Below are 144,179 nucleotides of genomic sequence, written 5' to 3'. Positions count from 1 at the left end.
GTTGACCTTAGACTTTCTCCCTCTGTACCTATTAAAATGTTTTTTCCTAGCATGTCATTTACCAGAAAAATAACTCAGCTGCATCCACTGATACCATATTGATTATTCCTAAATGTTTCTGAGCCCTCGCATCACTGTCTATGAAACCAAATGACCTTTATGATATTTATGGTTGTTAGTTGCCATTCTTTAAGCTCCCAATAGCTGCTTCAGAGGGGAACATGAGTGATAAGCTTCTTAAGGCCTGGTTTGGATCGGCTTAGAAAAGATATTGTTCCCCAAGCGAGCGAGAAGCAAAAGAAACAATGATCTGAATCCTCAGGATGGTATTTATTTTCCACTGGGTTAGGGTTGGCTTAGGAATGGTGGCAATGTCTCCCACTGTGTTTGAGTGCCAGCTAGCCAAGACACTGTGAATGAATGACTCCACCATGCCAAAGAGCTGGGGAGGGAAAGGATTAGCTTCTATTCCTGCCAGCGTCCAAACATGACAAGGTCTTTTCTTTCCATTCCATGAACCTCAAAACAGACGCTGTGCCAGTATTTCCTGTCTTCTCAGTGGCTGATTGCATGGAGATTTTCCACAGGATAGCATGTTTCTATTTAGCAAGCCTTTTAGAAATGACATTTCTGATATTTACAGAGCCTTTTAGAATTCCCACTATCTTAATAAGAGATTTCAGCGATAGCTACATTGCCCATCTCTCCTATGCTGGAGAGTTAAGAATCCCTTGGGAATTATATTGTGGGTGTAAGAAACAGTGGGAGTCAGGTGGAGGAGGAATTCCCTGGCTGTGAAAAAAGGCAGCACAATTGAGAGGTGAGATCAATGGGAAGGAAACATTTCAAAGAGACTCTGCCTTAACTGGCTTGCTAGAAGTCTGCCTGGGACCTTACTTTCACAGTTTCAAGATTATGTTTTTACCCTGACTAACTTTAAATATGCCTGTCTGAAATCTTGCCAGCTAGCAAGATGTCTTTTCTTTTGTTTTAATACATTTTTATTAGAATTTTTTCGATACAGTAAAATATACAAAACAAAACAAAAAGAAAGTAAGAAAAAGGAAAAGAAAAAAAAGAAAAAGAATGAAAAGAGAAGAAATATATAGTTATGTCTTCTGCCCATCTTCCTATTGAGTACTTATTATCTTATTTTTTTCCCCATCCTCTTTGGCCCTTTTTAATCCTCAAATCCAGAAATCATCAATTTGGTCTTGTATAGTTCTTGTTTCTTGAGTTTGCTGGCTATGTGGGACTTGATAGTAGAAGAGGGGTAGGAATCTACAGAGGTGATAAATATTAGAGTTCCCAGAGAGGCACCGTTTTTGCAGAGCCTCTCTAGGATGTCAGCTCACAAATTAAGAGAATCAACAAACTCTCAGCTAAATAATTTGCAAGAGCAAGGAGTAACTTTAGCCTCAACAAGACTGAGACCATCTGGAGCTACAACTTCCTCCGAGTTAGTTAAATGGGTCATTTGTGAAAGGTTAGAGAGTTCATGTGTCATTGATATTATTCCCAGTTACCATGCTGGGCAGGCCGGGCCTCTATGTGCCCAGGGGAGAAAAAAGACAACTCAGCTCATATTTCACCTCTTCAAAATGGTTGCTTGATTTGCCTCCTCTTGATTGTTAGACAAAGTATATCCTCTCAGGAATAGAGAAGTTGCCTATTTTGTAATATTCAATCAACAAAGTTTAAAGCCATTCCACACAAGCAGCTGAGAGAGGATGAGTTTTCCCTTTAAGCGGCTTAATTATTCTTTAATCCATTCCATTAGGTTTGAAAGGAGGTAGAGTGTGATTTCTCCCATACCCTTCACCAAGTCAGTGTAATAACTGGAATGATTAATTTCTGATTAGTGATGGTTTAAATAGCTTTAACCTATATCTAATGTGGGAGCAACAGCATCTGTCAGTTAAGACAGTAATATTCTTATGAACAATCTGAGTATTTAATTTGTAAGAAGCATTTCTTTTGGATAAGTCAAGTGAGACGTAGGATATCATGTCACATCAAATTTCAATCTGGCCTTGAGATCTGCATTCCAAAAGCTGATTTCAATCTGTGAAATGTAAAGAGTGTAATGACAAGGGAGGAACTGCAGAGGTGAAAACAATCCCCCCAACTGACAGGCAATTTACACATGGATATATGTTCAGACGACAAGAACGGCAATGAACCCCCAAGTGGGAGCCAGAGTCTGAGGAAAAAAATAGATCGATGAAAAGATAGAAGGAAAAAAAATCCGAGTTAATGATGGCAATGTGTTTCTCTATTCTGAAATAATTGATCTGCACTGAAGAAATAATTACAGTGCATTAAAGATATTAAAGAGAAGACAAAGAGAAAATTGTGGCGTGAAGACAAGCTTGAGCTGACGTACTGTAATTATGACATTTGGAAATTCATAATATTTTGAAAGTAGCCTTTCAAGTTACAGGATGTGGGAACAGCTTCAGTCAACAGCTCCCTGTCATTTTCCTTATACCTGCCTCTTGGAAGCAAGAAAGGAATTAAAATAGCTGCTTAGTCCTGATGGAAAACCTGTTTCTTTCATCAGCTCCACAGGGCAGCCCGCCGTGCTATAAGGTAAATGGCTATCTACTGACTAAATTGCTAAGTGGTAGAGGCCATTTTTTTTTTTTTTTTTGGGCACTAAAACCACAGTCCCACTGCAGAAGCTGGTTCTTCTGAAAGAGTTGTGTATTTACAGGCCCATCTCTCCTATATAAATAAACAGCTCCAGAACATTTTATTTTGCCAAGGATGGGAAACATGTAGCTGTCTTGATATTGTTGAGTGAAGACTACCAGCATCCCTCATTATTGGCCACGCTGGCTGGGACTTCAGGGAGCTGTAGTTCAGCAACTTCAGGAGGGCCAAAAGTTCTTCACCAATGCTTTACTACCCTTTACTGTTGCATTAAAGTGCTTGTACCAGGTTGGCCCATTTTTTCCATCTGAACCCAGTGTGGTCTGGTCTGACTAAAGTGGCTCTGTAGGAGGTTCAGACAAAGACCTCTTGCATCAATGAGGTGACTATATCTTGTGGATTGGAACAGTATGTTATACCAGTGACTTGCCCTCTGTGGGTACCTACAGTAACAACTCTCTCCTCTCCTCCTGGCCCTTGGCTCAATTCCTCTTGCTCTTCTTCCTCATCCTAATCCAGGTTAATACCCCAGTCCTAATCCAGGTTAACTGTTCCTTGATTCTGCCAATCTCCTCCTCTGGCCATCAGACACCAAACATGCTCTCCATGCTCTTAGACTCAATCCTCACTCAAGCTGACATGTTGAGGTGATTCCATTCATGGATGGAGTTTGCCTGTTGTTTCACCTCCCTTGAACTTAAGCAGTGGGACACACAGTAGGGATAAGATCTTGGGTATTCTCCCTTTTCCTCTTATGAATAACTTTTCTTCATTCTCCTAATTGGATTCCCTTTCATCTTTTTAAGCTGCCTAATTCATGAGAATTGTTTCTGTCCCTTCAAAGCTTTGCCTCCTTTCTCTTTTACTTCTGAGTAATCTTTTTGTTTTACACTTTTATTTCCCTAGGTTGCTTCTCTAAGCCAACTGCTATCTCATCTTTTTCCTGGCTTGCTGCTTCAAACAAAGCCTCCAGGTCTCTGTTTCAACCCTCAGCCTGGATCTCGCAATTCAAAGCCATTTATATCCTTTCTCCCACACTAAGTTTTGTTTCTTCCTCTCAACTCTCCAGTGTGACCTTCCCTCCCATCGAAAGGCCTCAATTCAGATTTCCTTGGAGGCTCTCTGTTGTCTGCTGAGAACCTCTTTATCTCACCCCATGACAATAGGTAGACATCTCTCTACCTGTTCTCTCTTGTTACCTACAGCATACATCCTCTTTCCTTTCTTCTAGCTCCAACTAGTTACAAACTCTGGGCAGATTCCTAATACCAGAATCCTAATACCCATGCTATTTCTTTGATTCTTATGGCAAATTTCTATTGGTTTGTACCAGGTTTTCTCACTTTTCTGCAACCCCATGGGTTACATCCCTAAATAAGAAGTGGCCTTTACTGAGAGGAAACATCTCTGTATATTTTTCTAAAATGAGGTAACCTGGCTAGAGCTTTAAAAGCCTCCTGAGAAATGTTGCTTTGGTGGTTTTACTGTCCTCGATGACAGTGTTGACTCATAGTTATAGTATCTTTTTACTGTTTCCTCCTATTGTGAGAGCTTTTAAAAACTGTTTGTGTAATCTATATCTATATCTATCTATACACACGCACACATACATTCATAGAGAATTCTCTGCTATTGAAAAAGCACCAAATATTGGCTGACTACAATTCTCAATATTGTGACATTTTGAGGGTTTATTCCCCCCCCCCCCCGACTAATGGTATACTACAGATCAAATGCAAGAAAGTGTTGTCATTTTAATTTCCACTGTTGGACTTTCTAATATAACTTCCTCTGAAGATGTGTTTGATCTATAAAGGTTTAATTCATACTTTGAATACTACTCAGCAGTTTGGAGAGCCAAATGGACTGTTTTGGATGGGGGCCTGATGTAAAATAAGTAATAGCATATTGATTCTGCTCTAGGAAATCCCAGTGCCTATTTATCTATCCCAATGAAGTGGCCCCAGGGATAACATTCGATCCAGGATCATATTCCTGGAGCTTTCACATTACAAAAACAGTCTTCTGTCACTTCTGTCACAAGAGGTAACAAATCTGATTTCATAGATCTAGATATACACCCCCACACCCACACCCATCTGTCTAAGGGTTAGGCATCCTAAAGTGATATGCATTACATAAAATACCAGATTGGAAAAACTATGTGAGTCAGAATAGGTTGCATCTCTGTGTCCAGGTCCAAGAAAAGGAAAATGCTGATCCACAAAAAGAATCTGCTCTTAGCAGAGATGTTAACAAATGAAATACAGCCTAATAAAGAAATAGGGAACTAAAAGAGGCATTGGGCATTATACTTTTTAGGAGAAAGACCTTGAAAGCATGGGTTCATTTTGGATTTAGTGAATGGCTGACTTGCACAATACAATACCTCAGTTCATGAACGCTTCTGTTCACGAACAATTTTGTTCATGAACAGCAGCGTTCGCAAAATTTTGCTTCCATTTGCGAACTCCGCATCGGGTGATGAACACGACCGGTGGCCATCTTCCCTGCTCTGACACGTGGTCGTGGCTATCTCTAGGCGAGATTGTGGTCACAGACAGACACTTGCTGTGAAGCTTTTTGGCGTCGTCTCAAGCAAGGTTAGTGTTCTCTCTCTTCAAACTGTACTGTACTGTACTTTGTTTCATAATTTTGTGGTTAAAAAAAAATACATATGGTTCAGAATGGATTAACCTTATTCACATTGAACCTTATGGGGAAATTTGATTCGGTTCGCGACCAATTCGGCTCGCGACCAGAATGGTGGAACGAATTAAGTTCGTGAACTGAGGTACCACTGTTGTGATTATTGACATATACCCAGATTTGTCTTGAAGTGCTGTTGGTATAAGCACTCCATTTCTGTAAGTTGTAATAATGTATATATTTATCTATTTCACAGTACTTATAGCTTGCCCCAATCTTAATGTATTCTGGCTGGTGTACAACAGAGTCAAAAACAAAAATATAATCCACCCCCACTGCACATTGAAAAATGCTATCTTTAATGAACAATAAATATATATCACAGATGTTCTTGAATTAACTAATATAAGGGCCAGATGTACACTGGAATAAAACTGTATTGAATTGTTTTTGAAATGCCAGTGGTTTTGGGGACCTTGATACATCTAGGGAGAGAATATTACATTAGACAGGGGCCACTACTAACAAAGCCTGTTGCTTGGCACACAACCCCATTTATGCAATGAGGAGGGACAAGATGGGCATATTCAATTCTGGCAGGGGGTTCATTGATATGTGTGTGTGTGTGTATACATATATACACATAGAAGTAGTCCTTGCTTACCGACCACTTGTTCTGCGACTGTTCGAAGTTGCGATGGCACTGAACAAGTGATACTTACAACTGGTCCTCAAAGTCCCAGCTGTCACCCCCCTCACAGACACATGATTGCAATTCGGGCACTTGGCAACCAGCTTGCACTTATGATGGTTGCAGTGTCCCGCGGTCATGTGATTGCCATTTGTGATCTTCTGTGCTGGCTTCCCACAAGAAGTCAATGGGGAAGCCATCAGGAAAGGTTGCAAGGTTGCTTATCATTCTGGTAAGTCCTCCTGGCCTTCCTTCACTCGCACGGTGCCCTGCTTCCCCTGGCCTCTCTTTACTCATGCATGGCCTGTGCCAGGCCTCTCCCACCCTCCTGCAGCAGCCCCAGACTCCTTATCTGGGACTCCCGCTGCTTTCTATTTAATGACACATGTGTCTTGAAGTTATGATGGCAACTGGGGCTGCCAGGATTGCCATTGCTAAGCGATCCGGTTATGTGATGTTGTGCTTTATGACTGCATTGCTTAGCGATGGCAATATCGGTCCCAGTTGCCATTGTAACCTGAGGACTACCTGTATACTGTAGGTGTGTGTGTGTGTGTGTACACACACACAGTAGACACACACACAGTATACACAGATATACATATACATACATACATTATTAGTACATTAGGATTGGGGCAGGCAGCATATACAGGGTGTACCAAAAGCCAGGTGTCTTAGGCTAGTCACAATATGTTTTATTAATTAATTAATTGTTTTAGAGAAAATATTACTGTACCTTGGAATGTTCAAAGGTCATGCATCAAATGAATAAGGGAATGTTTAGATGAAAATGGCAACCAATTCAAACATTTAATGTAATTTATATAATACATTGTTTATGGGACCTGACTTTTGGTACCCACTCTCTCTGTGTAAATGTGTATATGTTGTATACCTGTAACTACCATGATATAACAACTGTATCTCATAGCCCTTGTGTTTGGAGAATGGTCTTTTGAATGTAGAAGCAACATTCAAAGAGGGTGTAAAATCTATTTTTTTAATGTGAAAAAAATCTAAATGCATTAATCGAAAAAGTATAGCAAGTAATGTTTTACAGTGTACGTTTCTATTTCAGCTGCTAAAGAAATGGACAAAGACTGGAGTTTCTCTATGACTTCTATAGCAGTGCTGGCATTCCATTCTGTCTGAATTAATTTACTGTGGATCAGATATTTACCACCTTGATCTCAAGCTCATGTATATTAGCTTCAAGGAATACTTTTGAGCAGGCCCCCAAAAGGTTCAAAGAAATGTCATAATAGAATAATGATTGCATCTGTATATTTCTTCTTCTCTTATTAAACATTTTAATATTCCTCCCTTTGTTCAACTGTATAGATAATAGTTTATTCCTGATTCATACTAACTTACAACTTTATACATTTCTGTTAGCTGGAGCTCTTAGTTTACTTAGATCCTTTGTCTAAAATTATAGAAAGAATGGTGTGAAACACACTATAGCTAGGCCTACCATAGTTGGGTTGCAAAAATTCTGCTGGCCATTAGATGACCGCAAAAGCACCACTCTTTGCTGCCATCTAGTGGTCATCTGGATTTTCACAGCTCAGATATGGTAGGCTTAGATACAGATAAAACCCAGCTATAAACTCAACTAAAACTAAGATAAGATACAAACTAGCTTGTGAATATATAAAGTGCATTGTGTTACTTGAATTAACAGCCACTTATCACTGAAACATCCAGAGGAATATAAATACAGATCAATCTAATAAAAGACAAACACTTGTATTTTGGGCCCAGATTCACTGAAGTTGGCATATATTGTTATAATAGAAGAGTGAATATGCTTCTTCACACAACTATGGGCATAATATCTCATGGAACATATGTACTCTGGCTGTCCGTACCTTTTTTTGATGGAATGCCTGATTAACATCAGCTTTTATTTCTGAAGTGGGGAGGGGAAACATTACTCAAGCTTGGGCGTTTACTGTTGGTCCCAGTGCATCTGTGAACTAGGAAAAAGATAATGGTAGGAAACCCATGTAGATTTTTGATTGAACTGTCCCTCATCTAATGTGAGGATGCATTCTGTACAACTCAAAAGCCTACACATTCTTTTTTGACTTTGTTGTCCTTCAGCTATTCTCCTAATGAATGATGCTATTATATTTTGTCTGTGAGGATGTGGGAGGGAGGCTGAGAAAGCAATATTTCAAGATCATGAAAATTATCATCTGTATAGTGAAATCAACAAGGAAGATGCATATCTCATTTCACAAGGCCTGGATATTTCTATATAATATCCTTGCACACATGAGCAAATGGTCTCCTTAGCAATTTAATGCTTCATCTCCTGTGTTATAGTTTTTTTCCTCACCTTTGACTGAAGGGTGAGAAAAAGGAGGAAAGGAAAAGAAAAGGCGAAGGAAGGGAAAATGGAGATGTTATTTCCTTATCTTTACAATTCCTGAACAAAGCTACATCTGAAAAACAGTATTTCCTTAAAACCTAAATAATACCTCAGTCTGTCTTTAGTAGCTTCAGGCACAGCATAACTAATTTGATATGGAAAGCATTGGCTTTTCATCACAGATTAGATGTTTATAAATTGGAAAATTAAATGAAGACTGAATGTACAATTTTGTTATTGAAGGAGCACAAGATTCTTCTGAGAAAATCTTTAGTTAGTTTTTTTTGTTACTAAGCTTTTTAAAGATTTTTCAATAAAATACGACTAATATACGTATCTCTGATTCTAAACTCTTTATTCTCTTTGGCTTCCTCCAAATTTCCCCCAAATTTCTATCACACAGATATGATGATATCATATCTCTTACTTATTGTCAACAATAAAATAAGTATTAATAAAAGAATTATGAAAATGAAATAAATGATAACAAAAATAAAAAGAAAAGTTTCCATACCATGGATAACTCTTTGAAGGCCAATGCTGGATTGTAGTGAATAGTTTGTGAACATTTCCATGTATTACTTTTTTGTTCTGTCAGTGTATGTTTTAATTAATTTAGAGGTTCTAGAAAAGAAACTTCTCAAAAAGAAAAATCCATTTGAAACAGGAGATAATAACATTGCATAAAAGGTGAGCAGAACAGTATTATTTGGACTTAATCAATGTTTAAAATAACTTGTTCTGGATGTGAATTGATTAGGCTCATAATTCACATATGTTTTGTGAGGTGAGTAGAATTCATTGGCATTAAAAGGCCATGTGGATGACATTTGATGGGACTGGGATAAGGGTGGTACAGCTATCCTGGTCTTCATGATCTCTCAGTGGCTTTCAGTGCCATTGATCATGTATCCTCTTAGACTGATTCCAGCAGTTGGGAATGAGGGGTTCTGTGTTGCAGTGGTTCTTCTTCTTCCTCTGAGGTTGATTGGTAGGGATGGAGAGATCAAGATCAAAGCTCTTGATCTTGACACATTCCCAACTCCTATTTAATATCTATATGAGGCAAGTGGGTGAGGTTATCCATCAGTGCCATAGCAGGCCTGTCCCTGTTCCTGGAGGTTGTAAGAGTCTAGATGGGAAGAATAAGCTTAGGCTCAACCCTAGCCAGATCAAGTGGCTTTGGATTTAAGGACCTTCCATTTTCAGGGGCTTGTCACTTTAATTTTTGATGGAGGTGCCCTCCCTGCGGGGAACTTGTGTGTAATTTGGGGGTTCTTCTCAAAAATCAGATGATAACTATGACTATGAAGTCACAGAGCCTTCTTACAGCTCCATTAACGTGATGGAATGTGAGGGTGACCTTGGAAGACAGGGGAAGAGATGCCACCTAGGGAACAATCAGATAAAAGAGAAAGGAATCCGCAAGAGAGAAACAGCCAGAGAAAGAAACTTAGGAAGGACCCACCCTAACTACTCAGGTGGTAAATAGGGAGGGTGGGAGATTTGTACTTTCAGACTTGCAAGATTCTGTTAATGTAGCCTTATAATAAAGTGGAATTAGCTCATCTAGTCATGTTTCCTGTCTGGTTTACCTGGGAGGGCCGACATCAATCTTGCAAGTTTGATTAAGATGATTTATTAGTGCATGCCCTGAACCTGATTCTAATGAAACCACAACGGCACTTATTTTCATGTACAACTCTTTCTAATATAATAAACCCTTGATCTGATGAACTAATGTAGAGATGGAAGGGAAGGAGTATCAGTTAAAGTTGAATGTCTGTATGGTCCTTGGAGACACTGCAATCAGAAAGGAATACAAAGAGATTAGAACTTGAGATAGGAGAAGACAAAATGGCAAATTGCAGATGTACTATGTCTAAAGCTATTATTTAATAAATTGTTTAAACTACAGCTTCCTCTGAAACCTACATTATGAACTCTCTAAGAGAACACAACAATTGGTGGTGAAAACAGGATCTTGGAAATCACATAAGCATGGTTTGCTCTGCTTTTGCTGCTCTACAGCCTATGAATATAAATGCAGATGACCTACTGTATATACTAAGTACAAACTGGGGATGAATATCTTTACATTCGATCAAAAATCAGAAAGAGTGGTAGCACCTTTTCAGACTAACACATTTTATTAAAAGGCATAAGATATAGTTCACAATAATCTATGCCTTTTAATAAAAGTTCATAAAAACTTATGCCTTTTAATAAAATGTGTTAAGTGTGAAATGGTGCTACCAGACTCCTCCTGATTTTTGGTTGCTTTAGACTAACAATGGCTCTCTTTCTACCAGCTTTACATTCTGTGAAATTGCCATCAAGCTTCAAGGTGGACAAAGAAGTAGATGCTGTTTGCAAGACTACAGTGCCATATTGTTCGGGAGCTCCAGTACAACAGATTTTTTTTTTTTTTCAAATTTCCCAGGAGAAAAAGATACCTTTTCACAAGGTAAAGCTGCTGTGGGTAGAACTTATAGAAACAATGTGACAGAACAGTTTGAATATCTTCAGCAGGAAGATATGACACTAGATAAAGCCAGGTTATATGAAAGTGCTCAAGAAGAAAGCCACTTAATAGCAGCAGTGGGTAGCATCTCTATAGACACTATTATTAATCAGGTTCATCAGCAAAATATGGTGAAAAGTCCAGCAAAATGAGGTCAAAAGCAGTCTGGGGACATAATGTTCTAGGACTCAAGTTAGTCACATGTAGAAATTCCTTCTTATCACTGTGGATTACTGCATCTTTCTGGAAAGCTTTGTAGTATGCTGAATACTCCCTGTTCCTACTGCAAAAAATCTTGGAAATTTAGCTCAGGTCTTTCACAAGAAAGCCAAGGATGCATCTCAGAACCAGGACATAGAACAACTATATGCAACGATCAAATTTGTAAGGTCTGTTAAGATCACAGAGAGTAATGAGAGGAGAAAGAGTTTGCTTGATTTGTGGGTTCTAAAGAAAAACGTCTTTATGGGAAGCAACTAGAGATGGTTGATACTGGGAGGACATACAACTTTGTTTGCAAGCAAGGAGTTCAATTTGTTACAAGCAACAACAACAAAAAAGGTGGTGGATTCTTTTGCACATCTTTGGGTTACTTTGCAACACGGTTGCTTGGAACAATAATTTGTTTAATCATTCTGCATATATCAAAGAGGATCAGGAGCCAGTTCTTGGCAATAAAAATACTTGTGCTTCCCTATTTCTGAGAAAGAAGACTCTGAACTATTTTATAAGTGCTGTTGCTCATTCCCAGTATGAACTGGTGATACCGTACAACTTCTTCTTCAAAGAACTTTGACAAATTGCCGAATATTCTCACAGAATTATAGTGAATGAGTCTATTGTACTTGCTGTGTAGAACCTGCATTCTACCATATGCCATGTTAGTAGCGATGGCTCCTGAATTAGACAAAATGTTGGAATCTGGCATTATAGAAGAGGTTCATGAAAGTATGACCTGAATGTCCAACATGATGATTGTACCAAAGAAAAATACTAATAAAATATAACTTGGTATCCATTTGAGAATGGTAAACAAGACTTGTGATATGGGAATGCCATCCTGTACCAACAGACAATATTTTGTATGCTGTGCAACATGCACAGTTTTTTTGTTAAATTCAATGCCAGGAAAGTAGAATTGTCACCAGGATCCTACTATTTAACAACTTTTATAATGCACTATTGTTACTGGTTCTGTAAAGTTTTATTTGGACTCTCTGGTGCACCCCAAGGCTTATCAAAAGGTGATGGACTTTATCCTGCAGGGTCTTTCTGTGCTGTCTGGTATATGGATGATGGGGTTGTCAACCTGTTATATGACAGTTTTTAAGAGATTCCATAAAAGAAGATTGAGCAAAAGCAACAAAATGCCACTTTGGATTTGAATGAGTTAGACCTGATTTGAAGAAGATAGAAGCTATTCTGCAAGACTCAACCACTGAGAACTGGATTTGCGGATTTGCTACCTGTGGCTCTCCCATGAAATGTATTTCTAATTATGCGGATATTTCAAAACTTCTGCACCTGTGACTAGAAAAGCCGTGGCTTGACACTGGTCTGCAACAGCTGACTGCATTTTAGCAATTGAAAAGTGCATTAACTAAGACACCTTGTTTGGTTTATTATGATCTGAACACACCAGTTTTTGCAGCGGCTGATGCCAGTCCTCTGGACTAGTGCCATCCAGCTACAAACTCAGGAAGACAGTTCAAAAAAGCCAATTGCATATGACAGCTCTTTACTTTCTTCTCTGCAATTAAGATACTCACGGGATGAGTATGAAACTTCGGGATGTGTGTGCAATTTAAAATATTTTCATGTTTATCTCTGGGGATGTCCATTTGTGTTGATGGATTATAAACCACTCACACATGCTTCAACCATATAAAAGCACCGTGTTCTCCAGGTTGGCAGTTGCAACCTTCTGATTTATGTTGTATAATACATTTTTTGCAAAAATGAATGTAGCTGATACCTTACAATATTTTCCCTTACCAGATTTAGGATAAAACAAATTGGTGAAGGACTGTGTTTAAAAGATGGGCAAGCTCTATATGCTAAATTTTGTGGTGTTATCTCTAACATAATTCTGCCTTGCCTGTCAGCAAAATGCTTTACGCACAAGACTTCAACATATTGTTCGATCCAACAAATGGCCACAAGCCTTGTTCCACCCACAACATGTAAGCCTGTTGTGGAATGGGCTTTCTGTATGGGGCAATCCCTTGTGGGGTGAGCAGATTTTTACACTGAATCTAAAGTGTGCCAGTTATTAAAGTGAGCTCATGAGACACATGCAGTTATGGTGCAAACCAAACAGATGCTAGGTTTTACTGGCCAAATGAAGACTGAGATATTTGACACCTCATCAAGAATTGTGCTACTTGTGTGAAACTCAGTCTTTACATGGTGATCAGCCACCACACCCTCCTTCATTATCACCTCATCCTTAGACCCAGTTGGGTACTGATGTTATTGGACAATACAACAAGGGCATGAGAGTCACATCTATGAGATGGGTGGCTATATAAATTTAACATAAATAAATAAATGTGCTTACATCATTTATTATTATTCCTACTTGAAGGCAGCTTTATTGCCACTTATTTCAGCTGATGCCTTTCTCACTGCACTGCCAGACATTTTTGCTCATCGTGGTAATCCATATGAAGTAGTTACAGATAATCCCCAGTTTGTAGCTTCAATTCTTTCTTTTTTTTCCCCCAGTCTTGTGCCCCTCAAGACATCCATGCTTCTCCTTATTATCCCAAGAGTAATCAGGGTATTGAATGCTTTCATTGCTGGTTGGGAAGGAAAAAAACTGCAGGAAGACACTGTGCCATCAAAACCTTAATTGCATATCATTCTGATGCCATATGGGGCTTCAAAGAAACATTTGCCAAGCTGCTTTTTTCTTGGGGCATTGATACAAAAATTCCAGGTCTCTGTCTTCAAGTGAAGGTGTATGTTTGAGCCGTTACAGACCATCAGTAGCAATACAAATGAAACATTATGCTGATATCATACATATAGTTAAGAGTTGCAGTTTTAAAGTTGGGGTGTGGTGTATGTTCCTAATAATCTAACTGAAGATAAATTTCTGACCATTTATTTATTTATTTATATTTCATATTTAGATATCGCCCCTCTCACAAAAAAGTGACTCTGGGCAGTTGTTATAAGAATCTTATAATAATATAAGATTGTTAACTGACTTATCCTTTGGAGCATTTCTGAGGTTTTATTTGAGCTAGTTAACATCAAAGATGGTAGTGTTTGGACAGAAATATCAAGCGTTTGAAAAGGTTCCATTTTATCTGGAATCAGTCAGATTGTGCTCCCTTCTGCGTGGACTCCTTGGGTCTAGAAACAGCAGTTCAGTGGAAGAAGCCGGAATTTCTGAGGCGAGTTTCACTTATGGGATGACAAGAAGAAGTGACAGACTTATTAAAAGACCACTGAGATTTCATAATATGGTTATGTAGTTTGGGGTGTGGGTCTTCTGCATATGTTTGTCACTGTCATTGACAAACATTCTCTAACCCCAGAAGAATTGGTTTATCATTGTTTGTTTTTACTGAACAAAGGGAATGATGTGCTGTATTGATGGAGGCAACATGAACAGATGAGGACAAGAAAGAGTTAGGAGAGAAGTGGGGATAAGAAAAAATAGAGAATGTGGAAGTGCTAAACCTGTTATAGCACTTCCAAGGTGCTATAACAGGTTTAGCACTTCCACATTCTCCATTTTTTCTTATCCCCAATTCTCTCCTAACTCTTGAAGTGCTAAACCTGTTAAGGGCTATAACAGGTTCAACACTAACAGGTTAAGCTGCAACTTAACACTTAAGTTAAGTTGCAGCTTAACTTACGTGTTAAGTTAAACGGCAACTTCCTCTGAAACCTATGATAAGAATCTTCAAAGACAGAACACAACAAGCTGTTCAAAAGCTAATAGGAAAATAAAGAAATAGGAGCCACAGCCAAAGAGCAAGACAGAGCATTTATTCCTGTTGTGTCCTGCTCCTTGGCTGTGGATGTTTCAGATCCATAACAGTAACTGAAGGCAATCCCAAAAGCTATGACCAGGGCAGATTGACACCCCAAACACAAGCTGAGAATCCACATAGAGCAGTGTTGTCCAAACTTTGGACAACACTGACATAGAGGCTAAGGATCAGATACTGAGATCCCTAGAGGCAATGAACGGCAGAAGTGAGCAGCAAAGTAGTCCCTGGGTGGCATCAGCTCTAGTGGCCCCTTGGATCCCGCAGAGACTGTAAGTTAAATCCAAAGTCTGTTCAAGAAGGTCTGTCGTATTGAAGGATTGCTGTGTACATAACTTTCTCTTTTGTACAAAGCTTTCCTTAATAGAAGAGTGTGTGTGTGTAAGCATGTGTGTGTTCTAATACATGTGTTTCTCCATGTGTATGACATATGTTTTAAACATCTTCAATACATTCTTCTTTTTACAGAGGTTTCCCAAGTAGATATATGTTATTTTCTCCAAATGATTGAGTACAGAATTATCTCTGCAAAATCTGTGGTAAATTTCTCTTTTATATCCTTGTTCTCAATCATCACTAGTATTACAAATTACACTTCCTGGGAGCAATGAGAATGCAAGATTAGAAACAAGGTTGTCTAGTTCAACCCCTGCTTCCTAATGTTTCCAGAAAGCTGTAGTAGATGGAGAAGAATCACAGCTGGAAATAGAGAGAGAGACGTGGGGAGGGAGCAGTAATTCCAATACTCTACCTCAGCCATGTTCTTGAATCTGTCAGCCATATTTGATGGTGAGACAGATGGTCCTGCCCCATTGGGGATGATTTTCAGAGTCTTCTGAAACCTGCTAGTGCAAGATGAATTGTTTGGAGCACTCACACCAAGCCATGGGTTGCCTATTGAATCTGTTGTACACACTTTTCTGATAAGTCATGGCAAGAGGTTATGACAGTAACAAACATGTTATGGCTGAACATTTCTGTGCATGCCTCAGGAGGCTATCTTGATATCTGTCATATCATCTCAGTCATTTGTTTCTTTTGCCTAGGATGGAGTTGAAAAATGAGTTTTTTTAAAAAATATGTTTAACACTCCTTTTAGTATGTTTCTTACCTCTAGCTGCATTCTTTCTGCCTGTTCCTCCCTGCTCCAGTCCTCGCAGAATTAGTTATGCCTCTCCCCACCTCACTACAAAACAAGGTAGCAACACAGAAGAAAGGGAAGATGATCAGCATTTGGCTGGGTTCTCTTGCAAGAGAAAAGGAAAGGACAGTGAGCCGGAGGTCAGTCAATTTTCTATAATAGTCTAGTTCAATGAACTGGAGAAAGTTCAATTAGCACATCATTTACCCTTCAGAAAGCTTGTGAAGCTAGTTTAGATGCTTCTGTTCTGTAGTTTGTTTCACTGGTCGTATGACATTTCCTACTATGCTTGAAAGAACAAAGCACCCTCATCACTACTGGGTTTATGTAACTAGACAGTCATTTAAGATCATGGATGTTCTACATGAGGGCTGCTGTTAGGCTGTCTGCTCTGGATTCGGGCTATGCATTACAGCTGTGCACACTTTGACAATGATGTCGAAGAAATGCTTTGGACTTCATACAAGGCTGAGCACAGCACCTCCCCGTTACTCATTAAAGTCACGAGCTTTTTTTCAAGTCTTCCATGCAACCCCTAAGAAAAGATGCTGTGGCTTAAAATTGGCTCATTAATATTAACGATACTTTTCCATACTGGTGCAGAAGAATTCCACTGTCTTCTAGAGCACTCATGAGAAAGTGCCCCGCTCCCCGTCACTTTAAAAGGGAGCCTTAGACCGCTGAGGAAAAGTTGAATTGTTTCAAATAATTTCTAACTTGCCTTGGAGATCATTAAAAGATGGGCGGGGAAGGCCCAGATAGGCCACATGTGCAGGGCTGCTGCTGTACCATAATTCACTGCCCCAGAAAGGTACAGCTAGTATTCAGCTTCTGGACCTACAACCCTTAATGGTCCAAAGTTAGCACCATGAGAACAATTCTTTCTTCATTGCTGTATGCGCAATTTTTAAGAAAGAGAACAGGGAAGGATAGATAATAATGGCCTTGCCTGATAATAAGTCAGCTTGGTTGCCAGAATCTTGGGGCAATGTAGTGGTGAAGGATATTAGATAGGACCAGGAAGACCTTCAGCCAAGGGACTTCATTGGTGACTTTGGGTCATTCCCTCTCTCTCAGCCCCACCTACCTTACAGGGCTGTTGTGGGAAAAAAGGGAGGAGGGAGTGCCTGGGAACATTGTGAATTGCACACTGGCCTCATTCTGTGGTGTTGTAAGGAACAGGCTGATACCACAAAAGGAAGATTCCTAGTGTTTTTATAGCTTCTAAAAGGCAAATGTGCTCACAGTCTACAAATACCTATTAAATATTTTATAGCATTTTGTCTGCATAACAACAGAAAGAATTGCTTTCTGGCCCAGATACCAAAGAGATTGCATCAATTTCCTGTTCATATAAAAAACTGTTAATTTCACTGTCATGAAGCACTCACTTTGTATTCTGAATCACATAAAATATATAAGACTTCGTGAAAGGTTGCTGCTGCAAAAGAAAAATAGATGAGAAAGAAATAGACTGTGATTTTCAGGTTTGATCTTTCTTCTTACTAATCCATTTCTGCCAGGACTAAACAGAGCCCTCCAGTCACTTATTATGGCCTGCCACAGATTTCAGAACTTGATCGTTTTTCGCAGTCCACAACAAAAAGAAGTTTATTTTAGGCCATTTGGAGACATGGTTCATTGGCTGGATTTGGTGATGGTAGCCATCTACCACCAGCCTGAATCTTCCATAATTTTTCATGTCATTGTGAATTTATGGAGACTAAAATCTAAATTGAGAAACATCCAAGATTGAAATATAACAGTGCAATAGTATACTTGGAAAACAAATCAGAACCCTTTATAAAGCAATAGAGTACCTCAAAATGCCAGTAGTAAAGCTAAATTTTAAAAGCCAAGGAAAAGGGAAAGGCCTTCAGATCATCCAAAGTTACCAGATTCAGTCTAGATTAACCTTTGTGAGGAAAGCCTGTTGGAGTCAGGTTTCTCACTTGTCTCAGGTCTAAAGGTGGGGTAGCTGGAGAAGACTTTCAAATAAAAATCATAATATCTAAGCAATTCCTGTGTGAAATACCCAGGGCGCACAGGATAATTCTACACTTCCCTATTGCAATCAGATCCCAACCCTGCTACACCACACAAAGTTGCCAGGTTCTGCACAGCACCACTCAAAGTTCATCAGATGATGACCTGTGCCATAAACCAGACTTAATAAGCACCCGGTTGGCCATATTAGAGTGCTCTGTTATTTTATACAGTCTTCCACATACCAACCTTTTACGCTCCCCTATACCCATCTAATGTTCCTACCCCTTTTTAAAGATTCTTTTAGACTCTTGAGATAGATAGATAGATAGATAGATAGATAGATAGATAGATAGATAGATAGATAGATATCTTATATCTTCTAGTTTTTCATAATTTCTTTTTGTTATTATGTATGATGTATCTTCTGTGCCTTTTAGCTGACAGTACTCCACCCTCCTTATGCTGGTCCATGACCATAATAAGGATTTTAATTGATGTGTAAAAAGGTCATTCTTAATGTGCCTGGATACCCCAAAGTCTTTGCACTTTAACTGGAAACAGAGTGGGAATCAAAGTAGCTGTCTGAACTACTGGCCAGCCACAGAACTGACAGAAATGTCTGTGAGGGCAGCCTTATTGTGTAATAGACATCCATATGGGATGTTTCCAGTCTGTGGGTAGCAGCGGGCTATCGGTATTCAGTACCATCAAATATGATGCAGCAACCTCAGCTGACAACAGGCACTTTCTGGAGTCTCCAAAGACAAATGCCAAACCAGATTGTGAACAACATCCTTTAGAGCAGGGTCAGGGACTATCTGGCCCTCCAAATGTTTCTGGGCTGCAACATCCTTCACTAGTCTTGAGGAACGGGAATTCAAGTTCCATCTATAGGGCCATTGAATATCAAACCTTCTCAGTCTTCAGGTTTGATTATCTCCCAGATGAACCCTCTGTCTTCAGTAACATTATCTTGTCTAGACTTCGCTTGAGTTCACTGGACCTGAGTTTATGGAAATAACACAGCAATTCATGGAATATTTATTTATCTATGTTTCTTAATCTCTTACCTGCCACTGGTTCTTGTGACAAGTGTTAAACACCAACCTATTTTAAAAAATGACTGAAAACCAACAGTACATTTAACTAAATGTCTTTTGCTACATAATGTTTATGTTGTGCATATCCATTATAAACTGTCAGAGAAATTAGACAGGGAAGCAATTGACTTTTAAAAAAAAAAAACTTGGACAAGCAGTATCTAAAAGACCGCTCTTGGCTTGTACTTCTACAGAAAGAAAACAGGAGTTTTGTTTAGATTCTGCTTACATCAGTGGCTAAACTCCTATTGACTTCAATTGGATTACATTTGTCCCTCTTAATGGCTAGCAGGCTTTCCCAAGCATTGTACGCTGGCAACTCTAATACCCTAGGATTCTCTCTGTGTAATCAAATAAGGATTATCTTTCCTTGTACTTGGAGGAGGATCCCTGTAGAGTGCACTGTGATGCTTCCAAAACAGGGCAAATTTCAGAGTGCATTTCCCCAAGTAACTAGCAAGATGCACTGTGCATCCACAAGCATGCTGTTAATTAATACTCCTTTAAACCCAGTCTTAAGGCTGGTTGCCCATTTTCTATCCACTGTAATAAATGCAATTTTTATAGTCAAAGACAATGTTTACATTCAGTGTATCAGCTAAGGCTGGCTGCAGTAATTAACATAATAATTAAAATACTGCCCATTATGATTCAAAATAATAAAAGAAGCCATTTTCCTTATCATTAGCAGTTGAGGTCGATGAATGCAAGCCTTGGATGTGTGTGTGTTTTTTGAAAAACCCTCTGGAAAACCAAATCATTTTTAAATACATGGCTCCGTAGATGTAAAATGGTTTTTGAATTATGTTTGTATTGGTTTTAACTGTTATTATGATTGTTCGCCACCCAGAGTCACTTGTCTGAGATGGGCGGCTATAGAAATGGAATAATAAAAGAAAGAAAGAAAGAAAGAAAGAAAGAAAGAAAGAAAGAAAGAAAGAAAGAAAGAAAGAAAGAAAGAAAAGTAAAACACATTTATTGCAGCTGTGAGTTCCAGACATCAAAAGAGAAAAACAAACACTACCCTGGATTGAGACCTGATATACCCAGCTGCAGCTCACAGCTAGCTGGCAGGAAAGAGTTCCGTGATATTGTAAATATTTGAGAATGAATGAAAACGGATCGATCCGTTCCTTTAAAAAAGGCAAAGGGGAATACATGGTTCTACACTGTCCTTTGTTTACTCCTTCCAGTGGTGGGGTGAGAGGGTGTTGGGCTGGGGCTTAAAGTTACCTTCTCCCGTGGCAGTGGCAAGAATTGCTCCAACTATGCCAATAGTTCATGACCCAACAATCCAAACACAGCCCAAGCCTAACAGGATCTCCTGTTTCTCCTGGGATTATAATGATAGGACTTTCAGCCACAGATCAGGAAATAAAGCATGGCTAGTAACTACTTTCAGCTTGGGGGAAATCTTAGGCAGCAGGGCCTGCCTGATCATTTTCAAGACTGGGTCACTCATCTCGGGCAATGGTTGCTCAGAGGAGATGGGCGGTGCAACGTTGTGATGGAAAATACTATGCCATTGTGAAGGTGAAGTAAGAGTCATCTGCAGTTCTTGGATGTGGAACACAAATGTGGAATTGGAGGGAGATGACTCACACAGACAAAAACGTCTGGCTTGTGCTGCTTAATAGTGCATAAGTATAAGCTGTCTTGTTTCCAGTTATCTGATTCCTGTATCCTATCTTGTTTACCACCATTAGTGGTGAAGCAGGGTGCCCAAGCGTGCTGGAACAGATTGCTCTCATGTCCTACTTGATGCAGGCAATTTCTGTACTACGTGTTGGTTGAAGCTGAAGGCATGCAAGTTCCTAACTGAGCGCTTAGGTCCCCAAGTTTGAGATATCCCCAAACGTGCCAGAAATTGAGCCATTAGGAAATTATGACCATTTTACTGTGTTTCCTTCTTGGCAGTCTGGTGGCTGAGGGTAGGAGGGGAACAATATGAAGTGTGGCTTCTTAATGTCAGGCAGTGGATGGAGTGTGATAAGGTTTTGAAAAATAATATTTGTAAGGAAGGAAGGAAGGAAGGAAGGAAGGAAGGAAGGAAGGAAGGAAGGAAGGAAGGAAGGAAGGGGAAAAAAAGAAAAAAAAGTGCCCTGTGCACTGCATATTTGCGTGTCAAGGACAGGATATGTACAAGTTTTCCTTCTGGTGTCCGTGGAGCATCAGAAGAGTGAAACCATGCTTGCAACTGCTTGTAGGGAAATAAGGCCTAACGTCTATGGGGGGTTTGCCACCTGCCTGTCTCTCCTCGTTACTGTTAAGATGGTTGCTTGTAGACACAGTCTGGAGGCCTCAGATGGATTTCTGTTAAAATAAGCAAATTAATCATTTTCCTGAAAAGCTAAGCATCTTCCTCCTCCCCTGGAAGCTGCAGAGCATCTGACTTTGCTACAATCTATTACAATGGAAATCTTGGTCAAACTGTTTATCAGACCAACCAACCGTCCGGTAAGATGGTTTGTTCATCTAGCCCAGGGGAATATGCTCTGCTTAATAACTTTTTAGGATCTTGGGGAAAACAGATATTTCATTTCACCTGCTTTCCAATCATGTCAAGGATTAATAACCTTTTGCTTGTCAGGAACTGACTTTAATGGGAGGGGGTGAAACCATACATGTGATTGGGGGCGTGATTTCCTGTTTCTCCCCTTTTGTGGGTGGGGAAGGGGTTGGGTTTCTCTTTGTTGTGTCTTTCTGGTTTTAAACTTGCTCCTCCATGCTCCATGTGTTTCACATATGACAAATGGCTGGAAACTGATCTTCAGGTGTATTGTTGGAGGAGGCTGTGGGAGCTACAAACATGGGCTTGGGGAGTCAAAGTTAGTTTAAGATGGCATGATTAAAAATCAGTAAAATCTTTCTTTGACAATAAATACAAGGTATTATCTGAGGAGAACCTACCATTGTGGGCAGGCAACACAATAAGTTGGTACTCCCTAGTGGTCTTTCAATTGGTACAAGGAAGATTATTAGCCCTTTTAGATTTTTAACTAAATATAGATAGATGAATATAGAATTAAACACATTCTTGTCACTTGTTAGCTTACAATGTGGTTTCATATACACTGTGGAAGCTTACCCCTTGTGAATTGTCTGTCTGTAATCACCCTTTTTTCCTAACAGTATCAACCAACTGCATTGGGAGAAATTGCTTTCTCATAAAAGTTTCAGTCTAGCTGTATGATAGCTCAGTCATCATCATCGTTGTCATAGTCATTGCCATTCATGAAACAGAATATCAAGCCATCAATCTAAAGCGTAAGCCAAGGTCCTTCAGCATGACATTAGACTGGAGATGTAAACATCACAGTGTGACTGATACCTTAGTGCCTCACTACCACGACAACCCTATTAAAATGTAGACAATGGCTTTTCTCTATAATTTCTTTCCAGCAAAGGGATAAATGTTAATCTGCTATAGGGCTTATAACAGGTTGACTATTATAAGAAACTAAAGAGAGTTTAATATTCTCCTACTCATGTCCTTGGGTGGAAAGCAGTTGATGTGTGTGTCATAGTTGGAGGCATTTGTGTTCCCATCATTTGTGATCTTATTTATATATTTATTAGATTTGTATAGCTACCGGGGTGATTTCTCCAATGGAAGACAAACAGTCCCCAAAGGGGCTGAGACTTAAACAAGGAAAACTACCCCAAACATTCTTTGATTTGAAAGACATGTCGGATTTACAAGATATTTGGAGACTTTTAAATGGAGGAATATACCTATTTTTCTGAGAGATTTAAATCCTTCTCTCGAATAGATAAGTGTTTGATTTCTAAAACTCTGATGATGGATGCTACTAAAGTTGAAATATTACCTAAGACCTTTTCAGACCATAATCCTGTTAAGTTGACTATTAAAGAGAAAAAGAGTACATTTCGATGGAGATTAAATGAGACAATTCCACGGAAAAATGAAATAGTTGATACTTGTAAAAAAAAGATAAGAGAGTTTTTTCAATTGAATATGAACAAAGGCACTAATACACAGACTGTTTGGGATGCTAGCAAGGCTTATATGAGAGGATATTTTATTCAATATAAAGTTGAAGATAAAAAAACAAGAGAAGATGCAATTGATTTTAGATGAAATTAAAAACAAAGTGATTGAGATGAGAAACAATCCATTGGATGAGACTTTGAATACACAAATTAAATTTTTACAAAAACAAATGTCAATGTTAATGATACAGGAATTAGAAACTCAATTGAAATTTACAAAACAGAAATATTTTGAATTTGCGAATAAACCAGGTAGATGGCTAGCTTATAAATTGCGTAAACAAAGGTAGAAAAGATTAATTTCTAAAATACAACATGATGAGAAGACTTTAATGGATAACGCAGACATTCAAGAGGTCTTTTTTTGTTATTACTCATCATTATATAAAAAACAAGATGTTCATTCAGATGATATTGATAAATACCTGTCTAAACAAAAATTACCTATCTTACTGATCAACAGAGAAAATTACTTAATGATCCCATAACATTAGAGGAAATGTCAACTGCCTTTAAGAAAATTAATTGTGGAAAAGCACCTGGCCCAGATGGTTTATCAGCGGCTTACTATAAATATTTTGAGGAGGAACTTTGCCTTCCATTACAAATGACTATGAATTCAATTTTGGACACAGGTGTAATGCCAGAAACTTGGAAAGAAGCCCATATTACCTTGATTCCAAAAGATCAACAGGATTTGACCTTGACAAAGAATTATAGACCAATATCTCTATTGAACAATGACTATAAGATATTTACAACAATTCTAGCAGAAAGAATGAAGAATATTCTTGTAAAATTTATCCATCAGGATCAAGCAGGAATTTTACCAAAAAGACAAATTAGAGATAACATCTGAAATATTTTGGATATATTAGAACACCTGGAACAACATTATGAAAAACAAGCAGCTTTGATATTTTTGGATGCTGAAAAAGCCTTTGACAATTTAAATTGGCCCTTTATGTTTAAAGTTCTGGATTCTATGAAATTTGGGGAAAACTTTGTTAAATGGATTAAATCAATATATATACCACAAACCACAAAAATAATTGTTAATGGACACTTTACTAAACCATGTGAAATTCAAAAAGGTACGAGACAAGGATGCCCCTTGTCTCCATTATTATTCATATTGGTTCTAGAAGTATTATTTACAGATATTAGACAAGATGACAACATTTTGGGAATAAGAGTTAAAAAAGAAGAATATAAGTTAAGAGCCTTTGCTGATGACCTAGTCATTACTTTAGAAAACCCATTGGAGGGGATTGAATCGTTAATGCAAAAATTGAGAGACCTTGGGTCGCTAGCAGGGTTCAGAGTAAACATACAAAAAACAATGGTTTTAACTAAAAATATGGATTTTTATCAACAGAAGAAACTGAATGAACTAACTGGATTTACAATAGAGAAAAAAATAAAATATCAGGGAGTATATTTGACATCAAAGAATGTTGGTTTATTTCAGAATAATTATGTTCCACTCTGGACAGATATTAAAAAAGATTTAGACCGATAGGAAAAGTTACAATTGTCATTACTAGGAAGAATATCAGTGATTAAAATGAATATTTTGCCGCGAATTCTATATCTTTTCCAGACAATTCCAATATTGACTTCAGAAGCACCCTTTAAACAATGGTAATGCGACATTTCTAAGTTTATATGGCAAGGGAAAAAACCAAGAATAAAATATAAAGTTTTACAAGATATGAAAGAAAGAGGTGGTTTGGGTCTTCCTGATTTGAAATTGTACTATGTAGCATGCTGTTTAGTATGGCTTTAAAGAATGGATTACCTTGAGAAATGAAAAATTATTAAACTTGGAAGGTTATAATTTGAGATTTGGATGGCATGAATATTTGTGGTATGATAAAGTTAAAGTTAATGTGGACTTTAAAAACCACTATATCAGAAGATCTCTATTAAAAGTTTGAACTAAATGCAGACCACTTTTATGCCCTAAGATGCCGATGTGGACCTCGATACAAGAAGCCTTCTATAGAACTGAAACAAGAGATAAAAATAAATGGATGAGATACAAAGACTTATTAGAAAAAGAACAAGGAGAATATAAAATTAAATCAAAAGAACAATTGGTTTTAGAAGGATATACTTTTCAATGGCTTTCTTATATGCAATATAAAGAAAAATTTAAAATTGATAAAAAAGAATTTGGATTTGAACAGAATAAATCGGAATTTGAAATTCAGTTATGTGAAACAGATGAACACTTAATAGCAAAAATGTATAAATTATTGTTGAGAGAAGAAATGGTTGAAGAACAAGTTAAAGAATGCATGATTAAATGGGCAAAAAATATTGGACATAATATACATTTGCAGCAATGGGAAAATATGTGGTCTAAAGGATTAAAATTTACTTTATGTTATAATTTGAAAGAAATTTTTTATAAAATGTTGTATTGATGGTATATGACACCCCAAAGACTATCAAAGATATATGGGACAATTTCCAACGTTTGTTGGAAATGTAACCAACAAGAGGGGTCATTTTACCATATGTGGGGGACATGTAAAATTGCAAAGAAATTTTGGATTCAAATACAAACCTTGAGGCAGAGCATACTACAAATACAGATCCCATTTAAACCAGAACTATTCCTGTTGGGGATAATGGACTTTCAAATAGGAAAACATCTTATTAGAATTACTCAATACATGATTACCACAGCAAGACTTCTTTATGCACAATTTTGGAAAACCCAGACACTACCAACAATACAAGAATGGTTGTTAAAACTGATGGAAATGGCAGAAAATGATAAACTGACTTGCTTATTAAAAGAAAACTCAAATAACTATTATCTTAAAGAATGGAAACCGTTGATGGACTATTTGCAAAATGCAGGTGGGGTGAAGCTTACATGGGGATTTGAAGATCAGATTGTAAATGTAATGGGATATGTTTTGAAAAAGAATTATTCCTACTTAATGTATTAAAAACTAGCACCTATGATAGTCTTATTATTCCTAAGACCAGAGATAGACTGGAAGTTATCTATTTTTCATATCTTTTTTCTTTTCCCTTTACTTTATCTCACTTTTTCTTTTCCTTTTCTTTATAATTTGTATTTTCAATTTTCTTTTTCATTTCTAACTTTTAACTTTGTAACTTTAAAATCTCAATAAAATATTATTAAAAAAAAAAGATTTGTATAGCTACCCATCTCACCTATGTGACTCTCTGAGTATAGCAAAAACAAAATGGCTGGGTGGGAAGGAGGGCAGGAAGACAGTGAAGGCTATTTCGGAGTTGCCTCTTGACTTACAGTGTTTGCGTCTTTATTCTCACGGTCCTGAAGTGGTGTCAAACCTTTTAAGGCTCACATTTGGATGGTTAGACTACAGCCAAGCCATTAAAAAAAAAAAAAAATGACATGAAACTCTGTGTGTGTGTGTGTGTGTGTGTGTGTGTGTGTGTATGAGAGAAGCTTTCAGAATTATGAGTCCCCTGATTATAACCTGAAGTAATACAACCCAGAAAAAAATGTGCCATGTGAGTGTTTTAGACATGCCCTTTGCTTGGCTGAGAAACCAGTTGCTCTTTGGCCCTCTCCTCCTTGACCTGTCCTTTCTGTTTGCCTCCATTTCACATGGCTGCAGCAGTGGAAGTTATACAATGCCGGCGATTAATCGTGCCATCAGCTGCTTCCTCACGTGTCCAGAATGTTTCTGTTCAATCTGGGAATCGAAGGCATGCTAAAACTCTGGTCTGCTTGCTTCTGTCTTCCTCCTCTTTATTATTTTAGTAACCATGCAACTGGAATGCCTTGTTTCTCATTTTTTCAACATGTGTTTAGTGCTTCATATAGAAAAGTGGGATCTATGGCAAAACCTTGCAGTATGCACTCACTCATAGTTCTAATCAGTTGGCTGTTTGCTCTTTCAGAATATTTCTTTCTGTCCATCCGGTTTCTGTCCCCGACCTCACAATGCACACACATGGTACTCTGTAGGACTTGAATATATACTATCATTACTAAGGGGCTTCTTTTTCCCTTAGTTTTTTTTGGGGTGGGGTGGGGTGGGGTGGGGGGAACTGCTCTGTTTTTGTACTTCTGCAAGATGAATAACAGTGATAATTTAACAGTGACAACTATTACTATTATAACTGTAAAAAAAAAAAAATGATTGTGATAGAAGGTGCCAGAGAGTAGTTAATGATCAACTATACTCAGTGAAATATCTTAACATACTTTTTGCCACATGAATGGGTTTACACCTAGTGCTAAGGCATGGTTTGTGTAATCATGGGCTACCAAATAAGCTACAACTGACTAGCTTTGTTCAACAAACTGTGCCATTAATCAGGTGTTCTCAAACTTTGGGTTTCATTTATTATTTTAGGGAGTTTTGGTAGCACAAAGTTTGAGGATTGCCATAAAATATGCTTACACATTAAAAACCAAACAAACGTCATGACTTAATAAAGCTGATAACTTGTAACAGAATCACACATTAATGTCCCAGAAGAATGTAATTACTACCATTGTAGGTTTACACTAAATCACAGATCTGAGAGCCAAGGATTTCATTCACAGCCATACTTTAATTACATGTCATACATAGTTTATGAAAGGACATCTGTTGAGAACATACTGGTGCTTCTTATTTTTAAAAGTTACATTTTTGAACAGTGAAGATGGTAATAATAGTACAAATATTATTTCAGTATTTTGGCCCTATCTTCTAATGAGAGGTCCTGTATTGAAAAAAATCATTATTGTGGCTGGGACTCCCTTAGGTACTGTTTGAAAAGGAAGCTGCACTATCAGATCCATTCAGTGTAACCATACAAGGGTATAAGCATGTACATATATGTAAAAATCAGTTATATAAATGCATCTCTACCATGCAGAACTAATTAGGAAGGGACTGGAAAAGCAGATAGCAACTGGAAGTCAATTACAGTTGCATATCTATACAGGTAATCCTTGACTTACAACCATTTGTTTAACAACCATTTGAAGTTACCATGGTGTTGAAAAAAGTTACTTATGACTGGTCCTCACATTTACAACCGTCGCAGCATCCCCGTGGTCACATGATCAAAATTTGGGCGCTTGGCAGCTGACATGTATTTACAATGGTTGCAGCGTCCTGGAGTCACGCGATTGCCATTTGCAATCTTCCCAGGGGACTTCTGGCATGGGGGAAGCCGGATTTGGTTAATGACCACAGCAAAAAAGGTAAAATCAGGTGTGACTCACTTAACGAATGCATTGCTTAATGACAGAAATTCCAATTCCAGTCCCAGTTGTGGTCATAAGCCAAGAACTATCTGTAGTGTTTAGAAGACCTTTGGTAAAAGGATGAAATACTTTCATTCTTGTGGATACCACTGTGGCTGTCTTCCAGGTAGTTCAGCTTTCTAGACAAATTTATGATTTGTATTTTCTCATGCATTAAGCACATCTGTCATGCAGTAAAGGTGAAAGATACTTGAGACATTTCATCTTTCTGAAGGCCAGCTGTCCTGATCTGTGCTCCTGGACTCATGTCTGCATTGGCCCTTCACATTTCTTGCAAGCCTTGCTGAGGTTTTCAGTTCAGCTCACTAGCAACCATAGGAAACTCTTCTTCCTTATGCTGCTTTGTACCCTTTGCTATCTAGTGAGAATGCACTGCTGACTGTTTTGTGGATTTTAAATCCAGAAAGCAGTGAAGAATCTTCTTACTGCCATATGAAATACAATTTCATTACATTTAATTGATAATAAAAAATTAATTAATTCTTTATATAATTTGCCCCAATCATCCATTCAATAATAATCCCCTTTCATCCCGTTAAATTATATTTTGATAACAGCTTTCAGAGGATTTTGAAGGCTGTATTCAAGGCTTTGGAGGTGCTTTGAGGCCTCTAGTTATGAATCTTTGATTTAGACCAGAAAACAGCAAATATATCCTGGCTATTCATTGACATCAACAGAGAGAACGGCTTTCATCCAGCAGACCTAGGATCTCCAAGAATGTGACATGAAGATCAGTGTATGCTTGGCTCCAAATGCAATCATGTCCCACCTCTTTCATGGGCCACTCAACTTCTTAATGAAGAACAGTAGTAAACAGAAAAGATGAATCACCTTCCCTCAAGTTAACTTCCCTCAAGTTAAACTTCCCTTAAAGTTAAGATTTACACCCATAATACGTATGTGACTACACTGATAATTATAACTAAATAATTGTCAGTCTCAATCAAATGCCATTCATGCAAATATTCTTTTAATTTTGTAACAGACCATTTATCCAACCACCTTCACTTTGGACTGATGGTTTCATTGATGTTGCTCTACCTGACTGCTGTATGTCATACAACTCATACTGCATCGTTCTAGCAGATTGGCCTTTTCTCCTGTAGACAAAAGCATGGAGAAACATCAGCGAAGACAGGGAAAAAGTCTGATCAACCAGTGTAAACAACATGGAAATAGATAGACCAAGAATGTAGTTCCTGATAAAGCAGTTTTCTCTGTACCTGTTCAAGCATGAAAGGCAGAAAATCAGGTTCTCTCTATAAAGACTTGGTCTTAGTATCTCAAAGGTCATACCCTATGGAGGTTGTATGTCCCAAAAATCAGGAAATGTGGAGCAAATTCTTTCGTTTCTGCTGGTGAAAACCTGTTGACACAATGATATAGCAATTGGAAGCAAAGTAAGTATCTCTGAATTTAAACTCCTTTATCTATGCTGGGTTTTCTCTATGGAGTAAAGAAAGCAAATGGGGCTACAATATTATTATTATTAATAATAATAATAATAATAATAATATAATAATAATAATAATTTATTTCTGGAGCTGAGGCTGGGGATTGAACTGTAGAGAAAAAAACTTTTGGCCTTTGAGCACAGCACAGGATAAGGCAGCAATGCAATCATAAGCAGTGGGGCTAACATTTCCAAAAAGGGGCTTAAACCTGCAGGAAGTTTACACAGACCTGAACTGAAGCCCTTTTTGCCCCCACCCTAACCCACTTGTCCAAATCCATTCTGAATCTGCTGTAACTGACTTGTTGCTGAGCAGAACACACTGTGATCGTCCACTCAATTCTGGAATAAAGTTAATGGGATTTGGCACACTGCTTCGACCACACTGCAAAACAAGAAAATGGGTGTAGAAGCTTGAAAACTGCAATTGTGTAGCTGGATGCCAGCTTCCATTGTGTGGTCAATGGAGTATAATTGCTGCTGTTTATTCATTACTGATTGTCTCTGAATTGGCACTCTGCTAATCAACGGGAGAGAGGGAATATTCTGTAAAGAGGTTGACTTCTTCGGCCTTCTTATTTCCCCACTTCAGAAGAACAGTAAATCAATAGGGTTCCCTTTCAAAAACACATAGGCAGTACAAAGATGAGGAAACCAAAACAATGAAATGGGATTACAACATCAAAATGCAAATCCCAGCCCCTCTTACACTCGTATCCTAACATCAGAGCCAAGTACATAAATCATGTGGTTTGTGTGGGGGTGTTGCAAGGCATGTTTTAAAAATTGCCCATCTTGCTCCCCTCAATGTGGACATCTATGTGAATCAGAAAGGGATGAGTGTTTGGATGTCACCTGGAGGCTAAATGCATATTCAAATCTAGATGGGGCAGACTAGAGATTGATATTCTTGGAAAGGGTTGAAGCCTGGACTTTTCACTCATATGTGTAGCTGCTTTGTAATGAGTCATCAGGTGAATCAGCCTTGGGTGGAGTAGCCACCTCCATCTTGGGAGGTAGGACAGCCTTCCAGATTCCCACCCCCTCTGATATATTTCTAAGGTAGGTAGACCACCATCACCGTGTGACTTACAGCTGCTGTAATACTAATCTTAGCTAGAGCACCTGAGAACCTGGGCTAACAATTACAGCATTATAGAAGGAAAGGCTCCTTGCCCAGAATTCTCTCTTTCTGTCTCTGAGAGCCAGGTTAGTGTCATTCTGTCCCAGGCCAGGCAAAAAGACAAAATTAACTCTAATTCCCAAATCAAGATGTTTATTAAAAATGCAGCAGAGAGAGTCAGAAATGTTGTTTTTATTCTGGCTGGTTATCTTTTTATTTTTGATTCTAATCCTATGTTAGTCTCCCAGAGTCACAATTTGTGAGTTGGGCAACCATATAAATAATCAAGTGAACAAATGGTTGGCTACAGTTGAGAACAAACCGAAACTTGTCAAACTTTACTACTAACTTATCCAGAACATTACTCTTTGATTATACTTCCAGGGAATTTCCCAGGGATTCGGCAGCAGAATCCAGCCTTTACTCTCTACCTACCTCTTGAAGGCAAAGCCTATTTACCTCAGAGTATTTGTGTGTTTGTGGGAGTGGCTTCTGAGGAGGGAAAATTCAACTCACCAAATAAGACCTTGGATGACCTGCAGAAAGTGAAGGCATAGGAAAACTAGCCTGGGATGTGGAGTCATTGTTGTAAATATAGTCCAGGCAGAGGAAACAGCTGTCTTGAGGTCCCTAGGCACAGGGCCAGCCAGAATTCCCTTTGCCATCCACAACTTCCCCCATGCCTTCAGTACAGTGGATTATGTTGGTTAAGAGTACTGGCTCTCTGCTGTGAAAATTCAAACACCTCTTAGAAGGCAGTAGGGGAGTTGTAAGGGAAAGAAGGAATAACCTTGAGGAACAGAAGGAAGAGCTGCTACCAAGACAATGGTCAGATAAAAGAAACCTGGGTGCAGGCCAGAACTGTAACCTGAGAAAATGTCTCAGACAAGACTTTCCCTAATTTTCATGAAGATAAAGGCAGGAAGGAGAAAAGCACATTCAGACTTGCAAGTTTCTGTTGAAGGGCATTATTTTGATACACAATTTTATATTCTATATATACACAATTTTATATTTTATATATATATATATATGCTTCACATAATGTATAACCATACCTGTAACAGTGCACTCTATTTTATTTCTAAAGGGTTAACTTGCTTTTGTTTTGTAAAGAGCACTGATTTCTTCCCCCCCCCCCATCTCTTTGCTGAATGCCCGATTGTCTTCGAATAAGCAATTAGCTGAGTACAAGCTGTTTGTTGTACCAAGCTTTTCGCAACAGTTGTGGGGCCCTGCATTCTAGAGAGAGATAAGAAAAATCTTGTATGCCATTCCCTTGGTAACCAGAAGAAAAAGTTACATTTAAGTTTACCTTCCTAAGAACCACCTTTCACTTGCTCAGACCGTCCCAAAAATCCCTTGTATGGGTATGAGGGGATGTACTATCTGATTACAGATTTAAATGTCTATAAAGCCTCTGATGTTTGTTTTGGGAGGTGTGGTTCCATCAACATCTCTTGTTAATGTGTTGATTGGGGTCACCCAGCTGTGTCTTGATCAAAATACATCTGCTATTCATCAGAAGTCTCATCTCAAGTCTTCTTATTGGCATTTTATTGAAACTTGGGAAATAAAAGTGCCATACACTGTTACCGTAATCTTATAATAAAAATAGTATTGGCCTACATGCCTTTGGTTTCCTAGTCTGGTCAACCTTGAAGGGAGGAAGAAGTGGTGATGTGACCCTTCTCTCCTTCTCTTGTCTGCCTTCAACTGCCAGAGTCTAGGGGGGCTTTGGTGCCTGTAGTTGAATGCAGAGATAACACTGAGAAAGGAATGCAAGAACTGTTACTACTACTAAGAGATAATAAACAGCAGCTCAATTCTGGGAAAGGAAGGAACACGAGAAAGAGACTCAAAATAACCCGGCCTTGATTCTGTATGGAATAAGAAGAGGCAGAGAGAAATCTGATAGGCTTTCAAGATTCTGTTATTCTACCCTACAACATCAGAGTTCTAACAATCTTTGGATGTCTGTTTTATGACTTGCCCTACCTTGAAGGGCTGTCAGTGCTTCTCACCACTGAAGAAGGCCATCTATTCTGGAACCTAGAGAGCTTTACTTATACCCCTGTGTGGATTCAAGTAGGTTTTGGATTAGGCATACCTGAATATGTTCCTTGCCCAGAGGAATGGTCTAGACCAGTATTTCTCAACCTTGGCAACTAAGATGTGTGGACTTCAACTCCCAGAATTCCCCAGCAGCTTGGGTGAATACTGGGAGTTGAAGTCCACACATTTTAAAGTTGCCAAAGTTGAGAAACGCTGGTCTAGTAAGTGGAGAAAGGCATCTGGATCCATCAATTTAGATCCACAGGATGAGCATGTGGGGGTCCCTATAACTGAGGGGGCTGCCCTTGATTGAGATTACTGGGGAGAAGTTTTAAAGTCTTCCCACCATGATGCCAATGCAGTCAGTATTATTATCCCCCCTGCAATGTTGGATTTGAAGGGAGGTTTAATTTTCTGCCTGCAGTGATCCAGCTCTTTGATTGTATTGGAGGAATGTGATGGTCTGAAGAGGGGAAGAAATAGAGATATTCCATATTTTAATGTTTTATTTCTCTTTTACACATTAAATAAAATATAAGTGTAGAGATGTGTATTTGCATGTCTTAGTACATACCGTCCAGAAATAGAAAGCAGTTGTTGCTGAATGGAAAAGAATCAATTTTTGGGATCTCTGGAGGATTCAGTGGAGCTGAGAACACAGAAACCACGGATCCTTCCTCAAATACTAAAACAATCACCACCCCTAATACCATCCAACCTATGCACTAAGGGCAGTCAGGGAAATCCTGCCTAGGTCCCACTAGTGGGCTTTGTTTATGATATGGCCAGGATGTCTCTTCATCAAGGGCCATCCCCAAATGAAGGCATTCTCAGCTGAGGGCAGTTTGGCTGACTTCCACCAGACATCCTTCAGGAGACAACTGGAAGATATCTGTTCTCCAAGGCATCTGTAGAATAACTACTTCAGGACTAGATTGTCTTTCAGAATCCCTGCATATTGCCTGTCTTTCTTAATCTTTGTGTTTGCCTTGCTGGTTTTATTTACAACATTTTATTGTTCTCATATAAATTGCTTTGGACTCTTCGAAAGGAAGAGCAGTAGAGAAATTACGTATTATTTATATTTGATCTTATTTATGTTATTATTATTTCTTCCTACACACTTTGATCAATATTAGCCTTTGACTTTGAGCCACTCCTCCTTTATGAACTGAAGACTAGGAGGCAGGTCAAGAGGACAGGCCATTTTGTTGATGGCGCCTACATCCAAAGGAAGCTCAACTGGCTGCAGTATGTTCAGTTTGGAAAACTTACTGGAAAACGGATTGATGACCAGATTTCTTGCTGGCTAAGTTTTGTTTTTTAACTGCTCCTGTGATAAAGACAGCCTCATTTTCTTCTGTAGATGGCTGGTGTTCAACCCAAAACCAGTACGATTTATTCTGTTAGGAAATGATCCTTTTCCCTTATGATGTATTTATCTTTTTTTTTTTTTAAGAGTTAGCATGCAGTGTGAGGATAAACATCTGGACTTGTCAAATTTTAAAACCCTATTTCAAGATGTTTGCTATCTCGATGCCTTGAAATTTCTTTAGTAATATTCAACAAAGGCCTTTGAAGGTGGTTACCCCTTTCAATGACAAAATGCACAACCCTACAAGGAGACACCTGCAGCATTAAGTGAAGTGCAGGAAATGTTGTAGGCATCGGCTGCAAACTCTTTGACAGAGGCTCCCCTGTGCAATGCGGAGCATTTGAAGACAAAGCTCTTTTCCCAAAGATGCTGCCAATCCTTGATGGAAAAGAGCAAATCTTCTTAAACAAAAGAGAAAACCTCAGCTGTTGAAGCGAGGAACAGTTTACCCCCTTGTAAATTTGGAATTTGATGGTGGTATCTTTTTAATGCTGTCATGTAACAGATTTAATTGTGCACATCTGCTGGGGAATAAGCCACACTAAAATTAATGTGAACAACTTTGAGTAGACACATACAGGTACATATTTTTGTGTATTTATTTAGCATGCTGGATTTGGGGGCTGCACAAAGCTTTGGAAGCCGGCTTTGATTTGACAATGCTTCCATCAAATCACCCTGTCAAAGCAGATTTGTGAATTGGTTTGGAGATTCCCCTTGAAGCAGCCAAATGAACCAGAAAGCTGTGATGTGCTTTGTAGTCGTTCCCAACACTTCATGGATATAAGGCCTTTCTACTCCTTCTGGGGTCATTACAGGACATCATGTAGCATTGCGATGCTACTTCTATAGAGAGAGAAACCCAAGCTGGGGTCAAGTGGCTTGATGGGCTCTGATATTGGCCAGCTACTCATGTCAGTCACTTTATACAGTGCATCATTAGATTCTCTGACTGTCAGAGATGTCTGAGCACAGCAGCCCTAAAACTGCTGCAGGCTTCATTCACGTTCTCCACATTCAGCATCATTAAGGTGGCCAGTGATAGGTTCTTTCTGTGCTCTTTAATGAAGCGTTATGCTTCTATACTAGTTCCCCATAGAAGGACTGGAAATGCAAATGACTAGTGTGAGCACCCTGACTAGTTCAAAAGGCATTCTGGGGTCAAACCTTATTTTTAAATTCTGCATGGGTGCAGCAGGCTGACGTCTCTCAACAATGAATGTATGGGTGCCAGGCTAATATAGGTATTGGCTTAAACAGCTCCTGTTCTTAAGAATAGGAGATGACAAGGCTACAAATGCCGCTGTTCTGTGCCAGCCTCCTTCTTTCTAGTCTGCCTATCTTTGTGGCATTGTATCTTTCTCTGCCAGCCTGTTTCTGCTAATTAACAATGATCAGTAGGCCATAATTCTGATTCCTGCCAGTTACGAGAGGGTCTTTTCCAGGAGAAGCCAAGTTTGCCAATATACCTCCCTCCTGCAATAAAGGGAAGGTAACAGTCATTCCTCAGCATCTTAGCATACCATCTAGAAAAAACAAGTGAAAAAGTAAGAGTTTATCTTTTAAACAGTTTTAATTTTTAGAAAAAATTAAATTGAAATAGGCTGTTTTCTGCATGGGTTCAGTCAGCACAGGTTAGGCTCTTTGTATGATATTTTGAAGGGAGATTTGCTGTTTTTTTTTCTCATTTATTGCTCTTAAATCTTTGCCAGTATCAGCTGAAGTTAGGGAGGTTAATGGTCCTTAAAGAGTACTTTCCCTGGTATTTTTATTTCCATTTTATCAAACACTGAAACAGCTGAAGGTGTTTTGAAGCTCCTCAATTATAGCCTATAGATCAATGTTTCTCAACCTTGGCAGCTTGAAGAGGTGTGGACTTCAACTCCCAGAATTCTGGGCTGGCTGGGGAATTCTGGGAGTTGAAGTCCATACCTCTTCAAGCTGCCAAGGTTGAGAAACACTGCTATAGATGAACCTTTTTTCAGATTGAATCTTGAAGTGGCTCAGATCAAATAAGTTGTGCTTGAATCTTGAATTGTAGACTCAAATCAAACCGGAGTGGCCTTCTTGACATTCTGATCTCCAGTTTGAGTCACATCAGGAATGATTCTTACAGGTCTAATATTTTCATGTTCCTTTCCAGGCTAATATGGACACACCTTCCATATACTGGAAGAACAAGGGAGGTACTGTAGGGCCATATGGATGAGGCCAACCAGCAGTGGGACTGCACAGCCAGATGAACACCCAGTGAATGTGAGTGAGAGTTTTCCATATGTACAGCAAGGTGCAGATCTCCCACCCTTGAGAGATGCTACGCAGGCTTTTTCTTTGAGCTTTCCTTTACATGATGAGAAGATCTTCTCACAAGCAAGCACTAGCAATGAATTGGGAGACAGGAGTTGAGGAGAGAAGTGGAGATGACCTGCACCATTCCAACGGTGCTTCAGTGCATTCACTCAACATATAAAAAAATAATATGAACTGCACCATTTAGAAAATCAGTAATGTAATATTGCATATATTTAAAAAACAGAATACTACCACAACAGAACTGAAAGATAATTATCCCTCTCTCTCTGTTAAGCAAGGTTTTGAGTACTGTATAGAATGAGAGACGCTAACAGGCTCCATCGTAGACATCCATTACAAGCTACAATGATGTCAAAATGATGATACACGTGTCGTGTCAGTGCTTAAATGATGTATTGATGTGATTGGCCATTATGTATGATGGACATACATAAGTCATGTCTCTACATTAAGATGCAAGAAACATCCATTTGTGTGGATTGCACAACTGCCCTTCTATTACATCCATAATGGATTCATTTTACATCTTTTTTTATCTGTATTGGGAGAGAGGGAGAAAGGAACACTCAGCAGTGCAATCTGTATGTACCTTTCCATTTGATAATGCCAGACATTTGGTTGGTCAGTCCCTAATGTGTACCTATTTATTTATTTATTTATTTATTTATTTATTTATTTATTTATTTATTCGATTTATAGAGGCACCCATCTCACAGCAGTGATGCTGGGCAACTATCGTTAAGATGCATGCTTATCCTACAAATTACAGAAACAGGGACAAGAAACTCCTGGAAGTTAATGGCGCAGCTCTTTCCCTTCTCCGTTTTTTTTTTTTTAAACCAATGAAAAGATTAATACTAAGGATTGCTCAAGATTCAGAAGTAAGCAGATGGCTATTGATAAGACAGCAAGCTGAAATCTATTTGAAAAGAAATGACTATTTTTCCTCACTATCCTAAATAAACAGATGTTCCTCCTAATCTCCATTCACTTTACTTACTGTCTTATCGGTGACCTTTCTTTTGAAGGCATTCATGGGAGAGAATAGCTGTATTTATCTACCTGCTGTGCCTCCATCTGTCTGGGCTGCAGACAAATACTCACAAATTATATTTTCTTTGTGCAACTTTGAATGACAGGAGCATTTGCAAAGGCTTTTTATGCATAGGATGATCAGACATTATCTCTTTGGTATTGAGGAAAAATATGAAAGCTTGTCCACATCTGGACAGTTTATCCAGCAGCAGCTGCTACCAGAACTTGGATCTCAGAACACGGATATTCAGGTCATATACTCACATGGGGACATCTTTACTCTGAGCATTAATCTAAACATCAGCCTGCTTCTCTGATCTGCTAAAGCAAATGATATGATTATTATTTAATTGTATAAGTAGTTATAAGCCATATTAAACTCTTTGCACATAATGCTATGCAAAGATTTGTTTTAATCCTGCTAAGTCACTGTCAGTCTTGCAGTCGGTTCGTGATTTATTTTCTCTCATGGATCCATAAACCAACTCATAGTTGCCAAAAAAGAAAGAATGATTTGTTATCTGGAATGGATTCAGATGTTCAGATAACATGTGCGTGCACACACACAGACACACAGGCAAAACAAATGGTACCCTAGTGTTATGTGCAAACCCAGGACATTTTTTTTTTTCACAGCTAACATAAAATTAGCAATTAAAGCACAATAAAACCAGATCACAGTAAAAAACAGCAGCACTGGGATCATTTTAAATGAAAGCCTGTTGGAGGATAACAAATTGTACTAAACAACAACATCAACAAATTGCCAATGATTGGGACTTAGCCACACTTCACAAAAAAGCGACCCAATATAAATGACTTTTAAACTTCCATTGTACCATTGAAAGATTTGAGGCCTTACCCATTTCATTGGGGAGGGAATGTCTCAACTTGGGCTCCATTCCTGAAAGGAGCCCTCCTTGCCTGTCAACCAAAGGGATCTTACAGATGAGCCTCAGGGAATTGCTGGAAATGCCTCTCGGGAATGGGGCCTGCCCACCCACCCACCACACACCCAGAACTGCCACCCAAGGGAGAGGTTCTTTCTCACCTACGGAGTGAGATACCCTAGTGCTCCCTCTGCTAGATACAGAGAAAGACTGGCCTTGAGATGGAAGGAAAGGATCTTGGCCTAAGAAGCATTCTCCCCACAGCCTACCCTTATTCCCCTTGGTACACAGTTCAGGGTGGGGTAGTTTCAGAGCCGAGGTGGCTGGTTCCTTGCCATCCTTTCCCCTCCCATCTGGGTCACCACCAATCATTGCTCTGAAGAGGGACAGGCAAGTAAGTCAGGGCTTAAAATCCCTTTCTTGATGAATGTCCATATAGCACAAAGTCTGTATGGCTGGAAAGTTTGCTAAACTTCTTCATCAAAGATTGATACATTGGCAGGAGAGAAGGGAGACACCCACCAGCATCTCAAAGTGAACAAACAAAATCAGAAAACAACAAGCCAAGAAGGACAAGTTTTTTATTGGAGGCTCTGTTCCAGATCAAGGAGGAGTGGCTATTTTAACCCAGATACTGTCCTAAATTCAAAGAGCTGGTCTCTCCGAGATCTCCAGAGCAGAGACCTGCCCAGCTCCAGGGCCAGCCCTGCTTCTCTTCTGAGCCCAGACAAAGTCACTTTAGTGCTACCGCTTATTTTTTCCCAGTTCAAAATGCTGCCTTAGGTGGCATTCTTCAGAGACTTGAGTATACCTGATTTCTTCACTCATGCTTCTCTTTATGCTTATTGAAAACCCATCATCTTCCCCAGTTCTGCCTCTTTAGTTGTTGACTCTGAAAGTCATCTACTATTCAGATTGTGTAACAGCTCTTTATGATGCTGAGGACTGATACATGCATTTACCCTCAATGCTATCATCTGCTTTCTGGAGATAAAAAAGGGGGTAGAAAGCTGGCTGGGTTTATTGAAAATCTTTCTACATTAGCATCATGGTGCAAATTTTCACCATGACTTTGCTCGTGTGCATTCTTCCAGTCTTGGGAATGCATGCACAATTGGAAACGGATTTCATACAACTGTTAAATGGACAGTCTTTAAGAGTAACTGAAAGGGAAGCTTTGCTTATTGGCTCTTCCTCCTCAATAAATTTTATATATTCTGTCATCCAGTCAGGTCCAACACTGCTTAGCTTTTTCATATCAGCCAAGGTTGCTAGGTAGGGAGTGGGATCATAAACTATAGAAACGTTTGGGTGAAGAGGAGTGTTCTTGCTACCAAAGAACCAAGGCATTAAATAGCTTACATTCCTACAACCTTACCATATTTTGAGATGTACCTGTGAACTTTCCATCATGCATAGTCTGTGCTTGGTGGAGGAATCAGCCTAAGGCAAGGATTAGGGTTAGAGTTAGGGTGTAGGATTCAGACAGTGGACTAGGAGTGACCAAAACCTTAAAAATGGTGATGATAATACCATGCCTTGCATTCAGACTAAAAATCTTCAGGCTCCACTGAAATGACATTGAAAACACAACAGCTTGAAATCTCTGAGCTGTAAATGCAAACAGACACAATGAAGACTATTAAGTAATAACAGCCTTTCTCCAGATGTTGAAACTTCTCAATATAGCTTTAGCTATGCTGGATGGGACTTCTGGGGGTTGTAGTCCCAGTATTTCTGGAAGACACCAGCTCTGGGGAAGACTGATGTACACAATTTACCACTTCTTTGTTTGTTAACGTATCCCAGAGCTAGAGGAAATATCCCTCCCTTAGATATTCAATTCCCTTACCAAGTTTTGTGCTAAGGTACTTAGAAGATTTCACAGAAAGACGTAGCACAATTTTGTGCACAAGGGTATGAGTTTGTTGTTCACCTCATATATCTATTGCACCAAACCATGGCCTGTCTTAATGGCCTGGTTCATATATAACTATCAATCATAAACCATAATGGCTGGGTACATGTAACATAAAATAAAAACCATGTACAACAGACTATAAATTAATGACTGAATCTCCCTTCCTTCCTTCCTTCCTTCCTTCCTTCCTTCCTTCCTTCCTTCCTTCCTTCCTTCCTTCCTTCCTTCCTTCCTTCCTTCCTTCCTCCCTCCCTCCCTCCCTCCCTCCCTCCCTCCCTCCATAAGTTCCACCAGTACATTATGAATTAGTCTTACTTTCAGCTAGGGACCCCTCCCATTTAAGAGCTGATAATATTTCCAAATAACACAGCTGATAAAGACACTATACATACACAAGCAATGAAGGAGGAAGGAAAAGGTACCCTAGGAAAAGTCTACATCAATTATTGTTTCGCTGATGAGAACAAAAGCTGAACTATGACAGAGGTCTATTGTGTTGGTTGTCCCTCTAACATTTTCCCCAAGAAATCTACTGTATTTGCATAAGTGCAAATCAGATGGATGGTCCCATCACTTCTAACAGGATGTTAGAAATGTCCTCAAGAATTACAGATGTTTGAGATCTCAAAACTGTTTCAGTATAAATCCAAATTACAGGATGGCATGTGTGTGTATTTTAAATCAGTGCTATTGAAGATGCATGAATGTTATGTTTGAACGACAGCCATCCAAACCCTTCCAAGCTTTTCCTTCAGAAGCTTCTCAGCAGAATGTCAGTCGGAATTCATGAGTGGGAGCCAGTTGCTCTGGTCCAGCCTCCTGGGTGTATGTAAAATTCCTTCAGAGGATAATCTATTTACCTCTTGGGGAGCTTAGCCTCAGTTCTCATCAGTGGAGATCCAATGGATAAATATTTCTTCCTGAGCACTGGTTTCTTTTCCCTTCAAATATTATTTTCTTTGCCAGCTAAATTATTTGGAAAGGGAGCATCTTCTAAAGCTGGTGCTTTCCAGACCACCAGCAGAGAGACTTCTGGCTAGCTTTTTAGGCATGTGGCTGGTTTAGTACATTCATCTGAGTTAGGAATAAATCAATTATTAACTGCAAAGATTAAAAAAAAATATGTCTGCATAACTTTATGCACTGTTCATCTTTGTTCTGCTGGTTATTCATATTCAGTCAATAAAAGGAAAAAAATGTTTTGAATCTTTAGTTTCAATATTTGAATTTGAAAAGAACAATTTTTGAACTCAAAATTTGAATGGATTTGATAGATGAGAAAGGGTGCTCAGATTGTTTTTCTAAATGAAGATTTTCTTGGGCTGCTCCTGTTTCAGTTTTGTCAGGTCTCAATAAGAACTTTCAGCAATTGTCAAGAGTCAAAAATTGCAACTTGAGTACCAAGATGTTGAATATTACTTCATGTCAACTATCCAAAATGAAGCTCTGTTGGTTGCCAGATTTCCCTTCTAAATAATGTTATAATTCAATTATAACAATATTGACACACATTAATTTTCAAATACCCTAGAAACCCATGTGAGAATGGCAACTCAAGCTCTTTCCACAGTTTCCTTGTTCCTAAACTTTTTAGATGCTTCCTTTTCTCTTTCTATACAATTCTGCCTCCTCCTTCCTCACTCATTAATTTATTTCACAATCTATTTCACTTTATCATCCACTCTACACATTTCCATACTATGAAATCTCTGATGGGTTCCTTCCCCACCCCCATCCTCTCCATTCATTTCCCTTTACATTCTTCATTTCATTTAACAGACTGTGTTTTATCTGCCAAATAATTTGGTGGCTGGTTGTGGATGAAATGAGTTGACTTCAGAATGGAGACCTCTCCCTGAATCTCTCAGGCAACCCAGTTGTTCCAGAGATCACTGGCAAATCTCAAACCATCTAGAAAACAGATACAGGATGTAATACATATGTTACACATCAACCCCCCATAAAGTCTGTCTATCTTCTCCTAGGTTTTGACCCTGTTCCTTTATTTGAATCACAATCTCTCCTTGATGGAAAGTGTTATTGACTGCATATACCTGACAAAGCCATTCCAATTAATGATATCAGTTTAATCATATCACATAATTTCCTGACACTGTACAAAGAAACAAGGACCTTAACATGGCTAGAAGCAAAACAAAGTTAGATCTCAAAAGAGTTCAATGTATACAGGAATTCAGGACAGAGCTGAAATTAACAGGATCCTCTCCACCTAAAAATAACTTTCATTTTTAAAATGGAGTTGTACAGTTGTTGCGCAGTATCAGTAATGAGGAGGGACCCAAATTAAGCATTTATAATAATCAGTTTGTTAATTAAAGTATCAATTATTGCTACAGAAGAAAATTAAGAACAACATTAAATCAAACTTTTAACCATTTTTTAAAAAGTTTAATTCTAGGAATGGTATATCTTCCATAGTCACACTTATGAACAGTTTATACTTATTTTGATGCCACTTGAAAAGGATAACTTTTTAGACATCTTCAACTTTGGACTACAGCTCCCATAAATTGCATACAACATGGCCAAAGGTGATTTTATTGAGCTTGTTGGAGTTGCAGTCCAATCCACATGAAGGCCTTCATATCGGGGGGTTATCCTATTATCCTATTGTAGAGGATTGGATTGAAGGTTAGAATATCCCCAAAGTTAAGGCACAATCTGACATTTCCAACTACGTCCACTAATTTGAACTGTTTTTTTCTGTAATATGTTAATTTATAAGTGTCTGGGCACTGCTAGCTGAAAACAAGAGGCATCTTAAAACAAAAATGAAGGATAGAAAGGGTTGCATGCAAAGGCATAAGGTCATTGGGGATTTTCCACCTGGACAATGGAGATGAATCTGAGAATGTTAAGTAATTATGATGAATTTGTTGCCTTTAATAATCTCCTAATACCATAATAGATTCCAGAGAGTTCATCTGTTAAGCTCATCTGCTCCCAACAAGATACCTGGCATATTTCTTGTTAAGGTCCACTCTGGCATTAAAGCCAGCTTGCATGTCTTTAACTCTCCCAGTGGAAATCAACAGGAGTTAAATGTGCCTATCTTTGGCTGGATCCTGAGCAAAGCAATATATTTCCAGCAAAGAATCTATTGGAAGCTACTTGGAGAGAAAGTCTGGATATTACATTGCACCAAGGTACTGAGAAGGAAAGCCATAGTGAAACTGAGACTGCATATATCAAGATGCAGAATCTAGAACAGAAAACGAGAATAATTCCAGAATAAAAAGATTTACTAATTGTTCATTAAAAAAAAATCAGGTGTTTAATTCATTTTTTAAAGCCATCATTCTTTAAAAAGGCCAAAACTGTCAGCCCCATGCTGTAGACGAGACCAAGAAGCAGACTCCAGGAAAGTCTAAAACTACTTTTATTAAGATGGACTGTTGTAACAGAATCTTTTGACTGTGATTTACTCCCCCCCCCCCTTATACTCTTGTGAAACTAAGGAGGTGTCTGTCTGTGTAAAGGTGGTCCCTGGAATTATTTAAATCTCTATTCTCTCTATCCTATTTGGGACAAAAAGTGTATGTTTGGGAAGGATCTGATAAAAAATTAATGAAACAAAATTTTAACCCCTTTGCTACTGCAAAATTAAATTGAAACAACTATTCACAGCATAGCAGTCACTTTAAAATAAGTAGTTTGGGGCAAGTGGTTGGCACAGAACATTACTAGAAGAGCAAGTATTTTATAATATATTCGATAGTTAAATATGTACAGTAATATTGGATTATTTACTTTACTAATAAAGCTGGATTATTAATTGCAATGAAAGAAACAAAGTTACATACTACTTTCTTCTGATTAATGGCTTTGACAATATCTTAAAAAAACCCAGAAGGATTAATCCTTTAATTGGCCATTTGTATGGCATAAGCCCATAGTCCAATTTTTTGCTGTAAAATTCCAGTCAGATGAATGGAGTTGCCAGAAGGAGAGAAGAAAACATTGGCAGGATCTCCATCTTCTGCTTTTTATTTGTAGAAATCGTATTTGTCTCAACAGGGAGAGAACTACGTTCTACCTGTATGCCAGATATTTATTTATTCTACCTATATACTCAAAAAACTGAGTATCCTGTCACAAAAATGAGGTGACAACCCCAATGAAAATATAGGATATATATTTTATGGATTTATTTATTTATTTATCACATTTACGTAGCCACCCATCTCATGAACATGACTCTGAGGTATACAATAAAAACAATCCATAGAAGAAACAAACATTAAAAATTATTCCAAGTAAAAAAGATAAATATTATTTTAAAAAAGACTAGGAGAGAGCATCTTCAATGTTACATACAATGTAGTCATTCACCAGTTCTCTATTTCCCTGAGATCCCCAAGCCTGCTGACATAGCCACATTTTGAGGCACTTGCAGAAGGTTAGCAGGGATGGGGCCAATCTCACCTCGGGGGGAATGATATTCCACAGGGCAGGTGCCAGGGCAGAAAAGGTTCATTCCTGACTCCCACCAGATGTAACTCCTTAACAGAAGGGACCCGTAACATAGCCCTTCTGCCAGACCTGATGGGATGGGAGGACGTAATTGGGAAGAGGTGGTCCCTCAAATATACATATAGCATAGAAACTTGGCTGAAATCACAGGGATTTAAATCCAAACTCTTAAGCTAAGAACACAGAGGAAGCCTTCTGTATGGACAGAAGAACCTCCCTGCCTTGGTCTATCTACTAGCCCAACAAAATTCTTCCCCTATTCCTAGCTTTACATCATTCACTGGCTCTCGGCACAGCTATTCAAACAAGCAAATAATAAATGCAAGTATCAGACTGTGGCAAGTGTGAAATGAAACCATAACTGCAGATGCTGGTTGTAGTTTTAAATATCAGGGTCTTCTAATTCTTGCCTTAAAGAAGTCATTTTTAAAAAAAACTTTTTTAAACCTGAAACAAAATACAGTACTTCTGTTGGAAAGTATTTGAATTTTTAGGTGAAGAAACACCCACTCCTATGAAAGATCTAACCTTATAAGGAAACTACAGAATTATCTCTTCTTTTTTTTTCATTTTCTAAAATGTAAGTTGAGAATTAAACCAGAATTAAACCATCAATACAAGTCAAGGCATGCATGCAGGAGCCTAAATTGATATTTGGAGGATACAGCTGTTTGATTGCTAATGTATCCTGATACAGCATATTCTCTGAAGGCCTCCCTTCTCTTTCTCTTTTAGTTTTTTAATCAAATAAATGGTGCTTTGTTGTACTTTGCCCAGTCTACAGCTGTGGTGTATTTGAACCTACCATTGCAATATTAGGATTTCCTGGAGTTTTAAAATAGATTTAAATAATAAGAAAACAAATATTGGTTTCATTCTCACATGTGTAGGGTCATTGGGCTGTCTGAAATCAGGTCTGGATCTGGATGGATGTCTTCTGAATTCAGACGATGGTTTGTGAGATCATTTTGACTGAGTCTTGGGAGAGAAGGGAAGGGAAGAGGCAATCAAAGAGAATACATCACTTCACTTTGCAGCTTAAATCATTAGAAGAGAAATAACATAAAAGGCAGGATTTCTAAGGAAGGAACATTGCCAGCTGTATAGGAAATTCACTGCGGTCTCTGAAAATGAGACTCTCAGGCCACTGTCTATCAAAGAAATGGAGCATGAATTGAGTTAGCTACCAGGGCAACTGGACTGAGCTAAAGGCAGGGAGAAATGGTGATGACCTACATTCAGCAAGATATTTGTCAAGCAGGCTAGATAGCGTCTCCTAATTTGGCCTTGAGGAATATTAGTGCAATGTTTCCTGGGGATTTCAGGTTGAACAGGGTAATTATCAAGGTCTGCCTCTTCTGACCAGCAGCTTTGCTGTCTCTGACCGTGAGGTTTCCTAGGATATTATGACAGCCAGCATAGCAGGTTGGCAAGCTTGGCTTCTTCTGGAAAGGAGCCTCTCCTTACTGGCAGAGCCATGATTTGCTAGCAATATTCTTCAGTAGTGACTTCAAGGGCTGTCCTTTGGAGAGGCATTCTCCCCCTGTAACCTTGTGACTGGCAGCTGCTGGATTTTCCGAGAGACTGGCAGGCTTTGGCAGGTAGCTGGCTGGCAGACGCTGGCCCTGGAAGAGCTGGAAACAACATACTTAGATTCACAGAGTTGGAAAGGACTGTTTAGGCCAGTGTTTCTCAACCTTAGCAACTTTAAGATGTGTGGACTTCAACTCCCAGAATTCCCCAGCCAGCACACTGGCTGGGGAATTCTGGGAGTTGAAGTCCACACATCTTAAAATTGCCAAGCTTGAGAAACACTGCTTTAGGCCATTGAGTCCAACCCCCTTGTTCTGTGGACCTGCACCTACTAATTGTACCATTGCTGACAACAACCTAGTACAGTCACCATATCAATATGGGGGGTGGGGGGAGAAAAGATGTGGACTGGCATGAATTATACCCAGGGAGTATAACCTAATTTTAGCCCATAGACATTAACCATTCCCTAAGCAGAAACTTTTGCCCTCCTTAAAAGCAGTGCATGTCTGAAAAAACCAGCTCTCATACTCTTGTTCTAAACTTAGCACATTTGAAAAGACTCAGATACTCTGCTACTATTAATCAGGAGTGAATAGGGATGGTCTTAACTGCTAATGTTACATTTTCTTTTAAAGAAAGGGGATGGGGATCTGTGCTGCCCTCTCTTGTGTTAAATGTAAGGCAGAGGTATGATAGGTGCAGATGACAAACTGGAACCATCTTCTGCCTGCTGGAAGAGATCTCACACACAGAGTGCTACTTGTACCTCTCTTACAGAAGGTGCCTCCTCCACCTGCTCGGTGCCGCTGCCAGCCTCAGGCTGAGAGGAAAAAGCATCTGACGATGGAGAAGGAGCATCTGGAGGGAATGGATGCTGACACCCTCCTCTTCTACCAAAATCTCCTCTCCGTTTGGTAACATCCTGCCCATAATAGAAAGCTCATTCTGCTTTGACACAGGACAAATGGTGCCTGATGACACTGGCACAGAGGACTTGTCTCTGGGTTGCTCCTCTGATGTATTTGGCACAGGAGCTGTTCTCTACCTGTGCCACATTGATATCTGTCACACATGGAGATAAGTAGATGAGCTTGAGTGGTGTGCAAAGGGTTTCGCTCTCTCTTGCTCGCTCTCTCTTTCACCCTAACTGGAATAAACTACAGAGCAAACAAATGCATAAGAAAACAAAAGAAGAACAGAAACAGAATAGCCTAACTCAACTCTGGTGGGCAGAGGTTAAAAGATGATAAAACTCATTGTGTAACTATTCATGTCAACATCAGAGAAACTGCTGCACCACTCAGTCCTGCCTGAGTATGTGAGAGTTACGGCCCTACATTCTCGACTGCCTGTAACAACCCCAAAGAAGCATCAGTCAATAAAGTATGAATTACTATGAAGTATATGAGGGGGTACCATGATCCCTAATTCACTCTATTCCTTTAAAGTTGGTGACTGCTTTGATTTGCAAAACTAGTTTGTTTCTATAGCACTTCAAAGGTTTTATACAATTTTATACAATTTCTATATGCGGGGCCCCATATGGGTACAGGGTATTTCAGATGAGTTGTAAAAAATACAGTCTATTTTTCTAACAGATATTATCGGGGTTCCTGTTATGTGGGTAGAGTCAGTTCGGTGTAGTTTCTAGGCACAGGCTAGAAACCAGGAGACCCTGAGTTCTAGTCCTGCCTTAGGCACAAAGTCAGCTGGGTGACCTTGGGCCAGTCACTCTCTCTCAGCCCTAGGAAACAGACAGTGGCAAACCACTTCTGAAATCTTGCCAAGAAAACTGCAGGGACTTGTCCAGGCAGTTACCGGGAGTCAATATCGACTCGAAGGCAATAAATAAATAAATAAATAAATAAATAAATAAATAAATAAATAGAGTTCAGTTTTGTGTTTAGAAACTAGTTCTTTTCCAATAGTATCCAACACCGGGGTACTTATTTTTTTCCAGGTGGGTTAAATTGAATTCTATTATGCAGGAACTCTCCTACCAACTTAAATAAAAAGTTTACGGCAATAAGATTCTCCCCATTCAAATTACTTAGCCCAGAGGGGAAAGAAGAAAAATAGATCCTTTTTCAGTCCTTCTACAATATTGAGCATCAGAATTTATTATCTCCAGCTCACAGGATCTGTTCTCCATTTGGATGAGAGTAACAACAGAGAGGCAAACTGCCCATTTATACTTACCTTTTTTAAGTTCAGGGTTTTCTTTGCAAGGGCCCATGTTAACGTACTTCCCTCATTCATCCTGGAGAAGAGATCCCCATCAAGTACCTTATGCTGGTCTATGACCATAATAAAGATCTGATCTGATCTGATTTGATTTGACTCACAAAGCACTAATTCTGTAGTGGTATCTGTCCTTGTGACTTTGGTGCCTTGTACCCATGTCCTTCTACACGGTATCCTTTATTGTGATATAGGAAAGTAACTTATAGACATATTATTTCTGAGATTCCCAGGGAAAAATGTTTATTTTGTGTTACCTTGTCTTGCAGATTGTGAACCTAAACATAACTAATATGGTTGCAAAGCTTTTTAATACAGTTATTTAGACAAGACCCAGTCTTGGTTGTTGTAATGGCATTGACTGTATTAGGCTAAATTTATCCATTTTAAGAATGAGACTCCAGCTGTGGGCTTCACTGTATTCATTTATTGGCCAAAGGCCTTAATAAAATTTTGTTCATTTGATTCACAAGATTACTTTTGTGAGATGATTTCATCAAACTATCATTGAATCAAACCATCCATTCAGAGCTTTGCATTATTTCAGCATTATTATCAAAGCTATCTTTATATAAAGAAGAACAGGGTGGTCATTTGAAATACAGAAAAGGGAAAAATTCATATTCTTTCTTCCAAGGCCTAACTTGACATAGTCCTAAGCATTCTTTCAGACCACAGTGGAGTTTCATCCAAGCCATCTCTACATGAGATCAAAAGAAACAGTGCATTTGCACACATACTGAGAAAGAAGTTAACATTTTTCTCCCTAAGTCTCATCTTGACACCTTTTCAGCCATTCTGCAAAGTCACAATGACCTAAGTATCTTCCAAACATCTCAACAGGAGGTGGAATGTATGAGCCACTTACGTACCGAGCAGAAAAAGGTAAACATTTTTTTTATGAAAGCCTCACATTGACACCTTTTCAAACACTCTTTCTTGGCAACAATCAGCCCAGCATCCTCCAAGCTAACTGCACAAATCACTTACATATAGAGAGAGAGAGAGAAAGAAAAAATATTTTTCTCCAAAACATCCACCTTAATGTAGTCTCAGCTATTTTTCCAAGCACAGCATCTGAAACATCATGCAAGTTGTCTCTACTGAAAATGGACCAGACAGGAAAAATTAACATTTCTCTCCTCAAAGCCTTTCTTCACAATGGCCCAGCCAATGTCTGAGTCACAGTGACTGAGGCCTCCTCCAAACTTTCTCCAGGGTCTTCTTTATGGCCTTGCTAACCTGCATTCCTCCAGAGTCTACAAAAAACTACACCAACAAAAATGACATTATCCTAATGACCAAGCTCTTTCAGTGATGTCCTTAGAGTTTTAGTATGAGACAGTTTAAAGTCAACAATTGGTGAATCCCCATGGCTATGTTTCCCTACTACCCACATCATCTGCATGCCAGAAAAATAACCATCAAAAATTGTTCTTAACTTGTGATGAGGCAGAATTGTGTGATTGCGGGTGGGTACCTAGGATGGAATTGTTAACCCCCTTTTAAATTCCCAAGTGACAGCTAACTGGTGTGGACCTTCCCACAAAAGTGGCCTGTCACTTGAGCATTTCTGAACGTGGGTCTTTTACTCCACAAGCACTAAGATAGCCTGACCTACACCTGATACTCTGTGGAGAGGAGGAGGGTGCTTTGTGAGGGGGGACTGAGCTCTTCTGGCACATTAGGCAATCTCTCTCCCCAGATCCTCCCATTCCATCCCATCCCATCCCATCCCATCCCATCCCATCCCATCCCATCCCATCCCATCCCATCCCATCCCATCCCATCCCATCCCATCCCATCCCACCTGTTAGCTGGGTTGTTCTTGAACTTGATTTTAGCACCTTTCCAAAAAAGTGCTAGACTCACATTCAAGAATAGCCCAAGTAACAAGTCACTGTTGTGGTGGAGAAGTTGCAAAGAACATCAAGTGATCTTCCTCCTGCTTTATTTTGCATCCTTCCACTGCTCCCATTCAGCAAAAAAGAGGAAATATGCAGAACTCTATCACTTTCACCGTAGCTTTAATACATTCCAATCTATCTGTCTCTCTGTCCATCCATCTTTCCATCTATCCATTCCATCAAATGAAGTTTTTAGTCAACAGAAGTAGTGGAAAACAGAACTAAGCAAAATATAGCTGGCAGAACCCAGCTAACTGTATAGGAGATGATGTAGTCATTTGGACAGAGAGAAGGGAGAGAGTTACATTCTTTTCCCAAAGGCCTGCCTTCATATTCTACCAGCCATACTTGAGCCAGGTCCTCTGAGCCATAATATTCTACCAGCCACATTGAGCCAGGTCCTCTGAGCCATTTTTATATGAGGAAGAACAAGCAGCTTTCAATACCATCAACCATGGTATCATTTTGGAGAGGTTTCTGTGACTGGGGGTGGGATGCACAATTTAATGGTGGTTCTCCTTGTTTCCCTGTGGCCAGTTTCAATTAGTGTTGACAGGTTGAGAGAGATCATGTTCATGGCCTCTCACTTGGGGGATATCACAGGATTCTGTCAGCTCCCCAGGTAATCCAGACAGGAAGCATGACCAGATGAGCTACTTCTACTTTATTGTTAGGCTACATTAACATAATTTTGCAAGTCTGAAAGTACAAATCTCCCACCCTCCCTATTTACCACCTTATCTGTTAGGGCGGGTCCTTTCTAAGTTTCTTTCTAAGTCTGTTACTCAGTTGGAGGCTCCTCCCCCTCTTATCAGATTGTTCCCTAGGCAGCATCTCTTCCCCCTGTCCTCCAAGGTCATTCTCACATTCTATTACAGATTCAGAGGCTCTCTTTAACCCTAACCCTAGCCCTAACTGCTGGGTGAGGTCATCCACCAGTTTGGGTTCAGATGTCATCCATATGTGGATGATACTCAGTTGTATATCTCAACCCCTGACTGGCTGAGCAACGTGAGCGAGGTCTTAACCCAATGCACGGAGGCTGTGCAAGTCTGGATGAGGAGGAGCAGACTCAGGCTCAATCCTGACAAAACTGAGTGGCTGGGTCTATTTTGGCCCCTTGGAATTTGACTTTGACTTTCAATGGCATTGCACTTCTCTATTTGAGACTTGTGTGCAATCTGAGGGTCCTCTTGAATTCTCAGCATCTGCTCATAGAGCAGATGGAAGCTGTGGCCAAGTGGCCCATTGTACAGGTACCTCTAGTGCACTAGTTGTGCCCTTTCTGAGACTGGGAGGCCCTTCAGACAGTCACTCATGCCCTAGTCACCTCACAAATGGATTACTGTAATGTGCTTTACTAAGGCTGTCCTTGAAGACCATCCAAAACCTACAGGTGGCCCAGAACATGATGGCATGGGCAGTGATGGGGGCACTGCGTTGTGCACATGTGATCCTACTGCTTTGCAAGCTGTACTGATTACCACTTGGTTTCTGGGTGCAATTCCAATTACTGGTTATTACCTTTAAAGTCATTCATGGCATGAAGCCTGGCTATCTGAGGGACCGCCTATCTCCAGTTGTCTCTGCCTGGCCAATTTGGTCCATCAGGGTGGGTGCACCTCAGGTCCCATCAATTAAAGAATTCCATCTTGCGGGATCCAGGAAACATGTCTACTCTGTTGCAATTCCTGCCCTCTGGAATGATCTCCCCTGAATCATGCAGCTCCCGATCTTATGTTGTTCAGGAAATCATGGAAGACTTGGTAGTTCTCCCAGGCCTTGGGACAGGGTGACTGTGGAGTCTCTTTTTGTTTAGTTTTGCTTGGATTTGTTTTATTTTGGTCTGATCTGTTTTGGTTTTATTTTGGTATTTGCTCCTCTGGTCCATTGCATTTTTATATGTTGGCTTTTTAGTAGTAATCCAGCCTATAGTCTCTTAGGAGTCAGGCAGTTTATAAATTAAATAAATAAAAATAAACAAGCAGGTCATTTGTGTACAGAGGAAAGAGTTGTCACTCATTTCCATGGCCTAATCATAACACTTTCCTAGCTACCGTCTCAGGCCACCAGGACCCCAGTCTTAGGCAAATCATCTTTATGTGAAGTAGAGGAATTAATACAGAAGGAAGGAAGGAAGGAAGGAAGGAAGGAAGGAAGGAAGGAAGGAAGGAAGGAAGGAAGGAAGGAAGGAAGGAAGGAAGGAGAAAGATTTCAGTATTCTTTTTTCTGAAGAATAATTTTTTTCCATCCATTCTTTCAATTCAGTTGGCAGATTCAAGATTCGCAGACGGTATACAGGTTGTCCTTGTTTAGTGACTACATCGTTTAGTGACCTTTTGCAGTTACGATAATGATGAAAAAGTAACTTTGCAACCAATCTTTGCATTTATGACCTTTGCAGGTCTGTATAGCAAAGGAAAGCTGAAGTATGTTCATAAGCACAGTTGCAGTTTCACTTAGCGACTGCTTCACTTAATGACCAATTCACCAGTCCCAATTGTGGTTGCTAAATGAGGGCTACCTGTATTTTGATTTACATTCACAATTTGAGATTTGAGGGCACCCTGAGTCAATATGAGTTCCTTCAAAATCCAGCTAGGAAAAAAATCCATAAGGATGCTGCAATCTTCTATAAGGGGAAAGTGTGTAAATGCCTGTAGCTGCTCCAGGTTTTGACAGAATGGCATACAAATGACCACAGAGTGTAGATTCTTTAGAGGACATTAACTCTGCCTGGTTTCAGCTCAGTATCCTGAAGGGTAATATATTTTTCTGAAGATTCCTCGGGACCTCTTTTAAAGCAGAGATGAGGGAAGGGCAGCAAAGGAGTCTTCAGATTGCCAGCAGAGAGCCTCGATTCTGCTGCACCAGTGTAGCACATGTCACATACCAATTTAAAATAAAAAGCTTTAAGAAGCTGTTTAAAAAATAAGCTATAAGTTATCTGGGTTACCAGGCTTTGTTTGACAGTGAAGAATGGCCACTGTGCAAAATCAGGCTGACACACTGAGTAGGCCACATACACACACACACACAAGCCTAGAACAGAATAAGTGGAACTTGTAGCTTTGTCACTCCCCCATTGTTAAAAATAATACATGCTTAGGCCAATACCTGTAATTAGTAGCTTCACACCTGTTTTGCCAATTGTCTAGGCACTGGCCAGGTGCAAGACAAGTGGTTCTTTTAGTTCCAGAGACAATGAGCACACCAGTAGGTGAGGAGATTTTAAGCTTTATTTCTAGCAAACAGATTTAAGCAGGAATACAAGAGCATGGTATAAAAGCAAGATGATAAAACTCTTCCCCTACTGTTGGGAGCTACCATGAGGTGACAGTGGAGAGACCCCAGGATGGCTTAGATAACACAGCGCCTGGTCCCAAGGCCTGTGTCCACACTCCCAATTCCAGGGGCAATGCCAGGGTTTTTTTATCAAAGTCTGGCACTGCAATCCCGTGACTCTGTTTTGGAGTCAGGGGCTGTGAGAGTGACCTTGACTAGATGTCATACCTGCTCATCAGAAGATTCCAGAGCCCGGGAACTGTATAGATAAGCTCGTGCTTAACCTAAACAATCCTGAGGGTTTTGCTTCTCTGCCCCACTTCTAAGTAAAAGTGAGAAACAAGCCAGCTAAACCCTTTTATGATTCAAAGTGAGCTTTCTTAATATGTGCACGAGAAATCAAACTCTGTCACCTAAACTCCTCAAAATAACAGTGGTCTTCCACATTGCCACTACAATACCCATGCACTTATTGCAGATTACAACATGCTGCAATTGCACAGAATTTAGAAGTAAGCTTGGACTAAGATTGTGTAGAAGACTGATCGGCCTTGAGTACAGTCAGAGTGCTGACAGCAAAGTTGACTTCCCAGTTGGGTTGGCAGAACCAGTGCAGAAGTGTAAGATTTCTTTAGCACAGGAAAGAGCAAGACTGAGGCTAGTGACTAGCAATCTTAAAAGAAGTTATGAACTGAGAAAGTGATTGAAGGCCAAAGAAATCATAGGCATGCCACTCCCAAAAAAACACTGGTAGGCAGAGAGCTTAATGAGACGATAACACTCATTGGCTGGCTATTCATGTCAGAGAGCCCATTGCTTCATTCGACCCAACATTTTTACACATCAAAGTGAAGTTGCCAAATTGTATATTGTAAGGAAAGCAGCAGAAATGCCATTGATTTGGAAAGTGCTTCAAAAATCTCTGATTTGCTGCTTCAGGACTGGTCCATATTTTCAATCTACAAACCTGCATCAGTGGGGTGATTTAAATGAAGCTTCATTGTGTGAGGAAAATGAGGAAACTATATCTTTGGGTGAATCTTTGGGTGAAAGAAGCAAGTTTTTAGAGGCCTCAGATGAATGGGATTGCCTTAATAAAATTGAAATATAAAAGAATGTGCAGCACCCTTAAAGCTGACATGAACTAGGCTGATTGTAAACCCCTTATCACAAGAGGATGTCTTTGTCCTGGCAGTTGGCACCTCGAACAATTTGTTTCATCCCTTCTAACACTATTGCTTCCTTATAGATAGCAGTTTTTCTGTCCTTGTAGATAGTGGCCAAGAACAGGGACAGAAAGTAACTTGAGAAGTATTGCTCATTAAAATATGCCTGCATCATCATATGGATATGTATACGTATGTGCTCCTTTCCCTCCCCCTTTTCTGTAGAACTGTATAAATGTTTTGCCCACAGGAGAGTGTCTCCCACTAACCTTTGGTGGGGTCCCCCTTCAGTACATACTGCCTAATAAACACTGCAGTGAAGCCTTGATTATTTTGCCTTTGAGTCCCGCGTTTTGATTCCACAATTGAATCAAAACACTCCTTCAACCGATGAAACTGGAAGACACAGAGAGCACTTTCCCGGAATGTGTAACAAAACCTTCACAGAGACAATTGGTAGTAGGAAATATAGATTTTAAATCCCTCCACAGCTGCTGAAATCTTGGAATTTCCATGCCAGCAAAGCATTTGGCAAGATTTCCCACAACACCCTTCTTAATATTGAATGCTGCTTTTGTGTGATAGATCAAGGTGGGTGAAGTGACTCTATTCCACTAATTAATGCCTCTGGGTCACTAGAAGGAGGTCTTCTGTGGAGCACTATAGGGCTCTATCTTAGCTCCTGTATATTCAATTTTTTAATAATTGGGGATGTAGCAAAGTTAACTGGAGAAAGCCATTCTTTCTTCATTTCCATTTTGGATACCCTTGGAGTCATGCCCTTATTCCTTGTCATCTGAGGCTCCTGTAGGGACATGTGGTGATGGACAATTTATGCTATTAGTTCAGGGAGAATGCAATACTTGTCAACAGACAAGCTTACAAACCAAATTAACCTAAGTGGGATGATGGGGACTTTTCCTCTAGGGAACCCAATGGTGGTTGCCTGAAGTGAAAAACAATGCAAAGAGATACTTCCCTTTTGTACACTCTCCCTGTCTCCCTCCCTCCCTCTCTCTCTCTGAATTGTGGTTTTGAACTAGTTCTTGCATTTGTGGTTGGAAACTCCCGAGAGCCTCTGTAACTACATTCAAACAATAATGGAACTTTGCCAAGCTGAGTCCATATTTCTAAAGTGATTACACTAGCTGTTGGATAAGTCTTTTCAAAAGCGTATGTTTCAAAGCCAAACTGGAACAGACTCTCTTCTCTCCCCCAAAATCCCACTGCTGAAAAGCAAAGATTCAGAACTTCTCCATGTAACAGAGTGTGCTAAAGGAAATCTGGCAGAGTTGTTTTCATTTCGGATGAATAACGACTGTCCTCGATGGGAGAATTTAATTATAGAGGAGGGGATTACAGGAAGAAGTCCTCTCTTTTTAAAGTCCTGCACAGAGCTTTCTGTCTTTAGTTTCTTGAATGTTTTTTTCCCTTCACTTTCTGGGTGAGTTCTCACTGCTGGGAAGAGTGAAATATGTGAACTTCGAACTGGTGCACAAGATCCAGGGAATGTCTTCTGAAACTTTACCTAACCTTGTAGCCTTCAAATATATTTGGATACAATTTGCAGAATTCCCAGCTAGACTTGCTTGTCTGGGAATTATAGTCCCAATGCATCAGATGGTTGCCAGTTTGAGGAAAGCAGAATGGTTGCAATCGCTTTGGAGAATCCAACAGGCTTCCTTGCAGGGAAAAGGGAGAGCAAATCCACTTGGCCTTGCATTTGAGGATGTTGTAGCTGAAATAAAGACAAATGATTTTTTAGGACATCTCCCTTTGCCTCTGTGGATGTGGGAGGGACCAGGTCCAGTTTCACATTTGCATAATCCCATCATACCTAAAAGGAATTATTCTTTTCCCTGATCAAAGCTCATAATCTTTCCATTACCAAAAAGAAAGAAATATGGCCCTCATTAAGAAAGGCAGAATGAAATGGATTCAGAGCAGTGGAGATCCACTGTCTAATTGTCTGAGGCAAACCCAAGAAGGAAAGTTCAACAGTGTAACTTAGCAAAATCACCGGTGTTCTATGTAAATTGGAGACCTGAACAACATCCCGGATACAGAGGAGCCATTAACCCACAGCCACTCCATCTTACCAGGGTTCAGCTGGAGCCTGTTTTTCCCCATCCAGACCCTCACAGCCTCCAGGCACTGCGAGAGGGCAGTCACGGCCTCACTTACCTCACCAGGGATGGAGATATATAATTGAATATCATCAGCATACTGATGATACCTCATCCCATGATGACGGATGATCTCGCCCAGCGGTTTCATGTAGATGTTGAAAAGGAGCAGAGAGAGAACTGAACCCTGTGGTACCCCACAGAGGAGGGGCCGAGGATGGGACCTCTTGCTCCCTATCACCACCGACTGGTACCGGCCCCGAAGAAAGGAGGTGAACCAGCACAGAACTGTGCCGCCCACCCCCAAATCCCTGAGCCATCCCAACAGGATACTGTGGTCGCTGGTACCAAAAGCCGCTGAGAGATCAAGGAGAGCAAGGATGGTCGCACTTCCACCATCCCTCTCCTGCCAGAGATCATCCATAAGTGCGACCAACGCCGTTTCCATTCCATAACTGGGCCTGAAACCTGACTGATAAGGGTCCAGATAATCTGTTTCCTCCAGGACCCTTTGGAGCGGTGATGCCACCACTTTCTCAACCACCTTCCCCAAGAAGGGGAGGTGGGAGACTGGATGAAAGTTGTCCAGTACAGTAGGATCCAGGGAGGGCTTCTTGAGGAGGGGGTGCACCAATGCCTCTTTAAAGGGTGCTGGAAACACTCCCTCCTGCAAGGATGTATTAACTATCACCTGGATCCAACCACATGTCACCTCCCGAGCTGCTTTCACCAGCCAGGGGGGCATGGGTCAAGATGGCAAGCGGTGGCCTTCACAGTCTGGAGGATCCTGTCCACTCAGGAACAACAGGATCAAACCGTTCCCAGATAACTGGGCAAGAACGATCCCCTGGTATCTCCCCAGACCCTGTGCCACGCTCGGAGTCCAACTTGGAACGAATCTGCACAATTTTATCCTGCAGGTGCTCTGAAAATTCCTCCATGCAGCCCTGCAAATGAATCTCCAGCTCCCTCCTACTGAGGAGGGATCTAGTGATCCCAAACAGGGCCACCGGGCGGCACTCTGCGGATGCGATAAGGGCGGAGAAGTATTGGTGCTTCGCCACTCTTATTGCCACAGTGTAGGCCTTAATAGCAGCTCTAACATGTGTTTGGTCGGATTTGGTCCGTGTCTTCTTCCAGCAGTGCTCTAGATGTCTCTTAACCCTCTTCAACATCCTCAACTCCTCCGTAAACCACGGGGAGTGTCAGGGCCAATGTGGCAAGAGAGGTCGCATAGGCGCGATCCTGTCCAAGGCCCCAGCTGCCTCCCTATTCCAAGCAGCAGCCAGGGCCTCTGCTGGACCATGCAGCAGGTCCACGGGAATGCTCCCCAGCTCCCTCTGGAACCCTGATGGGTCCATCAGGCACCGGGGGTGGACCAATCCTGCCTCCCTGCGGAGGGGGGTGGCATAGGAGAAACTCAGGGTCACCAGGGTGTGATCTGACCATGACAGCGGGGAAAGCTGTACATCTCCCCTCAGATCACTTTGCCATTGCTCAGACAAGAAAACTAAATCTGGCATGTGGCCACTGTCTTGGGTTGGGTCCCGTACAATTTGAAACAGGCCCATGGCTGCCATGGTAGCCATGAACTCCCGAGCCGCCTCCGAGGACCGTCCCAGGGATGGCAGGTTGAAGTCCCCCAGAACCATAACCCTGGGAAACTCCACTGCCAGCCCCGAGATGGCCTCCAGCAGTTCGGGCAGGGAGGCTGCCACACAGCAGGGAGGCTGGTACAGTAGCAGAACTCCCAACTGTTCACGAGCACCTAACCTAAGAAACAGTGTCTCACAGCCAGAAACTTGTGGAGCAATGCCCCTGAAGGCCACTAGAGACTCTCAGATGACAACAGCCACCCCTCCTTCCCTGCCCTGGCATCTCGACTGGTGCCATACCGTAAACCCAGCTGGGCACATTTCTGAGAGGGGCACCCCCCCTCGGGCCCCAGCCAGGTCTCGGTGATACATGCCAGGTCTGCCCCCTCCTCAGTGATCAAGTCACATATGATGGGGGCCTTGTTTTTAACTGACCTGGCATTAAGCAGTAGCAGCTGGAGGCCAGGGCCCCTATGAACCTGCTGGTCAGGACCTGGGAGTAAGCAAGGAGGGCCGGAACACGCCACCGGTAGCACACACTGGGGGCGTCTTCCCCGAAGATGGCCCACCCTCCTGCTCCCGCCATATCATCCCCTACCCATCACCACCTCGATAATTTAGCCCACTGCATCATCCCTGGGGGTGCCAGGCCCAAGTACCTCCAATCCCAGACCCTCGGAGTCCCTGGTCTGGGGCAAAGGTCCCTCCATCCAGTCAGGCATACTATATTTGTTAACTATCCAATCTTACAGCTCTGGGTATATTATTTATCCTCCAAGGACTGCCAATGACCAATGACATAATAGCCAATGATACAGTGATCTTATAGACAACTGGCATCTTAACACTGTACTTCTTCTTGCAGGTTTTGGGAGGGGTCAAAGGGTGGTGGCGGTAAGAATGGGTCCTAGTGGTGGTCCTTGACAGCAGCTCTGGCAGTGATGGTTTGGGCATCTGCATTGCCATGAAGCAACCAGCACCCACTAGTCTTGCAGTCTGTTGATTTGGGGGGGGGGGGGTTGGCCCTGGCAAGAGTAGTAGCACTGAGTAGCTCTGCAGGGTCTGCAGAAAAGTGATGGTGACAGCAGTGGGGATAATAGGAGATGAGCACTAGTCAGGAGGCCAAGTGGAGATGGATACGGCAAGGCTAGCTGGTTGGTGGCGCTGACTGGGGGAGGTTGGCTTGCCGACTGTCCAGTGCAGTGCTGCTGGTTTCCTGGCTGGTGGCCTTTGAAGTGGCCTCTGGAATGGGACAGATGCCAGATTCTCCCACATGCCAATTTGTCAGTGTAGTTATGACTGACAACAGCATCTTTTCCCATCTTCCCATCCTACTTGAAGGGGCAGACTTATTTATTTATTTGTTTGTTTGTTTGTTTGTTTGTTTGTTTGATCCGTATAGCCGCCCATCTCAAACCAGTGACTCTGGGTGGCGAACAATCATAAAAACAGTTAAAACAGTTAAAACATAATACAAAAAAGAAATTAAATGCAAACAGCAGCCCAGAGATATTATAATCCATTGGTGTCAACATAACCAGGAAATGGGGCCCTTCACACACTCAAGACCCCAGGGCCGGACACATAGCCAGACCTTCAAGGTCTTCCAAAAGGCCAACAGGGTCAGGGCCATCCTAATCTCAGAAGGGAGGATGTTCCAGAGGGCAGGGGCTGCAGCAAACAAGTGGTCCCCACCAGCCAACACTCCTTGGCTGATGGAACCCAGAGCATGCCCATCCTGCCAGACTGGACTGGACAGATAGAAACAACTGGGAGAAGACGGTCCCTCAGGTAACCTGATCCCAAGCCATGAAGGGCTTTTAAGGTGACAACCAGCATCTTGAATTGCACCCGGAAACACACTGGCAATCAATGCAGCTCAAGAAGCAGTGGTGTTACATGTGGTGAATAGCCACCATTTACAACCTGTGCAACTGCATTCTGCACCAGCTGAAGCTTGTGAATGCTCTCTAAGGGCTGCCCCATGTTGAGCACATTGCAGTAGTCCAAATGGGAGGTCATAAGGGCATGAGTGACAGTGAGTAGGGCCTCCTGGTCCAGGAATTTCCTTACTGGGTTGGGTGTTGTTTCCCTTTGGGACCTGCATCAGCTGGACTTGCAGGTCAGCAGCCTGTGGTTGCAGCAGGATAGGGCTGCACAGGGCTGGGTTTAGGGATTGTGCTTTTCATGACCTGGCCTGTTGCCCTCTGGGTATTGTTCAGGCTGTGTGGCTGTCAGCTTTATATTTTTCATCTCTGTCCATTGGGAAATAACTCAGCACTGGTGGCATCTATGACATTTTTGGACTGGTTCTGCTAGGGGTGGGATAGTTGTGGATGAGAGCAAATGGGTGATGAATGAGTGTGATTGGATATTTCGATACCCATGTCAGTAGGCCTTCCCCAAGTTGCCAAGTGTTGGGTGAGGGAACAGCTGGAGATGGTTGCTAGGATAGTGTCAGGTGTGAATAATCAGTGAGTGAATATATTCCAGGGCCTGAGTGGGTGATGGTTGTGGAGGGGGATATGAGGGGAGATGTCTTCATTGCAGTTGTAATGGGCAGAGGAAAATATGACAGAAAACTGGGGGAGGGCTGCTGGTGGGGATGATGGGGCCAGTGGTTGAGATCTGTTCTGCTTTCCAGTTCTCAGCATTCATTCTGGAGGCCAGGTTTTGGATACTTGGTGGCCCTGGATTCTAACTGCTCATCCTGAATTCCAGATTTGTATGTAATAAGACCTTCCTCATCCACAACTTAATTGTAGATAGCATCCAACCTGGTGTGAATAACTGAGACCTGAGTGGGCTTGGAGGGGGAAGTGTCCTACTTGGAGATATGCCTACCTGAGTTTTGAGTCTGGCACCTGCTGTGACTCAAGGCAAAGGTGGCACTTGTCATCCAAGAGGCCTTGAGAGCATTCAAAAGTCCTGCTCTGCAGGTAACCAGATGTGAGATTCTGGTTGAAGCTGACCTCTAGGAATCTATTGGGTTGTTGCTGTTGTACTGGCATCTTTGCTGCACAGTGACATCCTTGACAGAGCTGCTAGACTCTGTTGCTAGGTTGGTGGTAGAATCCCCAGGGCTTGTTATCCTTGGGAAATTAATTTCTCCCTTGCTGGCACTGAGTCTGAGGCAACTCAGGAGTTCCTACCCACTGTGGTAACATGCACCTGACCCAAATAATTGAGAGGACAACACATACCGGACACCACATTCTAGATCTGGTTTTTATCTTGGGGCAGTTGCAACATCATGTGGGTAGTAAGGACATTGCCATCAGCCCATTATCATGGACAGATCACTTCCTGATTGCTTTTGATGTACTGGGGTTGCCCCCTCCTACAAGGAGGTAGGACCTATTCGAGTGGTCTGCCCCAGATGGGCTCCAGAAGGAGCTTGGATTTTTTCTTGAGGATCTGATGGGCAACTTGGTGAGGCCTTGGTCACTGCCTGGAACAGTCATGTGATGGGGGCCTTGGGTCAGATTGTTTCTATACAGCCTCTCATTATGCATCAATTCTAAGATGTTTCTTGGTTTTCTGAGCAACTTAAGGAAATGAAATGCTAGAAAAGACACCTGGAGTGCCATCCATCAGCCTTTCAAGGTAGGCCAAGCCAGGAAACAAACACTACAAGGACTACTGTAACTCTGTTGTTGTAGGCATAATGACAGAATCTTGAAAGCCTGACAGAGTTTCCTTTGCCTCTTCTTATAGCAAAGGGAATCAAGGCAAAGTTATCTTCAGTTTCTTTCTCACCCTCTCTTCCTTTCCAAGGCTGTTTACTTAACTGTTCTTGCATTTCTTCTTCAAGGTTATCTCTGTATTTCTCTAGACCATTGGAGGAAGATGAAGAGTGAATCTGACCAAGCACAAGTAAGAGCCCATATTAGAGATTACTTCATGGCAGCAAGAATGGCAAAATGGTTATTTTTAAAGTGACCCATACCCTCCTGGGGAAGGGTGAGTTACAGGACCACTGCAGGCTGCTTTGAGCAATACTTTAGGCATCTGGCAGAGACCAATTCAAATTTGCTTGGAGCTGGACTCTGACTGGACAGATCTTATTGAGGTGACAGAAGCAAGGTCTTATGGGTTAGGTGGGATGAGTGTGAGCCTGTAGTTCCTGAGAAGGTAGACTGAACCTGCTAACCTGACCACATGTTTATTAGATCTATGACCCTCCTGTTTGGTGAAGACTACCTGGAGGGTGACATGTGGCTGTCCATACTGTAGTATCTGCTTTACTGATGGAGGAGGTGGTCTCTACAGCCTTGAAAGAGGTAGTGGTGCATCCCCTCCTCAAGAGCCCTTCGTTGGACCCAGCTGTACTTTTGTCCAGTCCCAATCTTCCTTTTTCAGGGAAGGTGACCTAAAAGGTGACCTTGAAAAGTTGGTTGGGCTATGACTACAGAGGGTCCTAGAGGAAACTGATTAACTGGATCCCTGTCAGTTCACACTTGGATATAGTACTAAGACTGCATTAATTGTGCTTGTCAGTTACCTTTGGTGGAGCCAGGTCAGGCGTAGTGCAACCATCCTGATCCTTCTTGATCTTTCTTTGGCTTTCAATACCACTGATCATGGTATCCTTCTGGCCTGCCTGTGGAGTTTAGGAATGGGGGCACAATGTTGCGATGATTCTTTCTCTGTGGCTGGGTCCTGTCAGTGTTGGCAGGAGAGGAAAGATCAAGCCTAAGGCTCCCAGTGTGGAGGGTGTCTCTGGGCACTAGGCTCTTTCCCCTTCTGTTAACATTTACATGACGGCACTGGGTGAGGCTATCAGTTTGGGATCAGGTATCATCAATATACAGATGATATCCAGCTTACATCTCAACCCCAGACCATCTAGATGATGCTATCATGGTCTTGATGGAGTGTTAGAGGGGTTATAGTGCCAAGGCAACATGGACCTTGCTTGTGAATGACCTCTGGAAGGCCTGAGATATGTTGGTATGGTGGAGAGTTCTAGCCCTAGGCCCCTCTTATGTGGGGTGCCTCGGGGCTCGAATCTCTCTCGACTCCCATCTAATAATATGGCCAAGTCTGATCCTGCTTAGCTTTTCAAGATCAGCTGAGGTTGGTTAGATGCTGCCATCTATGTGACAAAAGAAGAAAGAAAGATAATAAATGAAATTCTAGTGCACTCTTCCCCAACCTGGGCTGATCAAACAGAGAAGCTTGGCATTATCTCCAATGTCCACAGTGTGAAAGAGATATTGGCCACTTATATGTTACCATGAAACAGAAACATTTTAATGTTAAAAATGGACTGGGCAACTGCAAGACCTTCCCTGCTCTGTTTTTTATTGTCAACTGGACTGGGAAGTTCTTCAAAAGATTTCCCTCTGAAATACAGAGGGAAATACAGGACTGTCTTCTGAAAAGGAGGATGTGATGGCCACCAAGTACACATTATCAAAACTAATATATATACACCTGTAATAAGGATGCGCGTTGGAATGGATTGTGCATCTCTAGGACATCATATTAATCCATCATATGGCTTGTTTGGGTTTTGCCTAGCATGCTGTGTAAATCCAGCTACTGTGATTCGTAAATCTTGGTGTATGGTTTACAGCAATGTGTGAACCAGGCCAACTGTGGCATAGTTAAGAAACCAAGGCTAAAAAACCATAGCTGAGTGTGATTTGTAAATCCGTGATTACAGGGTACCATTAAAAACTAAGCACAGAAGTTTCAGAGGCACGTTCTTGCTGCGAAAGATCTGCAGAATTAAAACTAAATAATTTTTTGCATGAATCAGGTGACACTGCAGGATATGAATCTTCTTCTCTTTTCTTCTGGCTTTCCCTTGTGCTTCAGCATTCTGACATTCAAAGCTATTTTTCTAATGCACTATCTCTGTAGGCATGGTGTCTGGGAGGCATATTTATCACGTATTTAATTTTCACCCAAGAAACATTTTAGTAAAGTTTTCTTGTTAATATCGCATGGCTGAATCCCACAGATTGGATTAAAACAGAGCCAATAAGAAAAGAAAAATCTGACACTTCACATCTCAAATGAATACATCATCTGCATAATGTAGTTGTGGAAAAATGCATAAAAAAGAGCAAATTGAATATCAAGGCTAGAACAGACTTAACACAGGATGGGAGATAAAAAGCCCTCTGTAGTGCACAGAAGAAGAATTGCAGTGGTATAATAGACAGGTAAGTTAACATTATTATTGTTACTACTGTAATGAACAATCTGTCCTCCTCATTTGGGCAAGATCAGTGCATAATATTAGCATGCTCTGCTTATACTTAGAATAATATTTATATGTCCAGACCCACAGAATACATTTAGCAGGCAGCGTGAATCTAGGTTTTGCATGTACGTGTTGAGTCTATCCTCTGGGATAGATGCTTTGCATGTACAATAGCTATTCTGTACATTCTGCTTCAGGAAACTTTCCATGATCTGGAAGAGTACATGTATGTATAGAAAAAGAGTGCAAGAGAGCATGTAATTAGATTTGTACTGGGAGCAGAGCCAGAAAGAGGGAAGTGGAGTTTGCGTGAAAAAAGCATCTCTAATGCTTTTCAGCCATGAAAAGTAGGAGTCACCTCTTTGCCTTGCCCAGAGCATTAGGCCTTAGCATAGGGACAAGCCAGCTTTTGGAGACTGGGAGCTGTGGTTGGCATATTTCAGGGGTGGTGAGCATCCTACAAGGCAGGTGATGGACCCTATCATTCTTATGAACTGGGCCCAAGGGTTCCCAAAGGTTTCATGCAGGTTGGGGGAGGCAGGATTTTTAAAAATAACCTAAATTAGGCCTATTTGAGGGAGCACACCCACATTTCTTATATCAAATTGAGGAGAAGCTCCCCTGCCAGTTTTCTGCAATCCCACTGTCAAAATTTGGTGAGATGGTTGGTGGGTATTCCATGGACCACCAGAAATAGATTGAGGAGATCCTATCCAAGACATGATGGAGTAGAGCTACAAATGAACATGTGCAAGCAAGGAGCATTATTCCTGTGTATGGGTTCTACCTATCTTCTGAAGGTACAATGAGAACCTGTGGAATCTGGTGGGATGGCACAGCACTGCACTCACCAAGCTATACTAAACTGCCACTGATAATAAGAATGGATTCCCTACAGCCTCCCAAAGAAGCATATCACAGAAAGAGCACGGCTGGCTAGTGAAAATAATTGTTTCTCTGAGCTGTCACCAGCATCTCTGGAGTCTGCAAGACTTGCCAGAATTAAATATAATGAACTGAGACCTCAGCACAATTATTTATTTTCAGATTGGTGAAATGCCATTTTCTTCTCCGTTCAGAAAATTAACCTCTGCAAAAGCCAACATACTCTACACAAAATTAATAAAGCAGAGCACGGTGGCAATAACTTACACATGTTTATTTATAGGCGACGTCTCCAGTGAGAAAGGTTAAGATGAAAAATTGGCTCCAAGGACTTTATTCTGTGGGGATTTATCCTGAGTCTAGTTTTCCATTCATGTTCTTTCCTTTGGGAACTGCTAAAAAGCCTGCTTCCACTGTTGTCTGTATGAAATTTAAAGTCTGTATTAATCTCTTTCCACAAATACCAGTATAATTTGTCTTTAAAAGGGAAGGAGTCCTGATCCATCCAAAAGCACGTTCAAGCAGGCATCTGTATACCTTTGGAAACAAATATGCACACTGTGATCAGGTTGAAACATGCCATTTCTGCTGCTGCATCTCTGATTCCATTTATCTATGAGAGAGGTGATTATGGCTACTTGTGCAAGCTGTCTTGAGTTGACTTCCAGTGTTGCCCTCCATAGTCCCATTGAGTTCTTGAGGAAGGTCCTAAATGTCCTGTTGACTTTGTATAGCACCAGACAGATCCACGTGTGTAGACAAAAGCTAAAATTTTCAGAGGATAATATTCTTATGAATTATATACCTAGTTCATGGAATTTGACATCTGGACAATGTAAATTGATTCTCCATGCCCTTAATGTGGCTAAAAGACTGATATTGCAGCACTGGAAAGATAAATGTATGGCCCCATTTATACAATGGATTGACCAAAATATAATTTCAAAACAGGTAGGTCCAATCCTCCTCTTTCCTTTGTATTTTGTAACACCTTATATTTAACTCTGGTGAGGATTCATGGTGAACTAGACATCCCTGAAAGAGCAGGGATGGCATTGTGGTGAAAATCAGCAGCCAGATATTGAATTCTGGCCAGCGCAGTCTCTCAGAAAAAAGGAGAGATTGTGAGATTGCCCACTTGAACACTGGACAGTTGTTCCTCATGAGAAGACTGCAGGAACTGAGGTTTGTGAGTTGAGCAGCTGGAAGTTGAGGGATTTCAATCAAACCCACAGCCATAATGCAACCTATATGTACACAAGGTTTGCGCAAGCCTCCTTTCTTAAACACTTTAGGATGTAACTAATTTACAGCAAAAGAGAGATTTTCTGAGTGGCAGGATAAGAAAATTCCACTTGGTAAGTCAACATTCTTTCTGGATTACAAAGGGGAAAAGGGGTTTCAAAGATTTAAAAACCTTTGGCAAAAAACTTAACAAGGAGCGGATGTAAGAAAGTTTAAAACAGATAAAGGGGACAGTTATTTTGAAAGATTGCCTTTTTTTGGTGAAAGTGCTTTTGAACAAATTGGAATTAAAATAGACAAACAAACCAGGTGTTCATGGAATGTTTTTTGTTTACTATTAAAGAGTGCAGACAATTGGTGGATTTTACAAAACAAAAGATAACGGTAATATGAACCAGACTGTAATGCTGACTATAACTATTGAGTGTCATAATGGCAACCACCAGAAAAGTGGCAAAAATAGTAGAGGAGAGGAGAGGTTTGCTAGAGCAACCTGCAGAGAGAGGAATTACACCAGATTTGCTTCAGAAAATGTTTGAGCAACTGGGCAGTAAGTTAGCTGAATAACCTGATACTAAATTGACAGCTTTTGAAAAAAGAATGGATGAAAGACTTGTAAAGATGAAAGAGGAGATGGAATAAGAAGTTAAGAAGATGGCAAGCTCTGTGAAACAAGTGTCTGGAGATGTAAAACAAATTAATGACAAATGGAAATTTTGGAGAGTAAGACAGAAGTTATAGAGAATTGGAAAGGGAACTAGATTAACTGGCTCTATTGGAATTGACAGAGGAGGAATTTTGTTTGAGATTTAGAGCAATCCCAGAGGATTATGGTGAAGATATTAGAGAAAAGGTTATTAAAGCTTTAGTAATTTTTTTGGATTGGGATGAGGAGGATACAGAGGCAGAAATTGATAAAGTATATAGAATAAAGAAAAGATTTGTGAGAATAAGAAATGTTTCAAGGGATGTTTTGGTACACTTTGTCAGGAACAAGACAAGGGATCAAGTTTTGCAGCAGCATTTTAATATAAGATTGAAGACTGATAATACAGATATATTATTTCATTATTTTAAAAAATTAAAACAAGATATAATTTGACTATGAGACACATATTAGAAAAGAGGACATAAAATACTTGATTTATAAAAATTTGGGTGAAGAATTTATTTCAGCATGAGAAATAAAGAAAGAAAGAGAGTTGTTTTGTATATAAATCCCCAACTAAAACCAGAACTTGTACTGACTGATGAGCAATTTGTTGGGGTGGAAGCTAATTTGCATGAGACTTTGATACTGGGAATTTATGCCCCAAATGAGGATAAAATACTGTTCTATAAAAGACTTATGGAGAGATTAATAGGTATCTCTTATGAAAATTGGTGTTTAATGGAGGGTTGGAATGGAGTGATCACCCTACAACTGGATAGAACTTCTGGGAAAAATGTTAAAATCACTTAAGTCAAATTACCAAAAGGTTTTTTTTTTTTTTAATTTGATGGACAATTTAGGGCAGGTTGATATATGGAGAAAGAAAAATGGCAATTCAAGAGAATACACCTACTTTTCTGAGAGAGATAGTTCCTTTTCAAGAATAGACATGATTTGGATTTCAAAAATTTTTTCTAAAGCAGAGATATCACGAAAGACTTTTTTGGATTATAATCCTATAAATTGGGTTTATAAAAGAAAATCTAGTTCTTTTAGATGGAGACTAAACAAAATGTTGCTACAGAAAGAAGCAATAGTGGAGCATTGTAAAAAGGAATTAAAAGATTTTTTTGAAAATAATTTAGGTAAAGGCACTGATTTAAGAATGGTTTGGAATGCAAGGAAAGCTTTTATCAGAGGTTATTTTATACAACATAATAGTGAACTCAAAAAGAAGAGCCAAGAAAAAATACAAGCTATTTTGGATGAGATAAAGAGAAAAGAAGAGGAATTAAATAAATTTCCAGAGAAGATAAGTATTTCTCAACAAATTAAGCTTTTACAATGTCAGTTATCTAGGTTAACAGTAAGCGAAATGGAAATAAAAATGAACTATGTAAAGCATAAAAACTTTGAGTTCACAAATAAACCAGGGAAATGGTTGTCATATAATTACAAAAAGAAAAGAAAATGATATTGAAATTACAAGAGGGAAGTACTGCATTAATGGATATTGTGGCCATGCAAAAAGCATTTCATCAATATCATTTCAACTTGTATAAAGGAAGTGACATCTCTCTGGTGAAAATAGATGAATACCTGAAGAAACAAAATTTACTGAGGATTACAGAGGAACAGAGACTGATTATGGATGGACCTATAACAATACAGGGGAAGTTTCTGAAGCTATAAAAAAGATTAAACCAAGAAAGGTGCTTGGACTAGATGGATTATCAGGTTTTTATTATAAATGTTTTGAGGATGAATTTTTACAACCTTTACAAAATATGATGAACTCTATCTTACAGGGAGGAAAGATGCCAGAGAGTTGGAAAGAGGCCAAAATAGCACTAATGCCTAAAGAGGGACAAGATCTGACTTCAACAAGAAACGATAGGCTGATAGCATTATTGAATAATGACTCCAAGTTGTTCACAATGATTCTGACTGATAGGCTGAAAATTTTTTTGCAAGAATTTATTCATGAGGATCAATGTGGGTTTTTACCTAAAAGACAGTTAAGGGATAATGTTAGAAATGTGTTGGACATTTTGGAATATTTGGAGCAACATAATGAAAAACAAGCCACATTGATTTTCTTAGGTGCAGAGAAGGCCTTTGACAATTTGAACAGGGCTTTCTTGTTCAAGGTTTTGGAAGATATGCATTTTGGACAGAATTTTATAAAATGGGTAAGATCAATTTACACTTCACAGAAAGCACAAATAATTGTTAAAGGAGATCTAACAAATCCCTGTGAGATACAAAAAGGAACAAGACAGAGATGCCCACTGTCTCCTCTCTTGTTTATTCTGGTTCTTGAAATACTGAATAGAGATATAAGACAAGATGAGAGGATTGTGGGAGTAAAGATTAAAACAGAAACTTATGTTAAGGGCTTTTGCAGATGACTTGGTGTTGGTTTTGGAAAATCCTTTAAAGGGAATTGAAACATTTATAGGCAAATTAAAAGAATTTGGTGCATTAGCAGGTTTTATGATTAATAAACAGAAGATCAAGATGTTAACAAAATTATGAAAATAGAAGATCAAAGAGAATTGATGAATAAAATGGGTTTTAAGATTGAGAAGAAGGAAAAATATCGGGTATCAGTATGACAAATACGAACTGTATGTTATTTCAAAATAACTATGTTAAGACATGGAATGAATTTAAAAAATACATGTTAAGATGGAAGTAACTGCAATTATCATTGCTGGGAAGAATTTCTGTGATAAAAATGAATGTTTTGCCTAGAATGATATTTGTGTTTCAGACAATACCTGTTTTGACAACTGATGCACCATTAAAACAGTAGCCAAAGGATATATTTAAATTTGTGTGGAAGGGGAAAAAACACAATCATTTTTCCTCCAAGGTGCCAGCTATCTTGACTTTTTCAACCAATTCCTCCCTGTTGGTGAGGATTAATCCAAACTAGCAGACTCCCCTGTGCTTTCTTCCATCTTTTGACAAATGAAGTTGTCAGCAAAAGTGGAAAAGAATGTATTGGATCTCTGACTCTTGGAAGAATTAGGTTCCCAGGAGATGCCTTGTTACTTGAAATCTCCCATAGCTGAATTGCTGTGCAAGTATTTATTTTATCTTTATGTACATTGGATGATCCCTACCCTTTCTGTTGGGTCTGTTCCTTTGGAATAAATTGTAGCTTTCCAGTGCTGTGTGTCAATAATGAATATTGGTAGCGCTTATTAACAATGTGTTTTGATAATGCCTATTATATCATATGTGTCTTCCTAAGTTAGGATCTCTAGTTCTCGTTTTCATTGGTACCATCTATTTGCCTTGCTGTTGTAGTTTTCTGCAAAAGTCTGAGTTTCCACCTTGACCTCTTGCTTCTCCCTTTCCGTTCTGCTTTCTTGGCCCTAGTACTTGATTGCATATTCAGTTTGGGGCCTTTGCCATCCTTCCCCTTAAGACTGATGAGACCTCTATCAAACATTTTAATCCCAGTCTTTGTAGGATGTAGCATGTCTCTTTCCAGGAATACTTTGAGAAGATAGCATAGGTCATTCTTGTAGAATCCAAACCCTACTTGGTGATATCACGTGTTTTAGCAGTGTGACTTTCAGTTGGAAGGATTGATTAAAAACTACCTATGCTCCCAGTTCTTTCATCTGCCTGATCATAGTCACCAGGGATTCTTTCACGATCTCTTCTGGCTAAGTCATTCATCCCTACATGGATCAAGAGGAAAAGTTAGTTATTGGTTGCTAACTTTTCCATAATCTCTGGATAAGAGCACCTGGAAGACAATGCACATTACATGATGTCATTTTGAATCTGCACACAGCTGCCTCAGTTCCTCTCAGTAGGAAATCACCCCACACTCCAACATGCCTCTTTTTTGCTTGGAGTGGCTTTTCAATTTCTTTGGCTCATGGGAGCCAGAATGTCTTCCTGTCAGTCCCACTAGGTAGTCCATACCAAGAAACCAAATATTCATCCCAGTTGCCCTACCAACAGATCTTGCATATCTCCATCAAAGTCATCTTCCTTACTCTCTATACTTCCATAGTGTTCTGTGGATTATTTGCTCAGGCAGGTATGGATAATTCCCTAGATGGAAAACCTGGTATCAGTTCCTGAGCTCCACTGGCACCAAGTGCTTCCTGTACCTCTTGATTCTTTAGCTGATGTGCTTCCATTGTCTGCATCTGCCAAAAGGAGTTTTTCCTGTTTTATGGTATTCTCTTCACTTTCTCACTCTCCAGAAGAGTATCAGCTGTCCTATCCAGAAAATATATGTCTTCACTGATGCTCTGTAGCATGGAAACTCTCTTCAAGCCTCTTCTTTTCCAATAAGGACACAGGTTGAATATGCAGCAGGTGTAGTATAGAAACTCTTCCAGCAGAAAGACAAAGACTGTACAGACCTTGCAGATCACGATGGCTGATTCCTTTGTTGTTCATATTGCTTGAACTTTCCCAAATGACTCCCTAGCCAGCCCCCATGCAAAACTTCTCTGTTTTGTTCATTTGCTCTGGTTGTGAGCTTCTAGAAGCCACCTTTCTGGAAGAAAATAGCCTGGACTGGAAGGAGAAGGAGAAGGAGAAGGAGAAGGAGAAGGAGAAGGAGAAGGAGAAGGAGAAGGAGAAGGAGAAGGAGAAGGAGAAGGAGAAGGAGAAGGAGAAGGAGAAGGAGAAGGAGAAGGAGAAGGAGAAGGAGAAGGAGAAGGAAAAACAAGTGCTTCCCCTTTGACTTCCCCCATCAAACTTTTGCTGTCCCTGTTCATTTACACAGTGAGCTTACTTTCTGGAAGCTAAATTCCTTATATGCTTGCTGCCTCACCTAGATCAGCAAAAGCAATGGTTTGCAATGTTCTATTTTCAGGAAACGCTTTCTGTATCGACCCCTCTGCCACAAAATCTAGTTTTCCCCCAGCATATATTAGTGAACATTACATATCAAGGGATGATGTGTGTGTGTGTGTGTGTGTGTGGAATTAATTGTCACTTGCAAGGAGCCATATTGGGTGTAGTTTGTCTGGAACAATTGGCAGTGATGGACAACCTGGGTTTCAAGGAAGGCTTGCCTTCTGTTATTGATCCTTTCACTGATGTTTTCTTCAGGTTCCCATTTTTTGATGCATTGCTCTTTTGCATCCTCTCCTCACTTGTTTTATTTCAAGGATCCATGACACTTAGCTGCCTTTGCTAGACCCCATTATTAACTTGTCCTACAAAGCTCTTTCTGCCCTTAAGACTTACATGAAGTTTTAGGCTTAAACTAACAACTACGCTTCTGTCAAGAATTTGAGCTGGACATAATCTGACAGTCTGGCTCCCTGACAGCTTGGAATGTGCTTTGAGCCAAGCATTTTCAGAGGCTTTACTAACACTTGCAAACTATGCCCTAATGGCCATCATTTTCATGCTAGTTCTATTATACTTTTGTCTAAGAATTCCACCAGGGGATTTATTGTTTTGCGTCATCCTTGATGGTGTGAGAAAGGGAGGGCTGTGCAAATGAACCCAAACAAACGAAATGGTCCCCCCCACCCCCGGCTTGTTGCTGGAACATCTATGCAAGCTGCTTGTTACTAATTGCTGCTATTCAGGCTGTCTTCTGATTAAAGGCATCTTAGACAATTGTACGGTTTTTAGCTGTGGCTAGCATAAATTTGTATCTGAGGAGAAAATACCATGTCTTTAAAAGAAAACAATCTCCATATATCAAATTAGAGATGGGAATCTTCATAAACATAAGCCTCCTCACCCACAGGAGGAGAGCCTCTTTTAATACTTGCATTAAAAGCATTTGTTGTAATTGGTTTTAAATGTAACAAGTTTTAATCAAATTCATACAGTTGTTCCACACTGCAACCCTGGCTGTTTTTCTTTAATACAATTCCATCAATGGATTTTGCATCCTTGAGCTGGGGAGTTCAAGCTGGAGCCTGTGTCACCATCAAGTGCCTTGTAATAATTCAAAGTTCCATAAAACATTACAAGCTTTTAATTTTTTTAGGGAGTTGTGTTTTAAAAAAGGAGGAAGGACAAATCTGGGGATATTAAAGCACTTAATTGACTGTGTATGCGCCAAGTTGGTATTGACTCTTAGCGACCACATTCTCTGAGGACATAGAACTTCCCACCACTAGGCAAATCTAACTACTTTGACTGTTAATGGGTGCTTCTGGATGGAACAGTAGCCTCATCATTTGACCAAGATGTTCTCCTCCCCTGATGCAAGTGATCCTGTCTGCTCCAGCTTCCTCCTGCTTCACTGGAAGAATGTGGTCAGAGGGCATCTTGTACATTCTTGAGTCCATTTATTCTTTTTCTGATATGGCTGTTACTAGCATGTCAAGTTATCTGACTTTTTTGATATATTAGAAAGACTGTCTTGTTTTGGCTCCTCTTCTCTTGGCCACTTATCAAGCTAGAACTTTGTGTCTTATTTGAAGGTTGAACAAAGGGACTTAACAGAGAGATTTTAGTTTTTCAAACATGGAGGACTAACATTGTTTAACTATTTCTTCATCCCAGCAACCTTTGTGAGAGTCTTGAGTTCAGCCTAGCTTTAGTCTTCTTCCACATTTGATCTAAGACTGTAAATAATGTAGACATGGCTTGAACACTGGTCACATTTATTCCTTACTCACCCTCCCTTTTTTTTTAATCAATTTGCCCTGAAACTCAAAAGCTTGCTATTTTTTTTTTTTTTTGTAACTTTGAAGAGGCCTAATAAAAGCATTGTTGCAAGTTGGCTTTCATTAACATTATTTAGTTCTCTAAAGCCCCATCTAGTAGGCTTTACATAATAAAATCTGACAGACATTTGATCTTATGTAGTTTTGTATGATATATGTCTACTGAAAAGGACTTAGGACTTAGAAAAAAGAAGCAACAATTAATAAAATATTGATCCTCTGGTATCTCCCACTTTATAAGACACTCTAGTTGAAGAGTTTACTTGTATGAGGGAAATGGACTTTAGCTAAAACCATTTTTATATAAAAAGAAAGCTATCAGCAAATGATATTAGACTCCCATTAAACTGTATAGATAAATTCTGACACAAAGTTCTTTGGAGGTTACTAATAATATTAGAAAATTAAAAACTGGAAGGGTCAAATGTTTGAAATAGAGCTCTCCTGTATGTGAGCTGTTTGACTTCCAAAGAGCAGAACCATTATTTCTGCTTCCTTAAGCCCCAACTCCATTATCAATATTTTCTATACTTTTATTGGTCCCATTTAAGTTGATTTTGTTAATTTATATTGGAACATTAAAATACCATATGGCCTAAATTGTAATACAGGGGACTGGGCACACTGAATGGATTCCAGAGCATCTGTAGATCACCAAAATGGCATCCATAGCTTCTAATAGCAAAATGTGAGACATGTTAAAGTGGCAGAAACCTCATGAGATGTCAGTGTTCTGTCATGGATCTAATAAAATGTTTATTTAATCTATTTATATAGCCACTATATTCAGGATGTGATTTAGGACACTGCATCACCAGTAGTTAAAGAACTCCACATAATAAAACAAAGTATAAAAACATAATCCGAAACAACAATATGCAAATTCATACATCGGGGGCAGGGGAGGGACCCCTCATCCAACAGGCCATACTCTTCCCAGGCCCAGTGCCTGAGGAAAGAGCCAGGTCTTTAATGTCTTTTGAAAGGCAGACAGGGTTTGGCCAACCAAATCTCAAGACTAATCTTGTCCCAAAAGGCAGGAGCAGACACTGAGAAGCAGAATTCCTGGGTCCCACCAAGTGATGTTGTCTCAGTGATGGGACCTGAAACATGCAAATGTTACTGCAGGGGCAGACATATGGGGACAGATGATCCTGCAGGTAACCTGGCATTGTACTATGAAGGGCATTATAAGTAAGAACCAGCACCTTGAATTGCACCTGGAAGGGCATTGGTAACCAGTGCAGCTCACAGAATGGAGGTGTAATATGGGCATATTGAGGAATGCCCATAACTGTCTGTGTTGCAGCATTCTGGGCCAGCTGAAGCTTCCAAGTGGTCACCAAGGGTAGCTCCACATGGAGTGCATTGCAGTAATCTAATTATGTTGGCCTGTCAAGGTAGGTCAGATCAAGAAACAGACTCCACAAGAATGAACTCCAGGTTATTGATATAGGCTGTTAATAAACAAATCTTGAAAGTTGGACAGCATTTTCTCTCCCCTGATCTTATACTCAAGAAAGTTAAAGCAGAGCTAGTTTGAATTTCTAAGGTTTTCTTCCTGTCCTGGACTTAAACCATGTTTTTCTAACTGCCGTCACTAGTTTCTCCAAGGTCATCTCGGTGGTTCCCTATAAATTGTGAGGTGACCAAGATGTGAGTGTGTAAGCAGAGCTTCCTGATCTAGGAGGAGGCACAATTGGCAGCCAAGATGGAGCTGAACAAAGGCTCTCCAAGCCACTGCAGCCACCTGCTCTTTGAGCAGAAGCTGCAAGGAGGACCCCCAAATTGCATACTGGGTCTGTTTGGGACAGTGCAACCCTATCCAGAACCAGAGACGGAAAATCCCCAGATCCAACCACTTGGTCTTATCAGGGTTAAGTCTCAGCCTGTTCTCCCCATTCAGACCCTTCTTCTCAACTTTTTGTGCACTTAACCACCTGGAAGTCATTTCCATGGGGTTCAAATTAGGGTTGTTCAATGTTTATAAGCAGCCTTTGGTGTCCCTAGGAGCAACTTATATGTGGGATGGTGATGGTGGAGCAAAATGGAAATGCCTATCCCATCAAGAGTCTATTAGGTATTCTGCTGAGGGAAAAGCTGATGAAAAAGAACATGTGATGAATCGGAATATCCTCACCCTGACAGGCTAAGAGATGAAATAGCACAAACTTGCTTCTTATATGCAAAAGGTCCTCAGAGGGAAATGGCACAGCAGCCTCATTTTCTGAAGCGGTGGGGGCAGGAGAGAGACAAAAGGAACGAGAACACATCTATGTAATTTAGTCCAAGAAGAAAGAAAGGCAGAGTGATGAAAGCTGCAAGTTCTTTAAATTAGGGGTGAAGGCGGAGGCTGATATTGTTGAGCTCATTAGATTTTGGAAGGAAAAAATAAAAGTGAAAAACCCCCACAGCACTCCTGTTCAGGACCTTGGAATCTCAGTTGGCTTCCTCTGAATTCCTTTCTAAATGATAAATCTTTGTCCCTGAAATATCATCCTTTTATGTTTAATTTACTTCCTTTAGCCCTGGGAAGGCCTCCCTATTTTTTTGGCATCTCCGAAGGTTAATAATTTATTTTACTCATCTTTGAGAGCGTCTTCATTTATTTTAGCCTCCCAAAGGAAAACTTATGAAACCAGCGAAGCTACAAACCAAACCAACATCTTTGAAGGATTCAGGGCTGACTTGAAATGCAAAGCTAAACAGATGCCTACAAGCGGACAGTTGTTCCTTCTCACCACTTCTACTGGTTTTCTATTCACTTAAAAAAAAAAGAAAAAAGAAAAAAGAGGTGAATTCCATCTGAGAATCAATTGAAATGCAGGACTGGCGCAACAGGGAGCTGTTTCTATTCCAAGAGAAAACTTCGAGCATTGGAACAACAGAATTCCTTTTTCTGGGAAGTGTATAGGCCTGTCCAGAAAGCCACTTGTTTAGATTTTCAAGAATATCATTAGCTGACTTCATTTTGAACTGTCATTGTTGGGCTAATCAGATTAAAAGATGATAAGATGTGGGAAGATCGTAGCCTGCTCATTCTCACTGATTCAGGATGAAATTCTGTGTTGAAGAACACAGGAAGAGCCCTGCAGATTCAAACTGGATCAAATCCAGGCTTCTGGATCCAAGAGCAAATTGTTCCCTAAAACTTACACCAAAAGCAGAATATGGGTGAGATCCCCACTCATTTTTATATTTTTAAATAGAGACAATCATTTGGAAGAGAGAGGGAGAGAGGCAGATAAGGCAGGCAGGCAGGCAGACAGACAGACTGATGGGTTTGTATGGCTGTTTCGAACACTTTCCCTGACCTCTGCACATGTGTATGCATGCACAGCTACTTTGGTTCACTGGCAGCAGTCCCTGTGGAAGTGTTATCTATACATCACTTACATGTACAGATGGGAGAGAGCCTTCAGAACAGCCATGCCAACCTTTCTGGAGAATGTAGACTTGCCCAAAAATCTGCCCTGGGAGAATGTGATATTCATAGGAGGAGCGGATGATAACAGAAAAGAAGTCACCAGGATTGCTGGAGACCTCTGTGGAAGCAGCTTGGTATGTGTCTTCAACCCACCCAGCAGTGTCTTCAATCCACCCAGCAGGGTCAAGAAGAAAGGTAAGGTCAGATGTCCAGGATCTGTTATATATATTGCCAGCTACAAGATGCTAGAAGGGGTTTGTGAGATGTGGCTGGTTGTAGAGACCTTTGTTTCACTTTTAACTAATCGACTCCATTTCCTAGGAGCAGTTATTTATTTATTTATACTTGTGGAAGCTCTTCATCCCTTAAGTTTTTGGAGGAAGATTTAATAGGCATATTTCAAGCTTGCTCTCTTCAATCTTGAAATGGTCAAATCTTTGAAGCAGAGGCAGATTTGTATTATCTCTATTACACACATTATATCTTGAAAAGAGCATGTATGCACTTGTATGTGAAAGGACTCTGTACCCCCACAGTCCACCATTTCTTATTTTGCAACCGATGTATATAAAATCTGAACAAGTTGCTTTCAATTGTAGGCTAACTAGTTATATTTTCATCCAAAGACATAACATTTTTTCTTCTTTTGAATCTGTTTAGACAGTGTTAATGAGCAAGTAATTAGGACAGATTGTTGGGAAAGTTATATTTTCAACCATTTGTCTGTATGTGTGTGCTAATTACTGGCTTGTGTTGTGAAGCAAATCTAGTTCTAAAAGGTAACAGTAACAGTAAGGAGGAGGAGGAGGAGGAGGAGGAGGAGGAGGAGGAGTGGGGGGGGGGAAGAGGAGAAAGGTGTTGTTATATCTTACAATGCTACTTGAATAATTCCTAGGTTCCAGGCTGGAACTCAAATTTCCAAGGAACACTAGTCAAAATGTGATTATTTTTGTTGTTCTTCCATGTGTGTTATTCCATGATGAATAAAATTCTCCTCCTCCTCCTCCTCATTAATTCAATTTATATATTGCCTTTTTCCCAGAAGGCACTCACTGGCTATGTTTTCACTTTCTTCTCTATAATTTCATTTGACTTTTGTTTTTCTTTGTTACCTCCATTTCCTAGACTTGCACAACCCACTAAGCTAAAATATAACTGGCTGGTTTGGTCATTGTGTCCAGCAAGCACAGCCATTGCTTCTCAATTTCTCCCATTGTGTATATATTTTCAGCTGGAGCAAGAGTACCGGACGCTGAAAAGGAGGATGCAGTGGGGCCCTTAGAATAGGATGCTGGGTTAGAGAGGCTTTTGGTCTGATCTAGCATTAAACTTTTTATGTGTTTATAATCCATAGGAATGGAAGAGAGCACTACTCCCAGGTAACTAATAAACAGGGCCAGTGATACTTTTAAGAGGTATTGATTCATCCATCTTATAATGTGCAGAATTCATATCAGTAATTAGGAATTCCAGTAATGAAGTACAAGTGTTAAGAAAAAAAAAAGACTATATGCATTTTTATCTGTATCATTGCTACAAGGAGATTATGGAATCAGTTAATGTCTGAAATAGTACTAGTCTTTTATAACTTTTCTCTCCTTTTGCCAGACTTTGATTTGGCAAGCTGCAAGAAGAGGTGATGAGCAGATAAAGCAAAAAGACATCTGTTTAGGGACAGCTGGCTAACTGATGAAATCTTTGTACTTTTGTAGAACACATCTCTTTACAATAATTTATCCATTTGCGTGTTTCACAGCATCCTCTAGCTGCAAGACATTAGTGAATAGATTCAGTTTAGCCAAACCACTCAGCTTGTATAAAGTATTGTACAATACATTATACAATTGTGTTGTATAATGCCATGCTGATACAGTTTAGTTTGCTAAAGTATGAATTGAAGCTAAAAGTCTCCAATTCATATTGTGCTATATATCCACAACGAGTTCTCTAGTGGATGTTGGACAGTTCACTGGCAACGTCAGCACATCAGCCCTCTTATCTACAATGTGGGAATAATAATGCTGGCTTCCTTTACAGAAGCAGTGTAAGCATTGCTCAAGTGATCAATACGTTTCTTTATGTATTCTTTATTTAGTTATTTATCCATCCCTCTATCTGGGTGCCATACTAGCTCCTCCAATGATTCTAGGTGGCTTCCATCCACAAAATAATAAAAACTTATAATGAAACAACATCATCAGTTAAGATGAGATGACCCAGTCATGGTGAAAAAAAGTGCACATCTTCTTTTCAGGCTGAGAAGCACAGCTGGCCTTTGACTGGTATATGAGGGCCTTCCAAAAAGCAGACAAGGCTAAGATAAAAACTTTTATTTTTAATTTTAATTACTTTGAGAATATGATTACCTGTATCTAATACTCTTCCTGTTTTCTAATGCTAAAACTATTCAGTTCAGCAGCAGGCTTGGGGTGATGGTCCAGGGATCACCCTCAAGGCTTTGGGGATGCCTGCCTTGTCATCCACTCTTCTCTGCCTGCTCCAATGAAGGAGAATGGAGGACTCCATCAAGACAATTAGGATAGGGACTAAAGATGTGAAGATGTGGAAGCTCTGCTGTCAATGAAATTCGAACCATAGAATTAGCCTCTGGCTTGGATCTTAGCAAGCTAAGTACAACATGATACTTCACATAACGGTGTGCTAGTGTAACAATAGCTATTTTTGTTTCTTTAAGTTGGCCATAGCCATTATATCGGCTAAACCAGACATGATGCTGGGAACTTCAGGGACAGATCTACCTGGTTTTTTTTTTCCCCAAAGGGCTAGAGCACAGAGTCCTTACAATTCTCCCTCCTACAATGTTTTTCCAGAACAGAATTTCTTCCACTCTTAGATGTGTTGTTTTCCCCAAGTGTAATGGAAAGCTCTAATCAGGTAAGCCCCTAGAAGTTCTCATGGGATCGGAAGGTCCACACTAGTGGTTGTAATTTTGTTATTTTACCTCCATTAAGAAAGCTAAGGAGGAACATTTGGCTAAATTCCTATGCCAACACAGGTCCCTTCTTCCTCTTGTTGTTAAATAGCTAGAGAAGTTTTTGTTCAAAGCTTTTGCTTTCACTTTTCCCAGTGGCAGGACTGGGGGTGCAAAGAGAAGAAGTGGGCTGACTCCAGTGCATAGAACTTTCCAGTACTCAGAAAATGATCAATCACATGCAAACTTCTAGCATCCTTAAGTAATCAGATTGTCTTCAACTTTGATTTTATTTTGGAAGTGCTCAAAGCCTTTCCCAATTCCTTTCATAACTATTTTTCCATGAGTATCAATTTCCATTTTGGATGACTTTACTATTTTTACTTTGATTACACTTGTTCTTTGAATCCAATCCTATTTCTTTAAGCTCAGTAGCCACTCTATACTCATATATATATATGAGTGTATATATATATATGTGTGTGTGTGTGTGTGTGTGTATATATATATATATACATATATACACACATACATACATACACATACACACACACACACACACACACACCTTTTATAAATAAATGATGTTTTTAAACATGCATATTTGGTACCAGATGTAACTTGCGAGCTTTAATCAGGTAACATGCCTTAGAAGGCCTGAGTGTTTGCAAATCTTTGCAAATGAACCACCAGTGTTTAAACTTCCCTCATGTTTTTCTTTTCTCCAATTAACAGAAAGGGGAAGGCATTTTCCTTTTTTTGGCTTTGTCCCTAAATCCCTGACTAAGCTCTTATATTATGGTATGGCTGAATGATAAAGAAATAGCACAAAGTTATACATTTAACTGCTTTTAATCTCCCATAGCAAGCCACTGAATTCAGCTATAGATCTTCTTGTAGAAATTAAGTTTCAGATCACTTGGCTTTCTTGGTTGAATTTAAGTTATTGATATAATACGACACAAAGTCATGGGAAGGGAGAAGGGTCCATTTTTCTTTAAACACTCTTTCCATCTGTCTGAATTAGTAGATTGCTGGACCTGCAATTGGACAGAATTTTTTTGGGGGGGGGCAGTTAATGATATCTTCTGATAATTAAAAAACAAAGAGGGAAGTGGTTTGATTTCCATTGCAAGATTTACAAAGTGGCAAAAATACTGAAAAAAACCTCTTGGGATTGCATTTAGACTTGTTTTCCTGCTGTGAATAAAACAGAGTTGGTCCCTTGGATCCTTTGAAATATTGAACCATTCTTGAGCTAGCACCCTTTTTATCTGTGGAGCCCCCCCCCCCCCCCCCGATCTTGCCATTTGAAATAAGTCTCCTTGGGTTGCAGAGGAAGAAGGGAATGCAGTGCCAACATTTGGAAACTTGGGTAAACATTACAAGGTTCCTTTATTTGATTCTGAGTGATTCCACAATCTTGCTGTGGCTCAAGAAGACACACTTCCACAGTTCTCATGAGAAATACCACAGCAACAATGAGACTCTGAAATCCTTTCCTGAAACTGGGTCTGGAGCTAATTGGAAGCCTGGTTTCAGGAATGACCTAGGGCATAAAGTCAGGCTTTGGATCATCAAACCAGGTTTCCCTGTGACAGGAATTAATTCTGTTGGAATTCAACTTTGCATGCACTGGTTTTCTGCAGCTATGAACCAATTGACCATTAGGGGCAATAGATGCCAGCATAGGTAGCAGAGGGACTTTGATCTATTTTCCTTGCGTAAAAAGATCTACTTTGCATGTCTTTCTGTAACATGCAGGTTAGACTGATATTCTCAGGATTTTCATCATTTCCTGCCTCTCTCAGCTTGGTTTTCGTTTTGGACACTGACCTGTGCAGTTCAATTTCTCATCTCATCTTCTCTGTTAGCATAATGTTGGAGAGCAGTCGCAAGCTCTCAGCTGTAGATAGACTTCACTAGACCTAAGCAGCTTAAGCTTTTCTTTCACCTGATTATTTCCTAAATAAAGCATACCATATTTTTCCGACAATAAGACACCCCCATGTACAAGACGACCCCCACTTTTCCAACCCAAAATTAAGAAATCAATATTTTAAAGATAGTGCAGAACACATTTTTATTTAGTAATTAGTTAACATTTACCTGATACACTCGGTGGGAGGAGGTCCAAACCGTCTCTCTGCAGCTCTATTTCCAGGCTATTTTGCATAACTGATTACATTCAAGCACGAATGAAACTGCTGATAGCTTGTCTCTGCAAACAGCCTTCCTCTAATTGGTTTGTTCAGCATCAGCTGACGTCAGTTATATCAGGCTCGTGATTGGAGGAAGTCTGTTTGGGAGACAAGCTATTTCACTCATGACTGGAGGCTAGCAATAGGAGGAAGCCTCTCTGCAGAAACGAAGTATGGGCAGTTTTGCAACCGCGTGATTCTCGGCTGACTTCCTTGAATAAGACACCCTTCAATTTTTAGGGTAAGGATTTTAGAAAAAAGTATCGTCTTATAGTCGGAAAAATACGGTATCTATTTTTTTTTCCCATGCAAGCACTGTCAATTTCATTTTCTGCCAACTCAAAGCCAATTGCAACTCAATTCTGCCAACTCAAAGCCAATTGAAATTTTTGATAGAAATGATGGACTTTAATGGATACATCTGAACATAGAATAATAGGTATGTGAGTATTAAAAAGTTCATTTCAAAATAATTATGACATAAATAATAATGTATAGAATGCCATATTGTTGGTGGTCCAGAGAACCTTTGAACTTCTGCTGAGAAAAGGAAACAGGTGGAAAACAGATTCATAAACTTAGTAATCCTCAAAATCAGGCATAAGCTCAATGTCTGAGGCAACATTACAAAATTAGAGTTTGTGACCCCCTTCTAAATTGCCTGTATCCCTAGATTGTGGCCCACACTTTGAGGACACCCAGTTTAAGGACAATTAGTTTTTTTGAGATCAACATCCAAGGCTCTGTTTATGTGTCCATGTGTAAGAAAAGATGGAGAGGGCATTTTCAGCAGTTGTCCCAGCTGTGTGGAATTCTGTCCATATAGAAGTGCAGCAGACGTCACTGACCCCAGATGTAAGAACTTTCTCTTCTGAAGTCTCTAACCTCCAACAAGGAAATTAGGAAATCAGAAACATCCCTCGATTCCTCTCTAACCTCCTGCTGTTTCTAACATGAGAAAGGATAAAAATGAGACATGCTGGGGAAAATGAGTTAACCTCACAATGCTGTGTATAGTCTGCTGTTTGTTTCGGTGATAATGGAACTGAGACAAAGCAGGCTTTGCAAGAAATGTCTATGAAAAGATTAGGCTAAAGAGTTTTTGTTTCATTTTTGTTTGTTTGTTTGGTAGAATGCAATACTGAGGACTGTAAACTAAAACAGATGACCACCATGTCAAGAAGAGGATTTTTAATTCTCTCAGTCCTTACAATATATATCTCTGTTAAAAGTATCCCCTGAACTACTTCTTTGCAATAAAAACGATAGACCTAGTTTATGTCTAGGATTAAGATATTTTCTTTTGGTTTAAGCTTAGTATATTGTGTGAACACAGCCAATGCTGGATTATTCAACAAACATGGTTAATCAAACCATGGATTAATGCAATACATGAACACAATCACAGGCACCTCTATCTCTTCCTTCATGGGAAGGGGAGGCACCAGTGGAAATTTTTAGCACAAAATCAACTTGATGGGAAAGTTTTAAGACTGTGCCATTTCACCAAATCTTTAAATCAGTGCTGTGTGAAAAAAAATTCTCCATCCTATTTTTCAGCCAATTTTTATTCAATTGGATGAAAGAGCATTCAATTTCAAAATTTTAAAAATGTGTGATTTATTAATTATGAGCAATACTCGGCATTGGGATTCTTGGCCACTTCCAAGAATATAGGAAGCGCAAAAATGTCACCAAACAAAATTGAGAGATGTTCTTAAGCACCCTGAGAATAAGATGGAAAAACAGAGCTTTCTTTCACAGGGAAGAAAAGTTATATTCATCTCCTCCCTGCCCCCCTCAGACTTAGGCATTGTATTAAATTGCCTGCTTTATCTCTCTAACCCCGAGTAATTTCTGTAGTTTTCCTGGCTGATGAAATCCCAAGGAGGCGAATAATCTTATGGATTTACTCAATGCCATTCACCTGAAACGAAACAAAAGTATCCAAGCAAGCAAGCAGAGGTTGAGGGAAACTTTTAATCACAGTTTATATTTGCAATTTATAGCACTCAAGAACTTGTAGCCAGTGTAAGAAAGGTTATGTTTCAAATCAAAGGAGACAATCCATTGTTACTCCATCCTCAACTCTTGGCACAACCGAGATTGTAAGGTGCCCTGAATTAAGACTTTATCTGCAAAATGTCAAAAGATAACTGGCTCTTTCTGGTTTCAGGTTGAGAGGAAGCTGACCCTGCCCTCCCCAAATCTCTTTTTCTGCTTTCTCTTACAACCTGTTTCAAGGGGGAAGGGGAATTAGGAAGCAAGTGTGTATTGCCATTTGGTATGCTTCTTGTGTATGTATGTGTTTTTAAAAACATTTTCAAAAGACTGTATAAAGCCTTGGAAATTCCTGGTTCTGTTTCTTAAGTCTCTCTGAGGGGTCATACCCAAAGCTTTGGGGAGACTCAAGTTGGTATTGCATTTCTTTATTTTTACCCATTTGCCCCTTTTCACACAGCTCTGGTCACCTTGGCAATATATCAAACTAAGAACCATCCAACATCTTCAAAAAGATCCCTGGAAAAATCATTCAGCTAAGCATGATTAACTCATGTCTACTACCCTTCTCTATTTATATGCAATTCAGGACAGAGGAGAGAAAATGGTGGGAGATGTTTCCCGACTCCAGTTCTGAGTAGGCTGCCTGATATTTTTTTCATTCCCCTTTGTTTTTAATTCCAAAATGGCCACTAATTTACTAAAAAGAAGCACAATACACAACCTTGCTGTGCCTTTGCTCCTTCAGCTAGTCCATTACTGCAGTGCTTCTCAACCTCAGCAACTTTAAGGTATGTGGACTTCAATTCTCAGAATTCCCCAGCCATTGGTTGAGAAACACTGAATTACAGGATGGGCGAAAGCTGAATCTCTCTTCAAGGTGAGCTAGGAAACTGCTTTGGAAGCAGTTGGGTTGCAATCATCCAAAGTTCACTCCAATGGCCAACACCAAAGAAGCCACAAGCCCCATCTTGTTTACACAGCAATTAGAAGGTCCTCAACACTTTTTAGCATTGTACCAAATTAGGAACCTCCTGATACTTGAGGGAAAACTCGTTTCCTGGATTTAAAAACATAACTCAGCAAGGAGCATAGATGCAGCCACCATGTATAGCTTTCCTGAACAATGACAAATTTTTGGGCTGGGTTTCTCAACTTCAGCAACTTTAAGATGAGTAGACTTCAACTCCCAGAATTCTCCAACTGGGATGCTGAGGTCCACACATCTTAAAGTTACTGAGGTTGAGAAACACTGGCCTAAGCCCCCTATCTTTTTTGAAAAGTATTCAACACACTGCACATAGTCAGTGTATCAATGACGGCCTGAATGTACGCTTCGTAGTGAAAGATTTTATTTAATGATCATATGACAGAAAATCTGTGACACCAGGCTTTGGTATAACATAGTAAAAAATATTAAACCCCCTTATAACTGAGTTTCTGAAGTAAGAGGACAAATTCAATTACATATGGCCATACACCATTGATACAGTGCAATGATTATGGGGCAGATGATTTTACTACGCTAAAAAGAAGCTGCTATCTACCTACTTACAGTACAAGAACAGGCTCTTTTCCCAAACTTTTCTTTCTCTTTATCTTACCTGAATTATACTTCCATGGAAAACTTCCTAACCTTCAGATCTGAGCAGTTAAAATTTAGATTTCTTTAGGCAGTCTGGTGACTCATAGATTCTCAGAGCTCCATTTGTGCACTTCTATAGAATTACTACTTGGATGATGTCTTATGGGGGGAAAATCCTCCCTGAATCTAGAAAAATTAAGGAAACCAGGGAAGGGGCTAATTCAGTTTTTAGCATACCAGTTTGTCTATGATTAATGAAATTTTCATGTGACAGAATGTTTTGCTTACTATTTTCTCACTGGAAATCTCACCGTTCTTGTTTGATGCGTGCCTTCTCCTCTACCTGCTGCCTGCTAAAGTGTGATCAGTTATTCAGCCTAAGATGCCTAGAATCAAACTGAATTTAGTGCTGACAGCATCTCTTTTTAAATGGGGGTCTTTGCCAATTCTACATAATATGGATTCAGGGGGTATTTTTTAAAAATGGTTGCATGGGGAAAAAAAAGATGATTTCTTCTGTCACCCATGTCTAGGGACAATTTAGGTCTGATCTGAGAACTCATTCCCCACCCCCCAATTCCCAGCAAATAATTAAAATGAAAAAAATCTACCAAAGTATCTGCAGTTGTTCTCACACAGATTTTGGACACGTTTTTCTTCAAATATGTACAGCTTGGTATGCATTTCTATTTAAAAGACTCTCTGTTATATATGTTTCTTCTATGAAAGCTTATACTATATGCATTTTCCCAATATAACTGTCCCTATGATTTAAACATAACCCTAACATTCAGTATATATTTGTATGCAATTTAATTTTAATGTAAAAATAATTGTTTTTAATAATTGTCCCCTCCTGCCATATTGGAAGTATTACTTAGCAATAATTTTGGGAGGAGCTCTTGGGACTGATCTGAGTTCTTCCTTTTTCTGCCATTCCAGACTCCAAAAGCTTTTTTTGATGGGAGAAATGCCACTTTCTCCAAACTCTGATCTGTGTCTTGGTCAAAAAAGATATAATTTCTTTTCCATTTGCTTTCATTGATAAAGCATTAATGTAAAACCCCCTTACCCAAGGAAGAAAATGGCTAGTGTATTCACTTGAGCTTTCTTTATGAAATGATAAAAAATCCTATGAAGTAAAAACCAGTTAGCAACAATCTAGAGGAGAGACTCTAGGATGTTTGGAAAATAATTTTGCTGCTCTACTTGACTTGGATGTCTCTTGGGAAGTTCTGCACATCTCTCAGCTATAGGAGCCTAGATGTGGAAGAACCTCCCGACTCTAGACAAGACTGAGTTATTGATAATTCTGGGGGTTTCAGGCTTTGGATGATACGCTTGATCTGGATGAAGTTGTACTTCCTAAGAATCAGGTTTATAGCTTGGAGGTTCTCCTGGATCCAGCACTGACAGTGGATTACCACGTTATATCCTGGGCCCTTTTATCATCTTTGGCTAATATCTAGTTGTGCCTATTGCTGGAGGAGGGAAACCTGGCACTGGGGATGCAGATGCTGGTAAACCTGACACTGGATAGCTACAAGGTGTTCTTTGTGGAGCAGGCCCTGAAGACATCTGGAAAGTGCAGCTGGCCCCAAATGCAGTAGCATGGGTGGTGAATGGTGATGGCCCCCTTGTGCTGAAATAGCTACAATGATTATGTAGAGAGTAAGGAAAGTGACCTTAATGGAGATATACAGGAACCATTACCTAGGCAAAAGGGGCTGAAGCATTTTTTAAAACTCAAGGACGTGATAACATTTGGAAACGGCTCAGACAGACACCTCCCTAATTCACTGATCTATACGGAAGAGAAGGTGCAGCATAATCAGACTTGCAAATTCTGTCATTTTAGCCAATTTCAATAAAAGAAGTTTTAGCTTTCCTGTGGAGTTGATTTCTTGGTCTGATCTACTTAGTACAGCTGACAGATTGTGGCTTGCTTTCTGGGCTCCATTCATGCTGTTCACTGTGGTGTCTAAAAGCTTGCAAGGTTTGTGCTCAGATTAGTTGCAGGACTGTTTATAGCCACACAACTCATTCCTTGCTCTTAGATCTTCAGTGGAGCATCTTTGCAAGATCTGCTATGGATACATTGAGCTTAAATTGCTAATTTTGTCTTTTCTGTGGTGGGTAAAGACTTTGGCATTCTACCTGATACTTCCTTCTAAGTTTCGTTACTACTGCTATTACTGCTATTACTATAACTACTATTAATCTCTTCAGTGAAACATGTATATTTTAAGTGTCTCTTAGTAGAAAGATTTATAGTCTCCAAACTGGAAATTGAACTGGTAGAGGCAGGCAGCAGACCAGAATGTAGTTCTTTCTGGTCTGCTTTGAGAGGCTTTTCTGTCTGTTGGTTTGTCCTTCTTTCTCTTTTATACTTCCTGGATCTCAGTGTTTTCCATCTCAGTGTTCTCTTGCCTGACAGCTTCAATTTATCAAAGCCAAAAAGGACTGTGATAGAGAAGTTAGCTAATTCAAAGAAATTAAAGTCTCTAAATCCAGATGGATTACTTTTCTGGGTACTGAAGGAACCAGTGGAGATGATTGCTGAACTGCTCTTAGTAATCTTTGAGTATGTCTGGAGAACTGATGAAGTCCCAAAAGATTGGAGGAAAGCAAATGTCATCCCTATCTTCAAAAATTAGAAAATATGAGCCTGCCAGTTTGATGCCTATATGGTGCAAGCTTCTTGAACAGATTGTTAAATTGTTTGTGAACGCTTGGACAGGCTTAATCAACTGGACCCATTATAGGTTTGTTGCAAAAAAATTGTGCCAGACTAACCTTATTTCCTTCTTTAATAAAGTTACTAGCTTAGTAGATCAAGGGAATGCTGTGGACATAGGATAGCTGGATGTCAGTAGAGCCTTCAGAAGAACATCTCATGAAGTTGTCCTTCATAAAATGGTAAAATATGAGCTGGATGATATTACTTTTAGGTGGACTCACGGTTGAGTGACCACACATGTAGAGTGCCCATTAGTGGCTTCATTAACTTCAACTTGGAGGGAAGTATCTAGTAGAGTGCTACAGGACTCTGTGCTCCAAGAGTTGGGGGAATGTTTACAAAGTTTTCAAATGATACACGGCTGGAGGGGTGACTAATACTTTGAGTGAAAGAGAGAAGATTTTAAAAAGATCCAGAGAGGTTTGAGCAATGGGATGGACTTTAACAGGGAGAAATGTAATATTTTTCAATTGGGTAGGAAATATATAAGGCATGTATAAAATGGGGGAGACCTGGCTTGGTAGTAGTGAAAGAGTTCTGACTTGACCACAGTTTCAACATTATTCAACAGTGTGCTGCAGCTGTTGAAAAGACAAATACTATCTTGGGGTACATGAAAAGGAACACGGAGCCCAGATCGTAAGGAGTAATTGTCATATTCTGTCTTGGACTGACAGTTTGGACTACTGTGTCCACTTCTGGGTATCACAATTTAAAAAGGACAGTGACAAATTGGAGTAACTTCAGAAGAAGCCTACCAAGATGGTGAGGGGTCTGGAAACCAAGTTCTCTGAAGAATGGCTAAAAGATCTGGGTATATTTAGCCTACAGAAAAAATAACTGAGAAGAAATAAAATAGCAATCTTTAAGTATCAGAAGGGTTGTCCCAAAGAAGAGGGAGTGGACCTTTTCTCTATTGTCCCAAAGAGCAGAACTAGAACCAGTGGGTTAAAACTACAAGAAAGTAATTTCCAGCTAGACATCAGGTGAAGGAGTTAGTTTGAGTCTCTTTCCTACACTTTTTCCTTTCCCAGGGCAGAAATGTCATTTATTGCTGCTTTTATCAGCTAATGGTTCTTGCATATCTTTGCAACTTTATTTTTGTTTTCCTCTACAAGTAGAGAGGAATCTATGGCTTTCTTAGGTCATTTTGCACTTTGGTGTTCATCAGGCCAATCCCACAAAACTATGGTCAGGATGATGGGGGTTGTAGAACTGTAACATCTCAGAAGCTATAGATTTCCCTCCCATTGTGGAGAATCTTATTCCCAAATGTGGCTTTATGCCACAAAATGACATTTTCCAGCTGTCCTTCTGCCATAATAATACTGTACAAACTGGATGCTGGGTGGTGGAGCAAGCCCCATTTTCAGGAAAAGCAGAATGCAAAGTCTTCATAACACAAGGGGTAGAAATGACAAAGCATTGTGTCTGGGCTTACAAACTTAGAATTAATCAACAGAGATGATAAACCAAGAAGTTTAGAACAAAAAGTAACAGATTTTGTAGGTATGCAGTTTGATGTAAATCTGATTTGTCAATCCACTTTCTCTGCAAAGCAGATTTCTACTCCAACAGATCTGTGTTCAAATGCTTAATAAATACTGGACTTAGACATAAGTTTGCTCATTGATTTAGGGGCAGAGAATTTACTTTTGAAAATAAGTATGTAAAATAGCTAAGGGTCTTAACATATTTCTCTTTTTTTAAATGAAAATGCTGCATGTGTTCTTTTCACAGAGATCCCTTCCGTTTTGCACTACTTCCTGGAATGACAGTGTAATCATGAAACATCATACTACAAAAAGAATTAAAAATACAGCTTTTTCCCCCCCTGGGATAGGACCTACGCTAGCCAGATTGTATTCCTATTAATGTTCATTCTATCATGAAAATACTGGGAACAAAAATCCAGATCTATATCCAGTAGGATTTGTGTCAATATTCTTTTACATCTTTAATTGTGATGATTAATGTTCATGGATGATGGAAGTTGTAGTCTAACAAGAACTGGGAGGTTATATGACTTAATTATGACTTAAAAGCTGCCATAGGATGCTTCTGCTAGGCCATCATCATCAAGAAGATATTAGGGGAAGGAGAAATGTGTGAGGCAAAACAAAATTTCTAGCAAAGCCCAGACCAACACAACAATTGAAAAAAGCCATGTGATCTTCATTTAGAGGCTTCCTCCTCCTCTTGAATTTGGATTTTAGCTACTGCTAAGAGCAACTTTTCCAGAGCAGCAATGTCAATCCCATCACAGCAACCATCTTGTGCTTTCACCTAACTTGACTGGCATCCAGTTCACATTCACTTATTTTGGCAGAAATTTGATATCGGCTGGCACCAAATGAGTCAAGAATGTATGCAGAGCAGCTGCTTACCAGCTTTGTGCCTGCCAAGATAGGTTCATGGTATTTTGTTGTTCCAAAAACCTTTCAAGTATAATGAGTTGATAAGTCCTGGCATCGCTTTTATTTTCTTCTCCAATTTACTCTGTGATCAATTTCCTTTCTGAAGCAAGGTCATTGGAGAACAGGTGAAAAATCTATCACCAACCCCAATATCTCTTGGGGAGGCCTTGGCTGAGTATTGGCTTGCACACAAAAATCACCAGTGAGATAGCTGTTTAATTGCAGTCATTTGAGACAAGATAGTTACTCCCCAATGGTCTACCTCTTGTCATTCATACACAAAGATGTAAATGCCTGCAGAACCTCCACAGGAAGTACTTTGGTTTTGTCCTCCCTGCCCAGTTTGAGAAGTAGGCTTTAGAAATGGAAGCGGAGAAGCAAAAGGAATCAGTTAAGTGGGAGAGCAACAAAGTTGAGGAATTGTAGGCAGCAAGGAGTTGGGTTCATAGGATAAGTAGGAATATGAAAAAAGAATGTTGGGTGGGAGACGGAACTTTCCCTCAACGTTCCACACTCCCAAAATTTAATAGACATAAAGTAGCCCTCACATTTGTTTCACAGGAAGGAAAAGCTCTCATTTACCATCAGAGCCAGCTAGAAAAATCAATGAATGCTCACTTAGACTTTTGCACATATGTTAGCCATTTAATGCCCATGGTATAAACCCAGGTGCTTTATTATTGACTGTGCTTGCTGGAACTGCAGAAGTTGTAGTTTAGCAACATTTGTACAACTGCACAGTGTGCAATCATGATTTGCGTCAAAGAACTTAGTCAGTAGAATTCATTGTTGGGGGAAAAGTTTCCATGCACGAGGTTCTCAGGGGAGAATCAGACAGCCTTCTTGTAGAGAGCTACTATAACATTATCTCCATGAAGTGGGAATTTATATGGTGTATTTTCTCCCTGTGTTGTTGAGTAACATCAGGAGCCCAAGATCCCCTTGGAAGAGCAAGTGATGTGGATTGCTTCTATGCCAAACTTATTCCTTCTGGAACTGCAGCAATGTTGCTGTGGATAAAAACTCACAGGGGATCTCACCCCACAGGAGCTCATATTTATTTTTATGACAAAAAAATGTGGGAAGGATTCATGCTGCAGAACTGTGAGATGAAAAGGAACTGATTTTCTCGTGTGGAGGAGTTGTATGGATGCATAAGGTCCCTTTCAATCTGCTGTCCAATGGCCAAAATTGCTTTGGTCTTCTACATGATCTCTACCTAGAGTACCCACAGATGGCTTTTCAGAGCCTAAGAAGGTTTAAGAAAACTTATCTCACTCTTTGAAGAGCACATATACATCAACCTGTTTTTGGAGACCCTTCATCTAGTTGCTGAATGCACCGGGAACCCGCAATGTGGTTAGAATTTTCCATGGTTCTGTATGTGGTTTTAAGCCATAGTGCTGTCACGTATTTTTTTCTGCATGTGAGCAGGTTCCAACATACTTACCCTATTGTAAGAAGGACCTCTTGAAGTATTTTAAAACAGATGATAATTTAATTGAAAGACTAACGTTTGCTGTAAAGCTCAAGGGCAACCATTGCGACTTGCCTGCGTGCCCCATTATGGGCCAGATCACTCATCCACTGTCTCATTCTCTTTCTGACATGATAAATCATATCCTTTTTTTTTTTTTTTTGGTTTTTTTTTTTATAAGGAATGGTGTCTGGCACAGAATGACTTTATTCTATTCCCAAGAGAGAGACACCTGGGAACTAACCCAATAACAGCAGGCAGCTGTAGTGATTAATTTAGGAGATGATTTGCTGCAAAGTACATGAAGTAGCAAATGGATATAAATATAAGACCTGCGCTGCTGTTATTCCAAACCTATGTAGATGGTTGATTTGCTGGGTAATTGCTTCTCTGGGCAATGTACTCTCCTAAAACAGTCATCCATTTTGTGGGAAAGTGCTAGGATTGTCCTTTCACATTTACTGTCTACGGGCTTTCCCCCCACTTCCCACTAACCATGGCATGAACACGCTCCAATAACTTTTATTAATGCCATGCCCTTGTGACATTGCCTCTTGTCTCATCCCAGCAATAGGCAGCTGAGAGAGCTTAAAGTTGGTTTTGTTGTTCTGGTTTTAAAGTAGTATTTGCCCGCTTCTCCTGACACAGGTTTTGCTATGGAAATAATCTTGCATGCTTCATCCACAATATGGCTGATAATGCAGTTGGACTAGGATCTGCCCATCTCTGTTGGACACTTTAGATGGTTTCAGGCACACTCTTTCCCCTCTGATCACTGGTTGCTGACCTCCCTGGCCATGTTGCCATGGGCTGAAGGATTATCTAGGCATCTGCCTACAAAATGTTTGGCTGGCATTTTCTGATGTATTTGCCAGTTATTACATGGGCTCCTTATACAGAGTGTCCCAAAAATCTTAGTGCAGTTTTAAGCTTTAAAAGATTTATGGGATACCCTGTATTCAGGCATATCGTTCTTTTGAAAGAATGATACACTTATGTCTAATGAACAAGACCAGGGCAGTTTTCTGTCCTGTGTTGCACAGAAAGTCAATTTTAACTGGGAAAGAAAATCAAGTTCTGACAATTGCGCGGAACTAGTTTCAGGCTACTTTGGTCTCATGGTTATGGCCTTAGATAGGAGTGAAGAGATCTGAGTTCTAGTACTGCCAGAGGCATAGAAGTCAACTGGGTGACTTTGGGTCAGATACTTTCTCTCAATCCTAGGAAGAGGCAATGGCAAAATGTTGCCTGTAAAATTGGAAGACTGACTCAATGGCTGGAAAAAAAAGTATGTCACCATTGACTATATTTCAGGTTTTCCATAGCTTTCACTTCCATAGTTTCACCTGGTTGTACTTTTGTGTGTGTGTGTGTGCGCGTGTGTGTGAAGGACAACATCATTTTGCCTACTCCACAAACTACTTTAGATGCTGCTGGTCATGGCTGGTTGCTAAGGAGCTTGCTAAGGAGTAAGTTCATTCATTATTGAGCATTCCCTCCTGCTTCACCCATATTTCTCTTTCACATCTGTGACTGTCAGTCAGGCTATTTTCAGACATGGGTTTAGCACTCTTTCAGAAGAGCAGTGGATCCATTTTAACTGAAAATAGCCTGATGACTAGTAAGAGGCCTAGATTACCTCTGTACCTGCAACCTGTTAGTTGGGCTACTTGACAGGAAGTTGAGCCAGTTGTTCTAAGCACCTCCTTTCAGTTCCCTATCCTTGCCCCCCCCCGCCCCCCATATTATAAGAAAGTGACTGGTGGTTGTATTTCCCATTTGCAAGTGGTAATTGATGAAAGAGGGAAAAAAGGCAGGGCAATCCACAGTTACTTTCCTTAACTTGTTCCGTATTAAAACAGGAAGAATAACACCAGTCTTCAGCCTGGCAGAATAGGGATCAGCAATGAGGGCAACACAATTTATGCCAGCATATTTTCCTTCTCGTTCATGATTACAGGAAAGCACGTTGATACGGCTGTCTGGCTGTGCCCAAAGTTTTTTCTTGCTCATGAGAAGGGGTATTTCAGAGATTTTCCTGCTCCTGTTTAAAGATCTTAAAGATCTTGTAATCCTTTTGAGGATTGCGCTTTGACTCCTTGGTGACCTTAATCAGTGAAAAAGAGAAGGAAGAACTAATACCTATATGGCAAGAAAGACTTAAGAAGGAACAGAAGCAGGAGTTACCTGGCGAATGAAGTTAGACTAAGAATTTATATATTTATTTGCTGTTTTAAATTCTGACCTCCACTCTGAGTTGCTTACTGAGAGGCCAGATTTAATAAATAAATAATTTGTTTATCTGTCAGGAAGTGGAGAATCTCTATCTTCCACTCCAGCCAGAGGTACTCTCACACTTGATGAAGGAAAGACAACCTGATTATCTGATGCCATTTCTATGACTATTGTTTCCCATTCTGTTGCTTCCTGTTCTATCTTGCATAGTTACTATCTGAGCTGCAGAAAGCCAGACAACCACTTGATGTCAGCAAAATGTAATATATTTCTACTGGTCATCTGGATTTTTGCATCTTGGATATGGTAGCCCTACTGAAGCACTTGTACAGGCATAATGAGTGGCAAACGGACATTTCCCTTGTATGGAGGGGGGTAGGTCTGTCCCTGAAAACCCAGGATAATTGGCCACTCTGTGGAGGATCCTCAGTTGCTCCTGTTGCCTTAGAAAAACCTCCTCCTCCTTCTTTTTTAAGATATCAACTTTTTTATGCTTCATAGTTGTGGAGAGAAGCTTGACCATATGGGTGGGCAATATTCTCTAGCATCTCAAAAGGCAATAATGAATTCCTCCTTTATGCTGAAATCATTCCCTTACTACCAATGGAATGGTTTGATAGATAATGATCTGCTTACTGTACATCAGCAGTATGATTCATTATGGTGAGGATCTTTTGCAAAATGCTTTATCTGAGATTTCTGTAATTGCTAGAACATGTTGGCTGCCTCTCAGTTATCTGATTGGCTAAGAGATCAGCTCAAGAAGGAACAAATAGCAGTCAACTTCCATAATGAACTCAATCAATCACAATACACACACACACACTTCACATGAGAGGCCTAACAGCTGCCCTCTACTCCTGCTTAGGACAGACTTCCACTCTTTCAGCTGACAAAACAAAAGGGAATGCTGGGTGAGCTAAAGCAAAAAAGAAGAGAAGTCCTTAAGCATCAAAGCATCCCTTCATTTTCCTGACTGAAAAGAAAAACAATTCCCCTCCCCCAATTAACAGGGAAAAGCTTATAATGAGGGCATCTCTGGCGACTGTCACTGGCTTCAAAACGGCAGATGCAATTAGGTGATCAAAGCCCCACCCTTTTAATATGTGTCATACACATTGCATTTAAAGGTAGTCCTCATTTAGCGACCACAATTGGGACCAGCAAGTTGGTCATTAAGTGAAGCGGCCACTAAGTGAAACTGCAACTATGCTTACAATCTTAATTCAGCTTTCCTTTGCTTTACAGACCTGCAAAGGTTGTAAATGTGAGGATTGGTCACAAAATTACTTTTTCATCACTGTTGTAACTGCAAACAGTCGCTAAATGAGGCTGTCCCTAAACAAGGTCTACCTGTATATAAAAAAGGTGGGTTTCACTTCCTCGTTGCATCCAACTTTTTAAAGCCATTGACCTTGGCTGAGGATGCCTCTACTTATAACTCTGTTGGAAAGGCAGCAGCTGGGCTCTAGGTCTTCACAGAGTACTCATCAATCTGCTCAGAATCCCAGTCTTTTCATTCATTCTGCCTAGTGAAGGACACTAAGAGTCCTGAGATAAATCATGCTTTATTTGTAGCAACTTCCTTCATGCATGTGACTTTGTCTGATTCTTGCATTTGTACAGACATATTCTGCCAAAGTAAAATAGGAAAAAGTGGAGAAGAAAAGCAGATCCATTCAATTAGCTGGGCTCAGAGCCAGATTCCATTGGGCTCCACCCTTTGTTAAGGCCTCAAGCAGTGGCTATTCATTCCAATTCCAGAAGACTTGACTGATTAACTCTGTTGGGAAACCAGTTCACTTTCATTGAATGTCTAGCTGGTCATTATAAGAACTTTTCATCATGGTATTTATAGTATTTTATGACTCATTTATTTGATTTATAGTCCAGCTCTCATTTAGAAGCTGAAGATGGCATATTCATCACTTCTTCCTCCTATTTTCCCCCAGAACAATAACCCTGTAAAGTGGTTTGGCTGAGAAAGAATGAATGGCTCAGGGTCACCTGGTGAGCTTCTATAGCTGAAGGGGGTTTGGAACCTGAGTCTTCCCACACCTAGTCTAATACCTTAATCACCTCTCCATGCTAGTTCATATCAAATGGATCTGCTACTCACCAACTAAGAATCTAGTAGATGAAGAGTTTTATATGAAATTATTTGAGCACATTGGTGAATATTAAAAAATCTGCAAAGGGTTGACTTTGTTTTTCCCTCCTCTCTCCTCATCATCTCTTCCTTCTGTGTTATATCTTTTAGACTGCAAATGATAAGGCAGAGTTTCTTCTTTTTTCTTGACATGTAAATAGATGAATTTAATTTCCCAGTAATTATAATGTTTAGAAATAAATGTATATAAAACAGTAAAGATGCCCTGGCACAAGGAACAGGAGAATTGCCTCCTTTAGATGGAAGTGTTTTGTAAGCAATGACTTGTCTTGAGAGAATGAATGAATGAATGAATGAATGAACAGAAGTATTATGTTATCTGCATACAACAAAGTTGTAATATGTCTGTCTGCTAGTTTTGGGGGGTGATGTCCTGACTTATTTTGGCCATGAGTGAATTTATGTACAGATTAAATAGCAGGGGAACTAACATACACCCCTGCCTCTGTAAGCTGAAATCTCATTAGTGTAGTGGCCTTGCATACTACATCAAACTTTGATTTTAGAATTCTTATAAAGCAACAATAACCATCTATCAATGGTAGCATTCATAAGCTTAGTCCATAGCCTTGCTCTGAGAACTGGATTGAATGTGGACCTAAAATCAATAAATGCAGTAGATAATATTGAGCCTGTTTTAGATGTGTATTTTTTGGCCAGATGGTGAAGTATAAGGGCATGTCCAGAGATAGAATGTTTGGTGCTGAAGCCCGCTTGCTCATCTGCCAATATATGCCCTAGGTTGATCCAGTCAACTAATTTGTTGTATAAGTGTCTGGCATAGAGCTTGCTTACTATACTTAAAAGGCTAATAGGCCTATAATTAGCCGGCAGGTCTCGGGTGCCCTTTTTATAAATGAGCACTATGAGGGTAGGCCCTGGTCCTCTGAGATCTGCACAGTGCAATTAATATAAGTAAACAGGGAAGCAAGAATGGGGGTCCACCATTCCAAATTATTGCGTAATATTTCAGGAATAATAAAGTCATTGCCTGGACCTTTAGCCAATTTATAAGCATCTTTATTTCAGCACTTGAAACTGGGGCCTAATTAGGCAGCAGGTTAGCATTAAGATTTGAGTCAAATTTGGGAGAGCAAAATCTTGCAGGAGACTTGTCTTACTTTATTTTGTCACAACTGCAGTTCCATATTTTACTAAAATCTTTTCCAGTTCGCCTAAGGATTAATTCAGTCTCCAAATCTCAACATCGGTATAGAAAATGTATTAGATTCTGAACTGCGGAAAACATACATCAGTCTTATTTTTTAAAAAATGTGCGAAATAATTCTATAAGAAAGGAGGGTAGAGAGAATCCTTTACTTCTCTTTTGTGTGGCAATTTATGGCAGAGAATTGTTTATTATAACCGTGTAGTCAGTTCTAATCATTGTGTGACATTCTTGGTCTATCTCTATCCCTAACATCCGTTTATGTTTATCCTTTTGATCCTTAGTGCTGTGGTTCACCATGGTAGCAGATAACACCATCAGCAAAATTCCAATGGAGGGATTTAAAAGATTTTTATCATTCATCCTGTTGGGAGTAAACTTGGAGGTTTTGCTCTCAGCAGATCCATGGTAGATAAATGCTGACAGGAATGAAGTCCAGTAAGCATTTATCTTCCCTGTAACATAACTCTATTGTTGGGGAAGAGGGTATGGGGCATTAGATTTCCTTAAACAAAACAAAACAAAACAGATGACCCCAAACAGTAATAGCTTTAATAATATTAATAACTGTATTAATTCTATGCCGATAGTTTTGACCCTTTATTATAATTACTCTCTCCCTTCCCATTTTTCTTTGTATCTTGTCTTTGTGCCCGAAGAGCACTCAAGGCAGCCAACAGTAAAAAATAAAACATAAGCAGTTAAACAATGATTTAAAAGCCCAGTTGAATCAACAATTAACTATTTGAAACACAAAAGGCCTGGCTAAAGAAGAAAGTCTTGGCTACTTTCTTAAAATCTAGCACTGAATGTAATTGCAAGGGAGCCCATTCCATAGTTTAGTTGATGGCCATGCAAGAGGACCCTCTCCCATGTGACTAACCTGTGGAGCTTGGAAAGCGAGTGTACCTTTAAGAAGACTTCCCCGGGATCTTTCATCTTTAGGTTCTCATGGAAATAGGTAGTCAAGCAGACCCCAAGCTCTTTTGATCTTTGAAGATCACCACCAACACCAACACATATAAAAAAGACAGGATAAAACAACTACAACAACACCTTAAGTTATGTCTGGGAAGCAACTGGCCTTTTAATATGGGCTTAATATGGTCCCAGTATCATGCACTGGTGAACAGCCTGACTGCTGCATCTGGCATTAAAGGAAGCTTTCAGACACTCTTCAAGGGCAGCTACATGGAAGGAGACTCTGCCTGAGACTGGGCTGATAGATTCCTCTTTGTGTCTGTGTCTGTGTTATATTATATTATTGTATATTATATATGTATAATATTGTATTGTATGTATGTAATATTGTATATTATATATGATATATACAGTATATATAATTATACTGTATTATTTATGTTTTTATTGGTTTTAAACTGTTTGGTTGTGAACCGCCCAGAGTCCCTCCTTGTGGGGGGAGTTGGGCGGTGATATAAATTTGATTTATAAATAAATAAATAAATAAATAAATAAATAAATAAGCAAGCCTGAATCAATCCCCTGCACTGAAGGTTATGGATGCCGATCTAGTGCACGTTGGTAGTGTTGGATACATCATTCTCATCCACCAAATTGTTTCTTTAATGGTGCAGAATCACCATTCTCTCTTCTGCTACTGTTACGTACATCCAAATGTTAAAGGCGGAAAAATCAAAGGCTACTCCCTTTGGGACTGTCCCTGTTAATTACCCAAAGTATCATTTCCAGTAGCTCTGGAAAGTTCTGTGCTTTTTGAAACTGAGATATAGAGAATGTAGGTTGTTGATGTGAAGCTGCTCTGCTGTTTTACCTCTTGCCTTTGTTCAAGTTTCTCCCACCTTGCATTTGCCTGCCTTTTGTCCTCTTTTGCCAGTTAACAAAAATTTGCTGATGTTTAATAAATAAACATCAAGATATGTTTTAGCTCTCTGAACTGAGTAGTTTGTGTGCTTGCTCTGATCTGGATATAGAGATTGATTGGGAGTGTTCAGGAAGCAAAGAGAAGGAGAGAGAATACGACCTTTCAAAGGATGTAATTGCTCTGTTACAGTATGTGGGTGAGGCAAGGTGGCCATCGTAGTAGCCGTGGGGAATAGACAATTTGGCCTTGGCAGGCTGGTAAGCCATTACAGAGGAAAGAAGACAAGAAATGAAAAGGCAATTCCTCCTTTTGTTGGCTCTCAGATGTTGGAGAATGGGTTCTAGCTCCTTAAAGAAAGGCCTTGTTTGGCTTTAATGCCAGAACAGTCCAGAATAAAGCAATTTGATTGTGGATGAGAAATCTGACCTGGCTTGTGTCATAGAGACCTGTCTGAGCGAAGTACTTGAAGGTCATCTGAAAAGGTGCCAAAGTCAGAGAAGAAGTACAAACAAACTTTATGAATATCAAAACAGAACAAGCCCTTTCTGCTTTGAGCTATAGCTTTTCTTCATGTTGGCTCCTGGCCTACTTTTTTTGTTTGCCCCTCTCTGGTTAGTTCCAGATCTGGATTGTCTCACTTTTATCAACAGGTGTTCCTTGACATCTGGCTAGGATCAGGGAATGGATTACAGCAGAACACTACAGACCAGTATGAATCCAACTTCTCCTAGATGACTGCTCTGTAGTACAGCAAACCAGAAGTTGGTATAGCTGAGATCCACAAGAGCAATATTTCCATTACTAGGGTACCTGTGAGAGAATTAGTTCACCTTGAATGTTAGTCCTGAAATCAAGGATAAATAGGGGATTCTGTTAGCCTGCCCCACTGCCTAACACATTCCTGGAGAGAGCTGGTTGTGGAATAGGTGTTGAAGATCCCTAGGCTTTTTATACTGGCAGATTTCTTTGAGGCTGGTTGGTTTGTAGCAGAATGGAAGTTCTTAGCAGCCAGGACAATAATGGACCTAACCCAGTTTGGAACAGGGTCAACACATGATGCATGCTTGGTTCAGTACTTTGTTCTGATCAGAGAGGTGCTCTGTGGGTGGCAAGGCCTCAGGGTTCCCACTGTAATAAATGGCTCATTGGTTAAGGTTGGATTACTGGCTATTTGTGTTAGCATGGTCTACCCAAGAAGGTTATTGGGTCTAGTTGGAAGGGTTCTGTTCATGCCCTGGTTGATACCTTGAATTGGGAGCTTACTAGGGCAGTTGACCCAGCTATGCCAAGAGCCTGTCTAACCTGATTCAGAGGTGGCCCTGAATCATACATACAGAGCTGAAGTGGCAAGGTAGACACTCAAATGCAGCTAAAGGAAGGCCTGACTTGAATCTGATACAGCATGGCATAAAGGTGGCTTGAAGAAATCTATTATGGAGATTCATGCAGCAAAGAAACAGTTTGCTTTGTTTTCTTCTGCCTGTATTGTCTCTGCAAGGTCAAGGTCTGCTAAGGTGTTTCAGGTTGTGAGGGGGCTGCCCTTCTCCCACTGCCTCACCCCAGGGCTCTGTTACAGAGCCCCCAGAGACATGCTGCAAGGTTTATGGTGAGCTTTTCAGCAGATGAAATCCAGATTTGGTGAAGCCTGGATGCTGTCTCTGATGTAGAGTCAGTTAGGAGGCTAGTATGTCCAGAGACTGTGTTGGGAAGCTATAATGCAGATTTTGTCCTTTTTTTTCATCATCATGGTTTGTACTGCGTGCCTATGGCTTCAATCCTGCTTTGAATTTTATCCCTAGCCCATGTTCACATTTGGCCCTCTTGTTTTCAGTTCTGGAAATGCAATAGCCACCACTGTCTCAGATTTCCCGCCTTCCCCTTTTCAGGCCATCTTCTTTCTTGAGCAGTTTCCCTCAGACATCTTTTTTTCGTTATCTTCCTGATCTCTCAGGAATTTCCCACAGTCACCTCTGAGCTTGGAGGTAATCCCAGCCAGAATGATATCCCTCCCTTTCCTCACAAAAACTTTAGAAACAATTCTGAGTATATTAGAAGTTTAAAAAAAAAAGGCTGAACCAACAGTTCAATTACAGAGACAGCTAAAGAATCTGATTGAGATAAATACTGATAGGTGACAAGAAATGTGGAAAAAAGAATTGGAATATCCAGATTTAACCAATCAGCGGATGATAAATATCTCTCTTATGAACTTAACATGATTATCAAAAATATTTTTATATTTCCTGGATACTTCATCAGATATTCCAAAAGGGCTGGTTATCTACCATTCTATGTTAGATGCAAGAACACATTAAAATATATGATTTGTGCATGCCTTCTAGTTGTTCTGTACTAGTTTAATATTCTTAACATTGTTAATAAGGTTCTAGCAAGGGAGTTAAGATTTAAAGTATCCCTGTGTTGTTGAATTATACTCCAAAAATTTGATATTTATCTATTTATGAAGAATTTTGGATTTATTGCACCTGGATTGTTGCAAAAAATATTATAATGCATTTTTGGAAGTACACTAGTACACCAGAGGTCAACTTTTGGACTGAAGAAAAATATGCTCTCTTCTCCTTTGAATTGACTCACTGTTGGTGCAAGAGAAAATTTGGGCAATATGATTCTGTGTGCTCAAGGTTTAATTTGTTGATTGAAAAGTCAGCTGTAATATTTCTTAACTTTTATATAGCTAGGAGGGTTTTTTATAGTTTTAAAATAATTTTGTTAGGGTTTTTTTTAGTTTCATGAATTTCTTTGTATTTTGGTAATTTTTAAGTTTTGTTCTATATTTGTTGTGTTTTAAAGTGGTAAAATCAAATGTAAGAATTTTAAAAACAGAAGCTGTACTTTATTTTTTAGTGGCAAATGCACATTCTAAATGATCACACCACCTGTTCACATGGCTGCATTAGTCACTACACTGTTAACAATGCAATGCTTTAGAAATGAGCTCCAGATATATAAAGTTGGTGTTCACACAATGTATCCATCAGTGTCCTTCCAATGAAATGGATACTATAAATAAATAAATAAAAATCTTTCCTGCTTCATTTCCCCCCTCTTCCTCCCCCCCCCAGGGTCCCCTATGTGATCCCCTAGTCAAATCTTCTATTTAGGGTTTTAGAGTACCCCCCAGTTGTGAAGGAATATAGACCTGGCCTTGGGAGTGGGGAAGGAATGAGTGAACCATTAAGGGGGGACCTTCAGAATATATTCATTCCTGAGGAAGAGGAAAGTGTGAGAAGGAAACTCAAAATAACTCCACCTTGATTTTGTTTGGTATGAGATGGGGCAGAGGGAAATTCTGACATTCTTTCAGGGTTCTATTGTTTTACCCTACAACAATAAAGAGCATTCCTGGAATTCCTGATTTGCCTGTTCCCTGGCCTTGCCCACCTCAAAGGCCTCACAACAGTGCAGATTTGGGGGCATATGGGGGAGAAGGGTAAGGGAAATTGGCATGGCGCCTATGGAAATCCAACTATATAATGTTTGCTATAGCCCTCTAAGAACATTAGGGCTTTCAAAAAACTAAAATATTTCAGTCTTTTAAGTCTCCCCTGCAAGATGCTTATGTAAAGTCAGATTTATTCATCGGGCTAATGTACTTTGAAGATAAAAAGAGCTCTCTAAGTGTTGAGTTATTATATTCATCCTGTGCATAATGTGAAACTTTTGGCATTGACACTGTGTGTTGCTTGCCTCAGTAAAATATTAATGTTTTGTAGAGGCAAAAAAAAAAAAAAGAGAGAGAGAGAGAGAAAGGATTCTTTTATGAATATGAGTTGCATATTAAGGGTAACATACTGGCACATAGGCTAAAGCTTAGGGCATTATGATGTTATTTTATACATTCAAACACATTTCATCAACCCAGATAACATCACTGCAGTATCAAGGCATGCCATGCCCATTGAATTTAGGCTGTAATGAAACATTAAATATTGCTCAACAATGAAAAATACATTAAAGGGTTGAGGCTGTCTAGAAACTCAAAGCAAAGGATGAAGTTTCAAGCTTTCATGCTTTCACCTGGGCTATTCTGTGGAGGAAATCAAAATCTGATATTTCAAATTAAGGCAGGAAAGGGAATGTATATATTCTTTTTGTTCATGCTTGAACTGCTTTTGTGGATTTTTATGGAGGGAAATACACAATATTGCTCCTCATGGCTGTCAGAAATGGGGTTTGGCAGGAAGATGTCTGAGGCTAGTTGGGATAAACTTGAAATATGGGGGAAAACTGATGTTGCTGGCACAGAAGTGGAGCCTACATAGGTTCTGAGTCTCCAACAAGCCTCTAACAGCGAGCATGACCATAGAAGAGGGTTTATTAATCAGGTATAATGTCAAGAAATAAGTGGCTAGGATGGAAACTGAACGAGCAAAGCTCCTGCTTTCATTTGTGAATGAGTGTATTAAGATGAGGTCTCTGTGAGACATTTGAACCCCTTTTTCCCAGAATGCAAAACTGAAGGGCTGTCTGCCTTTCTCCTAGATAAGCCTGTCATGGAAACATCCATCTGGTTTCCATTAAAGATGTTTTGAAATACTCCTTTTCTTTCTCCAACCCAGTGAATTCTCTTTCAGTCACCAAGCTACTGTTGGAATGCATGATACCACCTGCAGAAGTGACAAGTTTGTTGTCTATTCGATGCCCTCCATTTGACGGAAAAAGGCAATTAGCGGGAAAGAGCTGCTTAAACTTTCAGAGACATGATTTAGTTGCAAAGCCATAGCTAAGGGAAAGGGAGTGAGATGTTTTTTGGGTTCTGTGGGATTCTTCACTTTTTGTCAGCAGGACCAGGAGGTGTCAATTCCCCCAAGGCCTTTACTGGGACATAGGGAATGAGGACAATTGCCCCAGTCAATTGCTGCATGCCCCATGCATGGAGAAGGCCCCTTCTAAAATAAAGGTCAGTATCTGAAACAATCAGATGGATTGAATGAAAAAAAAAATCACGTCAGTAAACAAATCACCTGAAATAAAATCACTAGAGTTTTTTTAGTAGTTTCTCCACATAGTTTTGTTTACTGACACATGGGAGGAAAAACAATGGAGGCAAAAAATCAGATTGACGTAGGATACAGTAAGAAACAAGTGGAATGGAGGATTCAGATAAACATTCTGCCCTTGGCTTCTCAAAGTATTTTAAAAGTAGCTGCATATAAGTTGCACGGGGACAGCCTGTGACTCATATCTAGAGTTTTCTGCCTTGGGGAGGTTGGAGTGCCAAAAAAACCAAACAGCCCAAACCCCAACCCTCACAAACAAAAAAACTTTCTTAGTACAAAGAAAGGCATGGAGTACATAATGTCTCTAGCATATGGCTGGGTCTGCTCACCCTAATGCAATGCAAGGATGGCTGCTAGATAACCCTGCTGTTTTCAACCAGCTATCCTCTGAATCAGCATGCTGGCTAGGGAATTCTGGGAGTTGAAGTCCACACATCTTAAAGTTGCTGAGGTTGAAAAACACTGCTCTGGATATTTGGTGATGGCAATTCCCAGAATTGCCATCAACTTAGTTATGGTTACTGGCTCATTCTCCAATTCTATGCAGTAGGTCAAATGATAGAAGCAACAAATTGCTGCCCTTTTGTAACGCTTAAAATCTAAAATGTGAGGTGGCCACACTACTAACATCAGGCCCAGGCACATCTTGTTTTGATTTTTCCACCTGTTTCTGCCAGCCTACACTGCAGACACTGGAAAGGACTGGGCCTGCTCTGTATTCTTAATGTAAATGTAAAGAAATGCCTCCATTCATACTTAGTGGACCTTCATGTACAGACAGAACTCTGTCTCATAACTGTGCTCTTCTTAGCTTGTGGTTTGAACCATCCCTCAAATTTTGAAACTCTGTCCCTTTGCAATCTCAGTGCCCCCCTTACTCATGATTTGGTCTGAAAAATGAACACATGTGGAACATTTTACAAAACCGAGTGTAAATAAATCACATCAAGCAGTGGAATATGCCGTTGTTCTTTCAGAGTGATGGTTTGATGAAACTGTTTTTGCCTTGAGTGACTCAGTTGGACTTGCAATAAATAGCTTTTGCATTATCTGGCATCCCAGCTCTGCTTTGGTGCCTAATTGCCTGCAGAAGCTGTTTATTGCCTGCTAGCCCTCCTCCGTAATAACTATCATTCCTTAATTGTGGAAGCGCTGATTAAAAATAATAATAAAAATGGGCAACCTCTCAGTGATGGAATACCTATGCTCCTTTCAGCCATGTGGTTTTGAAGTGATGGCTCTCCTTCTGCAGCTATATTTCAAATGCTTTTCTAAGCTGCTCCTTTTGCTAACCAATTTGGTGGAAAGGTATCAACTGAAAAGAACACAATCTGTTTTGCATTTACTTATGTTGCTGTTGATGGAAATTAAGTGGAATGTACCCCTGAAGCTTAGGGGCCAGAAAGGTTGGGCTTCTTCTTGCTTTTTTAAAAAAGGTAGGTCTGCCTCATGTGGGAAAGGATACGAATGCTGGGAAATTAATGCCAAATGCTGGCCTTTTGCAAGGTGTTAAAAACTTGGCTTTGCCCAGATAGTGTGGGTGAGCCCGCTTCTTGGTTATACGGAGGGTGAGACGTTGTGCTTGTTCTTGCTGCTACTTATGCTGTTTTAGGCTGTGTTATGTTATTTATGTTTTTAATGATGGGCTGTGTTTTTACTCTGTTTTTATTTTGTTTGAACTGTTAGATGCCCTGAGTCATATATATGAGATGGGCGGCCATTAAATCAATCAATCAATCAATCAATCAATCAATCTATCAATCTATCAATCTATACATGTATATACAAGATTTGTATTTCCTATACAATATTTCTTGTTGCATTTGAATGATTCACATAGACCTTTGCCCAATTGCCTCTTGCACCATGTTTTAAATAGGATGTGACTTTTTTGCTTAACAAGAAACTTGGAAAATAGCAAATAATCATCCTAATCTAGCAAGATAAATTCAGATATGAAAACAACCTCCTACAGTTGCTCTTGCTACTCTGCATATTATGTTGTCTTGGCTATGTTAAACATGCTAAGAAGTTTCATAACTGGAACAAAAAATGACTTAAAGAGAAACTCCAGGTAGGATTGTTAAAAAAAAAAAAAAGTCCTATTGAGTCAAAAAGATTTTTTCTTGGGTAAATCTAGCATAGGCTCTTAGTAGAGGAACATCTCACCTAGGATATCACCTCTGCCAATTTCTATGCCTGCAAAACTCCCCCTGCAGTTGGCTAGCTCTTCATGGAAGTGCCTCCATCACTGACCGAGATGTGGCTGCAAAGCAAGGCAATTGTCAGTCTGAACATTCCCTACCTGTGTATATGTACAAGTGCAGATTTCATTTTGAATTCAGAGGAAAAAATACAAGGAAAATGACAGTTGATGCATAAGACAGCCAAGCATTTTAAATGTGTCTGTTAGACCAGAAATGTATATGTCGGACTGGAAAATTTCAGACTTTAGCTACATTAGTACTACCAATTCTTCACAATTTGTGGACACCATTTCAGTTAGAGGGGTATCAAAGTATAAAGGGACTCACATTTTTTTTCAAATTTTACCTGAAGTAAGTGAAATGTTCATTTTTCTGAAGAATCTCAGATTGGGCAAGGCTGTTCTGACGTTTACTAAGACTACATAACATTCCTTACCTGGATCCTAAATTCCAGCTTGGAATGTATACCAACTCAAAACTTGGAAAAGTATGTGCACAACCCCCTTTCCCCAACATCCCTCCTAGTTCTATTTCTAATCTTTTTTTGCATTTTTTAAAGGGATAAACAGAACAGTTGCCTGAGGCATAACACATGGAATAGATGGCATCCAAAATATATATGTTAAGTATGTGAAATGAACAGCTAGATTGATACATTTTGTTCAAGGCAGGAAAATTGATCAGTTAGAATAAAATCTGGAGAGCTGTAATGGTGCTTTCTGTGCCATTTTCTTCAAAAGATTTTAAAAAATGAGTAAAAACATTATATTGATAATGGATACCCTGAGAAGGTAATGGTGGTAGTCTGAGAACTTCAATGGATCTTCTGCCCCCAGACTTCTCAATGTCTTAAAAAGGTCCTGCATTCAATAGAAATTCCCTTTGCACTCAACAAAGTAAACATTGTGATATTAATTGTTGTTATCTAGGCTTTTATGAGTACCTATGAAAATAGGAATCCATAGGCTGCTAATATTTGCTTGTTACACTCCAATGAATGGCACTAATAGAAGAACCAATGATGGGTTTGGGGAAAAAATACACAATATTCTGTATGAGTGCAATCCAGAGGAAAAATGGTTGTGCTAGGTGACTTGGTGGTGGTGGTGGTGGTGAAACAGCAAGATAAGAGAATGAGATCCTCAGGAGACAGTGGTGTAAAGTTTAAAGAACAAAAGGCAATGTATGAAACAGTATATGAGATAATATTAGCAAGGTTGGTTTAGAAGGGAAGAAAGGTATAGAGAGGTGCCATGAACAGTGTTGATCTAAACTAGTTTTAGCTGTTTCCTTTTCCTTTTCTTATCTCTTGCCTTTAATTTCTTTGCCTTACTATTACTCACTCCTTTTGTGTGTTCTGCATAAAGATGCTTACATTAAAAAAGAATAGTTTGATGGGCATGTACGTATGGATATATGGGTGGATTCACACAAAATGCTGAGCTGAAGCTAAAAACTTAAATAGCTTTTTAGCAAGATATATGAACACAATCTCTGTCTTTATACATAGAAGTTTATCTCGCCAAATAATTACCTGTGAATGAGGAGTGGGTTCTTGTATGTTAGCTGAGAAGAACAGAAGACTGTTGTTGAAAACAAATGATTTGATAGAGATGAAAATGGTTGCAGCTGCTGAAAATGATGCCTTTGAGAATTAGCCTGAAGACTGGGAGAGACTGCTTGCCTGGTGAATTTAGAAGTGAGCTTCTTTCTTTTTTCTTTCCTTTCCTTCCATTCCAGTTGCCTCTCTTCTCCTGCCTTATCTCCATCCATCCATCCATCCATCCTTTCTTTCTTTTTCTTTCCCTTTCATTTCCAGTGCAATTGTCACTGCCCTCAGCCTATTTCATATTTGGGGGAGGGGGGTATTTCTGCTGGAAAGAAGGAGGAAAATAAGTTTGAGTATATAGATATGTACTTGTATGTTGGTATGGGGCAGTCCTTTCTACAGGTGAATAGCATTTGCAGATTGGGGGTAAAATAATTTTATAAATTATCCTTTCTTTTGGGGAGTATAGCTTTTGGCAGATATATGTACATCCATACATTTTGCATACTTATGTACAAGTGTGTTGCTTGTTCATTGTAATGGGAAATTGCCAAGACTAATTTCAACTGGAGTTGTCAACTCTTGTTGAAGAAATGGGGAAGCTTGGCACTGCATAAGAATTCATGTCTGTCTGTCTGTCTGTCTGTCTGTCTGTCTGTCTGTCTATCTATCTATCTATCTATCTATCTATCTATCTATCTATCTATCTATCTATCTATCTATCTATCATCTTTTTCTGTCTGATCTTTCTTGGTTGAGGGAAGGGGTCATCTTAACATTCAGAGTGGTCTTTGTTTTGCAGAAATATGATGTTCTCTGTAAAGAAATATGGTCACCCTACATTTATATGGTTCTTATTTTCTCCTCCTCCACAACATCTTATGGAATTTAACTACATCTTGGCATCCCAATATCATGTTTTATTTCTCCTCTGGTGCAAAAGATTGGCAGAGGCTAGCAGGGATATCTTCTTCGAGATAATAGCTCGGAGGGGGAATACTCACATAAAGAACACTTTTAAATTATAGACATTTTTTTAAAAAATCAGAAATAATACATCCTGCATATGTGAAAAAGCACAATGCGGGCACATGATGTATGGATTCCTCCCACAAGAGGAGAAATGGGAGTCGCCAGCTATATTTAGAGTCCTGCATAATCATGAACATTTATTGCTCCTTGGCCATTGATCAGTTTTTTCTTGCCCATTTTACGCAGAGGTTCAGTTTTGATTTGATAATTACGCTTTGCATTAAGTTTCCCAATTCTCTGGTATTTTATCTATGAATTTCACTCCTCTCTGGTCCTTCAATCCTCAGTGTCTTGTTTTTATTATTGTTCTTAGCTATATAGCTGGGCCTTCATTCTACTGAGGTTATAAAGCTATGTGTGGGCTTTACCATTTCAAAAGGTAGAAGGAGCTCAGATAGTTGAGCATTCCTCCATAACAAGCATTCATCCACACAGGGAAAAAAAAAAAAGTATAGGTAGTGTAAGCTGTCTTACTCTTTCTGCATTCCAATTATGGGGGTTGCACAATCCACATTCAGGTGTCCTACTTCAGCATGAGTTTGGCCAATGTACTAAGTTCTCTCATTTGCAGTCATAAAATTCATCCTGTTTCTACACCAGTTTGAAAACTGAATATTAGAATGAATTTTTATATAGTTCTCCCAGTCCTGTGGAGTCCTTGGTGCTCTCTGAGCTTGGTTGTTTGCTTGCAGACATTTCATTGCCAAACTAAGTAACATCATCAGTGCTAGTGAGTGTGGGGTTTTCTCCCTGTTTTTATACAGTAGCTTGCCCTCCTAGTGTTGGTGGGGTGTCGTTTTTCTCCTTGGTAGTTCCTTGATTAGGGTATTGTTTTCTGCTTGATTGTTTGCTTAGTATTAATCCCTGCTTATCTGGGGGTTGGCTGCTGGAGGGGATTTGTTCTGGTCTTTTTTATTTCCTTTTTAGTTTTTGGTTGTCTCTTTTGAATGGTGTGTAAATATGGTCTCCCAATTCTTTTATGTATTCTTTGCAAATAGTTTTCCCATACAAAAAACAATTTTGTACATTTGCATAAATGTATGAGGGTTTTTTTTCTGTTTACTTTCTCTTATTGGTTTGATGGTTTGTTTATTTGATTTATAAGCCTCCTGAATCGGCTGCTTTATAAACCTCAGGGCTCTGGATTGCTCACAGAATAAAAACAATATGAAACAGTAACGTACATAATCTAAAAAGGGAACCCCTGTTAGGGGACATATATTTTTTTGGTATGCATATTTTGATTGCAGAAAGTGTGAATATAGCAGCTGCTTTGCAGTCACAGCTGGCGAGAGTGCTTAGTGATATTTGCTTATAAAACAACCACCACCATAAAACAGCTAAACAGGGGTTAGTAGTTGGATGAGAGACCAGCAGGAAATCCCAGGGCTGTAGATTACACTGGGAAGTAAGAAAAGGACCAAATCTGAGAAGGTGGCATTGGCAAACCACTTCCATATTGTTGCCAAATGCATGGACGTGTCCACGTAGTCACCAGGATTTGAGACTGACTTTAAATTTGCTGATATGATATTAGGTAAGGGTGAAATGAGATAAGTTTCTATTAAAAGGCAATTGAACAAATTACAACCTCCACCTTTGTTTATGACTTTTTTGTTTGTTTCCTAGATTTAATCAAGCTTCTGCTTTAGTTAATTCTGTAATCTCAGGATTATTTCCTTCATATAATCCATTCTATTGGCCTCTTATTGTTCCCAGCTGGTTAAATGATAATCTTATTTCACTTTGGCTTACAATACTACTGGAAGAACATTTTATGTGAGTCTATGTACAGCTACAAATGCTGCTGGCTTCATTTTTAGGCTGGTCTTAGGCCACATCCACATAGTTGCTCTGCCACACTCCACTCCCATTTTGTACTTGGCAGGAAACCTTGCCAACATAAGACTTGCTACCAATACAATGGACCGTCACCACCTACCAGAAGATTCCAAGTAGCGAGGGCGGAGCTGGCGTCGCGGCGATACGGCGGGCGATCCTGGGCTCCCAGGATGGCAGCCGATATCTCCTCGCCCGGACGGTCCCGATGGACCTAAGCCGTCCCGTAGAGATGGCGAACGCAAAGGGCGCGTCCCGCGGATCTCAGGGACGCCGCAAGTCCCAGATCGATCCGGGGAGAAGCTCTTGAAGCCGGTGGAGGAGAGGCAGCCAAATGGCTGCGAAAGCCGGGACAGCTCCAAAGGAAGATGGAAGAGAAGGGTGTCAACTGGGTGAGATGGACTTTTACTATTCAACTATTCTTAGAGAACACCTTAAGTAACTTAAAGAGATTTTTAAAAGTGAAGAAAAGTGGATTAAGCGGCGAGATTGAACCCTATTAAAAAAAAGAAGGGGGAGAAAATTTTTCTTTTCAACTTTCCCTTTTAGTGGAATTGACAAGATGTTTTTCTTTTAAAAAATATATTTTTAACTGGATTGGCTTTCTCTTTTAATACTCAATAACTTTATATTTTAAGCCTTTTTTTTTACTAAGATTTTTTTATTGTTATAAGAAATTTATATCTTTTTGACTTTGAAATGGGGAAAGTGGAGTTAAGAGAAAGTAAATGAAAGAAAGTTGCACTGCCATTTAGAGGCGCGAATTAGTGCTTTTTTTTTCATTGTGACGCACGCTCAAAGACCCTGTGCTTTCTAAAAAGATAGTGGGATGTGCATGTTTATACAGGTGCCATCCGTAACTATAAACAAGAAAGTGGAGTTGAAAGCGACTTTGAAAACATTAAGATGGAAAGTTTGAGCCAGTCACAAGAGCCTTGATTAGTGGCAGTAGCTCTTTTTTCTGCTAGAAGCTCTGCTTTGCTTTCTATTCCCCCCCAGATGGATTTTTTTTTTTAAAGAGGCTTAGCCTTTTCCTTCTTTTCCTTTTCTTTTTATTTTTCCTTCTTTTTTTTCTCTCCTTTTGCTTCTTTTTTCTCTTATTTTTGGCAAGAACAAAGATAAAGAATCCTTTGACTCAATGAAGGTTTATCAAGATAATAGACTATACGAGAAACACAATGCAGAAAAAGATCTTTAAACTATTGAGGATGACTATAAAAAATTGGAAGAAGAGCTGCAGAAACTCTCAAAAAAAAAAAAAGATATTAAAGCTAAAATGGACTTAATTAAACATAAAACGGGATCATTGGAAAAGGAAGAAATAGTACAAGAAATCAGAAACATTAAACGGAATTATTGTGAGGCCTATAAACTGAGAATTAAAAGGGTTAATCAACTGATAAATGAAGAGAGACAGATTTGTTCTTGGCACTGAGGGTGAGAAAAAGATTATACAAGATTATAATGGAAAATCGTACTAAGAGAATGTACAAAAGAAGAAGTAAAACAATATTGAAAGAAACTATTGCAGATGTTTAAAGAGAAAATCAGGGGAATACAACAATGATGGAACTGACAGAAGCTTCCAAAAGCAGAATGTTCAAAAGGACACTTATTATTGCTTTCTCTTATCCAATAATATAGAAAAAGGAATGAACAGCCAGATATTTTGGGACATTGAATGAAAAGGGTGAACTCAAAATTATGCAAGCGCTGGAATAAAGTATAAATCTGAGATATATAGTTAAAAATTGTATAACATGTAGTGAAATCTGGTTAGAACTGTAACTTGGTTAGAATTGTAATTGATACTGTAACTGATATTGGTTAGAATTGTAACTCTTAAGAATTGGAAAAATTAAAAAGTACTTATGCAGGAGGAAGTTATTCAAAATTATGGAATGTGCAGAGATGAGTTAAATTGAGATTTGAAATTAGAGTAAGAAGATAAGCAATTTTATATGACACGGGATTTGTTTTTATTAATGATTAGATGAGAAAATATAGTAATGTAATAGATTAGGAAATTTTATAATAGAAATTTGATATTAATTATTATATATATACACATATAATAGATAGATGGAGATGTATTACTAATCCTATTGAAAGTTAAAATTTTTTGTAATATATGATTTTATAGATTAGCTATGAATGATTAATAATTGTTAATTGATAAGTATACAAGTATATTTTTGAATAGATGATATGAGAATTTAAGATTATGAAAGGGGCACCAACGAGTTTAACTGGTTGACACACGGTATAAAATGGAAGATGCTTTTTTATGCCTTTTTATGTTTTTGTTTGTTCATGTTTGTTTTGTGTTTGTTGTAAAAATAAAAAAAACAAGCAAGATTCCAAGTAGCGTGATTAGCACTGAATATAAAATCATTTTTGGTATCCCACTATTGCCATCCAGTGGTTGTCCAGATTTCTCCAGACAAGATGAAGTCAGGGGATAAGTGCTACTGAAGACCAGAAGTCTGAGAAAGGTGTTTTGCTTTGGGGATCAGGAGGGAGCTGTAAACTACCTCAAGAATTTAATATGAGAAGAGAAAGCAAGGACCAAGGGCTTCCCTGGGAGCAGGAGCCACCAGGAAGGGAATTCCCAACCCCCAGGCTGGAAGTACAGAAGTATAAGAGCCCAATCAAATTACATGGATTAGGCTGGGTATGGGCCACTCAACTTCAAGACTTTATACTCTGTAGGTTGAGCAATCAACCTACTCATTTTTTAAAAAAAGTGGCTGCAGAAGTCAGAGTTCTAGTGTCCCATGCAGACAAAACTAGACAAAGGAATGCGTGAAAAAGGGATTGCACTGCAGGGTTGGTCCTGCAGGAGCAAATGGACCCAAGGTTGCTGGTGTAGAACCAGATTCCCAATGCACATCAACGTGCCCTGGATTCCTTGCATCTTGAGGTGGGATGTCTCAGCAGCAGGAGATATGAAGATACAAGCAGAAACATGCAGACCTGTGCTCAGGAAGCATTTAGTGGGTTGTCCTTGTGCTGGGACAAGGAGGCTGTTTGGATTTAGAGCTGTGGAGATTTCTGAAATATGGTGTGAAGATCTTCATACTGGCAAATGGGCAATGTGCAACACAGCTGGATAAAGACTCACCATGTTATTTTTGTTGACTTTCAACCACATAGAAATACCTTTCCACGTGTATCTAATCCATAAATGGAGAATTGAGTGACATTTCAGTGATTTAGAAAGGTGAATATTTTAAAGATCATTCAGAAAGCGTTATTATGGCAAAGAATTAAATCAGCGTACATAAGTCTTGAGTGCAGGGTCACATGCATCCCCTAAAGCTTTCTTTCCACTCCCCCAAAGCTGTTCAAAAACTACTCCTGACTTCTAATGTTCAACATGACAAAAAGAAGAAATTATTAAATGTCAATCATATCAACTTTATTTAATTGATGAATATGAAGTAAATTAAAATATCATCATATCTATTCAACTGCACCCCTTTTTTGATTCAGGCCTCACCAAAGGTTGGAAAATGGCCCCCACCACAATAAGGACCAGGTGCGCTCTTTTGCCACAGTGAAATCTTGCACTGCTGAGGTGAATCAATTAACAGGTAAATTCTTCATAACCTTTAAAAAAATGCCAAGGATTCATCTTCTTTCCCCCCCAGACTATGAGGTGAGAAATAGCACAACCCTGTCTAGGTTAACCAGAATTGTTAACCTATTTGGGGTAATCATTTGCGGACACTATTTGTGCCAAGCCTTTCTGTGGCCAGTGTATTTTTTCTTCTTCTTTCAAATTCATAAAATATAGCATTCTTTATGAGGGTGAGTTGCATCTCAGACATCTTCAGCTACGACAAGAACATGATGGTTGTTATGGCAACCTTTTTTTCACTGTATGACAAAATATTAAACACACATAAATAATTGGATAGGTATGCTGGAACATTTCCCTTCAAACACACCCGAGTTCTTTCCTTTCCAATTTGGTGGAAGTAAATTTTTTTAAATCTTCATTTTTAGAAAAGATCCAATTTCTTCCCTGCATTTCCTGGTTTTCTTATTACCTGTGTTGACGTACAGTGAGATAATTCATAATTACTGTATAAGGTTATGTCAGTTTATTGGTATATATTCCCTTCTTTAAAAATAACCCTCCATGTCCTAACTTGCTGGCATTGATATGTGTTTATAAGAAGTTCTGAACTTGACTTCCATGGTTAGCAACTACTGCAAATAGGGAATGTCATGGAAAAAATGTTAGTTGCTCTGTGCAGGGACAATGATGCTTTCTAGCTCTGGTTTTTGCTAAGTTCCTTGGAGACCTCAATTTTCTGTTAACTCCTACCCTGTGAGCCATATGAAACCCCCAGCAATCCTTTGGGGAACTTTTTGGGGTGGTGGTGGTGGTTAAAAGACAAAATTCATGCTTATTTACTTATTTATTTTTCATTAGAACTTTTAAATACAATAAAAGTATAAAAATTAAAGGAAAGATAAGAACAATAAAAATAAGAAAAAGCAAAGAGAAGAGAGCACACACACACACACACAGAGTTTTCAACACAAAGACATGAGTTCCACCCTTCTTTCTTTCATGTAGTTGCCATCTTTCTCTTTCCCCTCCCTCTTTTCCCCCCTCTTACTTTGTAATTCCCTTCTCCTTCCCCTTTAACTCTGTTTAGTCCCCAAATCTATAAGTCATCAATTCAATCTTTTCTTCTTTCAACAAAAAAGTCCATATAAGGTTTCCAGTCTTTCAAAAAAGTCTTTATTGTTTTTCCCTGACCAAACTGGCCAGCACTGCCATTTCCACAAGCTCCACCAATGTTATAATCCAATCTTCCATTGTGGATATTTTATTATTCTCCCATCTTTGTGCGTACAAGAATATTGCCACAGTTACTTTCCTTTATTTCTTTTCTGTTCAACGTCCATAAAACCCAGTAGAAACAATTTTGGTTTCTTTGTGATGTTAATCTGCAATATCTTTTGCAACTCTGTATGTATGTGCACCCAAAATGTCTTTGCTTTTTCACAAGTCCACCATGCATGATAAAAGACAAAATTCATTCTTAAGCTCAAAACCATCTTTGCCCCTTAACCTCCCTGCTACCCAATCTCCCCCAAACTTTGAAAGATTTGGCTCTGCCCACTTTGATAATGTTACCAGCTGCATCCTTTGCCATCCCTGGCAGCCAAATCAATCAATAATAATATTTTTAGTAAAGAGCAGACTCTGGCTGCAGGAATGTTGCCATTACCTGTTCTAGCAGACAACGGGTTTCTTATGTATTTATTCCACAGTTGTTTGGTGGGTTACAAACCCCTCTGTGGTTTGCCTTCTTACGTTTTTTTTCTCTTTAAAGCAGACTTGGAAGCGAGATCCTTTTGAATAGGAGATGTCTTTGAAATGGAGGACTACCAGATGATGAATAGAGGCCTGCCATCTGTCAGACAGAACACATTGGTCCCAGGGTGTCAGCCTTACCAAGTAGACCAGACAGGAAACATGACTAGATAAGCTAATTCTACTTTATTGTAAAGCTACATTAACAGAATCGTGCAAGTCTGAAAGTACAATTCTCCCACCGTCACCTTTACAACCCGATAACTTAGGGAGGGTCTCTCCTGAGCCTCTTGCTCCACCCACTATGCATCTGTGGGCTATGCTCCCTCTTATCTGACTCCTCTCTAGGCAGCATCTCTTTGCCCGGTCTCCCAAGGCCTTTCCCACAAACCATTGCACAGAGATTCTTAAACTTTGCCTCAAACGCCTCTCTTGCCTTTCAGCTGGAGGCAGGGAGAGGGGAGTGAGGAAGCTCCTAGACTTTCCATGACCATTAGGCTGATAACTGATCCACAGTTGGAGGAATGCTGCCTGGTCCAAATATTTTATTTCTAATTCTGTTTTCTTAACAGTCAGAGCTAATAAACTTTCCATTTTTCTGAGAAAGATCCAGATCAAATATGTGCTCATGATCCACGATTATAAATCTGGGTTGAACTGTTCTCTGAGTTTGAAGAGTAATATTTTTGCTACCTCCATGATTCAATACTATAATTCTTCATATTTTGTTCATAAGTTTCATATTTTGGTATGTAATTTAAAGTACAATCACATTTTTAAATTTCACCAATATTTGTACTGCAATATTAACTAATCAATATTAAACCAAAACAGCAATATAGGACAAGCCCATATCATATATATTATCTCATCCATTTTACACTTTCAACGTAATGAGGCTGACAGCCAATCCCTTTTATATATTCTCTGGGGCTTACAGTAGTCATGAAAGAAAACCTTGTACTTAATTAGTCTCATCTTAAGATCATAAGGACTTTTAGAATGCTACTAATGCATCTGGATCAAACCCTCCAGGCCCTTCTTGTAGATGTTAAAAAGGAGTGGAGGGAGGAAAGATCCCTGAGGCAATCAACAAAGTAGATGGTTGCACTCCACCAATCCCAATCTCCAAAATCATCCACCAGTGTGACCAATGCAGTTTGTGTGCTGTATCCTGGCCTGAACCCTGACTGCCAAGGGTCTAAATAATCTGCCACCAGTGGATCTGAGCAACTTTATCTGCCAGAAAATATTACTCACAGCAGTCTTGCAGATGGTTCTGTGGCCTGTCCCTACTCAGTAGGGACCAGGTCACTGTGAACAGGGCTGCTGGATGGCTATCAGCAGATGCAATGAGAGAAATATTGACATTTTGTTGTTCTTTTTGTCACAAGGTAATTCCTAATATGGGCTCTTACCCTTGTTCAGGCAGACTCAGTCCAAATCTTTCTCAATGATGCTCTATGTGTCTTTTCTAGCATTTCATCCTGGAGCTCTTCAGTAAACCAAGGTGCCCCCAGGATCAGTGTATAGGGAGAGGCCGTGTAGGGGTGATGTAGTCCAAGGCTCCAGCCACCTGGAGAATTGTACTTGAGCCCCTGTTGCAGCTTCCACATCCCAGCAGGCCCCAAACAGTCTGTAATTTGTAGACATACAGATATAAGTGTTCATGCATGAACATATACTTGTATACTTTTCATTCCTACAAAGATAAATTGCTGCGAGAAGACAGTTGAAAACTCTCTCTCCCAACTAAGAGAGTTTTGGGTTGAGATTTCTCTCCTTACTACTATTACTGGGGATAAAAGCAAATTAGGTTGCAGTAAAATCACTTGGGAAGTTAAAGCCCCTTCCCCCACTTGGATGAAGATAGCTGGTAGCACTAGTAGCAAGGGGTAAGAGCAACAATGGGACAAATTTCTGGGCATTTATGGCAGGCAGTAGAAGAGGCCCTTGGTTGCCCTCCTTTGGTGGAATGAATAGTGCTATGAAGTAGGAATGGAAGGCTAAATCTGAGAAGGTCAAGCAGAATTGAAAAGTTCCATATTGTATCAAAAGAACTGGTGGGAGTCTCATGCCTCCATTGTGTACATACATGGTACCAAATCTCTGCGTTTCACTTTCATGAATAAGATTGTTTATGAAGCACTGAGCTTTGGCCCATCATGAACATTTTGTGGAAAATGAGGCTCCAGGGTGATTAAATCCTCAGAAACAACAGTTGGCAACACTGTATAGGCTGAGCACTGTAATTTTCCTCTGAAACTTTCAAAGGGGCAGAGGTAGGGTTGAAAGTTTTTGACAATCTCTTGCCACTATTTTAAGAGTGGGGGGAAATAGGATGGTTCTGAAAGGCAAGCCACTCTCATTCTCATCCATTGACCTGCCCCAAACTCCCAAATTGGCTTGAAATGGCCTTTTGAGAGGATAATTTGGGGGGAAGGGTTTAAATGGGAGATTTTGAGGATGGAGATGGGAGCAGCTTGTTTCCCCAAGGCCTCCAACTCTCATTCCCTCTCTTAGCCCCCTTGTCTAGCAAAAAGAAGGTTATCAAATTCAATTGTTTTGCTGCAAAATTTTAGTGGTATGAACCCAGGGTGCTGGGTGGTTGTACATGAGGTGATAGGGAACCCATGTAGCTTGCGCCTCCAAGTTTCCCACCTCTGCCCAAAGAGAATGCAGTTCCCCAAACAGTGCACTGAAACGTGCTTCAAAAAGCATGTTGTGATCTTGCTCCCCACTGAAATTAAAACCCAAAGTACTAGCTTTCATTTTGAATGTCATTGACTCCCCTCTTTTATAGCTCTACTTGCTGTACAAATCCAAGACTATAAGAAAAACATTGTCATGGTTCCATTGAAAGTATATTTTGCATGCTGCAAAAGTTCATGAGAAACAGTTTTACTAACACTATATGAAATGAAGCACTTTGCTAAAATTGTGTCTGTTCAGTACTCAGTTGAGACTGCCTGAGAATGTATAGGCTGTTTTTAACAGTGTAGAGGGAAAGCAGGTTGTAAATAAATTGCTGCTTCCAAGAAGAAGAGGAGAGAGTACCAGGTTCAGAGATGCCATAAGTGCTACCAATCTGTGGATACGCTCAGCTAAAGCTTATCTTTCCATTTTGCTTAATAAGGAAGTCCTTGATGTATTGCATTGCCATAAAGTTGTCAATGCAGCACAACCAAAAGGCATAGAATTATGTCTCAAAAATCATGTATACATCAACCACAATGGAAACAAACTCAGCTGAATCTGTGCCTGGTGTCTCACTGTGTGCTCTTTTTTTTTTTTTAAGGTGGCCCCCATAAACCTTGGTAGATAGCTTCCCAGTCACTTAATTGTTTCACTAAATCAAACCAGGCTAGAATGTTAATGAAAAAATAATAGAGTGGTCAGCTTGGGTTGTTCACTTGGTCAGATTTACCTGTTAATTTTTCATATGTAGAAAGCTTGCCCTGAAAACCTGGTTTTCCAGTAGCTACTAATCTCTGAACATTGTGATGGCAGAAGTCAAGTACAGATAACAGCCTTCCAGGGCTCCATGGTCTGTCTAACAACTGTTGGTAAGATACAAAGTGGAATCTTGTAAATTGACAGTTCAGGATATTTGTGTGGTTGTTTTGAAAGGGCAGCAAAACATATGCAGTGTTGAAATATCTATCCCCTAAAAAAAATCCTCTAAAACAAATTGTGTCTAAGAAAGACACGGATTTCTGAAGCCTTGCCAGCAGGTCTTTTGTGTTTGCGTGTGTCTGTGTGTGCAACATGCATGTGTGTGTGCTGAATTTAGAAGCAAATGAATTGCACAGGTGTTACTTTTTTAACGACACAGGGTTTTGATTTTGCTTTAATGCCATGGCAATGCAGCAAGGAAAAAGAGATGGGGAAAATGTGCTTCTCTTTTATGCACTAATAAGCTTGAGGAATACTATGCAGAAATAAATTCTAATCAGAAAGATGTTTGCTCTTCTTGGTTGGGTGATGTAATGGCCATTTCAGCATGACAAGTGGTAGGGCATTCTCTCCCCCCCCCCTTTTCTTTTGAGTGGGAGCAAATATTCTGTGTCTCACTGTAGAAATGCATGATCTAACTTAGCATGTACAGTATTTCCCTCTTACCTCTGGTTGACAGCATCAATGTGGGTTGACTCCGGCATGAAAAACATTGTGGCTATCAGACCTCAAGTAGAATTCTGCCATGAAAAACAAGGCATAGTGAGTGAGGGCAGCCCAAAGCAATGGTGCAGGTGTATTTTTAAAATCCTTTTACCCCACTATATTCTGAATTTTTGACTTACTCAGCCAGGTTATGCTAACATTTTTTATCCCAGATAAATTATCACATTACCTTTGGCTGACAGGGCAAACTGTTTGGAAAGGGGGTAATTACTGTTATGGTGACAGAGAAGAATAACAGTTGCTGTGGAGGTTGGGTTGACCAAAACACAGCCCCAAGGAAAGCAGCTCAGACTCTTGCTGTGCTGGCAAGAACCACAGCTTTTATCTTGTTAGAAGAACTCATCAAACACCAGTGCAGTGCATTTAAGGTAAGGCTCTTGACCGTTTTTTGCTGCAACTGGAAATAACACAATGCAGATGACTACCTTATTCATAAATCTACCGTACGTTTTAAAATGAAGAAGACGCGCCATCTCTAATGAGATGTCTACTGAGATCCACATTGGAAACAGAGACAAAATGGCTACAATAACCTGAGCAAGGAAATGAGTGTTCTCTTCCTTTTCCCTATCTGCTGTAAGACCACTGGGGAAAGCTTTGTTTGCCTTTGGTAATGTCGACATTATGGTAATGGGTTCCACAAAGTATTTTTAAAAACATTTTGTTTTACATGCTGTGTTGACCGCATAGGAGCAATAGTACACCAGGCATTTGGAAAGGTGTACAAAAGAGCTGTGCAGTGGAAGAGATGTTAGGCACGAGAGAGAGTGTATATTTCACCTGCTCAGAATTCTGCTTTTTATATTCAAATTCACGTTTTGAAAAAATCCATCCTAGCAAATTACATGCTGCCAATTCCATTGATGTAATACGCTACTTTGCAAATGGGAAATATTGGTATTGTTACAAAACATTTTATGTCATCTATAGCCTATACAATTCGTATAACTTGCTAGACTTTGAAAGTAAATCAGATGTATTGCATTTGATCAGCATGAAGACTTTCCCTGTGTCCTCTCTGAAAAGTATCTCATCTTGGAAGAGTGGAAATGCTACAGAAAGTAATATTGCTAGATCCCACTATGACTTCCTACCAGATTGCTGTATATAGGATAAAAGGAAACCCACACCACTCCTATGAGTGAGACATGTTTAAATTACCTGTAACTGTATAGGTGTGAATGCAGTAATTTCCCTCTTATTTTGATGGCAGCTTCAAAGTATACAAAGCCTTTCTCACCCATTTCCCTGAAGGTAAATCAAGGAACTGGCAACAGGGACAGAATAGGATTGGCAAGGGACATAAATATTTAATGCTAGTATCATTTTCGGTGATATAGGTGGGTAGTACTATAACTCAGAAAGGGCGTGAAGGAGGGAGCGAGAAAGAAGGAGGATGGACTGTTAGGTATTGGGACATTATCAGTTTAAAATACAGATCAGTGTCCCTTCCTGATTTTCTAGGGAATATTTCACTAACGCTGACCCCAGACAAATGTTACCCTTGAGATTAAGGACCAGGTTAGATGTCGCCTAGTTCTATATTATGCTCGCATGATGTGAAGGCTGGATTCATACAGGATTCTGGCAGAGCAGGTTTTTCTTTCTGGCAGGAACACTCCTGTCTTCTGGCTGAGCCCCCCTCCCTGATGCTTCAGATATTGCCTCAGGCTATGGGAGCAACTCAGTGTGTGAGGCTGATCCCGTGAGCCGTGCCGTTTTTCACCGTAAGGGACTTCAGCACCTTGCTTCACAGATTTAATTCCTTCGGACTTGTTCTTTGTAGTCTACTCCTAGTACTGATGGCCAAGGGTGTCCATGGCGTGTGTGTGTACATGTGTATGTGTGGGGGTGAACTGTCAAGCTGGTGGCCATGACTGTGTGATCAGAGCATCCACCCCTTTCGTGTGCACTACTGCAACACATGTAAAAAGAGGATTGAATTGTGCAGTTGCACTGCCATCTGGACTTTTTGCCACCCTCCCCCCCCCACACACACACAGGGATGTCCCTGCTGGTGTATACTTTTCACAACTGATCAGTTGCACAAGCTTTGATCCCCGGTGTTTAACTGGTTCTTAGCCTGCTAGCCCCTAAGCTCTTTTTAAAAAACCCGCAAGCCAAACAAAGTTTTCTGGAAAAATCTTCAAATCTGTCTATTAGGGTGAGAGCAAAATGCAGCACTTCATATATTCTGTGCTGCACATAACTCTCTCACTGTTGTTTCTCACCTGAAATTAAAAAATGCATCTTATAGCCAACTGAAACTGTCTCAGAATTTAGAAGAAAATCCTGAAAAAAATAAAGCTAATTATAAAATGCTACACCAGGTTGAACTGTGATTTTTCTGACATTTGAAGATTGTGTGTATGTGAAGAAAATGAGATGCATGTATGACCAGTCTCTCTCTCTCTCTCTCTCACACACACACACAGGTATATAAAATCTCCCTTCTACTGCAACATGTTCCAATATATTTTTAATGAAAACTTTATGGAAAGAACATTACTAGTTTGGGCATCTATTCTTTACAAATTTCCGTATAAATTGGGCAGATCCACTGTCTCATATATATGTATAGATCGGAATTTAGGTTTTTACCAGAAGTTCCATACTTTCAGAAAATTCCTACAAGTGGGTTAAAAAAAGGTATCAGGTTCCATTTGGAATACATATTTTAAGAGAAAATGTGTTGAACGAGCATTTAAATGCAGATTTTACAGGGATTTTAAACATACAGACCAAAGTGGAACAAGATAAAATGGTTTTATAATGAGCACAAGTAATGTGGCTCAAAGAATAACTGTTTTCCATCCCTATTTATTGCATGGTGAGATTTCGGACCAAATCACTAAATTAGAAAATTTCTGAAAACTTACGAACATTTTGGAATAGAGGATTCTATGCAACCTTGCTTCTAACCCTTTAAGGTCAGGCAGGCCACACAAAAAGGAAAGTAACTTGAGAAAGAGAAAAGGAATATCGACAGTGCTCCATGCCCCATTAAGACTTAAAAATGAGTTTCAAATGAAAAATTGCAAAATTCCTTAACAGTGGGGTCCGCTAGGGAGTGGGGAGAATAAAAAAATCAAGATAGTGACCACAACTGTACAATCAAAGACCCACCCTGTTTTATATCCATGTAAAAAGAGGCATGGCTTGGTTTGTTTTGACTCCCTTTAAGGACACACCTATTCCTCAACATTTTTATTGATATCATGCAATTCCAGAAGGAAATTTCAATATCTTATGAAATTGCTCTTAAGACACAATGGTAGATCATATCCTTTGAATACTGGTACCTAGACATTGTTAACATTGCACTAAGCTTTAATGTGGTTTGTTCCTTTGTGACATAGTACAGCATGAAGTCAGTGCAGAATACTGGTTAAGGTATTAGACGAGGGCCCATCTTCAAGTCAACCTTCAGCCATGGAACCACACTGGATGACTGTGGGCCTGTCACTTGTTGTTCAAACAATTTCATAGAGTTTCTGTTGTTTGGGAAAAATAGGAAGACAACATATTTTGTGCCCCTTTGAGAGACAGATAAGAAACAAATCCAGCATGTGTGTTAACCTACGTAGCTGTTGTGGCTTATTTTCACAAAACATGGATAAAAAGCCTAACCTGGTGTGATATGAATCTGGCCACTGAATAGCTAAAAAATAAGAGAGGACTATTTTAAAAGTTGAATGTTGGAGTGATATTCAGCTTGTAAGTCAAATGCAGGTCCCATTTCTCAATACGTTTGACTCATTCATATACTAACCCAGTCAAAACTCCTTACTAACCGTTCTGATATCACTCATAGTAATTAAGTAAAGAATTACAATTTTGAGAGTTCAGATTCTCCACCAATTTCTCCTTGAAGTACTTGAGACCCCACCAATCATCATACCAGGAGAATACTGGCAAGACTTGATAATGCCATCTACTCCTTCCTCAGTGGTCAAGCAGGCAGCAGTAAATATGAGACAGAAAGTGTGTGTGTGGGGGCAAAAATGCTTGAAATCCCAATTCATACAAAACTACAACTATTACTCATGCTGTCCCAGCTGTCATCCTCTCAGCTGTCCCATTCCTCTCCACTCCCCCCACTGATCCATCCTCAACATCACCCTCTTCCTCCTCTCCAACTTGGCAACAGACAATAGAAATCAAGCTGTGAGGGGGGGGGGTACCCTTCCTTCCCAATCAACCCACCTGTCATGCCAGTCCTCCAACATGGCCAAAATTAAAACACCTCCCATTAAAGGAAAACAAGGAACTTAGTAAGGCAGAAAAGCAACAGCTAAGTAGCCAGCCCTCCCTGACCTCAAGTTCTCCCCAGTGCACATAAAGCAGCTCAGGAGAGGGAGAAAGAGGGACTGACAAAAGCATACCAAAAAAAATTCTGAGGATTTTTTTAAGAATTAAAAACAACTTTAATTTAACTCCAAGTACATCTTGGCAATGCATATAACTCCACCACTTGCTACTCAGATTATTTAATCTTCATAGCATTGCTACTTCTGAAGTTGCATGGTAGTTGAAGGTTTTAAAAGAATCAACTGAGGCTACTAAGCCAGTAACCTATTTTTATAACAAGCTGAAGGAAGTTGATGAAATTGATGTTAATTATTTATGTGACCCGTGGAACAACAAGCTCAAAACCCCATAAGCTACCAGAAGATTGTTTTAATGAATGTGAAATTTGTTTCCTTTGATCTTAAAATGAGGTCAGTACATCAGAAACATTGTTTTATATGAGCTGAACACCTCAGAGATATTTAATAAGGGCTGGTCATAATTCCCCTGCTGTTGGAGATAGAAACTCATATGATTTGGAGTCATCCTATTATTGTCATGTTTGGAGCTGAAATCAATGGGATTGTTAACATGGTTTTAGATCAACTGTTGCATTTAAAGATGCATATGTCTTTCTTGGCTTAATGCCCAATATTTGGAATGTATAAAGATATCAAGAATTGTGGACTTTCCCCACATGGAAGCTGGCCAAAAGGATTCCGATGCAACTTTGGAAAGATAAATGAAAAAGCAAATAATTTAGGGAGCATCCATGGTATCAAGCATACACATACATGGCAGCAAGTACCAGGCAGACAAACCATGCATGCCACTACCGTTATTTGGGGCATTGTTTATATCTGGAAATGAAAGTGAGAATGCAGGTGAATTTTTTTTTCCACTGATGGAATGATTGCTGGCTGTAAGTGCTTACAGGAGGAACTTCTGCCAGAGCCTGATCTGGCATGGTGGCATTTCACTGGTTGCTGGCCATTCAAAATGAAGGCAAGACATTCCCTCCAGCTGTAGCTCTTTTTTTTTTGGAGGACAGGTTAGGCAAAACAGGGCAATTAACTGTGCTTTTGTTAGTTGGTAATTGTTATTCAGGCTTAATGTAAGGTGTTGCCTTGGGTCAATAAAAACCCAAATGGCCTCACACTTGACTATTTAAAGGACTCCTGGTCTTGTTATGAACTTGTTGGATAATTTTTTTTGTGAGGCTGTCATATCTCTCACAAGCTCATCCATACAGCAGATAAGGAATAACATTATGTGGGGCCGCTTCCAACCTGGGGATGACATTTCTTCCAGAATTCTGTTTGTTTCCCACTCTTTCAATCTATAGAAAATGTGCTAAATGCATCTCTTGATGGCTTTTTATATTTATTTTTTCAGTATTTGAACATTCTGAGGTCTCTTTCTTGATGTTTTGATACCGCTTTTTTATATTTGATTGAAAGATTTTGCAGAAAGACCATCTGGATATATTAGCAATAAATAAATGCTATGGAGAAAAATGGTCTTCTACCTGCAAATGATCTTTACCTGACTCCTACTAGATGATCTCTGTGTTCATGGAAGATGTAAGTGAGCTGTGATTTTCTCCTATACACTCCCATGTGGGACCTACAGGCCAACTCTTCACTTCATCTTCAGCCAGGTCTTTCAGAAGATCACTCCATGGATGAAGAAAGATAATCAGAATCCATTATCCTACTCCTTTCTCATAGATGTCCTGCTCTTTCAAAGCAATAATCTGCAGTGTTATAAGTGAGACTAGACTCAGGCAATGGATGGTGTTTTAGACTTCTGAGACTGGGGGCCGTTTTTATAGCCTCACTCCTGTTCACTGATACCTAGAGACATGTGGCTCCCAGAATCCATCACGTTATTGCTAAATTGTAATTTTTAATGTGTTAGAAGCATGAAATTATTAAATACAGTGGAATAATCATGTGACCTATAATGAAATAATTCAATTCATTTTATTTTATTAAATGAAATCAATTTTTATTTGTGTCCTGTCCTTACCCACTTATTGGAATGTGGCCTCTCAATTGTCATGTGGGGTCCTCAGCCCAAAGATTTTTATGCACTGTTGTTGTAATGATGGCCATGTCCATAATTAATTCCCCCTCAAGGACAATTGCCCGACTTTGCTGTAATTCCATCTGCTTCTCATGACACCTCTTCAGATACATTGCTTTAGTTTTTTGCAGACCTAGGCTGATAAACCAGGGGCATCAACTAAACATGTATCCAAGGACAAGTAGCTGAAGTACTCAAGTGCAAAGTATTGCTGATCTTCAATCATTAGAAAGCCTGGTCTGGAAAGTGCCGGAATCTTCTAGAAATATGCTTATGTATGTGTTATACATCCATTCATGTGATGCTTTGTTCCAAGTCTATAGCAGCAAGAGACACACCATGCTATATACTTTTTGATTAATGTTTACTTCATGTCAAAAATGATTTCATAAACCAGTTCATAGGTATTACAAATTATTATTCTTGCATAGGAATTGCTGTACTTTAAGCTCCTTTGGATCCCTGCATTCAAAATCAAATGGCTATTTTTAATCCCATTGTGATTCTTGTTTTTATAAACAAGAATGTTTTATGATCCAGACTGAACTGTTAATATTTATAAATGGCTGCAGGATGGTTCCTCCTTTCCTCTCTTAGGATACTGAATATTCTGAAATATGTTGCTTCTCAACAAGCCATGTTTCATATTGCATGTGATCAAGAATTGAAATTTCACTTATGATTTATTACTGTGCAAATCAACTACTTTAATTGCTTTCCTTTGAGATAAATGTTGTCTCAATTGAATTTTGCAAATAATTCATGAGTATTCATGAATATGCATGCAATATTATTAATTTGTCTTTCCTCTAGAACACAATAATGAATTAAATAAAGGGAGAGATCAAGAAAAATATTGGCATATCAACAAAGGAATTGGAAGGAAACAACTTCTCTTAAGTTTAGCTGAAGGAATGGAGCATTTGTTGTTATGACACATTTTTGCAAGAATATTGCACTGAAGTGGGGTGTTTTAGTGCTATTTACATAAACATGAGTATAGTTGTAAAAACAAACTATACTTATGCAGAGCACGAACTTTTCATATTGCTGTACAGTTTATGATTCAAGTCCTTCTGAAACATTTTTCAAATATATTTCCTTAGCTAAAGACTATTTTAAAGAAAGCAGAAAACAAGAAACCTGGAAGAAATTTTTCAATTTCTCAGTGACAAGGCATGGAGGCTCTGGATAAATATGAGCGCACAGGAGAGATGGTTCAAACTGCCATTCATGGTAGTTTAGGGAACAGAGCAAGCATGCAAAATTCTGCCCAGTCATCTTAAAGTTGCCAAGGCTGAGGAATGCTGGCCTAAGGCTTTTGTAAAGATTCTGAAGGAAGTATTTTAGTATAACTAGAAGATTTGCTATTTTGTAACATATGATAATCAGTTTTGAGTCTTATTGTAATGATGAAGAAGCAGTGGTGCATCCTGGTAAGACTTAAGCCTAGAAGCGCTCTTTGCAGCTATTCATAATTCCTTAAATTTTGTTTCATTGAAGTGCTTCAGTTCAATCTATACTATATTTAAGTGTATGGCTTTCTTTGAAACAGAGATATTAATGTTCTTTTAAGCTTGCAAACATCTCCTTTAAAACATGAACTCATTTTATTCTAATAATTTGTGTTAGTGCTGAAGTAAAATAAAATAAGAGAATGAGCTCAACTCTTTATTATTTTCAAAGCTAGGATTGTAACAGGACAAGAAAAGGCAAAACTCTCTGTAGTAACACTCAGTCCCAGTGATGGATCTTTCAAATATTAACATTCAAAAAGATGCTGCAAACAAGTAACTCTAGGTTATTGTTAAGAAAGGATCTGAAAGCCACATTCTCCTGCAGTGAGATAGAATGGAAAATGTAAAAATATGTATCAAGGTCATAGTGTTCCTGAAATTGCAACACTGTTGGATTCATACCATGCAAGAAACCACATGATGGATTAGCATGGTATATGTGAAGCCAGGCTCTATGAGGTCTTCTGATTTAACCTTCTACTCCATCCAAACCTAATTCTGTATAAATGTAGTGTTTTCCTGCTCTTTCCCTCCATTCCATTCTTCCATTTTCTTCCCCCCCTTTTTTTTTTACTGCTTATGACAGTAAAGCCTCTGATATTGATTGGCTGAGATAATGTTCCTGCAGAATATCCATAGCCCTTCCATTCATGCAAAGTTTTTGGACCAATTTTTCCTGGGTTCTCTAAGGGAGTGATAAATAATCTGAAGCATTATTCCTTGCAAGAATAAAAAGTTATAAAGAAGCTCAGGGAGGGGAAATAGTTTTGTGGAGGGCAGGCTGAGGATTAGGAAAAGACTAGGAGTGCCCCAGAAGCATAGGCATGAATGTAGAATTGCAGTGAGGATGAAAACAGAGTTTGGAGACAGGGACTGAACATCACATTTTGATTTAGAGAAAGGAGTCTGAGATGATTTACAACAAACAAACACTGGGAAGACATTTTTCTGCTCTGCTGATATCTTGCCCAATAATTCCTGTTTTCTGCATTCAGAAATAGTAAAAAAAAGTTTGCTGAAATCTTCCAGAATGTTATGTTGCTGCTCAGAAATAACATTTACTGTTACTGATGCCTTAAGAACATAAAAACAACTACAAACAGCCTCTTTGGGATTGAGGAAAGACTTATGTTGTCCATCTTTCTGCTTCCACAAACATCATCCAGGTGTCTACAAGGAATGACAAGAAGGATATGAAAACAATAGAGGACACTCCCATTCGTGTTCCCCTGAATCTAATATTCTGATATGGGGATAATATTGAGCCATCATAATAATCATAACCAAATAACCTTCCAATTCTAAATGTTTAGGGGCTTCTTATGCTTCTTATATTTATGGTCAGTAGTGGAGAAACAGAATATGATACTATGATGGCATGAATTCTAAATCTTTGTTCTGGGACTGGAACAATTATCTGTGTCTCAAACAGCTTTGTCAGTGACCTATAATGATCAGTGTATTAGAGAGTTAACCTTGATAAGAAAAGGTCATGATAATCCGCTCAACTCTAAGGAAAATATCTGTAAATTAAATATGGAGGAATTGTTTACTGCCATCCAGCTATCTTCTTGTTTTTCTTATGCTCATGTCCCATTTCTCAAGGCATAAGTAGAGGCCACTGGGTTACGGAACCTGCAAAGGAGAGGCAGTGGGCTATTGCTCTCATCAAAAAGGGCATCTGGGCTATAGTACTTCCATCTCCAACTCTCAAAGGAATGTTACTTTTATTCCTCTGGCCTTTTCCTGAGGGGTGGGAAGGGATATAATAGTTCCAATCTATTTTGCATGGGTCAGATCCCATCTCAAATACTGTGTCTGTGTGAAAAAGGCCACATGGAAGGAGGTGAAAACCGATTGGCTTTCATTCCAGAGTGCAGGACATGGTTAGTGAATTCAAGTTACAGGAAGACAGGTTCTGCTTGAATGTTAACAAAAGCTACCTAACATTAAGAGTAGTTTCACAGTGAAACCAGATATACAGAGAGATGATGTGTTCCCCTTCACTGGAAGGGTTGAAATGGAGGCGAGACAGCTATCTACCTGGGAAACTTTCATTTAGTTTCCTGAACTGGATTGGACTCATTGACCTGAGTCACAATCCAGTTGTGACAAAATGGGAGTGGCATGTCATGATGCAAACTCCATCCTTTACATATGCACACAACATTGTGACACAAGTCTAAACAAGTAGAGGTTGCATCATAATGTCATGATACACATTTTCTTCAAAGCTAGGAACAGACACCTGTGAGCCCAAGCCCATTATTTCTGGTTTGGTCTGACTGGTCAAGCGCCAAAGAGACCCTTCTTTTCAGAGGAAGGTAATCTGGTGCCTTTCAGAATTTTGGACCTTAGTTCCCAGGAAGCTCAACCAACAAGTGGCAAGGGATTGTGGAAGCTATAGGTCCCAAATGTCTGGAGGACACCAGGTTGCCTATTTTTAAATTTTAAAAGCTAGGCAGTTTCTTTTTGATAATAAAGTCAGGCACAGGAGGCTGTTTTTTCTCTTATTTCTGTTGAGATTCTTTTTCACATGAAACCTCTTTGAGTGACAAGAGCCCAGCAGCAGATTCCCATCTCTTTTTTTTTCTCTATTTGATTTTGCTCAGGAGAAGGGGGAAAATCCTCCTTATGCAAGGATTGTGCCTTTATATTGCATGGCATTAAAGTATTTGCTCCGGCAAAGGAGGAATCCATTGAAATTCAGCACTCTGGCAGTTCTGTGAAAAGGAATGTCAGTAGCCTTGATGCGACCACTGGAAGTGGTCTTGAGAAGAGAAGGAGAACCGTTTCAGCCACCATTCCTAGAATATTAAGGCAATATTTTTCAAAGGACAGGTGAAACCCAGGAACAGCTGTTTGTCTGACCAAAGAGGTGGAAGTGAGGCAAAGAAGGTAGGGAGAGAATAAGATTGAAGGTTACAAGGGTATTTTCACTGGAAACAGAAACTTAGAAAATGGGTAAATACAACATCAATTTTTCCCCCAGATTTTCCCCAGTTTGAAATAGATCTTAACAATTTGAGTACCAATACATTAAAACGAATATTTGTTTGACTCATTCACTTACTGTATATCCTATTATTTTCCTCTCTTTTAAACCTCAAAGCAGCTGGTAGTAAATAATACAAATACACATACGCAATGTGTTTTCCTTTTCTACTAAGTTACAACATGGTTTCAACTTTGCTTGAAATGTCTAAATCCATTATTGTCTGTAAGCCATGGTTAATGGCTTAGCATTTTATTAAACCCAGCTAATTGTGGCTTATTCAATAAATATATACCTCAGCTTGGTCCTATATATGAGCCCTCCCCCAACGTACACACCAAGAAAGCACGCAGCAAAACTGCAAGATAAACAAAAAGTGTCACATTATCAATAAAACATTTAATTCTATGCTCAATCCATTTCATCCCAATGGCCTTCTCCAGAGGTTATCTATCAAAAACAATGAAGAATAACTGAAAATTGGAGAGCCAGTTTGGTCTAGTGGTTAAGGCACCAGGTTAGAAAGCAGGAGACCGGGAGTTCTAGTCCTACCTTAGGCACGAAAGCCGGCTGGGTGACTTTGGGCCAGTCCCTCTCTCTCAGCCCAACTAACCTCACAGGGTGGTTGTTGTGGGGAAAATAGGAGGAGGAAGGAGTATCAGGTATGTTCACTGCCTTATGTTATTTATAAAAATAATAAAGGTGGGATAATAAAAAATAAAGAGAAGCAAAGAGAAAATTGAGAACAAATTTTATTTATGATGCCTTTTAAAACTGATCCCTGGAGAAAGTTGTCTTTGTCTGAAGCACATTGAGTTTAGAATTAAATATTGTATTTGCATCTTGGAATTGTCTCTTTCTCTCTCCCCCTCCCAAAGCTATTTGGATTATGTAAAGGACTGTCTTCCAGTTGAAAATAAGTGGAGAGAAAGAATCTGTGCCAGCTTCAGGCACAGTTTCAGGCATGTTGGAGGACCAAGAGGGCTTTGGCTCTAGCAGACCATGGCCCATTTTGTCATGCTTGCTCCATCAACATTGGAAGGGACCAAACATGGATTCTTCCATGGGAGAATGGAAAAGGGTTACTAATTTGCCTTTCCTCCTCTGAGGCCAAAACACTTTCTCTGTCTTTGGAGAAGCAAAACAAAGTTTATATGACCTTTGAGATATCTTCCTAGGATCACAGAAGAGCACTTTTTATTATATTTTCAAATAAAGTTTTGTTTCACCATCTACTTGGCATTAGGGTTTGGAAAGAAGAAGAGTGCCTATAAACAATACTTACTTTAAGGTGAAGTTTTATTGCATCGGCAAAAATCAGCGAATGGTTAGCTGGTGAGAAAGAAAATAATTAAAAGTTAGTATTTGTTTAAATGCATTCTAGGGGTGTCATATGAGAATAAAACATTACAATGTGTTTTCAGCATGTTTGGAAATAGAGCAGGGAGGAGCCAAGGCATCTTCAAAAGACCAAAAGCCAAAAGACAAGATGCTGCTTCATATTTTTTTATCCTTTTCCATGTACAGAAGCTAGACCAGTGGAATCTTGCATCAGAACTGACAATGGGTTGCATTCTTCATGCATAAAACTAACCATTTTAGGGTATTCAGGACAAATCATGCAGCATCATTAGTTCTGTCTTCCAACAGAATGAATCTGCTACTTAAGTAAGTCATTGCACTTTACTTACTAGTAGGACTAGTCCTTCTCTTGATGATAGTAGAGCAACACTGCAGAGTGTCATTATCTGACACTTAAAACAAATAATATTCTCTGGTAGAATTGGGGATGGATTTCTCCTGGAAAGTTACAAAATACATTGATTACCCTATACTAATGTGCAGACAATCTATTGGAAAGTATTGTGCTTAATAAGTTCCCAGAATCAATCTTGCTCCTTTAAAGGCTTCCAGTGTGTATCTTCCAATAAACAACATAAGAGTTGTTGTAGCAGTCTATGATGATTTCCAGTTGCCATAAATTATGCTTTAACTTTCCAACCATCTGTTTGAGGAGGGAAAATGAAATTGACTGTTACGATTTGTAGAAATATGTAGACAGCTGAAAAGACATAAACTGATAGCAGATCACTTTATAGGCTCTTTTCAAAATGCCATGATTAATAGAATAGACATACTATTTACACTAATCTTTATGTATTATTATTACAATATAGAAAGGAAAACATCTTTCAGTGGTTCTATACTTAGAGCTGTTTAAAAAATGAGGAAGTGGCAAAAAATGTTATTTGAAAACAAAATTGAGACCCAAAAGAAGAAAGTATAGTATGATATAAGAGAATATAGTAATGCTAAGCAATATATTCTAAACTAGGCCAAGATGCCATATGGATACTAGAATAGATACTTACTAAATTAAATACAGCATTGGGCTTACTTGTGCAGGAAGCTCTTGTGAACGAGACAGTTCTAAATTCAGAAGACTGGAGACTGCTGTGGAATTCCTGCTCCTCATATTTATAGCTCTCTAGGTTATGATTATGACTGGAGGAACTCCATTCTATCTATATACAGTAATATCCATAATACTGTAAGCAGATTAGAATGAAAGTAAGTGGTTAATGACCTATTCAAGTGCCTTTGTGCAATTGTTTACAAAGTAGTGGGTGTTCCCAAATTTAAAAATGATCAACAGTTCATAAGATTGCTAAATTCTCACGAAAGTTTGGCCATTTCACCCTCAAGGTCTTGCACAATTTCATAACAGAAGCCCAACATTTTCTAAGAGTTTGGTCATTTCCAAAGAAAATTAATCTGAAAGTTCTCCAGATGTTGTCTGGAGGAGCTTCATGTACCTTAAGGCTGTGATCACTGCCAAGGTGCTCTAAGAACAAACTCGGAGACTAAAGATACACAGGTCGAGAGCCAAAACGGGCACACCAAAAAGAGATATCATCTAAATGTCTGAGAGGAGGATTCCAAAATCTGTAAAAGTACAGTGACAAACTTTTAAGAAATATTTTGAGGACTCCTCTGTTGTGGTTGTGTCATGCCAATATTCTTCCACTTCACAATTGGTCATTCTTTTAGATTATGATTAGGGTGATAGTTCCATGGTGACTTTCCTTGTTTTATGAATTGCGATGATGATGATGATGATGATGATGATGATGATGATGATGATGATGATGATGATGATGATGATTTTTTACAAAGCACTGAAGAAGTAAACACAGCATGTGTCAGGGATGCTGGTTGGTTGCCATTTTTTATGCTTTCTCATTCTCAGTGTTTTGAAGTTGGCTTCAATGAGAATCATTACAGGTCAGTTTGAAAGTGTTTCTGAAAGTTTCAGGAGTGAAACCATGTGGTGAAGAAGAGACTTAAGTGTAGAACATAGCTAGAAGACATGGCATTTTTCCACATTCTTATTTCTCTTCAGTCTATCCCATCTACAAATTAATTGTAGCGTTGAATTTCTTTCTTCCAAAGTACAACAATGTTATAGTTTGCATTCTCTCTGACTTGGTTCATATATTGAGCCAAGCTCTGGTTTGCTTAACCATAGTTTACTGAATAAATTACAATTGGCTTCCCACAATTCACTAAGCAGTTAAGGATGATTGACAATCAAACTGGTTAGGTTTACACACAACGGTATCAAAATAACATTATGGTTTGCAGAATGCTGAACCCAGTCTTCCCATCTCCAGGCTTTCTTCCCATCCCCAGGCTTATTTTCATACTTCTGTGATAAAAATGTCCTTTGATATTTCTAATTTCTGGCAATAATTTTATTGCAAACTCTCCATCTTCAAGAAGATCCAAGCTTCAGCTATAATGGTTGCTGTCCAACCTGAATTCTGAATTCATGCCACTATGCGTGCTGACTCTAGACCCTCAATGTGGATGATTAGACATGTGTTGACAATACATGGTAACAAATTCCTGAACATAGTTGGGTGAATGCTTTTGACTTGCATTCAGCAGTTTGAGGGGAGCACATGAGAATCTCCTTATAAATGTGAACCAAGGGTTGGACAATGAGCAACTCTCTCACTGGATTTCACAATCTACATCCTGCGTTCTTTGTTCATTTGGTGGATGGAATTTACATTCATTCAGTTTCACTGGAGTTTAAGTGACTTCCCTTTATCAGCTTCATTTCACTCCCTTCATATGTACCACCAGAACCAGATGTGTATTTAGATTTTTTTTTTTTAAATAGAAGCAATGAAACCTGATTGGGAAAGTTCCAGAGCTTGTCTTTAACTAATTATGCAAAAGGGTGCACTTTGCTTACACGGTAGCATATAACAATTCTAAAGCTTTTCATTAAAAAAAAAAAAAGTTATGTGGAGCCATTTCTGGTGATATATTGAACTACAATTTGTCTCTCTATGGCTCCCTATTGAGAAGATGTATCCAGCATCTGTCAGTTTTGCTCTGAGGGCAACTGTAGCCTCCATTTTTTAACACCAAATTATATTTGACATTTCATTCCAAATCCAGAGGAGTGGAATGGGCAGAGGGGTGGGAGTCTAATCACAGGGGTGGTGACACAGCAGGAAATTTGCTGAAGAGGATTCCCCAGTATGCCCAAGTTCTACTCGTTGCAACTGCATTTAATTAGTAAGTTGCTCAGAGTAAGAGTGGAAAGTTCAGAGAAGAGAAACCCTATAGATGGTGATGGGTTTCAAGGGGTAATTCTACCCCAGTACCTATCCTTGTCCTCAGTGTGAAAGATGTGGATTCTCTTCAGCAGAACCAATCAAGTGGCTTTTTCAGAATAGTCCTAACGTCAACAATCTCCTTTCCGGGATCTATGCTGCTGGAGGCTCTCACAAAAGAAGAACATATCAGACACCATGATTAAGACCCCAGTTAAATGAAATAATCTGTCTGGTGTTGTTTTTCACTTTGAATCCAATAGTCATCCTTTTAAGGGCCTCTGGAGTTTTGAAAGTTTTGAGTTTTGAAGAGCCAAGAACATATTCACTATTGAGTGGTATAGTGAACAAACCCAATTATATACCATCTATTTACCAAAAAGTAAACCAGTGAGGTCGTTACTATAAAATCTTATAGCTGTCAACCACTCCAGTTTTTTTTTTTTAGTCACCCCTTTTTTGGGGGGGGGGAGCATTTCCAAACAGTGCACTCAACAGAAGCCATGAACCATTTTTGTTTTCTAAGGTCCCTACTTGCACCTAAGCACGACACAAACATGCCTTAGCAACTTCTTCTTTCTGCCATACGCCCATTATATGGCCTTCTTTTTGTCCTCAGCCCATACATGAGGCAGCTTTAGGCCTCCCTTAGCTGGATTTAAGTATTTAAGAAGTTTTGTGAGGGGAGCCTCAAGCTGCGTAAAGTCTGTTTGGCTTTGTCACCCATTACTTGGAAGGAATGTCGGGCGCCTGCAATGACCTGAAACGGAGGCAGAAGCAGCACTGGCCATGAGGACAGCAACTTTCATGCCAATGAAACCAGACTATAATTCAACAACAAGAATGGCCCTAAGAAAGCTTGGTGTCTATATGGGGCCTGGAGGCCTTTGTGGAAATAAAGATAATGTTAGGGATAGCAGTTTGTTTTGCAATATCCCAGCTTCCTAACTATCTATCTGCCTCTTCAGGAGATGTCCATGGGACAACGTTGACCACAGACACTAGGCTGTTTACATGAACATTATTAGTTAGAGAACAGGAAGAGGTAGGAGTTGGGATTATGGCCAGCATAAAGACAGCAAGTTGAGGAAGTGATCTGTTAGAGCTGGCATACCAGGGAAATAGAGAGTGTTGTAGTCTCTCACATTTTGGGGTATTATGTGAGTCGCGCTTTTCTGTTTCTATCTTTATGTGCACAGGCACACACACATATACACATCGTTTCAAAGCAGTTTGGAGATTAAAGTATTAAGTACTTCAGTTGCATTGCATCACATTATTTCTTCATCACTCTAAAACTGGACTCATATGATACTAAGTGATAATTTGACAAAGTAGGATAATGTGGGAAAATAATTAATTCAAGTAGAATTTGGCATGGGCTGGAAAGTCCACTGAAGAGGAAGTTGTGATTTAGAGCAATGATTCTCAACCTTGGCAACTTTAAGATGTGTGAACTTCAAGTCCCAGAATTCCCCAGCCAGGATCCCAGTCCTAATGATAGAGGACTCTGGGGGGGGGGGGGGGAGTACACACAATTTGAACAAGCAGTTGGGATCAATTGAAATGGTGGCTTGTCTTCCATTAAATCTGATCACCTAGTAAGTAATGATATCTAAATGCATTCCTGTTTGCATAAGTTAACATATAAACACATTCATCCTAAACCTTCTGTAGTACCAAATGGTATTTTGGGTAGACCAGTGAGCTTATGTCTTAGATCTTTTATGTATCTAGAAACCACTTTGACTTAACAGAGCTATGAGTACACATAAAAAGTTGCCTGGAGGAAAAAAAGACAGGATTGCTCCATCTCCCTGTTTTGTATGAAGTCATGCAAGAAGACTTTTATGCAACCAATAAATTATACTGGAAAAATGGCTGCTTACAAAAGGATACACTGCCTCTTCATGGCTTGTCCAATTATACATATCACTTCCACTCATGGGTTCTTTTCAACTGAAAAAGAAATTGAAGGGAATTCATAACATGCATCGATCTTGTACTGACTTCTTTTGGCCTTGGGATGGTGACAGAGGGGCCTAATATATACAATAAGCCTCTTTTTTGAAGGTCATTAATTTGCTAATAATAGCATTTTCCTTCTTCCAGTACAAATATGCACAAGATAAATGCCATTCTATATACCGTGGTAGCTATTCCAATTTAGTATAAGAAAAGCACCCAGCTAAGAACTTATCATGAATATTGAAATTAATTACCTTTCAAGAAAAGATGATTGTACAAACTGCATGACTCAGAGGCAAATGTAGTAATAAAGGGTTTTATGGAAAAGCAAATCCAAATTTAGATACCAACCTTAATTGGTGTGATCGAAGTAATTTACCATTTTTAGATGCTTGCACATGAAATATCCCCCCTCCCGGGTTATTTACTTATTTATTCATTTTTCATGCCTTATTCAGGTTTATAATTGCTTCAATCACAACCAACTATAAGCAATATTCACATCTGTAAGGAGGATGAAAACAATCCAGAAGAACAATACTTAAACCATGATTCTTATGGCACTGAGTAATATATTATTATTTTATTAAGGACTAGACATTAGAACTCAAAGGAATCTGAGGAAAATATTCCCCCCTAAAGAAAAATGTATCTACCTAACTTAAATTTAGCTTTGTTATCACTTCCTTTTCTTCTCTTTGGGCTTTGAATTTTACTCAGAGATTATGAAATTGGTTGGTTCACCAGTGTACAACCAGCGTCTGAGGTAAGCCTTGTTCTTGTATTTCAGGGATCATGGTGCCCAAGAATGCCATGAAGTCTCCTGGGATTTTGGCCATTTTTAAGGCTTTAAAACAATGGATATATGAATGCTTGTGGTGTTTCAGGTCAGAGCACATTGTCTGCAAAGGTTGATGATTTTCCAGGCAGCCTTTTTGAGGAGGGAGATATGATGCATTTCATCTTAGGAGAAGTTGAGGGATATGCAAAGAGGACTACAAGGCACCTCTCTTTTATCCTTCCAACAGACACTTTCTCCTCAGAGGAGGAAAGCCAACACTGGAAACCTCCTTTGGATCTCACCGGCTTTGACGTGTAGTCCTTTGGACATCAAACTTTTCCAGGCTTCTGAGACATAAGATGCTTCCATGATAGGCCAAAGTTGCTGTCATTCATTTGCAGTGATTATAATGACAGCAGTTTTTTCACCCAAAGGCATTTCTTCTGATGACCATTTTTCTTTACTGCCTTGACACCCCATCTTTTTTTGTAATGAGGGGATTTGTGCCCAATATATAGGAATCTGTAGTGCCACTGTATAGATGAGCCCATCGAACGGGCCTGAGCTTGCTTAGATCCAGCAGTTTCTGCATTGTATGCCTTTGTTTCTACACCCACTGCATGTCATTGCTGTTCCAGAAGAAAACTCCTGAATGTTGACAGAATGCAACACAAGCCTTGCAAAGAGATTGTGGTGTCCCCAGCCCAAATAGCACTGCCATATGAGAGCTACTTGACTAGCTACTTGATTAGTAGCCTATCGGTTCTAATTTCATATTAGCTCATATTAAAAGTAATATCAAGTGTACAGAAGACATTTGGGTGGCTGCAAAGTACCAGGTACCTCTCTATCTTAATAGCACATCATTATTTCTTTAAGCATCTTATTTTCCTTTTCCCTCTGCAGTCCTTTCACCTTTTATGTTGTATCTTTTTACATTGTAAATCTCTGTGTACAAAGTTGTTCTCTCTCTCTTGATTGGTAAGCCCCCCTAGGGAGCCTACTCATTTAATGATTAAGGTATATGTTAAAATGAACCATATTAATTTTTTTTTATAATAGCTGGGAATTTGATCCAACAGATGGGAAAGATTTTTTTCTCCATAACCGAGAAGAATTAAAGGGAAAATATGAAAAGCAGTAAAATATTTTCCACTTGGATGAACATTATCCTTTTTTACTTTTTGCAAGTTATTAAACAAGTTAATGTTTTTTTTTTCTTTTCCATCTGTGCTATCATTTATGTGATTTACTGTACAGCTAATCAGTTACATAATTAATCAGCACCTCTGTGGCTATTCTTTCCGGCTTCTATTTCTGTAGGAACTTTTGTCTGTCAGGCAAATAGCTACTCTAAGAGTCTGATCATTCTCACTCAGAAATATCTTTGTATATGTAACACAGAGAGAGACCTTTCTGATGTGGTGTGAATGCCCTTGAGTAGTGAGAACTGTAAAGGCTCTGCTATCAGATGTTAGTTTCTTTGGGATTCACAAGTGATGAAGCCCTCATGCTTGCTTATTTGCAGATAAACAACACATGCAGAAGGAAGAAAACTCCTCTTTTGCTCTCCTGCAAAACTGCACATCTGTTCTCCTCAGTGGCAGCTTTGGGCCTTCCACCAAGCTACAGTCTTCTCTGCTTCTATCTCATTCTCTCAAAATGACAAACTCTTCTTTATGAACACACATTTTTTCCTTCTTCTGAGATCCCAGCTGCTTACTAACCACTAGCTTCAATGACCCCTCATTGTAGCTCTTAAAGCAGCAATCTACCTATCAAATAATGGATAAAATCTGATAGTATTTCATTTAATTTTCTATCACAGCACCTTTAGATACATAAAAATGCCAAGGCCCAAACCCAGTACAGATAAACATAGCTATTGAGGAGGACAGGGGCTTAATCTAACCCTTTTGAATGATGTGCTAGCTTTCTGTGTGGAGACAGTTGTGTGGCACAGAAGAGAATTGTGATCTAGGGCCCCATAGGGCCCCCAGATCAGAGTTGCACCAATTCAGGGAACCATTAGATAGCAGCACAGATACATACAAATGTCCTTGACTGATATCTTGTGGTCCTCTGAATTTTTGTAGCCATGATCTAGTACTCCACAAGTATTGGGAGAAGGACCATATCTCCTACTTTCTAAGGGATTGGCCTCTCTTTGAAGATGTGCTTGTTTTAAACAGTTCTCCAGCCCTCAAGTCTAGCTGATAGAAAATGAACTGTAAGAAGGGAAAGTAGTGAGGTCCTCAGGATGGTGAAAGAGCTCAGAACATTGACATAAAGGGAGCAGACAAAGCAGGTCTGTGTCATGACTCAGATTCTAAATCTGATGCTGAACAAGCTGCTCCAGCTGAGCCTGTGGAATATCAGCCTCAGGAGAGACAAAGCCAGGAATCACAGGAGGCTAATCAAATGCAGGCACCACCTGAGCAGCTGGAAAAGTCAGGTGAGGATGACATAAGGCCTCCCAGCCCCTGCACCTGATGAGTAGAGAAGAGAGCAGAGCAGCGAAGGTCTATTAGGCTCCTCACCAAGCAAAGGAATAAATCTCCTGATTAGTGACAGTTGGCTGCGGCTTTATTTAAGAAGCAGGTCTGGCCAGTGCTCTCTTTGCTGGAAACAACATCTGATCTCTGGCTCTTGTGTAATGTTCCTGCAAATCCTGTTTGTGTTTGAAACCTTGAACCTCTAGACTGGCTGATGACTCTGACCTGGCTCTCAGAACCCTGGATTTGGACTACTCTTCTGCACACTCCTATTTAGAAAGCAAACACTTCAGGCAAGCCTCAGTTTTGTTTATATTCCTTTGTTTGCTGTTATCTTTTCTGCCTTGGTGTAAAATTCCTAGACTCTATAAGCAATTGTGTGTGAATGTGCGTGGTTAAAACCTGAAGCAGGGCAGTCTGACAGGACACCTGATCACAGTCTTCCTTGCTGTGGGCATTACTTTTTAAATTGCAACAATTGTTTCTGATTGTTTATAACTGTTCATCTATGCATAAAATACCATCTCATGCAAATGTTATATAAATTGCCCTCTTCTGATGCTGCATTTTGTCTTTTGGGAAGGGTGATGGCCATAGGGAGGGGCTAAAAATGTCAAGATGGCAGTCCTTGCAGTATAATTGAAGCCTCACCCCTTTTTACAGGAATTGATTGTGCTATGGCTGGCTGGGGAATTCTGGGAGTTGAAGTCCACACATCTTCAAGTGGCCAAGGTTGAGAAACACTGCTATTGAGTAATGCTTGGACAAATAAACCTGGCTAGTTTGACATGCCTGTTCTGTATTTTCAAAGCAATCTTGCCAGACTAAATAAAAGGAAAATAAACTCAGGCCACTTGATGGGTCTAGAAGTGGCCATTCCAAATGCACATACCATCTCCCCAAGTCCCAAAACATATGTAACTTAATTCAACATTTCCCAGGAGGTTTAACTGATTTGCCAGGCCCATAGCTGCTGCGTCTAGAAGGATGCATGTTTAATTTATAAATTAGCAGATTACAATCTGGTGTATTAGTGCTGTATTAAATGAAGTATTAATGTAATACAAGACAAATGACATACGATAAACCAATATGAGTGTATATACAAATTTGACTTAATATGTTGGCTTCTTTTGCCCTTTGTCAGCATGACTGCCTTTCTCCATAATCCATGTTTCTAATTATCTCTTGCATTCCTTGCATATAAATAGCTAATTACATAGTGTCCCTGTCAACCATGATGTATGTAATATCTGAAAACATATCCCTTTGGAAATGTAATTTAGGATAACTCAATGTTATCCCAAATAGATATTTTGACTTATTAAGATGGCCAGCTATAGAATCTGCTGCTGTTTTATTATTCTGCTCTCAAAAAATAAATCTACTAATTTGGACTGAAAGAACACAGCTTGGAGTTATCTT

The sequence above is a fragment of the Python bivittatus genome, unplaced genomic scaffold, assembly GCF_059951505.1.
Source record: "Python bivittatus isolate LINGU-HERP-01145 unplaced genomic scaffold, Pbiv_v1 ctg000220_np1212, whole genome shotgun sequence".
Lineage (NCBI taxonomy): Eukaryota > Metazoa > Chordata > Lepidosauria > Squamata > Pythonidae > Python > Python bivittatus.
Note: the sequence above shows the minus strand (reverse complement) of the source record.